Source organism: Aptenodytes patagonicus, chromosome 6 (genome assembly GCF_965638725.1).
Source record: "Aptenodytes patagonicus chromosome 6, bAptPat1.pri.cur, whole genome shotgun sequence".
In the NCBI taxonomy this organism is placed as follows: domain Eukaryota; kingdom Metazoa; phylum Chordata; class Aves; order Sphenisciformes; family Spheniscidae; genus Aptenodytes; species Aptenodytes patagonicus.
Genome location: NC_134954.1, coordinates 23,340,616 through 23,484,794, shown reverse-complemented (window position 1 = coordinate 23,484,794; position 144,179 = coordinate 23,340,616). Strand labels below are relative to the sequence as shown.

General features: G+C 39.7%; 2 protein-coding genes across 4 annotated transcripts; one reads left to right on the top strand and one right to left on the bottom strand.

Moving 5' to 3' along the window:
* Nucleotides 1–68,273: 68,273 nt before the first annotated feature.
* Nucleotides 68,274–120,396, top strand: MME (membrane metalloendopeptidase). 3 transcript variants are annotated; one of them, XM_076341494.1, is made up of 23 exons: nt 68,274–68,296; nt 71,560–71,729; nt 73,165–73,200; nt 80,541–80,702; nt 82,339–82,419; nt 83,168–83,263; nt 83,370–83,488; nt 84,520–84,585; nt 87,923–88,057; nt 90,359–90,460; nt 93,554–93,690; nt 93,790–93,883; nt 96,962–97,090; nt 97,931–98,029; nt 99,946–100,026; nt 101,007–101,110; nt 103,096–103,154; nt 108,406–108,525; nt 109,257–109,390; nt 111,596–111,661; nt 115,096–115,191; nt 115,610–115,686; nt 118,982–120,396. In XM_076341494.1, the coding sequence occupies exons 2-23, from the start codon at nt 71,570–71,572 to the stop codon at nt 119,079–119,081; spliced, it is 2,253 nt and encodes a 750-aa protein (XP_076197609.1). In that variant the 5' UTR covers nt 68,274–68,296; nt 71,560–71,569; the 3' UTR covers nt 119,082–120,396. The 3 variants fall into 3 exon arrangements, with proteins under 3 accessions (XP_076197609.1, XP_076197611.1, XP_076197608.1); XM_076341496.1 differs by lacking the exon at nt 68,274–68,296 and adding an exon at nt 71,242–71,253; XM_076341493.1 differs by lacking the exon at nt 68,274–68,296 and adding an exon at nt 71,269–71,364.
* Nucleotides 120,397–138,697: 18,301 nt separating this feature from the next.
* STRIT1 (small transmembrane regulator of ion transport 1) lies at nt 138,698–142,608 on the bottom strand. Its single transcript, XM_076340679.1, has 4 exons — nt 142,588–142,608; nt 140,635–140,654; nt 139,335–139,434; nt 138,698–139,245 (listed from the first exon to the last, which is right to left on the bottom strand). Exons 2-3 carry the CDS (start codon nt 140,645–140,647, stop codon nt 139,340–139,342), a joined length of 108 nt encoding a protein of 35 aa, XP_076196794.1. The 5' UTR covers nt 140,648–140,654; nt 142,588–142,608; the 3' UTR covers nt 138,698–139,245; nt 139,335–139,339.
* Between the last annotated feature and the right edge of the window lie 1,571 nt (nt 142,609–144,179).

Sequence of the window (144,179 nt, the reverse complement as noted above, 5' to 3'; positions counted from 1 at the left end):
AATATTCCCTTGATAGCAGCTGTCTTAAGATCTGCACATTGTAAGGAAATTGCTGCACAGTCATGCTTCCCATCCTTACAGCCTGTACCCTTCCACCTCACTACCCAGAAAAACGTAAATCAGAAAAATTAAATTTTCCCCAAGAAAAATACTAAGAAAAATTGAAAGAAAGATGCTTCACATATTTACTGTCTTCCTAGGAAAAAGAAAAACCAAACAACTGCCTTTATAAAACTGCATTCTCTAAACCCAAGAATAAACTTACTATCCTTATATGGTGGATGGGAAACACTGAAGTAATTATAACGATACTTTTTCGTTTCCTCGTCTGTTCACAAGCTGTATGGGAACAAATTGTATAGTGTCTCCCTTAATCACCACAAACACACTAAGTAGGGCTTATATTAGTGTAAGTGTAATATGGGGGGACATTTTTACTTCTACTTAACTTTGCCCTCACTGATTTTCCTTTACTGTCTCATTTTTTGTTCTCTGTTTTGTAAGTAATAGGCCACTAAGATAATCCTGAATTCCAGAGCTTCCATCCACTTGGAATACAAGTATTTGCAAAAGTCAGACTATCATAATGCTTAGTAAAGCATGTCTCCTAAAAGGAGCTCAACACACATACACTTTTTGTATCTAAGAGAAAAGCAGGTATAAGGCCTCCTAAACTTCTTTCTTTGTTTTGGTGTGCTCCTGAGCACAAATACTCCCATTTACTAACACAGTAATTCCATTCAGAAAAGTACAACTAGAAAGATGTCTCTGGGGTTTTGAAGTACCTGGCTTTGCATAGTGCTGGTTACTGGTTGATGCTAACCATTATTTACACTAATGAATATTTATTTTAAGTAAATCCCTTAATTTGCAGTTTATGGTAAGTTGTCTTTGGGAAAAAAACCCAAAAGAATAGCACTGTTTTGACTTTGCATTGCTAGGAAAACAAATTACTACATGTGCTTTGTGGTTCTACTGTAAGAAGGCTACTTACACTGTCACCTTTCTGCCAAAGGGAGTCTGTCCTGGAAATTTTCTGCAAATAACCTGATGTGCGAGAGAGAAGAGGGAACTGCAGAGCAGACCAGACTGGCAACCTCTAACAACTGCTAAATGTGAGGTATGTTCCAGATCATCTGACAGGGAGAGGCTGAAATGCTAAGAGACCCCTTCATGTCCTACATCGCATCTGCATGCAGTCCTGAGATACACTTTGTTCTACATGCTGTAAGACATCTTCACTGCTTTCAGTGTAGGGAGCACTTAGAATATCATGTCTTCAGTCAGAAATGCACCTCCCAGATGGGGTTTTACTGCAGTGTTCAGTAGCTGGTGCTTAGAACTGTTCTGAGAGGTTAGTCTTCAAAGAATCATAGCACTTTTTTTTGAGAAGCGTGCTTTTCAGATCTTCTGCAACCAAAACTAAGCTCAGCAGCCTCCATCTATTAATAATCACTTAGTTTTCAGCTGGCAGAGTTTGATAAAATTATGTGAAGTTCATCAGCTTGTTCTAAACATAATCTTTAAATGCATTAAGGAAAAATTCAGCTGTTCATTCCCAAAAGCCATCTTTTGAAAGCAGGCAATTCTTATCCTCACTTGGGAAAACAGAGCTGCAAAGACTTAAACTGGATTTACAATTAAGGCTGCAGGAGTATGACCTCCTACTAGAACACACAAGTGATGCCAGTCTGCGTTAGCATCACAGTGCTCTTTTTCTGCAGGGTGGGCAAAACACAGTTGCAGAGCTGGTATTAATTTTGTGACAAGGAGACAAAAGGTATAATTTCCTACATCAGCTGACTGTTAACAGCCACTCCTCTACAGAATTCTTATTAGTCAATTTTATGTCTCAGTTTCTTCATTCTGGAATGAAACATAACAATTTGAGAAGCTTCCAAAAAAAAGTGATTATAGAATCCACGAATCTACTGCTTGCTTTATTCAATGGGTGGGGATTACCATGCAAACTGCAAGAAGGGTAGCAACTGAGAAGAAAGTGAGATGTCTGATTTTTTTATGCTGAATAATCAGGAGCATCCCCCATCATTTCCTATTTATGCCTTTGTCCCATTTGAGTTTTTATCCACCATGATGTTTGAACAATAGAAGTCAATGTGGACCTATATATACCACAGAAATCAGTTTCCATGCATTTATTTTTGACATTTCTCCCACAATCCACCATTTACTCCAGAGAAGAAATCTAAGATATATAATTTACATTATGCACAGTTTGCTGATCAAATGAGAAATCATTCCACTTTTTAGTACCAAGTAGGACATGTTTCAATAAAAGCCATGCTATTACCCACTTCCTTGCTTCCCTCAAATGCCATGGGCAATGACTCACTGTTGATCTAAAAACAGCTTTTATCTTGAATAAAACATAGGAACCCAGCTGCTTATTTACATGCAAACCCATATTTTTCAGTTTCTGTTTGAATAAAAATGATATGCTGGCAGGAGTGATCTGATAAAAACTTCTGTAGGACCTGAAACAAAGGAACCTTCCCAATCCTCAAATCTTGGACCTTCAGTAACCATAAGGACACACGGGTCTACAGCCTTGGTAACATGACAGTACTAGCTGCAGTCCTAGGTGTATTTCTCAGTTTAACTCACAGTTTCTTGAGTATCTTTTGTCTTCTAGTTAGGTCTTACAAGGGAGAGACTGTATATTCACTATCTACTTCTTGCAGGGTGAAAACCCTGTTGTTCCTGACAGTCATGCATTGCTTTTATGCAGACTATGTAAGGGTAACTAGAAGCGTCCTTTCTTTTTCTTATAAAATCAAGCCATAATCTGTTGCAAATTAGGTAGATTCATTAGCCAGTGAGACTTATGCTATTTTATATACACATACGTAATCTCTGCCCTGAGGCTTTGGTTTTGGCTATTTGTGTATTGTGGATACACAATTCAACTATAGTAAAAAATTGGTAGTGGCATGAATGGGTTACGTGAGCTGAGGGGAAAAGAAGAGCCAAACTTACACATAAAAGATCTGAGGTTTTGGACACAACTGGTTCCAATGCATTTGGTTAGTAATTTAAATCCTATTAACATACTAAAACATATTCAAGACTATCACAAGACCTTATCTTTTCCTCTCCTTTGCACTTCACAGCTGCTCTGCACTTCAAGGTAGAACCTTACGGTCCTTTGAAAGAAACAGGACTGCTATCTCCAGCTGCATGGTCTGGTTTGAAAACGACTGAAAGTACAAGGTCTCCTGCTCTATTATGCAGAAAGCTCTTGTGCTTTATGCACTAGGTACAAGTTGTATGGTACAGTTGGTTAACTGCATACATACAGGTGACAAATGCAGCTTACTCTCACATCCCTGTATCTGGTCTAGGTATACAGCTGCTAAATTCAGCTATTCCAATAGTGTTTCCTACAGGAAACTAAGTGCTAGCTTCTCATCAGCATCATTGCAACATTATTTAATACTATCCTTGACCCATTAATTTTATTAATAAGAAAAAACTAAAATCATACTGTGCAGAATTCTGTCTCCTTTGAATTCAATTTTAGAAGTTGTGGACCATCTGGAGGAATAAAACATGAATTCAGGTCCTTGAGTTCAAGACAAACAATATGCCTTGTGTGTTCAATAGTGCAGCTAGAAAGAAGCAAGCAAGCAGTGTCCCCCAGTGTTCAGGAACGTAAAAACAAGGTGCAGAACAGTCACAGCAGCTCAAGCAGCAGTCTTAAACTGAGGGTACACCATTCTTACCGTCTTGTAACAGTCAGCATTGGCTTCAGAGGGAAAACAAGGCTTGGGATGGCAAGGACAGCGAACAGCATAGAATCATAGAATCATAGAATAGTTTGGGTTGGAAGGGACCTCTAAACGTCATCTAGTCCAACCCCCCTGCCGTGGGCAGGGACATCTTCAACTAGATCAGGTTGCTCAGAGCCCCGTCCAGCCTGACCTGGAATGTTTCCAGGGATGGGGCATCCACCACCTCTCTGGGCAACCTGTGCCAGTGCTTCACCACCCTCAGAGTAAAAAATTTCTTCCTTATATCTAGTCTACATCTACCCCCCTTTAGTTTAAAGCCATTCTCCCTTGTCCTGTCGCAACAGGCCCTGCTAAAAAGTTTGTCCCCATCTTCCTTATAAGCCCCCTTTAAGTACTGATAGGCTGCAGTAAGGTCTCCCCCCAAAGCCTTCTCTTCTCCAGGCTGAACAACCCCAACTCTCTCAGCCTTTCTTCATAGCAGAGGTGTTCCATCCCCCTGATCATTTTCATGGCCCTCTTCTGGACCTGCTCCAGCAGGTCCATGTCTGTCTTGCACTGAGGGCCCCAGAGCTGAACGCTCCAGGTGGGGTCTCACCAGAGCAGAGTAGAGGGGCAGAATCACCTCCCTCAACCTGCTGGCCACGCTGCTTTTGATGCAGCCCAGGATACAATTGGCCTTCTGGGCTGCGAGCGCACATTGCTGGCTCATGTCCAGCTTTTCATCCACCAGTACCCCCAAGTCCTTCTCGGCAGGGCTGCTCTCAATCCCTTCATCCCCCAGCCTGTATTGATACCGGGGGTTGCCCTGACCCAGGTGCAGGACCTTGCACTTGGCCTTGTTAAACCTCATGAGGTTCACACGGGCCCACTTCTCGAGCTTGTCCAGGTCCCTCTGGATGGCATCCTGTCCCTCAGGGCATGTCGACCGCACCACTCAGCTTGGTGTCATCTGCAAACTTGCTGAGGGTGCACTCAATCCCACTGTCTATGTCATTGATGAAGATATTAAACAGTACCAGTCCCAATACGGACCCCTGAGAGACACCACTCGTCAGTGGCATGTTCTAGTGCCACTCAGAATGAAGACAACAAATGGTAGAGCTGTCATGTGCACATGCAGGCACTGCTACCAAGGAAAACATAGACATAGACAATATGGATATTTGGTGACTAAAGCCACAGTTTGTGTAAAGAATCCCTTATAAAAGGAAACTACGATCAAAAGTAAACATTTCAGGCTCAGTTCACTGAATGATAAGCATTAAACACTTTTTCTCACCTCTGACAAGTCACATCTTTCTGCTGAATTCAGAAGAGACCTCACTGCACCTTGACAAGTATGAAACTTTTCCCCTGTTAATGACAAGGACATGGCAGATGAAAAGAGCATTTGTGGTCTTCTCCTATAACGTAACTCATTTAGAAAGTCTCAGAACTGACTAAAGCTTAAAACTAGTACTCAGAATAAGGTGACTGTCCTACAATAGGACAACATGAATCAATTTTTATTACTCATTCTCATTCTCAAATCTGTCTGAACATCTGTATTTTGTTGGGATTTCAAATGTGATTGTTCAGACAGAATTAGAGAAGGATTTACTGTGTGTGAGAGGAGGTTCTGGTATGATAAAAGGAAGAAAATCAAAGCTTTACAGTGTCTCTTATGACGCCATTTAAGAATTTTAACTTTCATTCTACTCAAATGCACCTTATTTGTTGCTTTTTATAACTGGTTCAGGGCTGCATAGTTCATAGCTCTCTTCTCATTTTCACTTGTGTAAAATTTCACTGACTTCAGACAGCAAGGCTGATTTCATATTCTAAAAAGAAAGGCCAGTATATTTCTAAGTAAAGGTTAAACCAGAGTAATTAAAGAAACATTAATCTCGATCGCATACAGTTACCTCTCTGCCAAAAAGCTGGAGATCATGTGAGGGTTAGTGAGATATAAGCGTATTTTACTCTGCTTTGTTCAGTCATGATATATCGAGTTTAGTTTTTCTTGACAATACTAAGCAGTTTTGGTCTATTTTTATCTTCTCAAACACAGGATAATGTCCCTAAAAGCAGAGTGAGAACATCAAAACAACTTCTGTAGACAAAGTTCAGCCATTGGAATCAAGGAACCCAATCTTTGTAAAAAGCTCCTCAGTACATGCACTAATGCCAGAAAATGGCTTTTAGACTTGCTATCTTGCAATACTAATGCACGAAGCAATCAATTAGAAACCTGTATCCTGTCAGGAGATATAATGCTGTTAAAAGATCTCAGGGAAGTGGAGCCAAGATGCCTGAAGCCAAAGAAAGGTTTCCTCTCAGGAAACAGTTTGAGATAGTCTTGAACTAATTATAACAGAACTTGGAAGAGGCAATGAGATTTTTCAAAATAGGGAAATCCTTAGTCCTTAAATTAACTGAATTTACTTAGGAAATAAAAAAAAGGCAAAAATTAAGGATGGAGGGAAGCATTTGGCAAGTTGTCAACGGGAATACTGAAGGATTTTCCTTTATGAAGTGTAACCTTGAACTACTCTGGATTTGCTATTAAGCTAATACTTGTCTACAAGTTTTGGCACTATAGAGCTATCTCTTTTCCAGCACAGGGAGAAGGGATACAGGTGAATGGTATACATTCAAGATAGCGGCTGAGGTGTGAGAAGATGAACATCAGGCCATTTTTCAATTTGTTTCAATTTCTTTCCTAGTTTGGTAGCTGGTGAGCATCAGGTTATTGCAATGTTTGTCCTTTTCTTTATGCATTGCCAGGACTACTGGCACAGAATATGGGCTCATTTTCCAACTTGCTTTTCTGTTTTTTTCATCTCTCTTAATTACCTGTAAATTTATACTGCCGATATAACATTTCCACTCTAAATGTCTCTGAGTTCTGACTTAGCTGCTTTCAGCAGAAAGCCTGGCACCAGAAGTATGTTAGATAACTACATGTACATAGAAAAATAAATAGCTATGACTCACAAAACAGAACAGATCTTGCTCACATGCCCTGTGCTAAAAAAGCCAAGTTCTGCTCTTAGTCACCCCTTCGCAGGGGTGACAGAAACCCCAACTAAGGTCTTATACCACCACTGGATACAATGGAGTTCACATTCATTTTCACAATTAAATGGTAAAATTGGGTTAAACAGATCTGGCTGAGTAAGTAAGGGAAGAGTGAGTTAGCTGCATTTCTTCACTAGAGACAGTTTTTTCTTAAATGAAATCCTTCAGTCACAACTGAGGTCTGATACTGGTAACTACCTTGGAAAACAAACACTGCTAATAGTCATGTTAACAAAACGTTCCTAATTGAGACATGCTAATTTTCCAAGTGCGGACTTCCAGTTGACCATGGTCATCTGACATCCTGAATGCAGTTTAATCTCTCCAGTTAAAAAATCCTTTCACGTGATACAGCCAAGACAAGTGGAACAACTGTCTGTGAAGTCATGTGAATGCCACAAAGCCTAAATGTATATTCAATAAAGAAGCTTTACTCAAAGAGCTGGAGGGTAGGAATGACTTTGAAAAATGACAAGTAGCAATCAAGTTAAAAAAGCTGCTCAGATCAACTGGTTGACCTAAACGCATTGCTATTTCCACACAAACAAATAAAGAGATATGGATAAAAACAACTTTTGCATTGCATGTGTAAGTTGTTGATGGGAAATAGAGAAACCCCCTCTCTCAGCAGCAGTGTGAAAAGTAGCACATGTGACGGATTAGTAAAAGTTGGCTGGAGAAATGGTGAAAGTGATGTCAGTTGAGCCATAGGCATGCCCTCTTTCCAGCTTAGTTCAGTACCTTATTAACTAAGTAATACATTCATTAGATTGATGTAGCAACTAGATTTTTCCTCTTATTGCTTAACAAATCATATTACTGTAATGAATCAGGTATACTCATTTTCAGAATAAACTACAATCACTGTTAATTTTCATCCTATTAAATTCAATGGAATTACTTAAGTGCTTCGTCTGGAATTAGTACTAGTTATCAGTATGGCTAATGTCAAGTCATTTGAGCGATTTTACCACATACTTCTTGTCTTATGTTTGGCTTTATATAATGAAATAAAAATGACATTTTGACACAGTATGAGGTAAAATGCCTTCTTTCTCAGTGTCTGCTCAGTTTAAGTATTTCCTCTGTGTATTTTCCAGAGCGGGTGTGTGATCATGTTTTTCCTGCAGATTCTCCTGCTGTTTAACAGTGAATAATCAACTGGCACGCCACAAAAGTAGAGCAGCAATCTCAGCAAAGACTAATGATGCTTTAAAGGACTGCTAATAAATATACACAGTGTGAAAAAACTGCTTTGAATTGGAAGAAACTAGGCTAAGTACTGATTAGTTCCTGTGGGTTTCAGACAGCCATTTTTTTCAGATATAATGCCACCAGTATTCACTACAGGACACAGAGAAAGGGCGTGACAGAATATTTTTTCTCATGTACCACCAGCAGCCATAATTCTTGTTATGCTAGTCATAAAAACAAGACAAAAAGTATCATCTTCATCATAGGGAAAGAGTATACAAGTATTTCTCACAAAATCATACCATCATTTAAATCTATGCATGTGAAAGAGAAGAAATTTAAAATTTAATGTAGAGTGAATATAATTTCTATAAAAAAACCAAGTTCATACTATGACTTAGAGGAGAAAAACACAAGCAAATAGGAAAAAAAGCTACAATAAACCCAAAAGTTTCATGCATAAATGTATATATTCCTTACAAGTGGTATTGACTTGAGCTTAAAATGTTCAAGGGTGAAACTTACTACGCAAATTATTTTTGAAGCCTCAGTGAGGTTTAAATAAATGCCCCTAAATGTCAACATTAAGGGACATTTTAAGAATAACTAGAATTTTCTGCATAAGGGAAAATGATCCTGGAAAAAAGATCCCCACTCTGTCCATGATTATTATTATTAATCACATCCAGATTCTTTATGTGCTTAAAGTCAAGCATGACAAAATCAAGCAGCATCTAGCTGCTTTGTTGGAACCAAGCAGAATGCCGAGTACCTTTCAGCATGAAGTCCTCAAAGGTTTTATGGTTCTCCTAGGAGTATATATTAGGCTCTGCGCTCCATGGAAAAAGAGGAATGGTAATTATAGGCAATTTTAACCCCAGCAACACCCTGAGTGAGCAAATGAGCAAAACTTTACTGGTTATTTCTGCAGTATGAGGGAGTAAAACTAGGGAAGTGAGTTCATGAAAATACAAGAAAATAGAAAGTACAAAAAGCATTAAATATTTTTGTCCTAATATTAATATACTTAAAATGCCATTTTAAGTTATTTTTAAAATTCCATAAGCAGTGTAGTACTATACTAATTAATAATGAAGAGTGTGAACTCTTGGGTTCCAGTTCAGCAAGTCATGTAAGCAAGCTCATGAAAGCAACCTACGTAAGTCAATGTATCTTTGAATGAGCTATATGTACATTTGTGGAATCAATGGCACAACTTCCAAACTTTTTGTTATTCAGCTGCATTTCCATTGGACAGATGGAAATTATGAATGTTTCTTATCACTAGAGGGAGCTACTTTCCCATATTAATACACTTAATAGCCAAATGCAAACACTTGATAGAAAAAATTGGATGATCTTTGCACAAATTGCAAGTCACACTGTCTGGTTCACGTGGTCCACCAGAGCTGGGGTTAACTCGCAGGTCCGAGGATAAAGTTTATGTTCACTGACTTTGAAAAGAGGCTTTAGGAAGGTAAAAGCTGTGGGGTTTTTTTTTACGTCTCTCATGTCTTTCCTGTTTAGTTTAATTTAGCAGTGAGCAATGTACCATGGCTGTCTGTCCTTACATGTTACAGATTATTCTGTGTGCTGTGCCCAGATACCAGAGAGCACAGCATATAATGACAAAACATAAAGAAATTGGCCAGTTATTTATTGCTAAACATATAAAACTACATCTTCCTAATTATTCTCATTTTCTGTACCTCACACTTTTGGGTCAGATTTCTCCCTTCCCTCTTGTACACAAAACCCATGCTTAAACTCAGATCCCTTTCCATCTGTATTGCAGCAAGAAGTCAAAGCAGCTAAGAGTGAATCACTGTTTTTCTACAGGCAATAATGAAATACATTGGCAGTTTCCATCACAGCACACAGGACAAGAAGCAAAACAAATAGACAAGTTAAATTCAGCAAGACTGTCAGCTGCTTCTTTATTAAAGATGCTTTAACAGGGCGTAGTTTCTTTGCCCAGTAAGATGCTTCTGTGATCTCCAAACACATAATTAAGACAAGTGGCAAAAGAAAGAACTTCTATACTTATTTCTCAACCTTTAGCCTAAGGCCTGGCTCCAGCTGTTCTGATGTGGGTTTCCCCTGAGGTCAGAGTCAGTTTGTCATCATCATATGAGGTTTACTCCACATTGTGTGCACGCAATATCTTCACTGGTACGTTGATGACATTCAGACAATCACTGAACTTTACCCCCAACTCTCACTCCTGTACTTGAATTTTCAAAGCAACAAAAATCAAGCTTATACAATGTTGGTATAGGGTGAACAACTGATCTAATTCCTCAGAGCCTCTTTATACAAAGTTACGTAGCAGGGAAAATCACTCAACATGGAATGGGAACATTAGGGACCACACATAATGCTTTTTTCGGATGTTGAGGAGTCTAACCCTAGCCATTTTTTCATCTTTTTATAACAAGAATGAGTAACTGGAAGATGCAATGCCTATACCCTCCCTTTCAGTTACTTTATCAGTAAAAATGTGACACTCAACATGTTTTCTGCATTCATAGATAAGCAGATCATTTATTCAGGTTCCAGCTCACCCAAGAAAATCAAGAGGAAAGGCTGAGTTACTTCCTATCCCCTACATCTTAGAGGTGATGTATTATGATACACTTATTGTGACATATTTACTGAGATTGCAGGTTATCTTGAGTAATGGATCTCATGATGTTTACCTTATTTACAAAACAGACCAGCAGACTAGCTCTGCCTATGGTTGCGTGGCATGGTAGTAATTTGCTGGGGAACCTACTAACTCAGGTTTTGTTTGCATTGCAACACATAACTTCTAGAAGCGTAGCAAGACTCAGTCTAGTGTTTGGCCCCTCTATGCTTAGATCAGTGAACCACTTTCTGTCCCCCTGATCCTGCCAACAGTACATATATATACTTCAGGGATCTGTGGAGTTAAAACATTTTTTCTCAATTCTGCTGCTGCTGCTACTGAGTTGGCTTGAGTGGGTTTGCCAGGCTGAGAGAGGAGAATTTGGCTGAAGGCATGTTTTCTTTTGTTTCATTGTGGCATTCATACTGCTCACCCCATAGCAAGAGCAAAACAAGCAATTTGTGAAGTCAATTCTTAAAAAATCATCTCTGCCAAATCAGAGATCCCTGTATTGTGCAAGTCCTGAAGGCAGTTGGGGTAGTTAAGCAATATAAAAAAGTATTTGTTTTAAATGCACTCCCCTTTGTTTCAAGAGAACAATGTCAATAAGGATCTCTCTTCCCTCCTCATCCCCAAAGGCTCTGACAAGGGAAACCAGCTTCTAATGCCTTTGGGGCTCAGCAGGAGATCAGAGATGCCCAGGGGATATATGTCTCAAACCAAGGTGTCCCAGAGATGTCTTTGAGACCTCTTATGTCTTTCAGTTCCTAAAGCAAAGCACAACTGCCAGAACTTCCAGATGGACTCCCTCCTCTTGGGAACCCAGAACAGAGGGTGTTTTGTGGCAAAATCAAGTACAAACAAGAACTGAAATAATCCTGGATAGTACAAGAAATTTGTTTAAAATCAACATTTTCTGTGTATTTTTTGTTAGCTTCTCTTGGTGTGTTTTTCATTTTTCTGGATAAGCAGATGGGAAAGGTAATTTTCTGGGCCTTTTTTCAGCAACACACTGACCTTTGTCTGATGGAGTCTCTTCTACCTTTTGGCACAATATCCACTATTCACTAGTATGTTTTTTTCTCATCTTTTTAGAGAAGCTTCACATGCTACAGGCATAAACCTTAAGCCTGAGCTGAACCTCTTGTGAGAATGGGAAGAACGGAGAATGATAGCTTTTAAACCTGGATTTGCATACTTCCTGGCCTTAAGGCTCTCAAGCATCTCACAGAGCTTCCTCTAGCTGCCTTTGTGCTCTTCTGAGTCCCAAGGAGGAATAAACACAAAACTCTGAACATCTCTCCTCCTACCTCCTGTCATGGTACTACAAAGAAACCTCTCTGTGTGCTGGGATTAACACATGGGATACACAAAATGCTTGGATCCAGGTTGGATCTGGGGTCACAATTCTTGCTCTTAGAGGCTTGACTTCTTTTAGGTTGACAAGTTGCTGCTGGCAACCGATAATAAGTGTTAAGCATAAAATCATGACAGCAAGGAAATGGTGCCTAAAAGCAGAAGGATTTTGGCTTGGATGCCCTCAAGCTTTCATTCAGAGATTAAGTCTTGTCTGACAGGTTAAATCCACTGACATGATCTCTGTCAAAGTATTTTTAACAGCTATTTGCCTCATGTCACCTTTTCCTCACCAAAAGAGGACGCCCTGTCACATTAACATTCTTCCTAACTAAAACATCAGTTGCAAATTGCAGAAGTTAAAAGACACAACTGCAACATGAAAGTTAAAGGCAGATCAAATATCTTGCCTCTCAACACCATCTTGAATAGAGCAGAGCTTTTCCTGCCTCTTCTGTGATTACACAGGTAATTACTGATAATCCTGCTTGTATCTTCATGTTCACTACTGAACATCAGCTGCAGTTAATGACATACATCGTACATAAGTCTGCTGAACAGGCTGGTTTCTCTGTACCTGAGGACATTTCCATGTGTCCACCAACACTGAGAGCATTTTTGACACAGGTAAATACGAATTAAATACTTTTTCATACAGGAAGAAATCTGGATATTCTTACACTTTAATCAGTCATGCAGGTAAAGACTGATAACCTCTATGAGGCCTTATATTCCATAACATATAGTAGTTTCTTATTGCATGAAAGGAACTGAATGCTGTCAGAAAGGACTCAGCATAAGCAGCAACACAAAGACAATGGTCTTAATAAGGAGGAAAAAACACTCTTCTTTTTAAAATATCCCCTGACCTCTGGAGAGATGAAGTACTTGCCACTGTGATTCAGTCAGCATTTTTCTTGTCTAATCTCAACCTTATGAGCTTACATAGGCTTTCTTAATGATTCAGTGTGTTTATTATTTTTAACAAGGAATCTTATGGTTTCTCATCTACTTTTAGGCCACCGTGTTACTTTTTTTACACTTCGTTATGGAAACAAGCAATTGTTTCTAATAAAACCTTGGAAATTTCTGCATGTGCTTTAACCTAGCCATAGAAGAATGCTAAAGCACTGACAAGGACTTGAACAGATTTAAAAGGATGATAAAAGATTCAAAGACTCTGCATCTTTGATCTCAAATTATATTCTAAGCCATCTTATTAAATTAAGTCTTAACTTAAATGCCAAATGTATGAAATGCTTTAATTGGATCAAGGTTAATATATATGAAAAACATCTCCTGGAACCTTTTTTTAAACCATGTATTCTATGAGAAATAAATAAAATTCACCCAGACTCTGACTTAATAATTCTTCCTCATCTGCAGTAATCAATAAGCACTCATTAAAGTTATCTAAATTCTTTGTAGACCATCAGTGGTTCATAGGCAGTTCCAGGTGGTCTGTGGAGTTGTTCTTGTTGAGTATTTGTCAGTCTTCAGTCAGTGTTTGCTCTAAAAAAAGGCAATCGCTAAAAGCTTTCAGGAGTTTTTTAGAACACTTAAGATCTCCCTGCTCGTCTGCTCCAAGTCCTTCTCTCTTGTGTATTTCTCACCCGGGAATTTAATTACAATAAAACTTGCTGTTGCAAGAGAAGTAACATTGCACAGAATAGTATCACTATGTACAGATGGGAGCAGCTGGAGCTGAAAACAGCAACAGGAGGACTCAGTGCTAATAAGCATAAATCCTGAAAGAAGAAATAAATAGCACAGACAGAATGTGTGGGAGAGAATCCTGCACACCCATAATTTCAGGCGGGAGCCAGCTTATTTTACAGAGAGAAATATGTATCCAAAACCCTTTCCCATTCTTGTCGGAATAGGAGGAACTGTAGTATAAAGGTTGCAGATAGCGATCAGCATGATCATAACATTGTAGTGAATTTTCCCTAGAGGGGCAGTCTTGCAAAAAAGAAATCTCAGGTGAATTTCCATGTGGAAATCAATTCAGACATAAGGTGGACATGTCCAGAAGAGTGGCTACTTCCCACTTCCTTCTTCACCTCACAATGTGCAATAAATATATCCCTGCTCTTTCCTCAGTGTGCACTTGGGGGGTCCTCAGGTATACATACACTCACCTCTGCTTAAAACAGCAGAAAGCAAAAGTGTAAGCAATTTTCAAAGCTGCTAAACTGAATTACGTTATCGTGAAATTTAAACATAAAGCAAGTCTAGTAAGAATGACTTTTAACTATAACGCTAGTTCAAACAGTGACACCCCTTATACATTTTCCAGCACTTCATCCACACAAGGATCGCTGCTGCCAACTGCCTCAAAAAAGAAGAAAAAACCCTTAGCCTGTCAGAGGAGTAAGGACAAACCTCTCATTCTCTCCAACAGTCCCAGTTATTCCTGGACTGCACAAACACATCCTTCAAATTGTCCACAACCTTCCAAAGGTGAAAGGAGATAAAACAAGCAGAGAGAAAGAGCAATCAGGGTTACATGCTATTGAAAGTGTATTTACCTCTGTATTTATACAGAGATCTATAATGGCATGTAAAGGCAAAATGTAAATGGAAAGGAGAATGGAGTAAGAAGGACCAAGCATGTGGGAGTCAGGAGGTGGGAGAAAGATGAACACAGATGAGTGACGCTGCTGGAGAGACTATCATGGGAAACAGAAGAGAAACAGACAGTTAACAGACGGATGGCAAGAGAGGAGATAAGAGTTGACTGCAACATGTAACTAGTGAAGGGACAAAAGTAACGTCCCATCGCCAAATGTCATGAGTTTTAACAGACACCTTATGTTATGATCTGTGGTACCCTTCAGGATGAAATCGTACCATTGTTGAGTGAAGATAGGAAGCAGAGATGGCTGCTGATCTATGCATCTCTGCTAGTGGATGGTAACATGTCCACCGTTGCTGCTGGGGGCTCTTTGATGCTCTAGCTGGATGGTTTCATCCACTTCCTTGCCCTAATTCCCACAGCCCTTACGGGTACTTGCAGGTGGTCCTAATGACTTGGTGACATAATTATAATCCCTCTCTTCCACAGACATTTGCTGTATCAGCCAGAAAGTAAGATTTAATTCTCTTTTTGACCTCTCCAAAGCCAGATTCTACCCGTCTTTCATCTGACTTTCAAGTGTGTGAGGAATAAAAGTAATGTAAGCTGAGTGGTCAGTATTCCCTGAAATACCTTCATACTGTTTCATAGTGTCTCAAGAGTTACATGGACTTGCATAGTTTGGTTTAAAGAGAACACATCTTTAACTGTGGTGCATGCACACATTGTATCCTGAGTAATTTTTATGACAGATTATCACTCTTTTTTTCTCACTGAATTCTGTTGGAGTCTGACTGAATCGGACATGAATAAGGACTGAATCAAAACCTCAGGACCTGGTTCACTGGAGACTTAAAATGCAGAAGTAGCATCCCTGAGTTCACTTCCAGAGTTCAAAAAAATCTAAAATTAAACATTAGTGTTTTCAGTGGAAGTTCATGCAACTGACTCACTTGAGTAGGTCTTCTCATCTTCCAGTATCCAAACTAGAAAAACTGTGCTGACTGCAGCTTACATAGAGACTGTTCCCCTGACTTTGAAATAGTACTATTACCCTTGTAAGTACAGCATCTTCAAATTCAGTGTGAATTGCAAAATCACCTGAGTCTCCAGACAGTCTGCCCAGTTCACTGCAATTATCTCTACTACCCATACCAAGGTCTACACTGTATCCATGTATGTTTAAATTAGCTGGAATCACAGCAATATTCTCAATTACATGACTTTTAATCTCATATTTGATAGCTCTGGAAAATCTATTTGAAAACAACAGCCCTGGTAGCACTCTACAAAGAATCTCTGGATTTCTAGAACTCTGTCTTTCAAGACTGTATGTAACACCAGCTCATCTGAGAAAATGTCCTCAGGTTCTAGTCATCTTTCATAGAAAGGAATTTACTCTGATTGCACTTACACTTCCCTGTAAGTCTACAGGCATACCAATTAGTATGTTATAAGTTCAAATATGCAACTTCCATTTGCAGCAACATTAATGAAGATGTATGGTTCTGTATCTTTCCCATCACTGGATATCAAAACTTCAAGACACGAATTCAGTCCTGCCTGTAAGGAAAAGAAAGCTTTATAATCCTCATCAATAGATCAGGAAACTGCTTCTCAGAATGATAATGAGGTCAGCACAGCAGAGTGCAAATAGAAACTGTAAGCTTGCAAGCAAGGACTGAATGCAACACTTCTAAAGTACTGTAGCTATTCTTTAGTAATGCCCCACTGCCATTACCATCCAAAATTTCTAAGAGGGAGTAGTCCCATTTGGGACAGCTGTATGTGCATTTCTATACAGGTGATAGGGAAGACAAGAAAGAATTGTTAGAAACCTCTTTCAACTTCACCCACCCATAAACATTTTGGCTACATAAGGTTATTTTCCAATAGGGAATAAGAGCAGTGCTAGTCAATGTTGCTACATTTTGAGTCGTCAATTTACAAAGATAGGAAAAATGCTAATGACAATTGTGTGTTATTATCTATTCTCTCATATTCTGATCAGCTTCAAATGGGGACAGACATGAGCCAGGATGACCTTAGCTGCACCCTAGACGACACTGCAGAGAGATCGTATCTCACAGCTCTTTTTTGGTGGGATACCAATTAAGTACACCAAGGTCTGTGTACAAATACATGCAAACTTACACTCTAACATGCCCTTCTGATTCCCTTTCTGTTCAGACAGTGACTTAAAAGGAAACCCTCTGTCTCACTGTTACATAGACAAGGTCAGAGTTACACCATGTACTTCTTTCTGCACCTGGCAGCTTTGCAGGAATGAGAGCCAAGGAACTAGTGCAGACAGCTCTAGCAGCAGCTATCCATACCATGAATGTCTCCGCACAAGGGTCTGAGTTAGGAGAAGGCACCTCAAGCTGCAATTTGACCCATTTATGTGTGGCCTGAGTACTGACTTTGATTAAATATTCCATGCTGCTGCAAACTATTTCTACTTCAAACAGAGATTTCTTCAAGAATGTGTACATATGTGGGAGTTGGAGTGTAGGAGAATGTACGCAGATTTGAAAACAGGATGACTTGACTTTACTTTTAATTCCAGCTCATCACAACTTCCCAGAAATCACTGCCCCTTAACAGCTGTTTCAGAGCCCAGATAAAAAAGAGCTGGCAGTTTCAAGCCAGCCAGTGTTGACAAAGCTAACTGCCAATGTTACGGGCATGACCCTTGCTGGCAGCTGCAGTGGATGCTCAAAAATCTTGTGTGTGGAAGTAGAGGCTACTGAATTTTTCACTCAAATATTAAACAAAAGAATTTCAGCTGATTTTGATCTTAGCCTGTTTGAGGAAGTTTTGAGTAAAAGCTAAACAAGGACTTAAGGGCTCTCCACTGTTTTCTAGAAGGGGGAAAAAAAGTAAAAGCTTGGGAACAATAAATTTGGAGTGAGGTCTGCTAGTGCAAGTGCTTCTCCATCAACCGTCCTTTTAAATGTTTCTAATAATGGGATGCATATCCTCACATCTGTTAAGTTATAGAGGTAATTTACACCCACTTAGAGCTCCATTTGGAGAGGTATAAAAATAGCCTGGTAACAGGAATCTGGCCCATTCCTTACAATGATTATTAGAAATATAACTAGAATAATTATTTTAGTTTCACTAATAACATGAAAATCAGGCAGAAATGTGCCTTTGAACATTCTGTGACAATCTCTTTTGCTATTAGAGATATGAACATGGTTCCTGCAAAAGTTCTGTTCACTCTTTCATTCTATTCCTGTCCTCTTCAGCTGACCCTTTCAAAAGAATGGAATGATTTTGGAAGAAAGCAAAATCAAATTGTTCCAAGACATCTCAAGACTCAAGTTCATTGAACTGTCCATTTCAATTACGTGCTTGATGATAGAATCTGCATCTCTGCTATCATTATTTCACAAGGATGTCAGTATACATTCTATATGTTTTCTTCTAATCTTGCTGTATACTGGCCCATAAACACAGAATATTTTGGATGCAGTAATACAGCATTCAAAAGAAAGGGAACTGAATAATAGTCTTCAGCACAAATAGGTCATTTGTGTATGTCAATCCTAACTGGGTTACTGGATCACAGAAATAGTACTGATGCCTTTCACTTCTGTATTGCTTCCAAATAATGTCCCAGAATTTTGATTTCTGGAATCATCTAGTTTCTATTTAGGGAAAATTCACTTTATCTATAGTATAGTTATTTTGCCAAGTTTCTGATAGCCATCTTTGTTTTCATTATAGACTGATGGATATTTTGCCTATAACTGTACACATGAAATTTGGTGATACATACTTCATTTAAAACAGGAGCTACAGTCTGTTCTGTGATTTGTAGTGTCTTCTGGAGGAAACTGTTATCATCGACTCAGCATTTCAGCTCTTTGTAAACTTCCAGCTAAACTGATTTTTTCATACAACGTTCCAACTCCAGTGCAACGTCTCAGCCCATTACATTTTCCATATTTAATAGTAAGATTTCTTCCCTGTTTAATACTTTTTGTGAGAATATATGCAAGGATTTTTTTCTAAATATTAAACATTTAATCACAGAATTAGAGAGAGTTGTAAATCTTTGTTGTGCTATACAGTAGCTTTTCAATATTTGCATCTATTTACTTAAAGATTTTTCTGGAGAAAGCTAGAAAGAATTTGTATTATGTTAAAACCCAAATCAAGCATTAATTTTTCATTTTTCTCTTTTTCTCAAAGATTTTGCAGAATTCTATGCAGATAAATATCTTTGCAAAATTGAACCAGCAACGTCTGCTTATAGCTACGAATGAGAGCATCATGACATTTTGCGTGTAAATGCTTGCTTTATTTATGATACAAATGCTGCAAAAATACACATCTTCATTAAAATCTTGTAAATGAGCAAGTTCAAACTTTTCATAAAGAAATGCCCAGGGGACAACAGATCTTTTCTCCAGGGATTCCTCCACATCCCTTTTGCAATACTCCGGAACAACACTAGACTATTCTAGCAGTGGGAATGTTGCTCCCTCTGTAAAATTCACTGCAAAATTTCTGCGACAGCTAATTGTGGAAGGTAAGCAGAGATGATGACCTGAGATTGTCTGAACAGATTCAAGTGAGCAGGAAAATGAAAGGGTTTGAAGCCAAACCATTTGGATCATCCCTCTCTGCAATTATAGCTGTCATAGTCCACATGGCAGCTACAACTTAAAATTTCTTTCAGCTTGATTTGATCCTTGTGTGACAATCTATCAAATTCAACAGTCAGTACCATTAATTGTATCACAACTTCCCCTAAAATTCATGGAAATCACACTGTCTCAAATTCTTTTAAAAGAAACGGCATGAAATTAAAACTCTCCACAACCTTTGATTATTATTTTCAGTAAGAGTGCAACACCTCACTAAGCAAATGTGCGTACTGGGGAAATTACATTCGTACAAGCTGAGTTATAGCACTGAAGTTTTACTCACATCTTTTACCATGCCCCGAAATTTCCTTTTTTGCTGTCCTCATTAACCACTTCTTCCAGACATGCCTGTATTTTTTGATGTCCCTCTGAAAGAAGTCTTCTCTTCAGGGTACATCTGTAAAACAGTTAACAAATAATTGCGAAAATAGTGAGGGTGATTACTGTACTTCAGTGATAGATAACTTGCTTCTCTCTGCCAAACTATCTGTACTTCACGAGTGCCATCAACGTATCCTAGAAGAATAGGAAGTCAGCAAAGAAAACCCACCAGGAGAAAGGAATGACAGAATTAAGTGTTTGCATGTAGGCTGCTGTTTGTCTAGAAAGCAGAAATGCAGATTGTCCTCTACATAAAGCAGCGCTTAAAAACATGATAACGCAAGTGCAAGGCCTCACAGGATTCCAACACTAAGTAAGTTAAGACCTCAAATAAAAGATTTAAGCAACATCTGCACTGCAGAAGAATGTAGACAGTGGTTCATCACAATTCTGGACTAACTGGCATGGCAGTTATGTCACAGCCAAGACCCTTGAGCCCACTGTGCTGTTTGCTGAATCTGCTGTGCTTGGCAGGGCCATTAATACTCTGATTAAGGAGCATTCACAAGTGTTACGTTTGACCATAAGACCATTGCTGGTGGGCACTTGCAAGGAACACAGTTCACCTTCACAGTTTTGTGAACACATCTCTGATTTTAAAATGTGCTGTCATGTAAGGACTGGTTTAGTGGTTCTATCACAATCTCACTTCAGAAAAGTGGGTACATGTTCGCAGAGAGGCCACACAACTTCCAATCCAATCTTGCTGTCACCAATACCTAAGCTCGTTCAGTTACACCCACATTTCATGAAGTCACAGTACAGGTACCCCTGGATCATATGCAGATGCACAAGACAAGGAAAAACAAGAAAACTTCTCCCTCGGCACTCTTCGTCAAGAGCCTCCGCCCCAAGGATCCATGGATTTAGTCTGGGGCAGCTTACATATCCTGGGAGAAGACTGAACTTCCTCCTGGGAAGAGCTACTAGCTCAGCTGGTTCCTTGTGGGAAGCATTTGAACCTCCCCACACTTAAATATTTAAAGCATCCTAAGTAATTTCCTTTGTTTACAATGAACAGATCTTTATTACTTCTAAGTAAAGGGCTGTTGGTGTTTGGCCAGATTGCCCTTATAGAGTACTCCATCCCTGGCACCTCTGGCAGGCATAACAGGGCACATGCCAACTGAGGCTACTACACCTCAGCCAGTCACCCCACCGTGGAGGAAATATGCAGTGCTGTGAAGTGCTGAACATCTTAAAGTAACGTGATGTTACCCAAGGTCAAATTCATGGGAGAAAGCACAGGTTTCTCCTTAATCTTACGCATATTTTTGTGAATAAATCACTCCTATGTACTTTCTTCAGGTTCAGGCTGTCAGTCATGATACAATAGCAGTGCCTCAAATTAATCACAACCTTTCTTATCAACTGCTTCTTTTGGGGCTTCCACAATCACCATCCCTTTTCTTGTTGTTCCATTCTCACCCTTCCTAGGATTTCTGGCTTCTCTTGTTCACATCTGACATTACATTCTGAAATTTCAGTGAATTAATCGAGAACCAAGGCTTCGTGGAAAAAAATAAAATAAAATAAAATAAAATAAAATAAAATAAAATAAAATAAAATAAAACAAAAGCTTTGCTTCAACTCCAAAACTACCCAATATACAGTGGATGTGAATACCTCTCTCCTTGACTTAAAACTAAAAGCAAATCCATTCACGTTAGTGGACACTGCTAAGTGTAAAATAAAAGTAGTAAGGGAATCAAACTTAATTTTAGCCCAGTGAAAACAAATCAAAATTAAGAATTTTGATTATTGAAAAGTATATGGAACAGTGTTGCATTACATGACCACTGCTCAATGCTTGATTTATAAAAATGAAAAATTATTTCATCAAAATCCATTCTGCATAATTATAAATCTCTGAGATAACTAAGGCCCATCAAACCAATTTATTCTATTAAAATATCCCATTGCAGTGATATAAACTAGTGGAAATACAGTCTTTTATTGCAGGATACAAAAAATATTCTTAATTTTTTTTTACTTTTATTTTTTCTTTGTTCAGGGGTACATCAAATGCATCAGCTTCCTCAGCCACAATTCAATAAAATGGAAGTTGGAAGCATTACGCAAATCAAGACTAATTTTCTTGGCAATGGCAGAGGAGCAAATGTCCTGTCTGGACTTCTATAAGTATGTGGTAACAATTTATATACCATTTATTGTCATCCGATTGCCATGAGGTCATATTCCAGAATCTAGTTCTGTGTTGTATGCTGTGCATCATTCTAATATACATAAACCATCTGGTTTAATAAATGCACTTCTGTAGTAGATCGTATCTGTGCCTTTCAGAGAAAGATCACTTCTCTGATGTGGAGGGGGAACCTCCCAAAGCAGAGTGCCAGGGAACGCTTTAATCTGAAGAATTCCATCATATATTTAGCAAACAATCCAAAAAGAAAACCTGCCCAGATTTAACTTTACTTTCTGCTTATGCACATATAGATATAAAACCTGGAGATGGCATTTGAGGAAAATCTAAACTGCTGTCAAAGTAAAAAATCCAATTTCTTATTGTCATGCAACGTCTATTAGGTTTTGATTGAGATTTAATGCTTTTCAACATGAATGATTCTCATTCTGCAAATCTAAAACTCCCAATATTTTTAAACTAAATGTTTCTAACTGGGTTGCTGTATTACAGGAGCAAGAATAGTGTTCTTCATCAGACTGTAATACACTTCAGAGGCTTTTTTTGGTGGAGAAATGCAAAGCTGCATCTCATTTCATTCATTCTGAGCTTTAGATCCAAATTCAGCTAAAACCTTACAGCTATATTCAGTCAATTACTCAATCTAAAAATCACATCACTTCTGCGAAAAATCTCAGTTTGGTTGCACAGTAATACTGATATATAAAACCCTTCATTGGAGCCCACTTACGGTTGAGCTCAAGAACAGAAAAGATTTATGAAGCTTCACAAAACTTTTATCAAGTGTGAGCTAAAGACTGAGTTTTTGATAAAGTCTGAAAATAAGTCAGTGGAATATGACTTCAAGTCCTACTGTGTGCACTCTGGAAAGTCTGAGCTATTATTCCACAGGATTTAGAAAGTCAGACATTACTCAGATCTGCAGGATTTAAATGCATTAACAGAATTTTCTGAGAAACCTTTTACAGAGCTCTTTATATTGCAATTAGCTATTTCCAATAGTCTTTCATTTCCATAGGAGCCAAGCACATCCAGTTAAAAGAAAAACAATAAAGACTGAATGTGAAAACCATTATTAAATTATTCTCATTTTTAGTAACGGTGTAATAAGAATCCTTCAATATTCAATTCTTATTGGATTTGTGGAGAAAATTTAACACTAAGTAGGGCCTAGCTTTAGGCCCTGAACTCCCAACACAAGTGAAGCTTGGATGTGAACTGATTGGCCAAACAACGCAAACACACAGAGTAATTAAGGACATTTTATATTAGTGTCTCTACAAGGGAAAATTAACAAATTTAAATTTGTTAATTTAATTAACAAAATTAAATTTTGTTATTTAATGGCAGGGAAGGGGAGTATTTCATTCATAAGGGCTCAAGTTCTCTATTTATAGTACAAATAAAGTAGAAGCAAGCATAATGTGATGCCTCCTGAACTGCCTGCCAATGACATCAACAATTACCCAAAACGGCTGTAGTCAGTCAGTCAGTCCGCAGTTTAATTTTTCTCCTTCACACCCCAAATAGGCTCAGGAGAGTATTTCTTTGTACCTGAACTAAAGCAGAAGTGCAGCAAACTGTTGGTCAAAATAAAACAGCCCACAGCACTCTCAGAAAGTCAAACTTTTTGAAGTAGGTCTTACACAGTAGCTGACAGAAATGGCAAACGCACTATTTATCACCCAGAAAATCTCCCATTCTCTCTTAAGCTGAACACCTCATAACCTTTTTCCTGTACGGTGTGCAGCTCCATACAGAAAAACATCCAAATGAAGAAACTAAGGAAAATAATATTCTAAGATAATTGTGCTCACCTCTACAATGGTTTTTAAGTGTAGTATGATGCAGCTAACCATTTCTGCCCTTTGAAAATGGCCAAGAACTATAAGGTGTGAAAATTGCCTGACAAACTTTTTTCTTTCCTTTCTAGGTGTAAGATTTTTTACTAAAACTATTCTTAAAACCCACAGTGAAACATTGCTGTTTGTCAGATTTCATGTATGAAGAAAATTCTTAAATGTCCAGTTCATGCAAGTGCATATATTCCCTTAAAGTCCTTGGGTATAAAAATAATTTTGCTTTATGGGTATATGAAACATTTATTTAAGCATTTTAAAATAGACTCTGGTGGTAACAAAATTATGGTCTTTGCCTCACTTTATTTTCAGGAGTTCATAAGAGCTTTCCCTCTGCAACACAAAAGAGCTGAAGTCCAGCTCCTTCATAAGCTGAGAAGTCTATAGTATGTGTAACTACCAGAGGATTAGGAACAAAATTTGACACTTCATTCACACTGCCCTTACCAAAGGGCTGATTCAAAGTTGCCTGAAACTCTGTTTCCAGTCTTTAACCGAGTTCAGATCAGATGCCAACACTCCCCCACCGCCCCCCCCGCAAACAAACAAAACAACAAACAACAGAAGAATAAGGCATGCACAGATGCTATAAATACTTTCTGCACTGAGTAGTCCCTGTACAGGTAGTAGCATTTGCAGAACTCAGTCCAAACCTATATGCCCACATTGAAAATGACACAAGCATATAAACCACTCCATTTCAACCATCAGTGTGCTATTGCTTTGTAAGATGTCTTCTGAGACAACACGTGTGTCACGTAGTGCATTATGCAACAGAAAAATTAAACATTCAAAGGTTCCTTTTCCAGACTGGCTGGGTCTCTTAATTCATTTAGCAGCAATTATCTCCCAAGATTCTCTTAGAAAAGTAAATGGGTTAAACTGATGAAGTATTTTTAATGTGTGGTGACAAAGGTCCAGAATGAATGTACAGTTACATTAGTTAAATTGGGGACTACTCTGCTCATCTCCAGCAGAAATGTCTTCCTCTTTTATTATTTAAAGCTTCTATTCTTTTAACTTTTTATTATGTAGAAAGAAGAAGTACATCAAATGCTAATTCACTGGGAGAACTTTTCTGCATTGTCTTCAGAATCACATTGGAAAAGCCATGGAAAATGTATTTGTTTCATTTTCACACTTCCTTTACACTTAATTTGTATACAATCTTTTTCCTTTTCTTTCCCTATTTTCATTGTAGGGTGCAAGGAAAGAGGAAAGGAAAAATAACTTTTTGTCCTCCTGATTATTGAAAGCATTAGAGGAGGACCCTGACTGAGGATCCAGCCTAAGACATCTAAGCCACTACCTGTTTATGCCTCTTTCTACCCAGCTATAAACTTGAACTAAAAGACATCTCACAGGTAACCATGTGCTGCATAGGAGATGAGCACTACTAGGAATCTGGCACTCTGCTGTGGTATTTCCTGATGCCCTGACAACGTCTGCCTTGTTAGACACTAACAATTCATGTTGCATATGTGGCCCTCAAAGATGAGGCTATCCTACCTAGATCCGTTAGCAGCAAAGGAAGAGCTTCCAATGATTCACAGGAGGTACTGAAAACTAGTTTCCTCCTTGTGTTTCTCTGAGCTATAGACAGAAAGCAACATCGGTTTTGCTGCCTCCTGCTAATAAAAATGACAACACTCTTCCATCTTTTTATTTGCATTTGCCTTATGTCAGAGTTGATGATATTTTGACATTTCTTGTGTCCTCTCGATCTCACCAAAGGCAGTGCAACTCCACAGACTGATAGGAATGAGGTACGTGGGGCACTCTGCCTACGGCAACATGACAAGTTGCTTCAAGGTAAGCTGGGCTGTCATCTTCTTAGTTTATGTTAAACTTTTTAGTTTATGCTAAACTAAATTAGAGTAATTTAGCTATGTTGCAGTAACCTTTCATTTAAATCTTAGCCAGCCAGTTCTGAATTTATTTTTAACTATGGATCACTGAGACAGTAAATTGTGAATCCTATCCAGGGTGTCAGAATATATGTAAGCCTATCCACAGGCCCTTTCATTTCAATATGTAATTGTCAATATATGCAGGTAGATATTGTTAGAGGTGGCTTTGCTCTTGAAACACCACTTTCTAACAACTGAAGTCATGGAAGTGTAGATAACAGTCTCTCCAGTAAAGTAGCAAGGTTTTGTTAAAGAAATCAATACCATCTTGAAAAGCAGTTTGGACAGAGTGCTCATTTATGTCAATGATAAAAATCAGTGGCACCATTTTCAATCCCTGTGTTTTTAGTCCCCACAGTGACATGCAGAGAAGTACAACCTAGAAGAAAAACTCAAATCGTGATCTTCCTCAGTGATAAATTGCTTGTCTTCACCTAAGAGTACAAGGTCATATGGATTTTGTATCTGGTACACGAAGATAACAAAGTAATGCTTTACCAGTCTCACTGAGGAACTCAAGTGTTTTCTTAAGGTCAAAAGATGTTTAAAGGATCACATAATATTTTCAGACATCTAATGAACTCCCATTCCTTTTCAAAAATTTCTCAAAATGATATTTCATGTCCCACTGTGATATAGTGCTTTGACTCTGTTACTCTCTCACTACAGATCTGTCTGCCTATTTTCCTTCACTACAAATTGCAACTTTATTTCAAATTAACTGGGAGGCAACTGTGTTGTAACTTAGTCTACCAATAGCATTACATTTGTGGTGTAAAGAGATTTTGAGTTTGACCACAGAACCTGGGCATAAAAAGAAGTTCCTTTTCAGTGACCTCAGCAGTTTTAAATTGTGACACCAAACACTGCCCAAAAACTCTGTCAGGAATACACAGACACAATGTAATGATTATGGGAAAAAAAATGTAGCAAAAAAGTCACATGTTCTAGAAGCACTGCCAAAATACAATGGAGCCCAATGTAACTTTCAGGATCTTTCTATAATCATGTCGATTTCTTGAGGAGTGGGAAGAGGCAAAGAAAAAGAACCCAAATAAGCCTGACATCCCCCCTTCACAGACCACAAACAGTACTATTTTTATTTTTATCAATGATAGTACCAATTATAACAATACCTTCTCACAGAGTTCGCCGAATGTAACTTAGACTCTCCTTCCTCTATAGCAGACAAGGGGCCCGACTGGTTCATTAGGACAACTATGTAGGCAAGCCTCTTTTGGCTTCCCCAACTCATTGATACTCATCAGTTTGATGTGTTGTCTCCTTCTGCTCTAGTCCATCTTTTAGTCTTTGCTCAGGCACGGCATGTCTCAGACATCTCACTCTAATAAGGTGATCGCAGCTGACTTAGAATCATAGAATCATAGAATCATTGAGGTTGGAAAAGACCTCTAAGATCATCGAGTCCAACCGTCAACCCAACACCACCATGCCCACTAAACCATGTCCCTAAGTGCCTCATCTACACGTCTTTTAAATACCTCCAGGGATGGGGACTCAACCACTTCCCTGGGCAGCCTGTTCCAATGTTTCACCACTCTTTCAGTAAAGAAATTTTTCCTTACATCCAATCTAAACCTCCCCTGGCGCAACTTGAGGCCATTTCCTCTCGTCCTATCGCTTGTTACTTCGGAGAAAAGACCAACACCCACCTCGCTACAACCTCCTTTCAGGTAGTTGTAGAGAGCGATGAGGTCTCCCCTCAGCCTCCTTTTCTGCAGGCTGAACAACCCCAGTTCCCTCAGCCGCTCCTCATAAGACTTGTTCTCCAGACCCCTCACCAGCCTCGTTGCCCTTCTCTGGACACGCTCCAGCACCTCAACGTCCTTCTTGTAGTGAGGGGCCCAAAACTGAACACAGTATTCGAGGTGCGGCCTCACCAGTGCCGAGTACAGGGGCACGATCACTTCCCTACTCCTGCTGGCCACACTATTTCTGATACAGGCCAGGATGCCATTGGCCTTCTTGGCCGCCTGGGCACACTGCCGGCTCATGGTCAGCCGGCTGTCGACCAACACCCCCAGGTCCTTCTCTGCTGGGCAGCTTTCTAGCCACTCTTCCCCAAGCCTGTAGCGCTGCATGGGGTTGTTGTGGCCGAAGTGCAGGACCCGGCACTTGGCCTTGTTGAACCTCATACAGTTGGCCTTGTCCAAAGACAACATGACAACATGACTTGTCCAAAGACAACGCTAATCAGACTCAGTTTGTCTCCTGGTAAGCTGCTCTCAAAGTATTTCTCATGCTAAGACTGACATTAATATGGTCTAATAACTCTCTTGCCCAGGAAGGTATGACACTATTAAGTCCAGCTCGTCTTCCTCTCAAAGAGAAAAGTGAAGAATGGCCTGGGCTTAAGGCATTAGACTGTGATTAAAAAGGTCAGAAGTGTTTGACTCCCCACATTGCAGGACTTTGCTCAAACTATCTTCTTTGCACTTCAGATTCCTTTACTGCATAACATAGGGATTTATTATTTGGGGTTATGATTTCAGGTAAAATTATAAATAAATGAGAACTGAAAGATATTATTGTACATCTCTATTTATGGCCCTTGACAGTAAAAAAGAAAATACCTCTATCAGTGTTCCTGCTTGTAGCCTCCATAACCCCAAATTTTCAAGCAGAAACACCCTAAAACAAAGTTCCTGTCTTCAACCACTTTTACCCCACTTGTTGCATCAGTTTTGCTTGGTTTTGTTTCCATTACTAATCAGTACTCTTTGAATTCTCACTCAAACTAACCTACCTTCCCAGCTCCTCACTAAGCTACAAAAAAGATGACAGAGATTAAAAGAAAAAAGTAGGAATCTTTATTTGCATACCTTCACCAGGGATTGAGTGTTTAGGTAAATAATGGAACATTTTTGCCAGTACAAAGACAACACACTGGCCACGATGTTAGAATGATAAACTGGCACCACTCCTGCCTGTGTGTCTATATATGCACCCATTGGAGCAGCAGCTGGGGCAGGTCCCAGATAACTGTGTGTGTCTTTGTGTTTGTATGCATGTACGTATGTGAGAAAGAGTGTGAAAGAGTGAAAAATTTTTCCCAACACAGCTCAGCCCTTCCTTGGTCCACTTAATAAATTAAGCTTCACAGTGTTACAAGGTTTGGTGCCCCTTTTCCCCACAAACCTCTCCAGATAATCTGTGAATTTATTTTCCTTTTTCTACCCCATCCCACTTAGAACACTGTCAGCATCCCTTCTCCAGCCAGACACTAGTCATATTTTCTTCTTCCCAAAGTTCTTTAATCCGTCTGTCACTCCCTCCATCTCACAAGGACAGAGGCTGCAGTGCCTAGCTTTTAAATCTCTTCAGAGGATTTCTGGCCAAGTCCTGCCTTCCTTCACACACACACTCAGCACACACGCATATCAGAAACAAAACACACACACACAAAAAAAGGTCAGCACACAGCTAAAACTCATACTCAGAACTGAATGATGCAGTGTAATAAAACAGATAGTTCTCGTCCTGAAGTACAACAACAATGCAAACTACAGCTCTAATAGTACCAGAACATGTGGCAACATGATTCAAATGACAATTGTTACATTCAGCTTTGAAGAACACTTTTCAGTTTCTGAATTTGAACAGTAGTAACATGGGAGCACACCTGACAATGTCCACAATGCTCTCACATAAACAGGAGCTGAATTCCGTTTCCAGTTGCTGTTATTCCATTAATTTATCAGCTGGACATTTCTATTACCATCTTACTTAGTACTATGAATGCTGAGAAGTGAGAAAAACTGTTCCAGCATCCTCTCACATTTTTTTTCTTTTTTTTTGCATAAAAGGTTATCTTTCTACATCCATTTCTTCATGCCACAGATGGTTATGACTTAGAACGGCCATATCCCCACATTCTGTTGAGACTTCAGGGTTGTGGAGCCTGCAAAGTCTCTCCTTCTTGAGAACAGGTCTCTTATGGTACCTAAATTACTTTGGATGTCAACAGGATACTTTACTAGGCAAGAGAAGACTACACAAACCCAAACTGTCCTTTACATTAAATCTTCCTGTACTGTCCACCCCTGAACTCTTTCTACAGGGAATTTCCTTCAACTAATTGAGGGCAAATTGCAGGCAGAATTTAGTGCTGACTATTTTTAATCAGATAGTGACTGCGACACCAGGCTTTTGTACGAAGCTTATGAGCAATCTGTGCACATGTACGCAGGATTCACACTCAGGTCTGCTTGGTATGCTAGCTAAACTGTACATGACTGCTCTCTTTCAGTCAATTCTAAAATAATCAGGTATAATTTCTGGTGAAGAAAAGCAGTTTGGGGGCTTTTTAGAGAGACAAAAATCCTTATAGCAGCCGGGCTCAAAATTATTTGCTAGAAACTGGCCCAGTGCCCTGACCTCTGAAGTTAACTTCCCAAGATTTTCCTGGGATTGTCAACAATGAAAGGATTTTGGGATGTTCCCAGTATCTTTAACCAAACAGGCAAATGGCTTAAGAAACAAACTGGCACTCACAAGTAGAGTAGGTAGATGGCTGATCCTGAGGGAAATTTTTCTGCTTTTCATCATAAATTTGTATCGTTTTCTTATTCTCTACCACTAGTGATGATAATTAAGACTTGACTGTGCCAAGAAGTGGGTTTTTATTGCCCTTGTTTATCTGATTCTTTTTAGAAGCAGAAATGGCAGGTTAGAAAATAACAGCACATAAGAAAGCAGAAAACCCCACTGTGTGAGCTTTGTGCTCTAGATTAGAGCACAGCCCTCATTCCTAACACAGGAATGTGAACAGTGAAAGCACAACTAAAACGGTTACATTTGTATAAGCTGTCTGTCCAGCAATACTCCCTCCATTTGTCTTGGGGCATCAGCAGAAATTGCTCAACCAGCTGGGAAGAAGAATTAAACAGTAAAAAGATTTGTTGACACTTACCTTGTGTCAAGCATCATTCATGCCACTGATTCTTTTCCATTTAAACAAGAAATGGAAAAGTAGAAGAGATTTTGCTTTTTCCAAAGTTACAAAAAAAATAATAGACCTTTATGACCTTTTAGAAAGATGTTCCCCTTTCATGGTAACATAAAAGCTAAAATCACTACTATTGGGTTAGGCAGTGATGTCTCAGACAAGACTACACAGTCTTTCCCCCGAGGCTAAAAACTGACCTGCCTCAAATTCTGGGACAATGCTAAAAACTGTCAAAAAGATGCAATAAAGATATATCTTTATTATAAGAAACATATTGCATGCTTGCAATGACTGATGGCAAATAGAAGAGTTGGATAGCTGCTGAAGTTGTTAAAAGACATGAGAAGGTGGAATAGTTTTACTTTATTTATCATCAATCCTATTTAGAATTTATTGTTTCTGTTCATTTCAAGCTGATGTTACATTCTCTGATTCCTTAGTATATGCTTTGCTTGTTCAATACAGACCTACAATGTTTGTGAAGCCAGAAGTGTTTCCTTTTAAGAGCACCTATTTCCATTTCCTGCATTGTTGAATTGAAGCTCAGGTTAGTATGTATTTTTATGTTAAAAAAAAATCATTCCTAGATATCAAGCTAGACCATGACTGCTGCTGAAAACACCTGGAAGTGCGAGGTTCCCATTAAAAATAATAAATTGGGAATTAATTGTGTATCACTTTTCCCTGTATCCACACCACTTCACTGTTCTTCCCAGATGAAATTTGGCAGAGAGGGAAGAAGCAGTGTGACATTGCTAAGCTTGTTTTACTGCAAAATATGGCCCATCTACATGTATTAAAACACAAAGCTACAGATTTAATTCTGATCAGAATGTCAATCCTTCTAGGTAGAAATTTTCTGGTGAAAGAATGCATTGGTCTTGTATTACAAATAACATAAACAGGTTTTACTGTTATTGCTTTAGATAAAATCTTTCTCCCCTTCCAAGGGTTTATATCATTTCACACTTACAGGAAAAAATCCCGAAAGTTTTTCAAATGGGATTCAGCCACAGCTGCTCTATCATAAATCTAGAAAATTAAAATGTGCAGTGAGACAGTTTGGCTAAACAACATCTTAATTTCCTTCACGTGAACCAGCTTGTATAAACATTAACAGCAGGGTTGGGGAACTTTTTCAGATTATGTAAATGGATAGAAAAAGACAGCAAAGGCAAGAAGAAATGTAGCAATAAAGGAGGCTAAAAGAGGAAGGCTGCAGGAATACACAGGGGAGCTAATAATGAGAATTAACAGACAAACAAATTCTCTGGAGCCAGAGAGCACTGGAGAGAGGGAGGGAGCGCACTCCCCTCAGCCAGATAAAGTAAGATCACTGGTTGACAATAATGAGAAAAACCCACTGGAGCCACTGAAGATAGCAATGGGAGTGGGAAGAAAGAGAGGTGCATAATCTGGCATCATCTGTGTAACTGAGAGAGGAATTGAAATTTTCCAATCCAAGAAAAAAGTTATAGTGATTACCTTGCAGTCTTCCCAAATCAATTACAACACTATTTAAACACAATTCTCTCTCTCAAAGGGCCACTCCTGAAACCCGATTAAATTCTTCCATTTCTGACTATATATTTTTTCTGTAAGATACATACAGGCATCATGCCAGCCAACAGTGGATACTAGGTGTAAGTGACTTTTCAATGTATTGCAGATTTTAGCAGGCACATCAATGAACTTTCTATGAACAGCAGAGTCAGGATTAATACTAAAACCAAATGTAACATATACACATATAGCATGCAAACTATTTCTTACTCTTGTACAACTAGCTAAACTGGCAACTAGACATTCCTAATAAAAATATCTAATACAAAAAACCCAAACAAACCAAGAATCCTACAGGTCTTACCTCTTACTTGATTAATCAGCGGCACATAATGAAGATACTGTGGTTCGTTATAGGAAAAAAATTGTTATTCCTGATGGAAAACATGTTTTCTCCTGATACCAGCAACCAGATAGCAACTAAAAGATGAACTGTCAAAGGAAACTGGCAAGAGTTTTCCTTCCTCCAGCTAATGTGGATACTAGGTTTGCATTGGCAATAATATCCAGTGATCAAGGTAACTAGATTCAGGCAAGGAATAAACATAAAAATGAAGTAATCACAAGGCTTAGGAAACTAACATGATGAGCCTCCCCATCTACCAGTGACATGGAGTCCCAGTGCAGAAGGTGTTATCTACTGTTCTATCAGTGAAGTAGGTACCACTCTCTCCACCTACGTGAGATGCAAAGACAATCCAGGGATGGAAATTCTTTAGCCTTATACCCAAGTACTATGCCAAATTTCCAGTGCTGTCAATCACACAACTACTCCTAATTAATGAGCACACTGTGAAAAATCAGATCCAAATTCTGTATTAAGAGTTGTTCAATAATCAGCACAAATTGAACCTTTTCACTCTGTAGTTTTGTCACACAGAAGTATTGTTTCCTAAAGAACAGTATTATCCTGACACACAGCCAACACGTGCCTTTATGCGTCAGGTGCCGCAGTATAACCGCAGGTATGCCAGTCTTTCAGGTTGCTTAGTCGTAACACTGCCCCACAAAGCACAGCCCTACAGAGCTGGAAGGAAAGAGCACTATTCTCTGTAGAACCTTATTTATAACAGCAACGGTTCTCTTTGCAGTCTCCTGACCAAATAGCAAGACGGAGACTACTGCATAGCTACCCAAACTGGAAGGCTCTGGGACCCAGAGCTTTCCAGGTGCAGTGACACTTTGAAGGAACAGTTTCTTAGAGCTTTGGAAGAGTCAGTTTTATTTTAGCAATCTGCATGAAATTCTTTCCTGTCAGATCAAATACACTGATTATATGAGCTTGTGCAGGTATAATTTCAGGATTGTTCCTGTCCTTGATTTTAGATCTGGCATTTATATTCAAGTACTGCCATAATTGGCAGTATAATTCCAGCATAATTCCAGCTACTGCATGTAGCTGGAAGCTTAGAAGTCAGTTGTGTGTGTTTTCCTTCTCCACAATGTTTCAAAAGCTTGGGAACTGAATGTCTCTCTCCAAGGGTGCCTGCTGAAACACAATCCACACATTGGCATCATTTTATAGGCCTCTACCTTCCTCTAGTTATTTCATAAAATTGCCTGCCAAGTTCAACTTTCAGGACATAACTAGGAACGCAACACACACTTTGATGTGCTGATGTAGAGTAGAGCTTTGATATGCTCTACTTTCCATGATGCCGTACTCAGACCACACTCACCTACTGGCAAGGCACAACAATGGACTGTCTGCATTAAATTATGAATTCCATGGCCCACACATGAGTCACCTTTGTCTGACAACACTGAAAAACACTGCTCCACTGTGAACAACAAGGGTGATTAAATACTAACATACTCTACGGTCAGTCTGGCCAGTCATTATTTCTCAGTGGCATATGCTATCAGGAAAAATAGGATATGTAGGTTTACACTAACCACTTTCTTCTCAAAACTCCTGCTATTCAGCAGCCAAGTCCCACCAGAGTCATTTCCATGCTGGTCAAGGGCAGCAGGAAAAGGCCAAAGTGAGGATACCTTGAGTATGAGCTATGATTCACCTGATGGGTGAGTAGAAAGAAGTCTAAACATACTGAATTCTGTTACCAAGAATGTTGTGGTTTAGCTTGGCAAAGTGCATTGGATGACGGTAACTACAATAGTAACAACAATAATAAACAAAGTTGAGAGCAAAGAGAAATGGCCTAGTTTCAATCATATAATTACAGTGTAAGACAGCCCCAGAGATAACGTGACCCCCAGCCCAGATAGATCTATGTCTCTTTGGCTTTCCTTTTCTCCCAGGTAAGTCTCACTGAGACATCTCTGCAGTTCGTGTTTTTTCTCATAGCTCTTTCAAATTCATCTTATATGCCTGATATATAACCATTCAATTTGCAATACTAACTAAAAAATACCAGGATCTGTCCTTCCATTCATGGCTATATTCTATGCTGAACTCAGTCCAAAACAGCATACCAATTCCTATGCTCCCATTCCTACATTTGGAAAATTAACTACCTCAACCTTGAACACTTTGTCTATTACATTAGCCTTTCTGGCCATGCTTTGAGATACGAGTTAGGACAGACTATACCTGTATTTTAAGAAAAGCCAAGAAATCACACACACCTATGCGAGTTCAGAGATCGACTGCCCTCCAAACACGAGAGTGAAAATCCCTGGGGCCACTCTGTACATTAGAAATGTTTGGTTACATTCTCAGATAAAATGTGCTTGGTTACAGGAACAGCATCACTGTTTCAATGCATCTCATCCACCCTTGCTGCAGTTTTCTCTATTTTTTCTCAGAAGGGATCCAAGATGATCTGGTGGGATTTGTTGGCAGCTTGAGTTCAGTCTGGCTATAAAGGCACTATGGACTTGTGGAACCAAGTCTCTATTGCACCTTTGGGCTCTGTTACAATCCCAGAGCATAAATACAGTACAATTCCTGACTTTCCCACTGTCTCTACTACTACCCCACAGCAAACATGAGCTGCAGAGAGTCAAGCTGATCTGTAGGCATTCCTAAGAAAAGCTGTTTTAAGATAAAACAAAATAAGAGACTCCCTCCTTTTAAAACAGAAGCACAAGGCCCCAAGCAAAAACATGCACACAATTAATTTGAATTAATTAATGTGGTGAGCACATGAAAGATTCAGCATATTTCTGTGCAGCCTTGGGCTTCTGACTTTATGGAAATCCACCCCAATATATTAAAATCTATTTTTTCTTTGAAAAACAAAAAAAAAACACCAACTAAACTGCACAAATTGAATAAATATGATTGTCCTATACTAGCTGAAAAACTTGATTACCTTTTTTTTTTTTAAAAACTAGCACTGCAGTGCTCATATCCATTATATTAATATAACTGTCTCTTCATCAGAAAAAAAGGAAAAAGACAATGGAAGAATCTCTTACGTTGAGGTACAAATTAATCACCAAGTCACCAAGCAAGTTAATAATCCAAACAAGGTTCTACTTTTCAGACTAAAATGAGTGTGAATAGCAATCCATATTCAGTGAGAAAATACTGCTCCTGGGCTGAATTCAATCCAAAAGACCTATTAGTAGTTTGGTTATTTAAATGAACAAAATAAACTTTCTGATATAACAAGATTTCTAATAATGAGAATCTAGGAAAGTCTTTTTCCTTAGGGGTCAGTCACTGTAACTTCCCACAGTTGTGCCTCAGGGCCTTATTTTGTGGGAATATTGGTTCTACCAAACAAACAATTACTTTTTAAAAAGGAGTCAAAACTTTCTAAATTGACGGACTGGGAGGACTAAGACAGACAAAATCCTGCAACCAGCAGGATTTTTGAAGCATTCGGGTCATGGTTCATTCTGCTACCTCTTCTGATTCAAAAGTTTTATCACCGACTTTGGCGGGAGCTGGGTTATGCCAATACTTAATACTTTCAGAACTATAAACCCCGAGGAGGTTCACTCACAGAACCATCAGTCCACTGTTCATTTTATTTATGAAGCAGTTATCAAAACAAACGCTTCTGTAAAAACGTCTCTTTTCATCTAGATAACTGCTGCTGATTCTATTTTATACCTCATCCACCAGTTTTCTTTTCAATTTTCATATATAGTAAGGTTTAAGAAAATATCTGTTTTATTAATTCAGACATTGGCATTACAGAATGCAGCATGCACCACATATTTGCTGAAATGCTTGTTAACACAGATGTGTATCATTGTGTAAGTATACTGCAGGGATCAAACCTCTATTCCTTCTTATGATGGTCTTCACTGAGACCAAAGCACAAAGAACAGATGAATCCGAAGATCATCAGAATTAGTTCCTGACAAACAATAATGTCAATGAGATTCAAATCAAACACTACTGTTAAAGACAAATATATAAATTAGAGCAGGATGAAATAGCAATATTGAATTAGCAGCAAGCTTCTTGGGTTATTTAATATACCCAGTGAAATAGATAAATTGTGATATAACATTGTTTCACTGAAATATAATTCTGTCAGCTGGACACAAAAAGTTATTGATGCTTTGTTAGAAGGGTATAAAACCTGTCTTTGGTGATAGTTCAGGGCAGGGAAATGTATACTTGCATCTGTTACAGTTGTGAACACATTCATCAAAGAAGAAACCTTGCTAAAAACATCCATCACATGTTCATTAGGACAGCTGTAAGGTGGTACTGCCTCATCAGTGGTTTGCTGGCCATTGCAGCTCAGAACAGGACATTCAGCCATTGGTCTCATTCCACGCTGAAACACTTCCCAAGTCCCTCACAGGTCACGACAGGACATGTACTGTTGTGTGGTCCATAGACCGACATCAGTTACACCCCCATGTGTTCATGGTCAGGTGATAAAAGCAAATCCAGCCACATCAGAGGGGCAGGGTATGACTTACACCCTGCTGGGCATTCTTAAGGAACTTTGCCCACCCAGAACCAAGGTTGGACACCACTGGTCTAGACAATAACCTAGCCACTGCACTGCTGAAGCAGGTTGATATTGACACATGAACAAATAGGACATGCTACACCTTCTTCAATGTTTTAACAGAGAAGCAATGGAAGACCTGATAAAGACTTACGTTTCAAATATTAAAAGCACAAAAATACCATAGTGAACCTATATTTCAATGCAAACTTTCTTAAAATCCTGACAGTGGAAAATGCTACAAGAAACCTCTCAGAATTTTAATACTCTGGGTGTTTGAAGCACTATTCTGGCTACTGATTAGGGCAAACAAATGTAAAGTATGCATGCTGTATAAACTCAACATCTCCTATCTCATTTATGGAGCATCTAGTCCTCTTACTGTTCTGAGCTCCGCACTAAGCACGCACTTACAAAGCAGAGCTGCCCACTCATGGCTATAGACATTTTGAAGCACCTAGAAAAAGGACAAAGCATTTGCTTCCCTTTTCTGAATGATCATCCTGGTTAGCAACACTTCAACACCAGCTGCAGCTGTTCTGTCTGGTGCAAATGGAAGGAATAAGATTTCATTTATTGCTCAACAAAAGATGTTCTGTTGTGACTGTATGCTTGGGGTCTGTGATACTCTTGCTGCCAAACACCTGCATTTATTCAGACACATGCAAAAGAATCATATTTTGTGATTCATCTTTATGTTGTCAGATACCAACCACAACTAGGTAACTAGTGAAAATTTAGCGGGAACTCTGCTTCAACATTGCATTCTTCACACATTGTATTGCACATCTGAGTAACTGAATAATAAAAAGTAATCCATTTAGCTCAATATTAGGGCAATTCTGCATTAGCAAATATATTGCAGAATGCATTGTGGGGGAATTCAGACACTTTATTCAGTTTTGCTTTTTCTTTCATATTTTTCATGTCAGTTCTGACTTGCTTCCTTTTATATGACTAGTGAGATTTGCCCCTTGGTTCTATTTGAAGTGGTATATTTTATTTATTTATGGTCTTAGATAACATAATCTATATATGTATTTTAAGAAGTAAGACTTCATCTGACTTGTTCTGTTTAGATTGAGGCTATCTTATCAGCTGAAAAACTAATAGATGAATTTCCAAAGAGCAGCGTTGTGCTCTATACCTAGAAGAGTAGCCAGGTGTAATTACCAGTTTACTTATGAAGCCAGAAGATTTGAAGAAAAAAATTCAGCATTGCCTTCTCAAGGTGTTATATACTTAAACATTTTCTTCAGTTACGGCAATAGAGATTAAGCACAGAAGTAATCTGTATCTTCAGCTATTCTTTCCTGTAAAACTGTCGGAATACCAGTTATGCTGCAGGTCATCATGTCCTTCAGCTTTTGAAATTCCAGTTGAGCTCTTCCATGCCAGTGACACCAAACATCTTTCCTTAAAGATGCATAGCTACAGTAGAAAAACTGATGCAATGAACAATCCTTCCAACACATCTGTCGTGGTTTAATCTCAGTCAGCAATTAAGCACCATGCAGCCGCTCGCTCACTCCCCCCCACCCGGTGGGATGGGGGAGAGAATTGGAAGAGCACAAGTTAGAAAGACTCGTGGGTTGAGATAAAAACAGTTTAATAATTGAAATAAAATGATAATAATAATATGATAATAATAATAATAATACACAAAACAAGTGATGCACAGTACAATTGCTCACCACCCGCTGACCGATGCCCAGCCAGTCCCCGAGCAGCGGCCCCCCCAGCCAGCTTTTCCCAGTTTATGTACTGAGCATGACGTCACATGGTATGGAATGTCCCTTTGGCCAGTTTGGCTGTGCCCCCTCCCAGCTTCTTGTGCACCTCCAGCCTTCTCAGTCAGTAGAGCATGGGAAGCTGAAAAGTCCTTGGCTAGTGTAAGCATTACCTAGCAACAACTAAAACACCGGTGTGTTATCAACTTTGTTCTCATCCTAAATCCAAAACACTGTACCAGCTACTAGAAAGGAAATTAACTCTATCCCTGCCGAAACCAGGACAACATCTTAGTGCAACCTTGGAGCAGTGGTCATTAGTTGTAGCACGGTGGCCTACACAGGTGCATCAGTACTAGCCAGCTGTATTAAAACTGAGGCTGAGATTGTCTTCACAGCAAGAAGCCACAGCCAGACTGGTACCACCAAGATTTGTTAAGAGCTACTCCAACTCAATCGCTCTCTTTCTACAGCATGTGAAATTAGAAAATTACTCGAACAGTTCACCTGGCTGAAAACAAGAAACATTTGAAGAACCTTGGCAATTTCTGGACTAGCTTCACACTTAATTAAACTCAGTTGATGTTCAAGGACAGTAAAATCCTATTGCATCATTTCTAACATTTCCACATTTCTTCTTGTTTTGTTCCTTGTGTATAACAAATTACTTCCATATGTATTTTGAATTTAATGAATGCATCAGAGACCTTTTATTATCCATAGTGACTACTCTGCAGTTTAAAAAAACAACACAATTCTTATTTTCTTTCTTTAAAAGAGAGTAGAGAGAAGTTGACTGATATCGGCTCCTGCTGTGTTTGGTCACTCGTTTTATTCAAGAGGTTTTCTGAGAGAAGAACATAAGAATTAGTGCTCTGGCTCTGATTCATGGTAGAACTAACTCCTATGCTTTCTTTAGAAATGCCCACTATGCTGGGCAAACTTTAGAGAAAAACACTAAAAAACAAGTATAGATTAAGTCTATAAGGCAGAATATTTTTTGACTCCTCACAATCATGGTCAGTTTACAACAAAAATCCTGAAAACTCTTATCTTTTATGTTAGTCTTTCTAAAGTACTTGTAAAGTTTCCCATTACTCTTAATAAACACTAACCTTTATTTTAAAGTCTTTTTGATTGTTTTAATAATTTCTCTTGTCAATGAATACAATGGATGCACTATGTTGGAAAAAAAAGATAAAAACCTCATCACCAGAAAGCTTTTAAATTTTTATTAATATTTGCCTTCATTATTTTTGAACATGTTGCCTTTAGAGTCCTGTTCAAGTGTCAGAAATTTACACCAGCCTACATGTAAAGGAAAAGGAATGCAAAAAGCCAAAGGTGGTCTCTGAAGTCAGAATAATGTAAGAGATGAAGACAGAAGATAGGCACAAAGAGGAGGGAAATTACAAATTCCATTGCTACAGCACTGTTAGAAACCAAAACCAGTTTTCATCTAGTACTGCTCTTCCAACATTTACTTCATTGTTGGGGATAACACTGCCATATAAAAATGCTTTCCAAAGATTTTATTAATAGTCCAGTACTTTAGTTACCAAGTAATCTTTCATAAAAGTTTAAAGACCAGATATTTCCTTTCCATCCTATATTTCCTAGGAATAGGGCCATGACCACTTATATCCCAGTGCAGAGGTTATTTTTTCAACAGCTGCTGAGGTTCTAAAGGCCAAGAGCACTCCTTTTTCACAGGCACACCACTTCTCTTGCATAGTCATATGCTATTGATGTTCACACTTATTTTATACATCTCTACTCGTGACTTACATACATAAGGAGAGGGAGAGCTACCACATTGATGTGTCTATTTTCCCTTTTAGGGTCATAAAGCTGTCAGAGTTTTCCAGACAAAACAGTCCAATAACAACTCCCAGCAAGAAAAAACCTACAACTCTTGGAGTATTTCAGAGCACGTTCTTTGAAACTGAATCTAGTGTTGACCAGATGAAGCACCCTACAGAGAATGTACACTGTCTGATATGGCGTGCTCAATTATAAAATGACTGGTGTGATTAATATCTATATTTTATTAGGCGGCTTAAAACAAACACAAGCAATAAGTTATTTTGGCAAAAGATTCAATGTACTATCAGTATTTATGGTGTCTTTCCATTCTTAAACATACTGATTTATATTAAAAAAGACCTTCGGGTTCACTCATGTCATTTGAATAGGATTTTCATGGTAATGCTGCAGGTTCCAGAAGTCCAGCTGACGCTTACCAAGCAGTTTTTACAGCACTAGTGTGGGAAAGGCTGTCAAAACAATTTCTCAGGTAGCATATGAAAACTTTCCCTTCATCCTCCTCAGGGCCATGCTCCATTCCTTCTAAGAATCACATGGAGATATACTGGAGACATATAACACATGGAGAATATTTAATACCGGCTTCACACACATTGGTTCTCTTTTGGACTTACCCTTTCCAAATATCCACAGAGCAGCCATACAGAGACTAGCCTTTAATTATCAAATCCAAGTATCTTCAGCTGGATCAAGGAAGAAAAGATGCAAGAAGTATCTCCTTAGACTTCCCCATTAGAAAGGAGTAACTTTTGTATAAGACTTTAGCATCCAAGGGATACCCACTACACATGGAAGTTTCATGTGTAAAGTGCAAATATTCAACCCAGGAGAAACAGCTACTTACTATAAGAAAACTAACTGGAATTTTGTATTTACTTAGCCTTTCCTCTCTCCACTGGGCATGTGTCGTGGTTTAACCTCAGCCAGCAACTGAGCACCGCAGAGCTGCTTGCTCACTCTCCCCCCGTGGTGGGAGGGGGAGAGAATCAGAAGAGTAAAAGTGAGAGAACTCGTGGGTTGAGATAAGAACAGTTTAATAATTGAAATATAATAATAATAATAATAATAATAATAATAATAATAATAATAATAATAATAATAGAATATAAAAAGCAAGTGATGCACAATGCAATTGCTCACCACCCGTCAACCGATGCCCAGCCAGTCCCCGAGCAGCAGCCCCCCCGGCCAGCTTTCCCCCAGTTTATGTACTGAGCATGACGTCACATGGTATGGAATATCCCTTTGGCCAGTTTGGGTCAGCTGTCCTGGCTGTGCCCCCTCCCAGCTTCTTGTGCACCTCCAGCCTTCTCAGTAGGTAGAGCATGGGAAGCTGAAAAGTCCTTGACTAGTGTAAGCACTGCTTAGCAACAACTAAAACATCGGTGTGTTATCAACATTATTCTCATCCTAAATCCAAAACACAGCACTGTACCAGCTACTAGGAAGGAAATTAACTCTATCCCAGCCGAAACCAGGACAGCATGCCAGCAAGACTGCCAAGTATGGGGTTAGGTTTTGACAAGTAATACCCAGCTACAAGGAATTTAACTAGTTTAGGTTAGCTCTAAAAGAATTCTCTTACAAAGGCATTGGCAGAGCCATTTCATCACTGCCATAAACCAAATTTGTACAAGCAACCTCAGGGCTCTTAATCTAGATTTATGACTTACTGTTACCAATTCCATAAAACATCTACAATCATTTGAGTGGCTGGATTAAAGTCAATTGTGGGGAATGAATGCAAGTGTGTCAACTTCAATGAATGCATGTCCATCTCGCACTAATCCTGAATATGACTCAAAATAAAGAATTAGAACTTGAGTCAGGATACATAGCATATGGTACAGTTTCAGCTGTATTTTGTAAAACTGAATGACTCAGTTATATTCTCTTCTGATTTTTTTCAACTTTTGAAAGTTTTCTTGGTTTTCCTCACAGAAGCTGAGTTTACACATCCCTTCCACAGAACATGCAGGCTGATGGGCAGGAGTGTTGATCTGCTCGAGGGTAGGAAGGCTCTGCAGAGGGACCTGGACAGGCTGGATCGATGGGCCCAGGCCAACTGTATGAGGTTCAACAAGGCCAAGTGCCGGGTCCTGCACTTCGGCCACAACAACCCCATGCAGCGCTACAGGCTTGGGGAAGAGTGGCTAGAAAGCTGCCCAGCAGAGAAGGACCTGGGGGTGTTGGTCGACAGCCGGCTGACCATGAGCCGGCAGTGTGCCCAGGCGGCCAAGAAGGCCAATGGCATCCTGGCCTGTATCAGAAATAGTGTGGCCAGCAGGAGTAGGGAAGTGATCGTGCCCCTGTACTCGGCACTGGTGAGGCCGCACCTCGAATACTGTGTTCAGTTTTGGGCCCCTCACTACAAGAAGGACATCGAGGTGCTGGAGCGTGTCCAGAGAAGGGCAACAAGGCTGGTGAGGGGTCTGGAGAACAAGTCTTATGAGGAGCGGCTGAGGGAACTGGGGTTGTTTAGCCTGCAGAAAAGGAGGCTGAGGGGAGACCTCATCGCTCTCTACAACTCCCTGAAAGGAGGTTGTAGCAAGGTGGGTGTCGGTCTCTTCTCCCAAGTAACAAGTGATAGGACGAGAGGAAATGGCCTCAAGTTGCGCCAGGGGAGGTTTAGATTGGATGTAAGGAAAAATTTCTTTACTGAAAGAGTGGTGAAACATTGGAACAGGCTGCCCAGGGAAGTGGTTGAGTCCCCATCCCTGGAGGTATTTAAAAGACGTGTAGATGAGGCACTTAGGGACATGGTTTAGTGGGCATGGTGGTGTTGGGTTGACGGTTGGACTCGACGATCTTAGAGGTCTTTTCCAACCTCAATGATTCTATGATTCTATGATTCTGATGGCCATCTTGACTTTACACTGTCATTTTACTTAGAAGGCACAGTCCACTACCCAGTAACTCCCCAAGCTTGCTCTTAACAATCCAGACACATGGCATCTGCTGCCCAAGTTGTATCACAGAGCTTTTCATCTGTGTACATCTCTCTCCATTTTGTTGCAACAGCTGTTCATGCTGAGATTTGTCATCTCAAAACGGTTTTATTCTCCACAATAATCTAAATCCCTGGACCAACTAGAAAATGAAAGTGGCATACAATAAAATATGCTGGTTTTTTAAGGTGAGGACATAAAAAACAGAACATTCCTTGCAAAGAGCAGTGATGGACAGGATGCAATTTAAGACACTAATTTTCACCTTCAGTGCTGTAAGCAGCCGAGGTGACAGCTGTGGGAACATTTATCTTGCCAAACATCACCATGTCCATGATCAAAGGCAACTAGTGGGGAAGTTTCTCAGTTGCAAACTTTTGCACAGTGTACCCTCTACCCCTTGCATCAGGCATATATAGTTCTTGGTCTTCCCATGAGCCAATCTGCTAACATTCCCAGTAAACTGAACAGCCCAGGCACTTAAAGGAAGGGTAGATGGAAGACTAAAGGATTGATCTTGATCCATTTTGTCACTAACTGGCTGGTGTGAAGATTGAAGGGTGTTCTTAGTAAAGCTGATTATATTAACACTGATCATGACAACTACATGAGAGCTATGAGTATATCTTGTAAAAGTGAGTTCCATGAACAATTAAAACCATTTTATATTTGAATTTTTAGAGTTCTAAGGATCACTGAGAAATATAAAAAGAAATTAAAGACCTTAAAATAACATCATTAGAAGTACCATGTTTCCTGACTCAAAGATCAGATGATATGTGACCAAAACATACAAGTGGTCCAGCATTTATATTGCCTCTGTGAAGCTTCAAATAAATATACCATGTGGAGGGAAAATCCATGTAAGTTGGGGAAAAAAGGAACATAACATCTTCAAAAAATATTACCAGCTGCCTGAATGGTTTATTATTAATTTTGCATGCACATTGATCCAAAGTGCATGACAAATTTAATTCATTACCTCATATGACCTGCCACAAAAGTATTGCTACCTATTATGTATACATAGAAATCACAAATACTATAATGATGTGTAACTTTAGGTAGAAGTTTATTCACAGGTTTTTTTGTGCAATGTGCAAATGTCTTCCTTGTGTAAGCATTAATAAAATGCCTAATACATTAATACAATACAGTAAATAGGGCAGGTGGGCCATTTACGAAGACTCAAGCATGAAAATCAAGGAAGATTTACTAGAAAAAGAAATTACAAAGTTATGCGAAGAACAGCTCTTTTGGCAAGACTGCTGAGGTGAGATAACAACCAATCATCAAGAAAAGGTAAAAAGGGAAGAACTTTATTTCTGAAGATGACAACAGTATCCAGTGCCACCAGACAAAAGCACACAAATGAAATCAGCTCAAAGCCAGCCCTTTCTGAACACTACACTGAACTGGCAATCAGACAGAACTGCTTAGTAACTAACAGACTGGGTTGTTGGTTTTTTTCTTTTAAAAAAATCACGCTTCAAGTAACTGTACACATGCTAACTGGGCTTTAGCTTTCATAACAGACCCTCCAGTTGAATTGCTGAAATGGCTTGCTTAATATAGGTGTCAATTCACATCCCAAGGCCATCATCTCACAGACTGAGTGCATAACTAAAAACACAGTGTTTCACACATAGGTGAAATAGGACTATCTGAACAGATTATGGCTTATAAGACTGACACATAGCACTCATGCATACCAAGACTAAACATTGTCTGGTCACTAAAACACACGAGCCTGATGCATGGTAATTTAGTACTTGCTAGAGAAAGAACCCCCACCCCAAGCTGTGGAAATGAGGTCTGCAATTTTCTCGTTCAGACTGTATAATCTCACCAAGATAAACCCCTGGTTAGTAAGAGTCATATATTCACACAGCTGGAATTCTGGTCCATGCTATTATGTCACCCTTACATTGCATTTCAAGCACTGACAAATTCAAACCATTCTGAACAAAACTGAGAGGTGAACATTAAGGTCTGCAGACATTTCTGTTTCAGATTTCAAAGTGTTCAACCTTAAGAGCTTCCACTGATCATATATGGGAGAGTCGGAACAGAGAACAATAGCCTCTAAGAAAAGGCTTTATGGGACAAATGCATTAATTTCCATTCAGAAATCAGTAGGGATTAAGTCTTCCATTCACTCTGCCAATAAACTCCCAACTCCTCATTATCTGAGCAAGGAAGGGTGATAACACAGCCTGCCTTACTGCGGTCCAGGTGAGAGGTGAGAAAGCCATGATCGCGACAGAAGGACAAGACTTATCTCTGGTATAATCTCTGATGTGCATCCGAAAGTCGTATCAGTCACAGACCATCAGATACAAAATCTTCTGTGAACTTTACAAGTATGGATGAATGTTTTACAGTTGTCTACGTTGTCAGTAGCTACTGACTTAAAATCAGCAGTCCTTCAAAGCAGTCAACAGTCCAATCTTGTCGAAGGAGCTGGCAATTTCTACCAACAAAGCACTCAGTTCCTTCCTGCACTATGAACTACAGTTCTCTAAAGTGACCAGAAAGGAAAGAGCTTTCATTCATTCTACATACTGCCCAGCTTCCTTAGACACACAGTTTGCCTGAAACCAATGTACTATTTGCAGAATAATCATTAGGATATGAACTCATATCAACAACTGAGCAGGGCAGTTAAGATTGTTAACTGGGACACCTACTTCTAATGACACAAATACACTGATCCAAATATCACCAATACAAGAGTGGGAGAAGCAGAGGATTAATAATTGCAACTAAATCCTGCCCTCTGTGGTAGGGAGAACATAGGGTGTATGGCAGCCAAAAACTGTAATCCAGGTATTTCTCCCAGGAACCACAAAATGCCACAGGAACATCCATCTCAAAAATTAAGTTGCTGTGTCTTTTTGTCTGGCTTTCACATGACAAAGTCATAGTGGTAATATCAAGTTTGGCCATCAGATATTGAGAAAAGGGCGTTTACCATTTACTTGAACTATGTGCAATATGCAGGACAATTATAAACAAGCTGCTGTGGTATCTTCAGTATAAATGCCAAACAAACAAAATAATAAACACCACAAAACTGTAGCAGCTGGGAGTGGAAGAGTTACTCTGCAATGCCCAAAATGAGGCACTGAAAGGCCAATGAGGTCATATTCCTTACATTAGAATGTGCACTGGGGAAAAAAAAAAGTTGGAGAAGCAGATGGGTGAAATCTCAGAAAGTCTTAACAAATTAGAAATGCTCTTGTGTGGCTGAATGAACACTTAGACAAAAGCTGTCCCAGTAGAGATGCTCCACAGAACCTTTAGCACTGGCTCTTCTCTCAGCCTTGTGATGTTAGGACATTACACAGCCACAAGAATCATTTGAGAACTTCAGTGCTGCCTCAGCACTACCTTTTGGTTTTTTTAAGAGTTATTCCTCGCACTAAGAACAGTTTCAAATTGCTTGGCACCTCCCCCCAGTTTGACAGAATTCAAGTATCTGCAAAACAACTTTCTGCAATCCTAGACCCAATGTCATCAGCTTTAAGTAGTGTAATTTGTCAGATGGAAACAGAATACTGCAGAAAAACATAATACAGCTACGTATCAAAACAAATGAAGCTCCTGATGGAGTTTTCTAAAGGAGAAGAATTCTGTATTTGGCCTGTCGGGAGCCATAATGACTTGTACTTGTCATCTCAAGGGTAAACTGTCTGCCACGCTCCACTGAGAGGTAATCTGAAAAATGATGGAAGGGCATCAGAAGAAATTCTGGCTTTCTGTAACAGCATCAAGTATATCTCATTTGGTTTAAGACTTCAAATTGTTTTTGAAGCCTGACATTGATTTCTCTGAAATCTTTGCATTCCACACTAGTAGTCGACAGTATCTGCACAACCATAGTTTTTACTCTGTGACTTCCTCAGGTGCTCAATAGTTCATTAAGATTTTCACACACTTGCCATATTAAGCCATTATGACAATGAAAAGGATCAATGCTCTGATCTTTCATTAAGATTGACATGAAAAAGTTTCAAATCCACTTTGAGGAGCTGTTAAAAATCGGTTCAGGTTAATAATGGCCAGAAGATCTCATTATTTGGGGCTTACTTGTTATTATTTACTTTCCTGTCAACATGGATTATATTTAACCCTTGGAGACAATTTGGAACTCTTACATTTTTAAACACATCCCGCCCCCCAACATGAATTCATGATTGCTCATTTGTGTTGCTACAGATACTGGAGCCAACACGTATGCTGTAATAAAGGTGACTAAGAACATACCACAGGAAGACAGAAGCATTTTGTTTTCTTCAGGAGATGTTTGTCTGAATGCTGTGGATGCCTGACAGCTTTTTATTTTCTGTGTGGCTTGAAGTCTGTTACAGAGCAAACACAGTCCTGCTCATTTATAAAGGGGGTCTGGAATTCTTTGATGGGTGCCAATACTAGCTGTCACGCTTTGGATTTGTTTTCTGTGTGCACTGTAATGCACTAGTATTTTGCTTAACTTCTGGATAATTCAGTATTTCTTTCTTTCTTTCCCCCACCATGTCCTAAAATAACACTTTTTATTCCCAATCCCTAACTGTCATTGTGGGGAAAAATGTGTATGGAAAATTATTATGTTGGGAAGATGTATTTAAATGGTTGCCAAAACTGCACAATTTTAAAATAGTAAGAGTAAAAGCAAAGTACTGTGGCTTTTGGCCAGAAGAAATTTTCACTCCAAAAAATCTCATTTCATATACACAATAATTTCCCCAGAGAAATAATGCTGTTCTTGTTTATGGGATGGTATGGATCTCTTCTGAACACTGGCACAAAAATTACGATTAACTGATATGAAGCATAATTTAGCTTGAGTTCTCTTGATTAGGCATCCATTGGCAGCTTCTCCTGAACTATGAGGAGTAACAATTAACTTCAGACAGAAATATGAAATCTAAATTACAGTTGCTAAACCTAAGAACAGCAAAGAGAAGATTCTATTATAATAAAATATATTCAAATTACATAAACAGCACCTTTAATTTGGGAGACTGGGCTTAATAAGCATGGCAGAGGTGTGGATAGATTATGAAGTTAAGTATTTCTTTATATTCCTCAAAATTAATCATGAGCAACACAATACTGTACCTTGTTTTTCTCTCAAACTGTATATACAGAAAATCTTAAACAGCTTCTCAACTGTTTATGCATCTCTCCTACAGATAAAACTTACCTCACATTCCACTGGTCTTATTTTCCATCCTAAATCTTCCAAAAATTACTCACTCATCTCTTGGAGAGGAGACCAGGAACTGTGTTTCAAACTTCAACAGAATAACACCTGATAATACAAGCAGCTTGGCAAGTGGGCCTATAGCTATGAGAAAATGGCTGTCTTTTTATTTGCAATCTGGATAGTACAACTGACTTACAGAGAATGGATCAGTGAGAGACAGATGCCAATACATCAATACACCAACACAAAACACTTGAGACAAAGCAGTCAGTCTGTTAAGTGAAACTACTTGCAAAACATCTTTTCATTAGGAAACTCTTATTCATTCTTATCCTGAGTGTAATTACTACCTGACATATTGTTTCTCTAAAGTTCAATTTACTTTCCCACCCACACGCCCTAACATGGTCAAGCTAGAACTGAAAGTGCTAAAAAACACATGCTGAAACACAGCCTTGCTAGATTTTCCTGTTTTAAAGGTCTTACTCAACTGACAGAACCTAAAGGGAAAGTTTCCTAGACATATTCCCCGCAGGTAGTCTCTGTAAACTCCCCCAAAAACAGACCAAAGCAAATCACATTTAACTGGACAGATGTTCTCTTCCAGCACACCCTGATCCAGCTCATCAAACAACCCAACTCTCCCCCTTATGAGTGCACCATCTTTCTCTCTTTTATATAGACTGAAGTTTAACTATGTTCAGATGTACCTGTTTCATCTCAGGAGGCACAGCTGACATTCTCAACTCTCCCAAACCTCCTGCTGTTGTGCTGCACAGCCAGATTACTTCTACAGTCATCACTAGGACAGCACAGCTGAGAAAACTTCCCTTACTATAATGACCTGGCCTATCCCCCCATCACATTTCTTCTTTGCAGGAGACATTAAGCAGTGAATTACCTTGAAAAGTTATTAGAGTAGCTACATCAGGACATCATCATTCTACATTTGCTGCTTTATCTGCATCGCAGTGTCCAGCTGCAGCCTGCATTTCTACAAAAGCAGTTCCAAAAGTATGCTGCTTTCTTTGCTAAGTACATCAAAAGTACCAAATGGTTAAGTGGGTACTGCACAGAATGACATTTTAAGTTATTTTATCTATTAAAATTTCAGTTTATCTATACTGTTAAAGTGGTACATATTATGCATGTAGCAAAAAGTGAAGAAAAAGTGTTACTTATCACCTATGTGAGATAGTACTGAAATACTGGATAGTATTCAAACACATGTAAGTATAACCTTGGAAGGAGAAAGAATGGAAACACTCAAGTTAGATTTCCAAATCAGCCATTGTTTTGGTTTCTTTAGTTTCTTAATGTTCCACCTCTATGATTAGCAACTTCACTCTATTTAGTAACAACAATAAAGGGTTTTGAAAAGTATTCTCTTCATCTGCTGGAAGCTGCAATATAGAAATCACAGTTTACATATTTATTTTAAAATATGCGTAAACTGAAGAGCAGTTCCCAGGATTCCCTCCATCTTACTGAGGAAGGCTGTCACCTGCCAGACTAGAGTCATGCTCTCTCACTCTTTTTCCCCATGGAAACCTTGCTTTTTTGTTTTTTAAACAACAGTACAGCTTGTTTCCTGAACAAAATGAAATGCGCATAGGAAAATGTGCATAAATGAACATCAAGTAAGAAGTCATTAAGCAGATCCAAAGCCCAGAATCAAAAGAGACAGGTGGGAGTCACCCTGTGCATGTAGGATCTCTGATGAATGACCAAGCATGACTATGGGACAGAGAAAGCCACTCTGGTTTTCAGAAGTGGAAGGACCCTGCCTTCTGTCCAGCTCAGTGAGAGCTGCAGACACCAGCATCTCTTTAATGTTGAGCAGAACAATAGTGCAGAGCACTGGAGAGAAGGAAAACTGTTATGTTTGTGTGCTGGTCCCGCTCTGTGAGGGTTCTCAAACTGCTTTTTTGCAGGTAACAGAACAAATCTACTTCACCATCATACTGCAAGGAAAGACTCAAGACTAAGTATTTTAACAGTCGTGTCTAGAGCATGCAGAAAAATCACTAAAATTCCATTTCATTAATTCATCAATGGACTTAGAATCATAGAGAGACTTCATATAAATAATTCCTCAGTTTCTATTAACTGACTTAAGACTCAGCTTTTAAGCCTTGGACTTCTTTCAGTTGGGGAGCTGCACGACACACCTCCTGTCCCAAACCACTCTTCCTGCTCAAAAATTTATTAGAATTTTATTCTGAGATCAAGTTCTCACATTTTGAATCCAACTATGGCAGACGTGCTTTGAAGATACGCCTTTAATGAGCTTTATCCCAGACATGCTTTGAAGATACGCCATTAATGGGCTTGGGGCTGCTTCCCAGTCTTCATTCTTCTAATAGTAAGTGACTTAGAATTTTACCACACAAGGATGTCCTTTAACAGACAGCCGTATTATTGTGGCAGTGCTCCATGTTTCAGAGCATCCATTTAAACACAGGCATTGCCCTTGGACAGTTTCAAATATCTTCCATTTATATTCAGACAATGACATTTCACTATTCCCTCATATATGGTCAACTCACATTCAGTTATAATATACCATTTCAGCAGGTCACATGGTAAATGGAGTAAACTAAAAAATCCCTAGTAAGAATGGCAGCTGATTGATAAAGAACCAGTACATACATAGGGCCCTAATTAAACCCATTTTGTGGTGCATTAAGGGGAGGAAAGAATTTATAAGATAGACTAGATTTTTTTCAAAAGCACGTAAGTAATTTATGAATTCAGGTTCTAAAGGAAAGCAGGTAGGACTTGTACTATAAATGGCTCTGGCTCTAGAAAACAGAAGTGTTCCTTGAACATATCCTGTCAGGTAACCACAGAAAATTCTTCTTTAGAAAATACAAAATCCAGAAATTGATTTTTTTTGGCAGAGGATAATTCTAGCACGTTAAATTGCATAATCTTAAATGGCACCCAGAAACAAATGGTAGAAGTATATGCTATGTTAGAAACTTCTATAAGATTTCAAACATTCTTGTATTGCTGCTTTTTACTGTAAAAAAGCAAACAGCTCAAGTGAGAGTAACTTGGAAAAACGCAGCAGTACTGCAGAAATGCTCACATGCAGAGACAGAATCAAAGACAGGTTTTCAGACACATGTCATGCTGAATATAAAGGAAATACACTGAAACCCACCGTGACCAATATTTTCAAACTTAGAAACTTTGTTTTCAGTACTCCTGGGCACCCAGCTTCCAGTGACTTCAAGGATACTTCTGCCCACCTACCACTTATTTAGATGTTTGGCAACTTAGCTTGTCTTTCTGTGTCCTGTATTTATTATACAGTGCCCTTGCAGAATTTCACAAGAGCTAGAACGGAGAAAGGCTTCTTCTGGAAAGAGTAAAATATTAGCATTTGAAAACAAAGGATAACAATGACTGTATCTCCAAAAATCTACAAGCTTCCATTTGCTTCCATCATGCATCTTATTTTGGCTATCGTTTGGGAAGACTATTAGTATTTAAAAGGGAAATGTGCCAGGAGCTCCTTTTAACACAGTATTTTTAAGTTATTCCTGAGAGATCATCTGATTAGCCCAAGGGAAGTCACGATTTCACAGCAGGGTATTAATGCAGTTTTCCATTAAAGCAGATACATACAAACAAAGCAGGTCACAGCTTAACAAAATGAATAGTAGAATTGTATTTGTAACTAAAGCATATATTATGACTGACATTTTCTATGTGAATTTTGCAATAAACATATTCATTGATTTTCTTTTAGCAAAACCTGTTCATGGAAAGCCAATGAGTGGTGTCATCTCCTCAGATGTTTCTTTATTTAATCAAGCTGTTGTTCTTACAAGAGCAACTGAATTCTTTAAAGTTAGCAAATAAATGGTCCAGCAAGGTAAACTTTTAAAACTTCAGAACTTCTAAATCTTTTAAGTCTCAGCTGCAATTGTGCTTGGGCAAACACAGCTCAAAGAAGAGGAACAACACCATCAAACTACACCTGTTCCTGAGCCTTACTAACATTAGATAAATTTTACATATCCACATACCTATATTCCCCTCTTTTCATTGCTTTCTAAGCTTTCCGTGTACCTCAGCTCAAACAAATGAACTTTGGGTGCATTTTTATTTTATTAGAGCCTGATACAGAAGACTAATAATAATAATTATTATTATTATTATTATAGTGGAAGGTATTCCTGCCCATGGCTGATCTTTAAGGTCCCTTCCAACCCAAACCACTCTATGATTGTATGATTATGCTGGAAAACCTTACTGTGCTCCTCCACCACAGGATGAGAAGAAAATTAAAAACAAGGTATCACTTGTCAATACCTTTAAAATAACTAAAGCTGGAAACTCAGAATTCATCTTAAAAAAGCTATGAAAAAATCTTAGCTGGATAGCAGCCAATTCAAATTTCTAATCTCCTGAAATGCTGCAAGCAGAAATGGTTAATTTTTAAATCCCAAACAAATTTGGATTATTCCCTCTAATCGCCATTAAATCATATGAAAGATAACGAAAAACTATTTTGTTTTAATCATTATTAGCAAAAACATGGGAGAAATCTTACCTTTTAATCTCCACATAACTGAAATATTAAGATGACTATATCAGCAATGATTTTGCTACACCTGTCAAAAATCATGAATCTTCCCAGCATTAAATACACTGGTAATAGGGAAACCATAGCCAATGTCACCACTATTATAGAATGTTTCAATGTTTATCTGAATGCTAGCAAGGTTTTTCCAGTGATTACAAGCTCATCAGAAAAAAAACCCAACAAAACCAAAACCCAAAATAGATCACGTTAGCACACATTTAAGTCTTGTCTTACACACACTTCAAATTTTAATCTCATTCTACCTAGTTGATCTTATAAAAGATACAGTACATTTTCATTTATCATCCCAGCAGAATGAACTATCTTTAACAGTCAGCTTCTTAAGAAACCAATATCCACATCAGACAAAGTCTAAAAAAAACCCCAAAACCCACCCGTAAGATAAAAGGTAAAATACATTTTCTTTATCACTACCATCCCATATCAACTAAGATGATTATCCAAGGTATCTAACGTTAAGCTATCCAAGATATAGCAGGGTATTTCAGTAGTGTTTCAGAGAATATGGTAGATAAAACCTGGGAAAAGGTGGGAACAAATGTTTAGAAATATTCTTGTGAATTTTATTTTGGCTCAGCTATCTTTATCAGAGCAGAATATTATTTAGATAGTAAAAGCAAATTCCTATCTGTAAACAAAAACTAATAATCAGGGCAATAATGTATGCTGAGGACAAATAATTTTTGTCTCAGGTGGAAACAAATGTAACTTATAAACACTAGAGCATCCTGTCAGTGAAAAACCATGAATAATGTCACACAGCATATCGCATAGTTTGAACTGATCCTCCCAAACATAAAGTAACAGCTGTAAATGATGCATAAGCAAATACAATATTTACCCAAAACTGTCAAGAAAAGCTTGAATAAAATATAAGGTAAAAGATACCTCTCTATGAAGAAATTATAAACTGTAAATGAAAACAGCTGAAATCTCACAATGTAAAAAGTAGTTTATTTATGCTACACTTGAAATTAAAAAATGCATAGGGCAAGGCTAACTCAGTGTAAATACACACCAGGCAAACACAGTGCACTAAGTTCTTAAGATGGTCACAATCAGATTAACATAAAGATGCTGCAAATTCATTTTTGTTCTCTCACTAAACTAAACACACCTTAGTACAATACATAGCCTGACAAGTTGAGACAGAAACAGGAGAGTCACAACTCAGAGGTACTGTTCTGTAAAACAGAAAGTCTGAACTATCTCGTACAAGTGAAAGATGCATTTTACACTACTGGGTACCAAAAAACCCCCCAAAAAGCACCAAGCAAGTGTACTGCCTACGTTGAAAGATTAACACGGCTCTTATCCCCCATGGTCTTCCCCCTGGTTTTATTACCACTAGCAATGCTTTAAGTTCCATTGGGAACAAATTCACAAATGAGCTATCCTTCCTTTGCTGTCTGGGAGAGGTTGTATAGGACCTTCCCAAAGGGCAAATGTGGATTTCTACTAGGAGAGCCTTTCAACGTTTGTGTGGTTGGGATTATTCACAAAAAGAATGGACTGCTGGAGAGCTACACCATCCCTGTATCAAATAAAAGGAGGGAAGACCAGCTAGAGAAAACTATTTTTGAAACTGCAGAAGGATTCAGAATGCTGTAAATGCATATACACAGAATAAGGAGAAACAAAGCAAAACAAGCTAGCTATGCACTTCATGAGGACTTGCATTATTTTGTAACCATTACTTTGCACCATTTGCTCACATAAATCAAGAACAGCTTTGACAGAAATACCTCTTTAAAGTATGACAATAAGGAAAAGAATTATATTAGTTCTGAGCATTTCTGAATATTTTTCAGAGGAAGTCTTGCTGGAGTGAAGGTCAAATCGTAATTATAACAATACTCTAAACCAAGAAAAACTTAAAGGCCTATAAAAACATGCAGAAATTACATCAACACATTATTGTATTTCATAGGAATTTTCACAAAATAAATACTATCATTTCCAGTCCTCAGGAATGAAGAACGGATGTCACAATTTTCACATAAAGAAATTTAAACAAGTGTATTTTCTAGATCTTCACACATGGTGAGAAGGAAGCAAGAATTGCCATGCATCCAAAGTAGGTAAGTACTATTATACCCTATAAAAATAACTGTCAGAATTTGCTCTTATTAATGTTCAGTTTTCTCTATCCACAGGACCTCTGCTTGGCAAATGCAGATGCTGTGTCTACCATTATCACCACCACCAGCAAAGAAACAGAGACCTACAACAGTTAAGCTATTTCTCCATGGCTGCACTGTAAGCCTGTGGCAGCCCCCAAAATAATGCAAAAGCATCTGCACAACTTTGTGTGCGCATGTGTCTACCAGCTTGGAGTGACTCCAGTTACCAACCTCGCACTGCAAAGCAGGAGCTGTGGCAGCACTGGACTCAAGACTTCCCCTGAACTCCTTCACTACAGTTACAAGTCTCACTGGAGTTACTAGGGCCTTGTCATGGCACAGCACCAAGTGCCATGCTTCCATTATCAAGTCACTAGTCTCCCTTGCTCATGCTATACTGGGCATCCCTCATCTTCAGATACAGCACTTCATATTTGCTGTTTGCTGTTTGTTTTTGGATAGGAAGGGAATATATTTAACTGGTCAACAAACCAGAAGTATTTTTTAATTTTAACATGGCATTCCCTGGGGTTATGTCACTGAATGAGAGAGAGTAATAACACACTTCTGGAACAGGCTTGGTGCTTCAGCCAGATTCTCTGTTCTCACTTCCGCCTGAGTCACTCTAGGATCCCCCAGGCTTCTCCACAGCTGGGTGTCAGATTATTTTGGCTGGGAGTTGTACTTGCACAGTCGGTACCACCTGCTGTAAATTCTTCAGTCCTTGTTATCTCTGCAGCAGCTCTTGGCCTTTCAAAAGCTAATTCAGTGAAGAAAGGGGAAGGGATAGTTCACGCTTGATGTTTAAACTGCAAATTTGTTTTCCAGAAACTCTTCAGATTGATAGTTTTGATTATATTTTAAATACTCACAGTGTGACACAATGAACTATCAACTCCTGCTGCTGCTATCATTCAAAGAAGGCCAAACTCTATGCTGTTAAGTTGGATGATCAGTGGTAGAAATCCAATGTAATGCCAAAGACCACAATGGAATTACTTTACCTGCAGGTGACAGAGCTACTCTGAGGTTGTGTAAATAAAGAGAATAAAAGTTCACCGTACCTCTTCATATAGACAAAAAACAAGCTATTAGGCACAAGGCAGACTCTAGTATTTTTCTGTTTACCCCACTACTCACAACAGTCAGCATTTTCAGAAACACACAGGTTTTTAGTACTGAGGATGCCATCAGTCAAGTAATAGGGGAGGTAACAGAGATAGTAGCTGCAGTGGTTACAGAAACAGCTGAATTCATATTCTTGTATTTAAACAAGACTTACTTAAACTCACTGTAGCTGCAAGACCTGAACATTCCCTAGGAATGAACCAACTTAACATCAACAAGCACATTCAGATCGCTGCTGTCAGGAGATTTGGGTATGGACCCAAACTAGTCTGAGGGATGCTGATATACGTTACAGTTAAAAGAAAATCTGAATTTGAGTCGAGGGCCAAATTTCACAAATCAAACCCACTGCTAATCCAAAAATAGATCCAAACAGGTCAAATTTAAAGAAAGTTCTACACTCACTTTGCTGTACAGGTAAGTTGACTCATTTTTATTGCTGTGTGGTCTTTTTACAGGGTAGTCATTGAACGAAGAGAAGAAAGCTAATTATGATTTTGGTATGTTTAACCTGGAAAAAAAAAACAGCAGTGGTGTGCTATTATGAGAAAACTGACCATTTGTTTTCTGCCTTTCCTTTCCCTTAACTTCCACCCTGTCCAAGATAAAAGCTTAATCGAAAGCACTGAGATGTGGAGTAGGGGGAGGAAAGTGTTTTTAGGTTATATGTATTTTGTCCTTCCTTTCTGGAAAGTAAACAACAACAGAAGTTCATACTCATAACTTCTTCTCAGTTATGAGTAAGAATAAACTAGGACTTCATAATAAAATAACCTGGCATTTAACAGACACTATCTGATCTCCACAAAAGACACAGAAAGATGTAATGTTGCAGAACCTTATAAATGGCAAATAGGTAGGATGGAGGAAAGCAAATATTTCATGATTTTTTTTTAAACACAATTACGTATTCAAACATCAGAAGGTAGCAGTAGTCATATATACCTACAGTACGATGCATACACAGTGCCTGGTTAATGTGTATTTTAATATTCATGTCTTATCAAATATGCAAATATAAATTCTCAGAGAAAACACACATCGTATGGTTTAAGCCAGCCACGTGTTACCAAGATAATTTTGAAAATCTATTTCTGCACTTTAAATTATAAAATCTTTGAAACTTTTCCTTACTCTCTCCAAAATAAGCATTTTTCTACTTCTCATCTCTCAGTTTTATAGATATTTAGAGACGCCCTAGTTCAAAATCTTTCCCTGCCTAAATAGGTGGGGTCTTTAAAACTTCTTAAGGAATTTAATAGGTCTGGAAATTCTTAGTAGGCTACTAAATCCCCCTATAAATCTTGGCAAATTCCCAGACTGCCCATTCTCACAGGGATAGATGGCCTAATTACAAATCCATTAAACACTGAGTTCAAGGGTCTGCTTTAACCCCGAAATTATTTGATCCGCCTTACACTAATATCTTCAGTGAAACAGAGAAGAGTAAAAAAGGAAAAAGCCAATAGGAAAATAAAGTGAAAACAAGGTTGAGAGTAGGCAAACTAAAAACATGAGAAAAGTAAATGGCAAGCGAAAAAAACGAAGCAGTAAGGGAAAGAACACTGAGATAAAGGGGAAGACTTTCAGCTAAAGGGGAAAAAAAGAATACTGCTTGCATTGTATAAGCTATCTCTTAGTCAAGTGTAAGTAAACTAAGAAAAGATGTTAAGATGTTGATGTCATGCCACCTCTCTAGGTAACAAAGGTATGGGACCAGCTCTGTCTCTGCTGTTCAGCAGGGGCCACAGCCAGTCACTGCAAGTGAGCAGGTATCACTGTAGAACTCCACCCGGCAGAGGCATGATGAAGCCTTTCTTCTAAGCTAAATGTAGAGCAGGTATTTGCTTTTATTATATGTGCTTAATTTTATGTATGCTCAGACATCTGCAACTGTGCTTTATGCAACTAAATACCACACACAAGCACCTAACTAAATGGCCCAATTTCTCAGGGCAGAAAGATGTCCTAGGTTTTGATCTCATTGTTAAAGTTATTAGAAGCTTTGCCACAGGCTCAAGTGAAGGCAGCACAAGTCCTTACTGAGACAATCAATAAGGATTTATTTTCCCATTTTCAGATTCATGCATACAGAAGCTTTGCCCTTTCATATTTTAAGGTAGAAGAACTAATGTAAACCATTAGAAAAACTACTATTTTTCTCTCCTAGATCTACTATTCAATGTGACCTAAGAAGGTTGGTTTGGAACAGGACAACTGTCACTGTGTTCTGACAGTCGAGTCAGGGTTTTTTTTCTCCCCATTTTCTATACAGTACTCATGTTATGCAAGCCTTGTACTTTGTCATTTGGGATTAAGAAAAGACCAAAAAGAGACATTTAAGTCATGGACTTTGTTCAAATTATCTCATTGTCCAGGGACGTGGAGCCAGCTAATCTGTGACACTGAAACAGAACTTATTTTTCTTGCAGTCTATTTGCTTATGTCATTTGGATGGCGAAAAGAAACTCCGATCTAGGGTGCAAGCAGCAAGAAAGAACAGAAAAACGTGACTATTGATTTGCCACCATGCCAGGCAAGGTGGTATTCCTAACTGTTTTGTTAAGTTGTGGCTCATTGTTTTCCAGAGACCTAGACATTACTTATGAGTATTTTTAATCTGTCATCCTGAATTTAGACGTTTCTTTCCTCTCATTTTGAATACCTTCCAGCCTTAATAATCTTCTTGATCGTAACTGTACTCAACATTCACAGCAAACATGGCCTTTAGTGTTTAGCATGCTTATTAGGCTTGCAGTACATCAATGGCTTGTTGTTTTAACAGAATATGACAATGAAAAGAATCACACCCTTCGGCATGGTATAACCCGATTAGTGGCTGTACCAGTTTTGACATTTTTCCAACTTACTGAGAAAACACATACTTTAGGATCTGTTCTTCAAAGAGTTTGTCTCTCCTGATAAAGGCCTCCTCATCTATCAACAATCTAATGTGGTCAACACACAATGCAGATGTGCAGTATTTTGGCAGAATGCTAACTTATACATAACTCCCATGCAGCACTGCTATGCCCTACTATTTATATTTAGTTAAGAAATAATTTGTTTGATATTCTGAACAATAATTCAAAGTGTTGTTGGACAGGATGCTTGCATTTGTGCATGTGAGGTAAAGATACAGAAGGCAAGCATATAAATACAAAAAGGGTCTAATAACTTTAATCCACTGAAATAATTAGTATTTTTTCTCTTGCTTCTTTGCTGTACTTTTAATTTTCACACTAAGATACCTAGGAGGAGATACTCACCATATCTTTGGTTAAGCATTGATGACATTCATTATGAGCCTCTAGAGAAAGCAATGAGGCCCACGTTTTTTCAAATATATTGTGGCTCTATGAACTTAGCAACAGCTGTGAAGACTACTGAAATATCCGGTCTCCAAACACATCCAGATAACTATCACACTAGAAGAAAAGTGGACCTTGAAGAGGCAACTCATATGAGAGCTCTTCCAAGTGCAAGTTGGCATGCTCAGTTCTGAAAGAGCATTTACACTGTATGGCACAGCATTCATGAGCTTCTCAGGCATGCTATATTCAAGCATCCACATAAGAGCTCACATAAGACTTCACACAGTAACACTCAAAATTTCTAACACCACGTGCAAGCCTAACTATTGCCCAGTAACTTCAGACCACTCTCAGAATCTGTTCTGTTACTATGAAAAAAATTAGTCCATCTTTCTCAAGCACCATGGGTAAGTTTTCTTCACCCATCAGCATGTTTAGCTACAGCTTTATACCTCAATTCTGAAACAGAACAGTTTCAGCCAGTGCCAAGCCAGTACTTGGATAAGTTATTCCGTGATCACAGTTATCACAACAGGGACATTTCGGCAGGCACATACCTTTGTGAAGCAGTATCAGGGCTTGGAGAGAGGACTTCGAATGCACAGCAATACTTCCAGAACTTCCACGCAAGTCATGCCACCTTCCTGGCACCGTGGCTGAAGCCTGTCTCACTGTCTACGGAAAGTGAGGCGTATTTTTCCTAGAGCAATAGGAAAACAGCTCCCAGTGCCATCTGGAGGCTGCTCCAGATCTGGGGCTAGGTGGCAAGGTATTTGACAGATCAGGTGATAGTACACAGCTGCTTGACTTTTGCCATCTCTTCCTCCATTCCATTCCAGCTTCCTCTTGATAACTAAGTTTCTGGGTGCTCTTTAATGGAATGGATCATCTCAGAGACCCTCTTTTTTTCCACAGAAGTTCAGCAAAACATGACTTTTAATCTACGCTTCTACCTTACAAACAAGCCTGGGTTCAAAGTCCATATAAGAAAAGGCATGTGTGTATCAACAGCAGCAGAAATTCCACTACCATACAAATAAAAATACCGGGTATACATAATTAAAGGAAAACCAACCAACCAAACAAAAAGAATTAGTCCTTCACAGCCATTTCTTTGCAATAAAGATGTCATAGCATGAAATCTATGAAAAACAGCACATAGATTAGTACAAAACATTCTCTATTTGTTAATCTCCCTTGAATTTGAATTTTGTCTTCAAGTTGCCTCTTAGACACTGTGAAAAGGCAGCTTGCAAGCAAACAATGGCGGGCGTCTCCTTTTGATTTTTTTCTGCTAGAATTTTTTTCCGCTAAATGAAAAGATTTCTTCATTACTTCTAGAAAAGTTCTTATGGATTAATATGCATTTTGTCAATCCTAAACAAAGCAAAACCAAAAAACCTCAGAACTATTCTCTCAGCAAGTAGAGAAATAAATTACTTTTATTCATCAAGCATTGCTTTTGGTCTATATTTGCTTAACTCCAAATATTGCTACTCTTCAGGAAAAGGTCCTCTAGAGATACTTTCACCATCCTTAGCTCTGTAGATAATTTAGGCACTCCACTGAACTTCTCCACTGAACCATTCAATGCACCTTTACAGCAAACAACAAAAAGACTAAATATTCTGATACTTGAATTAATAAATGGGTGATGTTAATTTCATTATCTTATAAAGACAAGACAGAGTAAGACTGCAATTCTGTTATCCTTATGGCTGACACAGCCAGGAGTAGCTTCAGAACATTTTTTACTCTGTAATGGTCTACCTATCTTTTCAGCTGATAACCAACCCTCTCCCCCCCAGCTGCCATATTCCAAATGACACATTCTGCCACATTCTCTACTTTCTTTAAAATACCAATATTCAGTGTCTACCACAAGCATATTTGCTGCAGAACTCTGGGTTCCTCTAATACTCTCAGAATATGCTGTGATCATAACACCTGGATGAGGGGCAGGCTTTTGATTTACTGCTGCTAGTCCACTCCATATTTGGGGTATTTTTGTTTTCATTGAGATCACTACTACATTGCTCCTGCCATCAATTAAACCACCAATTAATATCCTTATTAGATGCCATTTTCGTAAACTGTATTGTGCGCTTCAATAAATCATAGACTGCTGTAAGAATTTTGATTTTTTTAAGTAAAAAGTTGAATGAGGTTGCATGTTGTGAATTTAAAGTAGCCAAAGCCTGCTGCTACTGTGACCTCCAGAAAAAAATCTAGCTTCTATCTTAAATTTCTGAACTATTAATACTGAGAATTGAAATTTGCGATGACTGGTTATTGCATCACCACATGATACCTATTCTACCCTTGCTCACATGACAGAGAAGTCAGAAATATAAAATAAAAGAGAGGCAGGACAAGCACTCTGAGGACACAGAGCCAGTTTTACTCCTTGCATTAGTGTTTATACGAACACCGATGCCTCTGGGGACTATGCAACACACTCAGTTTGAACCCTGGAGGAATCCAAAATACCCCTCTCTTTTGTATTTCAGTAGAAGTAATTATTTCCACAAATCTGCTCGAATTCATGTATCCTCTTGTCAACAACAGGATAGGCCCTTTCATAAGCTCACTCCACGGCTTCCAGTCTGAGGTCCTCTGCAGCGCTGAGTAAAGCCAGTCAAAAAACAATTCCTGGACAGACGAGTCATCTGTAAACTATCAAATGGATGCAAAAACCTATGCTCCTTTATTTCTTGGTAACTTTAATTATCTTGTACAGACACACCAGGCATTACGATTCAGCTTCAAACAGTACTGTAGTCCAATATATTAGTAGCCTTAATCTCATTATTTAGTAGAATCTAGCTGCTATCATTTAGCCAGGAGAAATACAGAGCAAGCACATGCTTTGCAAGTTCCTAATTCAAAATACTCTCCACATTTGTGGTCCCCATGTATCTCCCTGCCCATGGTTCACTCTTTGGTCAGTAACTGCTACAGACTCTCTGGCATTTCCTGTAAAAAAGCAACCCCAAAACGCATCCCACATTATCATCTGACTGCTACCGCACAGGCCCCTTTCCTGGCATATCACTCCACTTCCCAACCACAAGGTTCTTTGGCAATGTCAAGCTCAGCAATGAAGGCAAATAGGAAATTACTAGCCCCGAGGCCTAAGAATAATGGATGACAATGCTAACAAAACACAAGCAAAGTTTAGGCTTTCGAGATGATATAAGCAGTTAACTTCTCCAAAAGAGAAATACGTATATTTAAACGTGAACTATGTTGTCAGAAAAAAGCACAAATGTACAAGTACGGCTGATGGTCTTGCTAAAGGCAGCAATGCCGCGATGACTACTAACGATGACTATTGAGGCACCACCCGCCACAGCCCTAGAAGAGCTCACACGAAGGGCTCCCTGAGGCGGCGCAGGGCTCTAGCTGCACCCGCGCCGATCCAAGCCCCCGCCAGGCCGCCGTTCTACTGAGGGATAAGCCGCAGGCCCCCACCCCCTCACCGGCACGCTGTCACAACGGTACAGGGGCACTCCTCCAAAGGGGTAGAATTCACAACAGGCACAACAATTACCGTGTTCGCTGCAGGCACCCGGCCCCCTCCCGGGCTGCGCAAAGCCCGCCTCAGCGCCCGCCTCAGCCGCCGCACGCCCCCCCCACCTGACGGGCGACCCCACCCCGCACCGCGCCTTCCAGAAGGTTCTGGGCGCGGCGCGGGTTTCCCGTGCGTCGGGGGCGGGGGCCTCTCCTCAGTCCGCTTATTCTCACTGAATGGACAACTTGCAGTCAGCTGGACAACAGAATTAACACTGCTCCCTATCCACGAGGCTGAGCTGCTAGCTCCAGTGTGAGAACCGCTCCTTGTGGCATATAAGCAGGTGAACATGGGCTGAAGGCCGCCTGAGGTGAGGCCGTGGGGAGCACAGCCCCTGTCCAGGGCAGGGCTGATGCGGCAGGAGCTTTACCTATGGGGTAGTTATGCTTTGGAGCCCAAGTGCAAACAGCTACTTGGAAACATGGTGGGGTGTTGACTCTGTAAATTTTGCATGTCTGTAGTAGTTTCTGCTCCAGTTGCTGCTGGTGTAAAGGCCTCTCTGTGCTTGTGCTCATTTTTTCACAACACTGTGGTTTTAAAGACTCATTTTTTTGCAGTGCTGTGGTTTTAAAGTTAACTGGAAAAGTGTGACTAAGCTTTGTGTAGTCATATTTGCACTGTGCAGGAAAACTTGTAGTTAATTCATCCAAATTCTGTCTCTTATTTCTTGCTTTTATGTTTACATTATTATCAACTTTTATGCTGTCTGCGTATGTCACATGCAGTTTTACCTCACTCCAATTTTTATCCATTTCTTCCACAAAACCCACTCACTGTTTTCCCAGTAATGCTTCCAACTGTGATTGCCAGTATGGCTGCAGAGAAATTCAGGACACCAAAAAGCCTGTTAGCTTGTGTTAACTGAGCATTGTGTGTGGCTTTTAGGCAAGCTCAAAAACAGCCCCGCCCAAAAAAAAACCCCGCAGGTTTTCAGCCAAGCATTTTATCAGGCTTGCAAACACCTGCAAATCAGTTACACTACGAAGCCTGTCAACTAACAAAGACAAAGCTTTGTAATACAATACAGTTAGACCTGAATAATTTAGGCACTGAAGCAAGTATTTTGAGATGTAGGCTGTTTACTTTCCTGAATGAGAAATTACCCAGACTTGGATTCATTATAAACCTACTGAGAAAAAAAACCCAAATGAGTGAACACTCAGTGTGTTAGACTTTAGCATCTAAATTCTTTCACAGTCCAACTGCGCTGAACATGCACGGGGCCAAGGAGGGACAGCAGGAGATTTTCCATTTTCTTCTTCTGCCTGTGATACAGGACTTGACAGGGAGAAGAGATCAGCAGGATTAAGATGGGCCATCAAAATCACATAGGCAGCATTAATGTTGGCAGCTGTTTGTCTCTTGAACGTTGACTTTGTTACTTTGGAAAAGTGAGCTTTCCCAAAAGGAAATAAGACAAGTATCGTCAGTGTTGTTTCATAGTAATGTAAATGAGTCCTAATTTCCTAAATGTCATCCAGAGGTCATATTGAGAATAAGGTCTTACTGTTGTCAGTTTGGACCAACTGGAGAAAACAATATTGAATGGGTTATTGGCTTCACTTGATGAAGAATTCAGGTTGAGCTATTGTGACGCAGTTTGTTTTTCTGAAGGCTGGACAGTGCATCCATTTTTGTATGTTGTTCTGAACTACCTGTGGGCATAGTTTTTGGAGAAGCATGCTTCTGTAGCCACTGATTTTTAAGAGATAGTACTACTATCTCCTCTCAAATTAGTATTGAGCAGAAACCTTTATTTTTCAAGGACACTGATTTAATGACAGTGTGCTTTTTCCATTTTTTTCATTATCTGACTCTCTAAATCATATGCTGAGTTTTATTTGGTTCTATAAATTTACCATGTACTTGTTTCAACCTGGTGGTTGTCCATCAGAAGTCCAGAGAATTGTCAGCAGTAGTGCCAGGTCCTGTTAAACTTACCCCTAAAGGATGAACCTGCAAACTCTTAATCCTGCTGTCTTTCTTGCTGAAAGCAGTAAGATTACTTGAGCGTAAGACAACTCAGGAAGGTTATAAGCACAAACTACTTATTCTAATCTCTAGATGTGAGGGGTTTGTTATTTTTCAATTCTGGGGTGAACTTTCTGCTGTTAGTTTACTTTTTTTGTTTCTTATCTCAGCTTTGTGAAATTACAGTACTAGAAAGATGAAGCTGAGTAAGAGGAAAGCAAATACTTAGCATTTGACAGGAATCAATACAAGCTGTAATCTGCTTTTTTGGTTCATCTTGGCATTGGGTGTACACCTTAGCAATGTGTAGGGGTTAATATTCCATTATATTCCATTAATAGAATGAAGCTATAAGTCTTTTATTATCCCTAAAATTATAGGGCATAAAAATGACCAAATACACTATTGATCTCAGCTAGGAATTTGTAGAAGTTGTTCATATGCAGAGCTTGAAGGTCAGTGAAAGAAGGAACTTCATGTGTATAGCACCTACTGAAACCCTCTGTTCAGCTGAGGTGCGCTGGGGTGGGTGGTAGGACAGCAGTGTGCCCCTGTCACACCCTTCCCACGGGCTGAGGAAGCAGCCCACACTGGCAGAGAGCTGTGAGCAGTGGGCAGCAGGAGAGCCGTCCTGCGGCAGTGGTGGGGCTGTGCTGACCGAAGAGTGTTTCAGCTATAGCATAGGCCTAATACAGTGTATTGTTTCCTACCACAAACCTGGCTTCTCCGATTGTCCACGGGAGCATTGATAACAGGTCTTTGCTTATTCTTAGGGAGGATATTGCACTATTGACTTGATGGGAGTTTTCCCTAAGTAAGGCCCAAACAGGAATCTCGGCATTTGACTCACAGATCATACCTCTTGTAGCCTGCATATATACAAATGTCTAATCCTTCTTTCCAAGCACAAGGGTTACAAGAGTGGAAACTCTCACACTGCCTGTCAGGCATGTTAGTCCTCTTTGAACTGTTTACAGATTTCTGGTCAAGTTTTTCCCTTTTCTCTCTCTTTGTGGTGAATTAGGCAGTTACACTTTTTTGGTTCATCTAAGATTTTTGAAACAAGTCCTTCTTTGCCATTTTAGTTCAGTCTGTTCACACACATCACCCTCTACTTTTCAAGCTTTGTTGTAGTTAAGGCTGTACAATAGGCATCTAGTTACAAAATCACATGTATTTTTAATGACTCCTCTATTCCTACATTGCTTGGTGAGATTTTCTATTGTTTGTGTCGGGGTGTCTTTAAGGCACCAGGTAATGTCAGGGTTGACCTGCAGGAGCAGATGGCTTGTTCTCGTAGCTGGAATGGAACTGTGGAAGAATTAATGCAGGCAAAGTTGAAAGTGAGATATTAATTTGAACACTGATTCTGGAAAGGATGTAATCAGCATTTTTCCCGCTCCTGCCTGTAAGAAAATGCAGTATTTTTGTTCTCTAGACTTTTTGAAATGTTTTCTTGCCTATTTTTGATACTTCTATTGCCTTTTCAGTAAATAAAACCTTATTTGTTCTTGTTCCTTCTTCAGATGTTCATTTTGCAAAAGTGCTTCATTTTTACAGCTAATGCTCAGTTAATACCTTATCAGCCTCCTCTCTTCATTGCATCTGCTCTGCGGATCATTTGCTGTGCAGTTCCATAAAGTCGGTATTCAGTTTCCACCTTTCTTAGAGAGGAGGAAGGTTGCCCTTCTCAAGCAGCAGACATTTTAGAGTGTGTAGCTGGTAATAAAAGATTTCAGAAATTTCAGCTGCCATTTCTGCCTCAGAGGTAATAAAGGTGCTTTTAAGAAGGCAGCAGAAGTGAATGTGATACCTGGTTTGAGCAAGAGGAATGGCAGCAACTCATATTGCTTCTTCCGATGTTTGCCAATTTATTAATAAAAATGAAACTTAATAATGAAACTTAGTAAGAATGAAACAAATATCTTTTGATACTTGGTTGGCTGGCAGATCTTATGACAGAGCTTGGAGCTGCCTCTCTGTGCAAGAAGTCACAGCTGTCTCCCTCCTGAGAAGAAATCACTCAGTGAATGAGGATATAAGGTCTTGCAGCGTGTATGTGACTGCATTAATTTGACAAAGGCGATGAGTCTGCATGGAAACAGGCACCAAGCATTGCAGACATGCAGCCGCTAACCTTCCCTGTGCATCATCTCTTTCCCTCTCTTCAACTGACTGGAAAGAAATGAAAAGCCGGAGAAAGAGGGAAGGTGCAGGCTGCTCTCGCGCTCCAGCTCAGCTGTCGCTTTGCGTACGGCCTCGGTGCCTTCCACCCTCCTCCGCGACAGCGCGGCAGGCAGAGGTGGCCTCCCGAGCGTGCGGTCCCGAGTCGGGAATGGGGCAGCTCCATCGGACATAACGCTCATCCGCACCGCCTGTCTCCAGGCGGCAGCTTTCTCTCTCCTCTACCTAAGCGCTTGGGGAAGCTTTGCGAGGTGAAGAGCGTGGTTTGTAGCTGTCGGGGCGGGGGGGCTTGTTTGTTTGTTTCCTGCCCCATCACGTTTTTATGATCGCAAAGAGGAAGAAGCCTTCAGGTCACCCGGAGAACTGCTCGTCCGGCAGCCCGCAGACAAGGGCTTCTTTGATTGCCAGCAGCTTTGCTCTGCGGCGGCAGCGGCGAGCAGCCGGCGCGGGGAGCAGGGAGCGCCCCGGGCTTTGATGTCCCGGCGATGCCGGCGCCCCGCGCCGCTGCCCGCGGGCGGGCCGGGTGCTGAGCCCCGCCGGCGACCGCCCGGCGCCCCGCCAGCCTAGCCTGCGCGCCGCCTTCCCCCGGGACCCGCGGGCGCTGCCCCGCCGGCTCGGGGCGCCCCGCGCCGCCTCCGCCGGCGCTGGTCGGGGATGTGCGTGGCGGTCCCGGGGCCGGACCCCTCCGAGCACCAGCCGGTGAGTACGGGAACCGGGGCCGGCGGGAGCGGGGGAGCACGGCGGCGGGACGGACGGACGGGTCCCTGCGCGGCTTCCCTGCCCCGGCCGTCCTGCGAGGATTTCTGACCGTCCCTAAGTTAGGAGCCTCCCTAGCGTGCGTGCTCCGGGCACCGGGAAGTTGGGTCTCGGGGCGGCATGCCGTCGGGGCGGGCTGTGGACGGGCCGGGCTCGGCCGTGGGTCGCGCTTCCTCGAGCAGCGCCCCGAGCCCGCGGGACGCCTCGGCAGCCCGCGCCGGCACTGCGGGGCTGAACCGCCCGGCGCTCTGCAGCTGCGACGGGAGCCGAGCGCCCTCCCCGCGCGGCCCGGCCAGCTGCAGTCCGCGGTGGCCCCGGCCCGGGGGCCCCTCCCCGCCCAGGGCGGCCCTGGCCCGCGGCGCCACCCAGCGGAGCGAGAGCCCGCGCTCGGGGTCGTTTTTAAACGGCGGCAAAGCTGTGCCGCCGAAAGCCGTGTCAGGCTTAGCGCCGTCCCCTCCGTGTAGTCGGTACGGCGGGGGCGAGGTGCTAGCCCACGGATGGGGCTGACTGGCGTGATGCCCCGTGACACTTCTTAGTCGTCCTTACCGGTTGTGTCTTGCTCTTACCGTGCCTGGGGGTGGCTCATCTGCACAGTACATGCTACACAAGTTATTAAAAAAAAAAAAAAAGTATTCTTGTGACATGCTACATTTTCTGTAGAGACTACACTGAGAACCAAGTAAGCCACAAGTCGATTTTTAACATACACATCCCAAAAAGAAAAGCTAATGCATTAACTCCCTATGCCACCTAGACCAGGATCAGTCAAAATAATTTCAGCTGTCTGTTGTATTTAAGCTTTAGTAGGCAGAGTAGAAAGGATCACAGAAGCACTAAGAGAAATATAAGATGACCATAATAACTAGGCTTACATCTGCTTAAATTATTCTTATTCTTTTGCTGTGCTTGCAGTTAGCACATAAAGAAGCTTTTACCTGGTGTTCGTTAATGCAGATGGGATAAGTTCTCTAAATAACTAGAAGTAAAAATTAGTCAGTGGGATGCCTTTAAACATGAGGAACACTCCTGCAGGAACAGAAAGATTAGCTCACTTGGAAAAACTTAGCTGACTGTAAGGAACATATTTGCACATGAAAGGTACAGCATTTCTTGCTGCTCTAATGAACTGTGTTTTCAGTGCTCTAAAGACACCATCAGAATCAGAAGATAAGCATAATTTCTTAAATTAGGCTCCAGAGGATTCTGGGGACTGGTCAGTATTTAGTCAATATAAATAACATTTTTTTGCTGTTTAATATGACTGGAAGTGAGAAGGGTATAATAGTTAATTTGCTTTTCTACTATCTATGAATTTATAGCTCACCGTTAATGCAGGGCAAATTTCTCTACATAACTCACTCTTTCACATGGTTCTGTGGGATTTCAGTCTTGTGTCTCAGAAACCACTTGCTGATTTGACCAAAAACCTACTCTTCAGAGAAAAATAGCAGCTTGTGAGGAAAATGAAAGCAGTTGTAATGGTCCCTATGGTTTTGGAAAGACAGAGGCTGGACAGACCTTGCAGGATTCCAGCCTCCTGAGCCACAGAAGACCTCTGATTCTGGCACTGCCAGTCAATTCATGCATCTTGATGTCCAGGGAGTAGTGACAAAAGGGGACATGAGACACACTGAAATAAAATGTTCTCTCATTCATTTAGAGAAAGTGTTAATGTGATAGTGTCCAAGGATCCACTGAGACAGGTGTTGTGTAAAAACGTGGAACGCAAAATCTCTGCTTAGGTCCATAATACCGAGTTATTTGACATCTTTATTTTATTAATAAACATACACATTTTAGTGACATGTTTTTGCAGTGGAGGAGCTAGCATTCTAGGTGAGGTGGACATCAAAGAGAGGAAGAGATTATTGGAAACTAAGGAACACCAATCAGGCAGAAACAGAAGGTCCAGAGGAAAAGCAAAGACTGGATATCTGAAATATTATAGCAGCTTGAGGAGACAAAGATGAATACCAGCCAGCAATACAGTTAAAACAGTTTAAAATAATTAAGTTAAAGTCTTAGACTTGAATAGATGCAGAAACTGAGAAGGGTTCCCTTACTGCTGTTATACCGACTTTACAGAGAGTGGGGAAAAAAGGGTGTAATGAATACAAGAGGACTTGAATGCCCTGACCTGCATCACTGGTTTACCTTCTTGTGAGGGGTCTGGTGAATGTAGCTGTTTCCATTATTTATCCCAGTGGAACTCTCATGTTCTTCCCTGTTGAATAGAAAGGGTGTGTACTCTATCTGTGGATGTAAACCCCAGGAAATGCTGTGAATAGAAACTGTTGAGTTTTCATTGTGAAATGCTGAGAAATACACTGCTCTATGTATAGGAATTTGAATCTCTGTCAGCAGAGGAAAGTCTGGCCCTAGATAAGTGGGAGCAGATGAAGGGAGAGCAAAGAATTGTAGAACAGCAGTGCTGCAAAAGGTGGCCAAGTTATCTCTAAAGAGCGACAGAAATACAATCTTAAAACCTACTATTGCATACACATTCCATGAGTGAGCGTGAGTCCATTCACACTCCCACCAGTTTTGCATGTATGTGTTGTAGTTACTCCTAATTTACAGTGTTCTAACTTCAAAAGAGAGGACTTGGTTGCACTTCTTTAAAAATTACTGTGAAGACTCACTACCTTCAGTGTGAATTTGACAGGATCCCAGCAGAGACATTCTCTTTTTTTCTCTATTTTTAGAGACAGCTGTAAAGCTGTAGTCAAGAATTGCTTACATAATATTTTAAGAAATGACAGCGAAGCACAATGGCATATTTTGACCTTTGGCATTAGATAAGTAATTGGCAGATTAAGTTAATTTTTATTCAGGCAGGGAGACTTGCTTTTTGCTTGCTTGTGAACTCCTGTACCATCGTACAAGATTACACCACATGGGTACGTTTTAAAAATAGGTTTTGGTTTGTTGGCCTTTCTTTTCTATTTGGTAGCCTCTTCATGTGAAGGAAGACCACTCTTCTGTTCTCTGTAAATGACAAGTAGTGCATGGTACGTACTTGTGTGTGTGCGCACGTGTGAGAGGAGGAGGGAATTTTTAATTTCGTGACTGACATTCTAGTAGTGTTACAAATAATTTGAAAACTCACCCGGAAAACATCTTTGTTACTGTGCAGTTGAGGAGCCACTTTAAAGACCTATGGCTCAGTGTAAGTCCTCCAGTGAACTTTCCCTTTTCCTTTTCAGACGCTGGGTTATGGGCAAGTCAGAAAGCCAGATGGATATAACTGAAATGAATACTCCAAAACCAAAGAAGAAACTGCGATGGAGTGGCCTGGAAATAGGGCTAGCTGTTGTAGTGATTCTGCTAGCTATTGTAGCGATCACAATGATAGTTCTATATGCAACATATGACGGTGAGTACACTTAAACTGTCTTTGAATGTACAAATACATATGAATATAAAAGTATTTTAAGAAATTACAAAAAGAATGCTTTAATAAATAGAATCCAGTTGTTAGTATATAGTAAAAAAAAAAGGAAGTTGCATTATATTAAAATGTTGTATTAGAAAAGACTGTTGCATAGTAGTCTAGTAGTGCATAGCTGCACTACATAAAACATTAAGAAAATAAAATAATGAGGTCAGCTCAGAATTATTGGCCTGATAATAGAAAATTGTACCTTACCCAGTGTATAAAATTAGATGATTAATAGTTGCTACACCATAACAATGTTTCATATGTATGTCACTAGACAGTATAACACAATTATCTGCAATGTAAAGCTGCATCCGCACTTATTATTGCTGGACACTGACACAAAACTGCTTTTTTCCAGCAGGGACACTGTAAATTCATTTGTTCACGCAAAGTTGTGGTAAACACAAAAAATCTGCTTGTTCTGACTTAGCAACACTTCTGTTTGTAATTAATGCTTCAGTAAGCAAAAAAACTCTACAACACTGCTTAAGAAAACCAAACTACAGTGCTTCCTCCATATTCCTGTATATGTATGAAAATCCTTTTTTTTTCCTTTTACAGGCTGTTGCAGCAAGGACTCTTAGTGAGTGTAGTCATACTAACAGGTTTTGTGATTCAGCAGCCACACCAAAATATTTGAAAATAATTCTGTTCAGGGGTAAATACCCTGCTAATTTTTGGAAAAGATAATACAGAGAAGCTAAAATTTCCATTTGGGGTCAAACTAGAATGTTTCCTTATATTGGAAATGAAATGCTTTGTTTCACTTTAAAGTACTTAATAATTTTGTTTAAACTTTTTATTATAGTCTAGTTCAATTATGGAATGGAAAAATGCCATTCTGAAATGAAAAATAAAAAATGTTCTATTTCTAAAGTCTCGAAAGGAAACATTTTCATGTTCCTGAACCTTGTATTTTGGTTAGAAGACTTCGGAGTGAACATCTCAGAATTTTCATATAATTCCTCCAAAATCTTCTTGTCATTGTAAGGTATTGCTGAATTCAAACTGACTTCACAACTGTCTTCAGTCCATGTGCTATTTTTCTCTAAATTTATTCTTTGTTATAAAAATAATATTATGCCCACCTCTGATTGATAGGACATTTTCCTCTGATGACTACAAAAATTCCACATGATGAGTGACTAGCACTGAATGACCCTAAAGGGATGAAGGTGATGGTATTTTTAGAGCCTAATCCTAGAAATATTCACTTACTGAGTGTAAGGTGTCCATTCATCTTTATCTTACTGTACACTGCAATTAAATGCAATTCTAAAGTGACTGTCAATGGAAATAATATTTACAGTAGGTTTTATTATATTGACATTCAGTAAAGAGTTATGAATATGATTGTATTCTCTTTTAGATGGGGTTTGCAAAACATCAGACTGCATAAAATCAGGTAAGAATGAAAATACATACCTTTTAATTTATGTATTTTTAAACAACATTACCATCATGTAATGTTCCCATCTAACTGCATACAAGTATGGCACATTGAGGCATGGGATCTGCTAACCCAAGTAATTTTCTTAGCATAGTTCTTCTACAAATGTAAAATCTTGTGATGTGGTATCATCAGAGCTTACAAAGTCATCAGGGTCTGGCTAGTTTAAAACTTAGAAGCATACTCTCCAAAGAATGCCTTCAGCTTCAGAAAATGCTTTAAGTGAATCAGAAGATGGCTCTTCCCCACACCCACCTCCAAGTCAGAATTCAAGCAGCAGCTATGTGCCTAAAGAAGGTACATTAAAAGAAAGTCTTGATCATTGATAGCCATTAAAGATGCCATGCTACTGTTTGAGGAGATGCAATATTAATCTTCATGTCCAGAAAAATTCCAAATTTTATAGTCTGACAAGCTAACTTCATCCTTCGGTATCAATTGCCTAAAAAATTCTTAGTTTACATCCTGGTCTGAACTCTACTAGAAGGCTACTAAAATGCATCAGAGAAATGCTGAGTTCCATACTATATATCCTCTTGTAGTAGGTAAAGTGGTAGTTATCCATGCCCGCCCGTCCCCCTCACCTATAGTTCTCTTATTCTTTCTGTTCTCTCCTCCAGATCAATTAATGCTGGTTTCCTTTTTTTTTGCCTAATCTACTTCTAAATGTCCTCATTCTCTTTATAACACTTCCTCCACCTCCTTAATACAGACTGGTCCTAGGCTCAGAAGCAGCCTCTCTCTCTCATTCCTCAAAAGAAAGGAGCATTTCGCTGGCTGTGCCAACATGTATTTCAAAGGGGCTCTATGCCAGCTCTGCCCTCCTTTCTCCTTTCATGCCATTTCCCATAGTCAAACAGTTGACAGTTCATGCCCTTGCAGCAGTCTTCCCTAAGTCAGGAGGAGAGCCCTAAATTGCCAATGTATAAGCATCTTGTTACATCTGTATACGCCTATAACAGGTATCTTTTGATTATGTGTTTTTCTGGGAAGCTTCTGAAGATGGGACCCCCTGAAATCACTCTCTTGGTGTTACTTTCTGGCAGCCATTCCTCTTTTGCTTTCTCCACCCTTGTAGAATAACTTGGCCACACAGTTCACAAAGGCTGTGGCCTAGTCACAGAGGGTGGCAAGAAATCTAAAATGGAAGCTCAGAACATGGATCGTTTCCCAGCACCCACACTGTGACCTCTCAGCTTACCAAGCAAACAGCTTGCATTTTGTTCAACCTTGGTAACCTCCCACTGAAAAGCATCATAAACATTCTAATAGAAATGTGTTATTTTCATGTCAAGTGGAACTCATAACTTCTATGTAGATTCTGTACATCATGACTGGCCCCTCTGGAAGTTAAAAGACAGCCCTAGAAGAAGCCAGAGACCCAGTATGTCAATAGGAGACGCAGGGAACGTGGTGAGAAGTCATAAAGGATTTGACAGTCAACATGCAAGAAAAATGTATATGCTTGCAAGCAAAAGTGTATGTAATTTAAGTACAGTTGTTAAGGAATCTGAGGTACACAGCACCCCATGGAGGCTTCCAAAAGGTTTTGATTTGTAGGCCCCCTTGAGACTCGCAGACATGCCAGAAACAGTTTAGAAAGGTCATTATATTGGTTTCCTTACTTCTGTGGGACTCCTTGTTTTAGATCTCATTTTAGACAGTAGCTAAAGTAGCTAGGGTAGTTGCTCCCTCACCTCAGTCCTGCTGGAGTCATCTATTGGTGAAGCCCCAATGCAGTCCATTGTCTCAATAACTGCATATTGTCATCAGCACAGTCTAAGTATCTTACAGGTTTTATTTCAGGTGGTCATCACTGTCTCTTAGTTGCACTTCCAAGGTGTTTTTCTGCCACCATGAAAGCTCATGCAGTGGTTTGAAAAATGATCAAATTAGTTATCTACTTGATTTTTTTTTAATCTCTGAAGATGCTCATTTTCAGCTAAATACGCGTATCTGTTAAAAAGTTCAGATAGACTATGTAATGATGAATGAACTCAAAAAGGAAAAGCAGTAGAAGGTTTGGAGAAATAAGGCATAATGTAAACTGAAGATCTAGCAAGAAGTGGCTAAATGAATTAAGCAGAACAGTTTTATTTTATGCTTCTGCTAAAAGATTTAACAGCGTGCAAATATTTAAGGGAATAAGTAAACATTCTTACTGAATGTTAGATTCTCAATACAGAAGTGAAATTGTGAAAAGATTACAGTAAGGACTTTGATGGGGAAAAATGGCAGGCTTACAAAATTACATAACAGGGTGAAGAACGAGCATTTTTAAAAAATATAAATTGCCTCAATTCAACAGAGATAATAATAGAATATAAAATGAGAAAAAAGGGTAGATAGACTAAAACGTCCCAAAAATAGAAATGTACAATGTGGTTCTAATGTCATAATCTCTCTTCATTTTTCATTAAATACAGCTTTATTTTATTCACACATTTATCTCATTTACTTGCTATCATCTGGCCCATATTGTACAAATTGTCTAGTTCAAACATTGAAAGAATAAGTCCTAAAGAAATGGTGAGAATTCAGTCTCAAAACATGTAAAATGCCAGGGTACTGCTATAAATGTATTCTATGAAAGTGTTTTCTACTGACAGGAAAATGAGCTAATTGACATCATAGAGCTTTTCTGTAATCCACATTCTGCTGTCCCTATTAGGACATAAAAACTGATCCACTGCAGACAGGGGGACTACTCTTGTGAGTTACTGCTACTACGTGTGCAAGAACTGCACACTCCAGCGTGGAACACATAAAATTTAAAACCAGGCAAAAGATAGCTTTTGTATTTTACCAGGTGTTAATACTTGGTATTTACATACCATACTGTAAGAGTCCTGGGAAGCAACCAGTGTATCTGATTAAATTATAATCTTCATAATTAAGTTTTAGCTGTGGGGCTATACCTCAAAAAAGATCTAAACAGATGCAAAAGCAATGATGTCAAACTGGAACACTTACTTCTGACCATAATATGATCTGTAGCATTAGTATGTGTTTTGCCTAGCAAGGGTCAATTACCAGAAGCAGCTAAAAATCTGCATCATCTGTTAGGCTGTTGTAGCAATGAAACGTTACAATGCAGGAAGCAGTCAGGACCAGGGAGCCCACTCATAAGGTTCAGATGTGCTAGCCATTGCAGAACTGCCAGTTCCAAATACTGCATCTGTCTGTAAATGATTTAGAATGGACAGGTCTAAGCAGAGTTGGGAATGACCAGTTTGAATTTAAAATTGTTATTTATTAACTGAGCCAGGATTTCCATGTCCCGCCATGGTATAATGCATTTAAGCTAGAAATTGCTATAGAAGTGTTGGGCCTTCTTCTCACTTACATGGCCGTTAAATGAAATACAGTCAGATTATGAAAAGGGGAGGCAAGTGTTAATAAGGATGTAATCACCTAGAAAACCTATTCGATTCGGTGGTCACTAGAGTGAGTGAGTTCTCGGCTCCAGAAGCAGAACACTGTGAATCAGGAGCCCAGAATGGTTAGCTGGCATCTGCTCAGGCCTTCAGTGCTCAAAGAGCTTCAAAAATAGTTCAAAGAGTTTGTCAGAATTATATAATTTAATAACAAAATAAACTAATATTTTACAAATGCAATGTAAAGTGCTTAAACCAGAGAAATAAACTGTATTGTTGCTGTTTAATAATAATCTTACTGGGATGAATCTACAAGTTTAATATTACTTCAAATCAGGATTTCGTAACAGTACCATCTTTAATTTGGCTGCTTCTTCCAGACCATGTAGGATAACATACAGGAAAAGTTAGACAGATAGATACAGGTAGAAAGCAAGAAGTATTAACTTTGGAAAATTTATTGTGGTCTTTCAAGAAATATAATTAGGAATAGACATTAAGTGAAATGGTAATGCCTTACACCAGGACTGATCAATACTGTTGACGGTTTTTTGCAATGAATTCAAAATGTTGCCACTGAAAAAGAATAAAGTGAAGATACTGACAGAATTAATAGTACATTTAATAGAAGAGCTTCAAATAAATTACCAGAAGAAAAAATGTAATGAAAATTCAATTGGTTATACACAGGGTAAAATATCAGTAACTGCACGATAAATGTTATCAAGGTTTGTGAAATCCATTGCAGTGTAGCACATGAGGATACCATGTAATTTGTACATTTGAGCATTTTTTTAATAAGCTGACATACTCTCTGCTAATTTTCCTGAGCTCAGACAGTGCAGACTGATGATAGTAGGGACTTTTGATCTCTCTCATATCAATTTCACCTAGGTAAGCATATTGTGTTTCTCCTATATCCTCCCCAGGTCACTGGTTGTTATGTCAGCTTATATTACTTTATTTGTAAGCTATTAAAGCAACAACTGGCAATCAGGAGTACTACAATAAAATAAATCATTAAAAGTAATTGAGATAAGGCTCTACGTTCTTCAGTGACAGGAAATTGAATAAACAAGTGAGAATAGGAACAAACCCAAACACTGGGTCATCAAAGCAATACTGAGGACTAATGAAAAGTGTACCATGTATTATCTGTATTTGTATGCGTATCAATTAACCTGTATTAGAATTAAAATAACAAAATATTCATCAGTCTCACACTCACTGTTTCCAGAGCAAAAATGTCTCAGTGTGTACAGCTGTGAACTTACCATAAAGCTTCTTTTGGCACAAGTATTAACTTATAAATAACTTAGAGCATGTTTAGGATTCTGTCCAGCCTAATTGGTCCCACTGACTTTGAAGGGACAATTCATGTGTCATTATGCTTCTGGGCTTGGTTGGTAACAAAATCACATTTCATTGATTTTAATATATCCATGGTATCAACGAAATAATGAATTATTATCTGGGGTTCAGATGTGCAAATTACACTCTTGAGGAGAGTATTCTTCAGGAGAATACTTAATACATGTATTTTGCATGAAGCCCTAAGTGAAAGACTACAGTTCCCATGACTGAGCTCTTTCTGTTATGTTTGCAGTATTTAAACTTCAAGTTTTGATAAAAGTTGATTAGCTAATATTGGCTAGCCTGGACTTTACAGCAGAAAAGTTATGATAGATGATTGTTTTTGTGTGACAGTAGTAGGCAAGGAAGATTAAACAGATACTGACTACAAATAGAGCAACCTGATTCTACAGCTAAAGCAAGGTTTGATATTAACATAAACTGTGAATAATTTCTCAGATTTACGCAAGATGTGGATTTCTCCTCAGTTTTGTTGGTTTTTTTGTTTTGCAAAAGTGACAAGACAGTGGATAAGAACAACCTTTTCTTGGTGTCAGAAGATTTCTCTATCCTACCATTACTTTTTGGCAGGGCTGGCACACTGCTCTGAACGAGCCAGCTGTGATGTCCAGTCCTGGCTATTAAAGTCTTTGTTGCTGGACTAACACATGCCAAGATAATCCAAGGGACACTGTTGCCCTTCAGATGCTGCTCCAGCCTAGCAGAGAGATTCATAAGGATACTCTTAAAACAGGAGATGTTAGTAATAATTAGCAATCTTCCTCTTTTACAGCAAATAGATGGAGCTAGGACGGGAATAAAGTGCACCATTCAAAACATTCTCCTTCCCCTAAATGAAATAGTACAAACTAGACAGAAACAAGTACCAGAGTTTACACAATCACAGAATAGTTGGGGTTGGAAGTGACCTCTGGAGATCACATAGTCCAACGGCCCTGCTTAAAGCAGGGTCAGCTAGAGAAAGTTGCTCAGGATCTTGTCCAGTCAGGTTTTGGTTATTTCCCAGATGGAGACTTTGCAACTTCTCTGGCAACCCATTCCAGTGTCTGACCACCCTTATAGTAAGAAGTTTTTTCTTAAGTTCAAAAGGATTTTTTTTTTTTCTTATTTCTGTATGTGTCCATTGCCTCTTGTCCAAGTTTACAGGCAGAGGGAAAATTCCGTGCTCTAACAGACTGGACAGTAGGATTGGATGCTTGGCTTTCTCAAGAATGGGTAAAAAGCAAGTGTCACACTTAGCAAAAACATGACTGAATTTCACAATCTCTGGCTGTTGGTACGATCCTGTATCCTTTCAAATTGAAGTCAGCCTGTCACTGACTTCAGAAAGAAAAGAATCAGGTGCTAGGCATTGTGTCTATTTCCGCAGTGGTTTTTATGCTACTTAAGCAGTCTAAAATTGAAAATGCTTGTATTCATGGCTTTTTCCATCTCCCAAGCACTGGAACATTGTAAAACCATCAGGTGTTGGCCTAAAATATAACACTCAAGCCAACTGAAGATCCCAAGAAAAACAGGGGGGAGGCAAGTCGACATAAATACTATAGACTGTATCCACCTCTCATTTCCACCAGCATAAGAGACATGGAAAATATTGAAAGTACTGGAGAAATAACTATAAATATTTGGCCCACCCATGTGGGAGGAATGAACACTTGAAATCACAAGCCTCACCATTTGTTAAAAACAATGTCTGAAAAATGGGAAGGATATTCAGTATCCTGGGAAATTCAGAGGTATGACTAGCTCTTGCTTGACTCCTAGCATCTTTCCTTTCTGTGAGAGACTTTGTGCTAGCATACTAGTGGTGAAAGCAGTCTAGGTGGAAGAGGAATACAAGAAAGAAAAAGCACAGAAGGTTTATGAACAACAGCTGGGAAACTGTCATCAAGGAATTGGATTTCACTAGAGAATCCCATGTCACACTCAGTCAGTGACTGGTTAGTCTTTGACGAGCCACTTCAAGAGGGTCAATAGGGATAGCAAGGGGCAGTATCAATTCTAGAATAAAATGTGGAGTAGGTCTAAAAAATCAGTGTAGATTCAGGAAAGCATTAATAGGAAAACTTCCCTGACAAGAACTTAAACAGTACAACAGAGTAATTATTTTATTGAAATAGATTGGATTTAGCTGAGTCTGCCTCATACTTAAATTACATTACAGTGGATACTTAACCTCTGATATGTCTTGTGCTTTTAATTTCTCTCTTCACCACATTTCAATACAAAGAAGTGTAAGCCAGTAAATGAAACATCTTACGTTTTATTTAAAACTGAGCAACCACTCACAGGGAGTAGGAACATTAGTCAGTTTACCCATCAGCGAACACAGGCAACAGAAAAGTATAAAAGTTATGGGCAGTAAAGGAATAATAATTCGTTGTTCACTGACTAGTACTTTGTTTGGTCTGCAACATTCAAGTAGGCTTGAGCCTATTCTAAACTAAAGGAAATATATTTATTACTTCCCTCTTCAGAGCAAGCAAAGGTATTCATTTCTTTTCTCTAAAGATTCTTTATGCCTTAATTTGTCTTGTATTACAGCAGCCCGAATCCTTGAGAACATGGACACCACTGCAGAGCCTTGTAATGATTTTTACCAATATGCCTGTGGAGGATGGCTTAAGAGGAATGTCATTCCAGAAACCAGCTCCCGTTATAGTAACTTTGATATTTTAAGAGATGAACTAGAAGTTGTTTTAAAAGGTCAGTGGGGTTTATGTTTGTGGACTATATAAAGTTTCTTCTTTGGCTTACATGTTATCCTAATAAGATGTGGTTGTCTAGCAAAGCTTAAAATACTACCAAATATTTCAGTTTCTTTGTGTTTGGTTCAGGACAAATCTACCACAAGCTGTTTGCTTGGAGAGTGCTGTGGAGGTTATGCTGTTGTGCCTGACACTGGAGCAGGAGTTGACCAGACTTGACCTTTCTGGTATCTGGACTCTGTGTGCTCATCTGCATATTAAAACAACTGAAATCCATATCATTACACTCATGCACTAACAATAGCAGCCAAGCTAGGTGAAGAAGAAAGAGGTCTGCCTGTGTCCAAGTCAGCTGAAATGCTGGAAGTTGCTCTCTGGCAGCCCTATGTCCTGCATATCTGTATTCCATCAGCTAAATCCCGAAGAGCAGGCAAGCAATTTTCTAACTAGTCACATCATAAACTTAGAAATATTCCTTTTTCCACAAAATGTAATAGTGTCCAATTGTCCATATTCCCCTTTTTCAGATGAAAATAACAGAGTCAAAGAAGTCAGTTTATACTCATGAAACATTCTCCAAACTACTCTCTCCAGACTGAATATATATTTTTTTTTTTTTTTTTTTTACTTTGCATATCTTCTGGTTTTGCCAGGTTTGCAGTTTATGGATGCCATGGTGTTCCTTAGGCTTCAGTTTCTGTGGAGCAAAGCAATTGTAAAGTAGTAATTGGAGTAATTGTAAAGTAGTGGCAAAAGTGGGCTGCCCCACAAGGGAAGGCGAGCTGGGAGCTGACTGTGACTTGAGGCAGGCAGGGACAGAGGCCTCACAGACAAGGGGCTCAGTCCCACGGGACCCAAACCAGAAGAGCAGAGCAGGTGCGGTGACAGTGACCAGGTTCAGCCAACAGCCACATGACTACCAGACAAGTCCATAGTCATGCAGCAGGTCTGCAGGTAAGGTCAGGCTCAGCAAGGTACAAGGCCAGGTCCAGCATACCTACAAGAGCGTGGGCAGGGACCATGGGCAAGGGGATGATGCGGACTGCTGCTCCTGAGCCAACAGGCACAGGGTGCACAAGTGGAGGCACCAGATCAGGCTTCTCATGGCTCTTTCTTACAATTTAGCTGTTTTCACAGAATTGTGATCCACGGTCACAGAGCTGCACCATACCAAAGCAGACCTTGAACACAAACAGGTAAACTCCTGGCTGCAGTGAAGAGATTGCAGATTAGAATTACAGGAAAAGATGCTTACAGCCTGGTCAGTGCAGTAAGAGCCTGCTGGTACACTTAGGGCCCTGACAGCAATTCTCTTCACACAATACCTTGGTCACTTAAAAACTGTCCCTGAAAAGTCAGAGCGTTTGTATTTTGCCAAGGATGATCCACAGAACATCTATGTGACTCCTCTATGCTCAATATATTAACACAGATTGATGTAATCACAAGCCATATAATCTCTAGAGCTTTTTCCCCTGAGCTTTTGAAAGGCAAAGCTTCCCTGGAATTTGAGATGGACAGGGAGCACTTATCATCCACCCTCTGGTCCTCAGGATGGTATCCTCTATGGTTCCTTCAGTATCTTTCCAATAAAGATCAGATATTAAGATATATTTGCTGTCTGTGTGTTTCAGATGTCCTCAACACACGAGGCAATAATGATATAACAGCAGTGCAGAAGGCAAAAACTCTGTATAGATCGTGCATAAATGAAAGTAAGTGTCTCCTGAATTTATTGCATATAGGATATATAAAGATCATCTAAAGAATCCCATCTTCACAGTCAGCTATACCTATGTCATCCTATTTTCTGTGCATAATTTTTCAGAAATTCTTTGCGAAAACTAAAATATATCCATTCTATAGAGTCAAATAAGAATGTCAATAGTAAAATCAGTAGTTTCTCCTGTTTTGCTTGCTTTGATATTTTAGGTGAGATACGTTACTCTTCAGTTACCAGTTTGCTGCAGATATGTAATCTCAAATTCTTTCAGTTAAATGTGAGTTAACTTCTTTTGTAGAAATTATCAGGGATGAGGTGGAAAATAACTGGCATACCAGGCTTCTAGAAAGAGAGGGTGATCATTTATTTCAAGAATTTGAGCTAGATGCTGCCACTAGAATGAGGAGCAGCAAAACAGTTAGCAGTGCTTCCTAAATCACACGTCTATAGTTTCTAGAATGCTATTAATACTTCTGAAAACTATTATTTCAAGCTATCTGCAGAGTGAAAATAAAATAGTTCTTCAATGTCATGGTTGCAAGGATTTGCATATGCTGTTTGCAGTCATGACTGAAACGTGTTTTTAAAATTAAATGTTAAAGCACAATCATACATCTGAGCATACTCCTATTGTGGTGATGGTGAAAACATACTTCTCAGCTTCATTATTCTGAACTCATTATAATACAACATTTGTGTGTTTTAAAATGTCATGGTAACTCCCTTTATTTTTCTAAAAGCTACCATTGATAGCAGAGGTGGAAGGCCTTTAATCAGTTTATTGCCAAATGTATCTGACTGGCCTGTAGCAACAACTAACTGGGATTCTTCCTATGGTAAGATAATCTGTGTTTATTTCCTTTTCAGTTAACATTTCTAAATTATTATACTTTTCATTGCTTACCAAAAATATAAGACTAAGTATACCTCTCATTTGCTTAGGTACTGCTTGGACAGCTGAGACAGCTATTGCCCAGCTGAACTCCAGATATGGGAAAAAGGTCCTTATTAATTTTTTTGTTGGCACAGATGATAAAAATTCCACAGCACATATCATTCATGTAAGTCTCCCTGGGTGGCGTTGCCTTGTTGATCATAAAAGTGCAGCAAAATAACTAGAAGCATAGACACAAATGTTAACCAGGAGAGACATTAGTGATTTGAATTTTACCAGAGTGAGTTGTAGATGAGTTTGTGAATCTATGTAGTTTTCAAACTTAAATTATCAGTTTCACAGTGTACTGTCCATTCTCAAAGTTAACATCTTTATTCTGTGCACTCATACGCTGTTATTCTCAGTGAGATGAGAATAACAGAGACATATGTAGACATACAGACAATTTATGTGTACACTGGACAGAAGATAGACATGACCTACTTATATGTACATGCAAGCAAATAAGTAAACCTGATTTCCTTACCATGTACTTCAGGCAGAAAGTTCTGTCACTGAAAACCTGGGCTACGGTCCCAATGGCAGAAAGCCCACAAAGGGGGTTGTGTTTTTACAAGGTATTCAGATGCTAAAGTACTAACGGGACCTGCAGTCAGCTGGCACAGATATGAAGGTGGCTGAGAACATTTGCATAAGGAGTATGTCGAGAGTGCCCTGCCTGTAAGTGTAAGATGATCTCTGAAAATGGAAAAATCCAGAGGAAGACAGTATTATGTATGGTGAATCTTAACCAGCTACTCCCGAGATGCAACAGTTAAAAGAGCAAAGGTCTAATCTTTCTTGTCAATAGGTGGATAGATCCTTGACTACGTTGCATGTATGAATTTCAGAGATGCAGTAACTGCCTTGCTTGTCTGTGGACTGATTTGTCTTCTGTACATCTGCTGTTTTCATACTGGTTATGTGTAGCATGCATCGTTCAACAACAGAAAAAAAAAAGACTGAAAAGAAAGACAAAAAATATACGGAGAGTGAAAAGAATTAAAGGAGGGCAATAGGATGAGAGAGAAACTCCCCTTTGGCCAGAAGATAATTTGGCAAGAGTGAAGCATCAGCAACTTATAATTGACCAAAGAATAGTACAATGCTATGCCATTTTGTCCTTAAGCACTTCTTAATTTTTATTTGAATTTATAGATTGATCAGCCTGGGCTTGGCCTGCCTTCTCGTGACTACTATGAATGCACTGGTGCATACAAAGAGGTAGGATGAAGCTGACAGATCACTGACTACGTTTTGTAAGTTTTAGCCTATATTTTCAAGGCAGACATATCCTCAAGAGTGGGGATAGGCAAAGAGCAGGAACAGTCCTTCCCCAAAGAGGTTCCAATACTGCCCCTGGGAAACATCACTGGGAGAATTGGGGAAACTGCAATTAGAAAGGTAATAATAATGAGCATTTAAACAAGGTTGATCTGCAGGTGAGAATAGCATGTGCAACAGACTGGAGAAAGAAGTCCTGGGTAAGTGTGCAAGAAGGCAAGAGAGTCAAAAGAGAAATGAAGAGAAATGAGATTAAGGGCAAGTAGAAATAAGTTAGCTAAGAATGGGAGGGAGCGTAACAAGTGTCCTGAAGATGAGGTGTTATAATATGCCATAAATGTTAGTGACCTAGTTTGATCTTCCCTGGCTGCACTAGGAGCCAAGGGGTTTTTGTCTAGGCTCCAGTTGCCAGTACGTACCAGTTGTCTCTGCACTGGATAAGAAGACTGCACATTCCTCTGGCATCGCTAGACCCTGGACATCTCAACCTGTCTCCCTTCCTGTTTCCCCTTCCCTTCTCTTCCATTCCTCTTGTAATCACTGAACGCATATGTGGAAGAAAAGAAAAGTAGTACCTTTTCCACACAGTTCCTGTATGATTATGCAAGTCAGAAGAGGAACAGCTACTTGACTTTTTAGGCCCTCTTGGAAGGAAATAAACATGACACAATTTAGCTTTGTTACATAGCTTCTGCCAGGCTTCACAGCTGAATCAAGACATACCTCACAACTGTCAAAGTTGTGTTAAGATAGAATATGAGTGCTTATGGATCACCGCTGTTCTGTCACTACAAAAAGGATGCCATTTCTGAACTATGATCAACTGGCATCAATTGGCAAGTGCTGCAGGTGTCAGTGGAGTCCAGGTGGACTAATCATATCGTGAATAGGATTAGAAAGAAAAAAAGAACCATTCAGAACCAAAGACACACTTTTCTGCATGAAAGATCTGAAAAGATCACAGTCCCCTAAGTGAACTGCTGAATGAAAATGCAGCAGCTGAAGTATGTGATATCGTAGCAACTGCTTCAGATACCGAAAATCTCGTATGGTGGTCTTTAATTCATGTTTAGTTACTATTTGTATGCATTTTCATTAACCTGTTACACTGACACTGTGTATCCCTCCTTGCTAATCTTGGATGTGCTTTAAGTCCTTGAGAGCTGAAGTGTATGTATTTGCTGAAGTCATGTGGTAGCTGAAACTGCTACCATAGTAACCTTCAATTAGACAGTTTTCTTCTGTGTAATTAAATGCAGAAGCACTGAGCATACAAAACATTTTGGTTTTGTAGGTATTTTGCTGACATGCTAACAGTTAATACTCTAATACTGATTACATTTAATTACAGATCATTTGCTAGTAAAGACAATCATTATCATATTAACTGCTCAGTTACGTTATTATCACGTGTTATGGCCTCTAGGAGCTGGCTCATGTATCACAATTTGCTCCCTTCCTTGTTACATCGACTGCAGCACTAAAAGACAATTCCTGTTCTAATCTCTGACCTACTAGAAGGTGGAGGAAGTATTTTTAAAAAAACCAGAGATTTATCACTGAAAGGCAGATTCATAATACTCTTACAAGCATGAATACTTCAAGCGAGAGACGTTCCTCCTTTCAATCCCTGCACTCTGATAGCAGCCTTTTCTTGGCTCTGTTTCCTGCTGTGTCATTCTACTCTTTGAGCTGTACGTAGCAAACAAGGTATCTGCCTCCTGCACTTTAACCTGTGGCTTTGTCAGGACTTCCCACCACAAAGCTACAAGTGGAATCTGTGAACAAGATATTTTAAAAATCTTCTTCTCTTGTAAGATATATGACGACTCTGCTCATACAGGAGTTATTCTGACATCTAAGCTCGCACTAAAATATCTGGGAGTATTTATACGGTCCATCTGAAATTAGCTGACTTAGTTCTTTGCTATCTGACCATACTATGATCTGCACTTCAGGCCAAAGTCCATTGATTGGTACCTGAAAATCTCTGTTGACTTACTGGTTTGGGGTAATGTCTGTATTGAATTCTTATAAATTGTATTTGGATATTTTAAAATGGCATTTACAGGCTTGGTATGCGCTCTCTTTTGTGACTTGTAGCTGTCAGTGGTTTCATGGGCTTTTCTCTTTCTGGTAAAATAATCTATCTTGATTAAAAATAACACTGAGAGTTCAGTCCTTCAGGATGCTGTGAGCCACTTGTCTTTTTGAAGTCTGCCGTCAGTACTTTTCATGAGCTGCTCAGAGTTTTTCAGCGCGCGCAGCCTGTTACAGCACAGCATTGTTGGCAGGTAGGGGAGGCTGACAGGAGATGGATGGCAAGGAAGGTAGTTATCAGAATGGCTGTATAAGTGTAGCATTCATTAAAGGGGTGCGTCCTACTGCCTTAGGAGCTGAACATACCAAAAGATTTCTATTAATAAAGTTGATGACATGCACACCTTATTAATCCTAGGTTTTATCACTGGTTTAGTAGATTACGCTACTTAGCATAAAACCGATTTATTATTAGATAGCTCATCTAATATTATGTATTGTTATTTGCATTTAAAAAGCATGTTGAAAACAGCATTTCTGTTGATAGAAAAATGAGTGTGGCTTAAAGAGGAATTAGAATAATACTAAGTTCCATAAAATATAATGAGATCTGTAGATATTTGGCAGTGTAACATTTAAGAGAATATACTTCCATATTTCCATTCTTTTCCTTGGTGAATTCTGATATGTTAAATTTAATATATGCTATATTGTCTATAGTATATCTAGGTATGCTAAATCTAGATACAGCAACATGATTTCTAAACGTTCCAAGAAGCAACAGAGGAGGTACACTGCTTCTGGGAGTAGTTTTCCCACAATGCTAATTCAACACAGTCCATCAGCATTTCTCTCGGTTTTATGTTTCTGGGAACATTGCTCTTTGGAAGAGGTATTTTTGGAAGTTGTGATTAAAGTGAGCTAGAAAAAACATGGGTGATGGTTTAAATATGGACGTACAAATGTCTCATTTTAAATAATGAAAACAGTGCAGTAGTTGAGACTGTTTAGCTTTGAACACTGCTACAAATTATACAGCAATTTTCTATGAGGGAATTTTCAAAGTTAATTTCTATTTGTGATCTAACAGTATTTCAGAGTAAATTACTATTAAACTATTTAAGAAAGGGATGAAGAACTGTAGTTCATAAAAATGAAGATGAAATCTTAACGATAATCAAAGTATGCTATACTTTGAAGAGTTTTGTCTTTAAAATGTTTGTATTTTTTCCTGCAGGCATGTTCTGCCTATGTTGATTTCATGATTTCTGTAGCTAAACTAATCCTACAAGAAAGAAATATTTCTTTCAATGAGAGCGAGATTTCTGAACAAATGAAAAGAGTTATGGACCTGGAGAAAGAGATTGCCAATGTAAGAAAAACATTTTTAAAGTATCCTTTAAATAACTGACTTTTTTCTTAATACCTAAGAAAGCTAACTGTAAGCTGAGTTGTTAAGTTACTTGCTAATGTTATTTTGTGGGACCAAAAGCTGACCAAAAATGTATGGGGCCTGGAACACCTAAGAGGAACACATAATAAGAAAGACATGCCTTCTAACAAGCAAAGGAAAATATTTGAGTTAACTGTTTTCCAAATAGCAAAATGTTTTATCCTAATCTGTTCACAGAAGCCCTTCAAGAGAACAAAGAGAGAGCAGGAGAGACTTGGTTTCTGTTTAGTCTGTTTTAGAAAGTGAGTTTTAGGAGATGCTTTCGGGCCTCTTCTCCCTTTGCCCTTTTTTCCCCGTGGGCTGTTTGGTTATCAGAGCAGTAGATTCCCAACCCTTGGCCTGCCGTGTAACACAAAGTAATGTTTGTCCTGCACAAGCTGCTCCACAATGCTGATTGTTTGAAGTGCATTTTTAATCACACACTGTTCTCCATTAAAGTATGGCTTGGAGAAATAGCTAGAATTTGAACTTGAACGGAGAAAAACAAATGGAAATTCAAGCGTTCATGAGCTAAAACATGGCTTATGATTATTAAACATTTCAGAAGCTGAGGATGACTGTAAAACAAGCCAAATACAAATTTTCTAGCTTCAGCTATTTTTGAAATTACACTGTTAGTAAGGGCATGTGTTTGGCAGAGGAAGACCTTTCCCCCGCATTTGTATAAACTAAAACCATCTGATTTTGATTTTCTTCACATTTTCCTGAAAAACACACCTCTGGGCTTAGATCAGAGATAGAAAATTATTACAAGAAAAGGAATTAATTGGAGAAAGATTTGAAGGGGACTACACAAAAGGAAACCACAACTATAGCAGTTGCTGCTGGTAGAGAGTACAGTTGGTGGTGGGTAAGCTGCTATTGCCTTGGTTTTTAACCTCTTTCATCAAAAACTCAGCACCAGCCTGAATGTTACTGGAAGAGAGCTGACATTGTGTTCTTGGGAATTTGTTAAAGAAAACACAGAAAAAAAATACTGAATGCACAGTAGATTTGGAAGGAGGAAGTGGAAGAGAAATCTTTTTTACAAAAGCATAGAGATAAAATCAGACTTGGTGTGACTGATTTTTCAAAACAGTTTAAATAGGTAAAACCTACTATTCTTGCTCCTGACCGAGTCAGTTAAGAGTACTCAGGGAGTAGTGATGTAGGTTCTCCCATGAATTACTCTCATGGATCACAAGATCACTCTTTTCCCATAGTTGTTTGTGTACCAGCATTTTCTCCCTTTGCCATCAAAAAAGGTGAAAGTTAAAAGAGGGTGGAGTATGAGGTGAGCCAGCGCTGATGCTGTCACAGGGTACTTCTGCATGAGAACAAAGGTATGAAAGGATACAAGAATGCACTTCAGAAGCCTGCAGAAGCATCCTAACAAGGGACACACTGGTGTTTGAGGAAAAGAACAGAAAGATATCCAAGAGAGTATTCAGAGACGAAGGGAGTAGTTACCATTAGGTGCTGGTTTTGTCTCCTCTCAGTCCGCACCTAATTCCAGAGTCCGCCCTGCTGACATTTGCTGTCTAGAGACTCCTGTGATTAACTTGCCTCATAAAGCACCAACACAGACACAGTTCTCTGGCAGTCAGGCAGTTTTATTGTCTATAAGAAATGGCCCTAATACAGTCATGCCATTAAGGTGTTAATGTATGCACATTTTTAACACACCGGTGCAAAACCACATTGCCTGGACTAATACAAAGCTTATCTGAGTTATGAGTTATGACTCCCTTTCTATACAGCGGTTTCAGAAAGAACGTATCGGATAGCACATGCATCCTGATCAAAACGCTCACACTGCAGTCCTACCACAGCATGCTGGTCGCCCTATACTCAATAAATAAATCTCCTTTATTCCCTTCTCCCAAGATTTTTGTATCTATTGGTAACAGTGTCTACTCAGTGCTTTGAGTGTTATGGGTCTATGTTCCAATCAGTGTTCCTGCACAGCTTGAGTTGTTGATGCTGTAACACAAAACAAATCCAAAAAGTAAAGCTCCATTTTACTGTCAGAAATTTAGTTCATTTAACTATCCTTTTGTATACTTTTTATCTATAAAATGATGTCCATATTTATATGTGAGGTACTTTACAGTTAATACAAACTGATAGTAATGTATTAAGCCAGAAATACTAATTTTCTTTCTTTTTACTTCCACTTACCAAAATTCCTGTGAACTGACTCAATGTACTTAGTAATTCTCTCACGATTAATTTTGATAGGCAACAACAAAATCTGAAGACAGAAATGATCCACTTTTGCTGTACAATAAAATGACCTTGGCACAACTCCAGAACAACTTCTCATTGGAAGTAGATCATAAGGTGAGTGATCAGTAATCTGATATTTTAACCTCTAATTTATGACTGATGAGATTAAATAGTGAAGCCTGTCAATTTTTTCTTTTAAAGACATTTCTTTCTTGAGCTTAGACGTATTTGAAATTGAACAGGATACCTGACATGCACACTATATTACCTAAACATCTGATGACATTAAACTATACGTAAAAGACTGTGCTTCTGTACTCACTGTTTCTCCTAATTTGAAGGCAGATCTTGCCCCTCTGCTTCAACATAAAGAGATGGAAAAGGACAAAGGGAAAAAAAAATGTCATGAGCTTGACTTACTCTCATGGATTCAGGATGGTAAATCTTGCACATACATAACCCTTGCTGGAAATCAGGAGAGTATCCTTTGCAGAGTACAAATAAATTCCCTTCCTGTAATTACCACAGCAGCTCCAGAGGGCCCAGGACAAAAGTTAAGGCTGCAGCCACCGATTGATTCAAATATGTTGTAGCATGACTATTCAGGCCCTCTCCGTTTATCCAGAGGTGCAGATTCAGAACAAAAAGTCCTGTTTTTCCAACATTCCCTCTGTAAGATGGGCTCCCAAAGCAAGCAGAAAGGAGCCCAGGAAGTCGTGACTATGAATCAGGAAAATTCTCCCTGTTCCTCCCACTGTAGCTCCCCCAGGACGTTTGAACTCTGCCTTTTCTCTTATCCTGAGCTATGTGCCATTTGTGCAGTATAACCTTTAATTAATGGCACCACAAAGTCTGGCTAAAGAATAGCCAAAGATTTGATAACATAGGTGTGCCTCCTCAGTAACGTCATGTCTTAGTAGACATATTTTTTATCATAAATGGCTTCTACTTCAGTATCTTGCACAAAAAGCAAGCAGGTTAACTACTGTGTCACGTGGAAAGCACTGTGGTCTGACTGGCAGGAGCACATTATTGAGTCTTTTGAGGCCAGTAAGGTACTATGAAATACTATTATTCCTACCACAGTTTCATAATCACTGCTATTTTTATTGACTTTAAATTCTTCAACTTTAAATTACATGACAGTTCACTTCTGCCTAGCTTAATTTGTTTCATAATTTACCTTCTCCCACAGGTCTTAGTTGAACAGTTACCATTACAGTCATAATGTCAGAAACTAACTTCTCTTGTCACAGAACGGTATTGCCCTGGTTATTTTTAATTCCTGGGGAGTGCTGCAGATCAGCAATAATCATCTGCTCTAAATTTATCCAAAAACGCTCAAAAGACACATAATGGGAGTTGGTAGCGTTGTTGTAATGGTCTAAGGATAGAACAGCAATTATGCCTAAGATTAGCTTGAAGTTTGCTGCTTTTCTCTCAAACCTGAAGTAATTCTGTTTCTGAAAGCTTATCTGCTTTCCTCAGCTACGTTAGTTTGTCTGATGAAAGACGTTACCTCTTCCAATAAAACTTTCCTCTCAAAAGATACAGACTGGGAAAAATCACCAATACTTTTCAAAGTAATAGGCATAACAAAAATTTTTAAAATTTAACAAAATCTTTGAAAAAAAAGTACAAAGATTATTTGCTTTTCTTAAATGTAACACCTTCCTTTTCATTACTAAAATGAGTACCTACCCAATGTGGTAAAAGCACTGAGTAGCTCTAGAGTTTTGATGATGATTTTCAGCTTCTGCTCTGAATCATTTTCTCAGTCAAACGGTGGTCCGCAGAGACAATGGATTGGGAAACCTTGGGCCAATATGGAGAATTTGAAGCAGAGTATGTAGAATTAGCTGTAACATCAGTGTCATTTATTAAAAAAGTGAATGGAGAAATTGGAGGAATATATAACACTGTACAATCTACAGTATTCCAAGCTGAAGGATCTGTCTCTTTCAGCTGGTATCATACAGAGGAAGACAAGTAACACACTTGTGAAAATATTTAGCTTCACATCAGCTGCAGGTGTGAACTTCCTGGGTAAGGGGAATGCGTAGGTTATAACCTCCCATTGATACTACTCTGTTGCTTTGGGTTATGTGATGGAGGAACAGCAATGTGGCCCCACACAGTCTGGCTTCTTTGCCCACTTAAGCATGGCTCAGATCCCAGTGCTGTGCAGCCAAGCAGTGACCACAGTCTGCGTTCCCTTAGTAAGCAAGAGAATGACTCTGTGTTCTCCAGTCAGTCCTTTGACCCATCTACTGTCTGAGGCACATGATATTACTAAGCAAAGACTTATCTAAGGGAAATTATTTTTCTTACCAGCAAACTAGTAAGAGTTTCCAGTTGAGAGTGCCCATACACTAAAATAATGCTCTGTTCAGACTAGATGGACACTACAGAATGAAAACTTAACAGAAAATAATTTTCATAGGTACTGGGTCATGAAAGTTATGTGGGCCTCTCGCAAAGGTAAATACCAGCATAAAGAAAATGGGGGTTTAGGACCACAGAGGCAGAAAACGAACAAGAACTCTAACCTTTGCCTGAGAATTGTCTGTCACAGCATGCTACAGACTGACCTGCTATCAAATCAGTTGCTTCTCCAGTATCTAGTACTGTGGTGTGCAGAAGAAAATTCATTATGGATAGTGGATTTAGTATGTCTGTTTTGAAGCCTAGTAAAATAAATCCTTTTATGGACTTCAATGTACTTCAGAACAAGTCCTTACCATATGCTTCAGAATGGATTGCCAAGTATACCACGAATCTTATTGCCCCATAGACACAGAGACATACTGTACTGAAAATCGGGCTGTTAGTCATGCTTTGATTTAAAAGTTCTTAGCCAAATATCGCAAAAAGGCAATTGAAAATTTTACTTAATATACCATTTCTGCTTTTCCAGGCTAAAAGGAAGGGGTCATAACATTTTTTATTGTGTTAGTCTGAAATCAAAACAATGTCTTGACCCTTTCTGCTAAATACCACCCTATTTTAATAGGATTTTAGAGCACAGAGGATATAAATTATCTCAGATCAGTTGTTATTATGATGACTCCATTTACAAGTAGTGCAGCTATTAGGGAAACAAAAGGCAGAGCATTTGTGTTATGCAAATATATTTAAACTGGAAAAAACAGCTAAATACTGTTTCTTTATGCTTTAACCATATAATAATGCGTATTGTTTTTCCAGGTATTCGACTGGTCAAAATTCATAAATGATATAATGTCAACTGTACAAATTAACGTTGAGAACACTGAACATGTCATTGTTTATGATCCAGAATACCTTATCAGGCTGAAGTCTATTCTTAATAAATACACTCCCAGGTAGGTATGTTGGGTATTTTTGTAATTTGCATTTTATTTCAAATAGATTTTAAAAGCCTGAAAACATTAGCAGCTTATTATTGTTGCTTTGTTAAACAGAGACCTTCAAAATTACATGATCTGGCGATTCGTAATGGATCTTGTCAACAGCCTAAGCCGTAACTACAAGGACACAAGGAATGCTTTTCGTAAGGTGCAGAAATTAATCTCTTTTTAAGTTGTAAAGATGACTTTTGTGACCCACAAAAGATAATTTTTTTATGTACTTGTAGTATATAATGTATTTCGAATTTTGCACACAAAAGCTAGATATGTTTGCTGAAGCTTCTGCTGGAGTGTACACATAATTTATATGCTTGATAGCTGGAGTGGATTTGAAAAGCACTGTTCTGGTACTTGGTCTCCATGTTTTTCTGAATCAAAATTAATCCCCATTTTGATAACAGAACAGTCCCATTTATTTGCAAATGATTACTCTACAATTCTGATTGATTTGTTACAAACTCTTCAGCATCTAAAGTAATACATTCAAAGTCAAACATTATGGGCCCAATCTTGTTTTTCGGTCATTTGATCCTGCAGATATTTTAGTGCTTTTAAGGAAATGCTGAGCAATTTCACAAACAGATTGGAGATGGAAGTCCTTTGTATTTCCACAGCAGAACTTTCTACTTTGTAAGTTTGCTCAGCTCCATTAAGAAAGGTTGAGGCCATTTTGTTGTATCTGTTAGTGACATAAGAAACTCTTTAACACACCTACGCAGCTTTTTAAGGAGGTTCTGCTTGTTACAGAAGAAGATAATAATTACTGGAGGAAGTCAACGAACGTTCAGTTTGGTCAGTTTTATATGCCTGAACATGGCAGTCTTATTCATTGATTATTTGGCTTTTTCCCCTCTCTTTAAAGTATGAAATGATTTTAATATAAAGTTTCATATTTGCTTACTGTGCATCATCAGGGAATACTTTGTTTTGCACTCTATAAATTAAAGTCATCCCCCACTACATCTTAGGACTTCACTGAGGAAGTTTCATTTAGAAAAATGTCAAAGTTTGAAAGAACGACAGAAAAAGATTTTACCATAGCCTATGTATAAAAACATACAATTGTCTGCTAATTAATTAATAATATATGATATAGTATAGCTGGAGCTTCTCACACTAAATGTAGTGGAAATAAACTAGCATTTTTCTTGTTAAGTTTGCTTTCAAATATAAATGTTAGGACAGTTATGGCATTCCATGAATCTCCCATACCATTTTTTTTCTGGGTTGCGTGGCTAATTGGTTACTTATTCATTCAAAACTCCATTTGCTTTAAATACAGAGTGCTTAAAATGTGCTACAGAAGGTGCCAGAGTCCTAGCAGAAAGATCATTGGCTCTGCAACCACTTCCTTAAGAAATCAGGAAAAAGATCTCAACAGATGACTAGACTGCACGTGTAGATGGGCCTATGTGTTAATGAAGGGCTATGCTGTCACTCTAAGTCACTTATGTTTGGGTCTCCATCTCAAGGTCAAATTGTCAGTTTTCACTGTAACATTTGTTCAAAATTGTGCCTTTCCAGCTACTACTACCATCTACTGTCAAGAAGCCCAGATGCAGGGGTGGAAGAGCATGCAGGGTAGTATCATGACACTAGTTTAATACTTAGAGCTACTGGAACTGTATCCTCAGGATACAATTACTCCCACCAAAGAAACACATCAGTATCTTTCTTTTTTTCCAAGATCTATTTAAAGAGAAAAAAACTGCATTCCCTATGATGTTGTAGTTGAGAATTTATGGCCTGAGAATTTATGCCCCATGAGATCAGGAGGTGTGATTTCAGATGCATCAGCACTGTACATGTACGAATCCACAGTAATGCATTTTAATTGCATGTTCTTTTTACTAATAAGCAGGTAAGTTTCTGTTGCTGTAGAAAGCACCACTTTGTTTTTTCTTGTGCACCTCTGATGACACTAGGCTTACTTAAAAAGAGTCTATCTCAGAGCTCCTGTGAAGGGCAGTCCTGGTCTGATGCAAGTCCACCATGGTCTCAAGTAGCCCTCTACCCAAGTCATGCTGAGACCAGTGAACTATGGTTATGAACTAGGATAAGCTTGAGCAGCACAAAGTGATCTACTGGAATCTTCATTGCATAGTCATTCTGAATTAGTTATTAATTGAATTAAGCTCAGTACTGCTAATGTTTATTACTGGTTTTGCTTTAAGTTCTGGGGGAGAGGTGTTGTATTTACTTTTGCTATACAAGCTTTTGCTATGTAAGAAATGACTACTGATGCAGCCTGTATGTGTGCAGGGAGTATCTAAGAAAGAAATAGATTAAGGACTGACAGATTTTCTAGTCTATTCAGCTCTTTGTCAGTAATGAGTTACAGAAAGTTCCAACATCACAGGCTCTTCAGGGAGATCTGCAGTAGATATCTCTGTGCTGTGTTATACTGGTAACGTTTTCAAAAGACCATTACTGTGTCCATAATGCTTTAGGGTGAAAAGAAACGTTAGTAATTTTCCTTTTCAATACAAATAATTCAGTTCAAGGTGTAGCAGTTACAGAGCTTTTAACACCAAAAGTCATTGATCTGTACCTCTGAAGAGATGGAGAGGTGCTTCATTACGGAATATAAACTTCATTATAGAATATGATTTCAGAGAGTTGCCCTATAATGACACTGTCTGTTATATTCCTTGCATTCAGGTGTCATACCATTATATTATCCACTCAGCTATATCACATATTTATACATTATCATGGCAAAATCCTTGCATACCTTTTAGCAACATCACATAGAGTAAACAAGCTTCTACTCTGCAAGCTCCCAAAGGTGGGAGGCTCTGATAGAAGCTGCTGGTTGGGTGGAAAACACAATCTTACCCCTGCAGAAATTAATTTGCTGCATAATCACAATGGCCCTGTCAGAGCTGGAACTGCAATACAGATCCCTGTTACAGTGAAAGCTTTATGTCGGGGTATTCCTCTTTAACCTCTCCCATTCTTAGCTTTCAGAGTAGTTTTCTCCTCTCTACCTTTCATGTTTTAGAAGGATAAAGAATAATGATTCTCATATTTCCTCAGCCTGTGACAGATGTTCCCATTACAGAGTGAGTCCACTGAACTGCCATAAACACAAATGTGAATTAAATGCATGACCTTAAGGTCAGCTAGGCTCCTCTGAAACACACATCTGCCAGTCAGTCACCATTCTGCTTCACCTTATGTGGGCCCAGGTGTCACTATTATACCTAATGTTTATGTTTCACAGGCACTTTACGGCACAACGTCAGAAACTGCTGTTTGGCGTCGTTGCGCAAACTATGTCAATGGCAACATGGAGAATGCAGTGGGACGATTATATGTAGAGGAAGCATTTGCTGGAGACAGTAAACATGTGGTAAAGCTTTGAGCACACTTAGCCTGTATAAAAAACCTAACCTTCAGATTTGCTTCTTAATCAGTGTACCACTGAGGTGTAACAAGAACGCATGTGCTAGGAGAGTCATTCCTTTGCACCTAAGTACTTCTGCATTACTTGTCTTGAGCTGGCCTGCTTTCCAAGCAAATGACCACAGTGTGAAGTAACGTGTGAAATACGACAATTATGTATGCACACTTGGAGGGAGAGAGGCATCTGCCTGCTCCACTTGTTCGATGAGCCAGCCTTGAGCCTAAAGCACCACTGGTACATTAGCGATGGACCATGCACAAGCCCATACGCGTGCCCAAGGAACAGCACTTACTGAAATGAACAGTCACTGCTTGTTCTTTGAGACTGACGCTAGTTCACATCCTGCCTACACGGGGTGCAGGGACATCAGTTATTTCTGTTTGTCTTCATTCACACAGAAAATTGCTGAAAATTAACCTGGAGTTAAGCCTTAGTTTCCTCCTATCACTCCTACTGTAATCCAGGCTTAAGATACACCATTTTTCGTGGTTGACATAGACACAATAATTTGATCAGATGCACAACATCCAGCAGATGGATATCTGACAGATTTTTTGTAACCTAAGTTGCATTACCTTGTGAGGTCATGCCCATTCCCGTTCCTCCCACAGGACAGGTTAAAAGTACTACTTAACTTGAGCTCCAGATTTTGGGTGTGGCCCGTAAACAGCATATACTCAAGCAGCTAGTGCAGGAAAAACAAGTCTGTAATAAACTAACTATGACTGTGGAAAAATAATGGGCTCATTTTATGTGGATTTGTAACATAGTGATGTTTTTTCCAAGGTTGAGGAAATGATTGCAGATATACGTGATGTTTTTATAAAAACCTTAGATGAACTTACCTGGATGGATGCAGAAACCAAAAAGAAAGCAGAACAAAAAGTAAGTTAAATCTTAAATATTGGTAATGTTGTGTATTTCTATAAAAATCAGTATTTCAATTGTTTTTCCTGAAAAAAAATAAGCAGTAACATCTATCACTATTTAATATATAAAAAACCCACATATATTTGTGTTTATATAGGCACAGCAGCTTACAGACTTCCTATATCAGATCCATATTACATGGGAAGGGGCCTCTGTGGAGATAAGCACACAAAATAGGAAGAATCTATATACAAGATTAAGACCTTCCAGGCAAATCAGTGATTAAGGAGCTAGATAATGAATATCTACAAGAAAGTAATACTGAAAATGAAAAGGAATGATTTATGGTGATTTGACCAGCTATTGGGAGTGATAGGACAAAAACAAAAAGTCAAACCACAGGGTGGACACCATCAGTGAGTTCTCTTTTAAAGGAAGACGTAGCTTCAGACAGTTCATGTAAGTCTGGAGTAAGTGACAGAAATCAGTTGTAGAGAGCCCTGAATTGGGAGTGAAGCAATTGAGAGAACTGTTTATTACATATCTATTTTGTTATACTGTAGAGATAATAAAAAATCTTCAATTTTGCAGTTTTAATGATAATTTATTATTAAAATTTAATTTTAAAAAAGCTTGGAAAATATCATGGGTTTATTAATTATAAAGCGGGACCTGGCATTTTCCTCCAGAATTTTGTGTTAGAAAATCTTAGAAAAAAACATTTAAAATAAATATCAAAATATTACTGGTTTATCAAAGAACTCTAGACTGTAAAGTCTGCAAAAAGCTACGATTGCAACAGATAGCTAAGATAGTCACAGCATCCAGTGAGCTTATATTGATTCTGATGTGATCAGACAGCAAAGATGCAGTTATACGAACTGGTGCTTATGTACATTCCTAGTGTTATTTACATAGCTACACATATTGATCAGTTACAGCCACACAGTAACTTCAAATCAGGAATGGCAGTGTAAGTCAGGTAGTAAACTGAAAATCCTAAATACATTCTGTACTATGATTAGACATAGACAGTTTAGGTACAAAGTCTATGAAATACTTCCACTATTACGAACAATTTATTTACAAAATGAGATGCAAACTGTCTGAAAAGTTAGGATCAAAAACCCACGCACACTCCACATGTCGCTTATAAAGTTCACTTGTTTGTGGGAATAGCCTACATCAGAAAATTATTTGTATAAATAATGTGATTTTACTGCTAAATTTATTAAGACATATTTATATGGAAATAGTAGAAAGAATTGCTAAAGAATCTTCTTTTTTTTTTTTTTTTTTTTTTTTAATTACTCCTGACATTGCCATCAAATACAAAACAATACTTGGTTCTCAAAAGAAACTGAGTAGGGTTTGGGTTAAAAAGCTTTGTTCAGGACTTCAAATTGTCAAAATTTGGGAACATTTAAATAAATTATTTCACTCCAGTGTAGATGTGGGAGCTAGTTAAGAAATATGGATACAGAGCCAAACTGAGTCAAACTACAAATTTCTGGAAATTTGTAAATGTGTTTTTCTATAATGTACTGAAGTTAAAAAACATCCAGTTACTAATTTTTTTGCTATTTTACATGCTGTAAAGTATGTCAAATATTTCAGGATTTCTACTATTTGTTTAAACCAGCCTTTCAACTCAAAAGCATAGTTGAAGTATGTTTGGCTGTCTTGTGCACATTTCTGGAAGTTTACTTGCAAAGAAAGGAACAGAACATACTTTCTAGAATTTGCCATTGTTATAATTAACCATAAACTTTACAGTGCTTTCAATGAGTAAAAAAAAGTAAACAAAAACTAAATATAATTAACATAATGGATTTTCTGCAGTTGCTTCCATATTGCATTTATTATATAATTTATGATTTATTTAAAAATATGGCTGATTTGCTATGGATATAAAACTATCTTGTCCCTAGGCAACAGCAATTAGAGAGAGGATTGGTTATCCAGATGAGATCATGACTGATGACAGTAAGCTGAACAGCGAGTACCAGGAGGTAAGTATCCGCAATAGGTGGTATAATTAGAAAAGTGTCTTAAGAGAAAAAATGGTGAATTTGTCTTCATAGCCAAGCCAAACCACATGCATCTGCACAGAATAACTCAATCTTGTGCTCAGCTGCACAGGTGTAAATAAGGATGTATTAAAAGCTAGTGTAGCACAGCTGATCCAGTACAGATGGTGATAAGTATTTGATGGTATTTCAAGGGAATGTAGAAATTCTAGAGGAATTATGCTAGAATAAAACAGGGAGCCAATGGTGTTCAGTCCAGTATTTCTAAATCTGCCACGGATTGACATAACAGTGGTTGAAGTGGATGCAAGTACACATAACTTAGTAACTGTGCCTATTTATCCATGGATTGTAATTAGTCCCTGAAGTATGACATTGGACGATCTGTATAATTTAAACTGCATCTGCGCTTTTTCACTGCAAAATGTGACCTCAGTATTCTTTTACCTTGAGGTTCATTTGTAAGAGTAATTCCATTAATGTATTTAGTATACATGTATGTTCAGGCAGAATGTGTCTTAGAAGTCAAAGTTTTAATTTTGAAAAATACACACATATAACCAAAGTACGTTTTTTTAAAACACCATTTGAGCCTTATTCATGTGTTCTTTCTAAGGTGCAATTGCAGCTTACCAAGTTGGTAGCTACTGGTTTCAAGCGGGCAACCCCCAGAGGTTAGGGTCAAAACCAACAAATGCTGAACTTGACTCAAAATACATATATAAAGAGGGAATAAAGATCTCTGGAAAAAAACTATACAGCCACTAAAATATATCCAGCTACAATATCAACTCTGTGATGTAGCAGAGCACTGCAAACCAAGTTCTAATTGTAGATCAAAAAACACTCTTAAAAATGCATTGCTTAGCTCATCATGCTTCAGACTAGATTTTCCAGATCCATGTGTCTTATTGCACATCAGTAACACCACCACTAAGTACTTTTCCCTCTTTTCTTTTTAGTTGAACTACAAAGAAGAAGAATACTTTGAAAACATTATTCAAAATTTAGTATTTACCCAGAAGAAAAGGTTGAAAAAACTTAGAGAAAAGGTGGACAAAGAGGAGTAAGTATTTAAAAATACTGTGTGTAGTCTTTCATCCAGTTTCCACAGGAGGCAGTACTTGGAGGGTAATCAGTAATGATTTAATGACCTGCGTTTTTTTCTTCATGAAGATGGCAGGTAAGAGGGCATTGCTCGTTTCTCAAAGGCTGGACCTACGTTAGCAAGTAGGGCAAAGAAACTGGGAGATGGCATAGAAGGTTAAGTACTCTGGAGTAGGTCTAGTCTGGTCCCTTAGCTCCCAGAGTGGATTAAGTGGACTCCTGGAGAGCAGCTTTTTAATTAAGTTCATCTGAAAGATGAATTTTATCCCTGAGAATTTCATTTCTCTTGCTCAGAGACTGCATGAGAAAAGAGAAAGCATGATTAAATGAGGATGAGCAGGAATTTACTTCAGAAACATACTCCTGCTCTGAATTAAAATATTAATGTAGAATGTGGATGTACCAAAAGACTGACATGGCACATTCTCTAGCTGTACTGGCCACTCTTCCTGTCTCACCTCTGACCCATTTGGAAGTGAATTTAAACGGAATCAGGAAAATTACTGTGGTCACCATAGGCCATGCTAACTTTGCAAGACTGTTCATTTGAATAAGGACTGCAGAGCTGGATTTATGTTGAGGAGAGGATAAGAGAACTAGCTTTGTACAGTCTAAAAAAGAAAAGACTAAGGGGAGGTCTTATTGCTGCCTTCAACTGCCTAATGGGAGGCAATATAGAGAAGCCTGACCCTTCTTGGAGATGCACGGTGATAGGACAAATGGGAAGAGACACAAGCTGGAACATGCAAAATTCTGACTAGATGTTAGGAAAAACTTTTCACCATGTGGGTGGTCAAACAAGACCCAAAGAGGCTGTGAGATCTCCGTATCTCTGTTCTTGGAGATACTCAAATCTTGACTGGACAAGCCTCTAAGCAACTTGATCTAGTTAGCTTCACATGGGGCCATATGACTTCTAAAGGTCCTTTTTACCTAAATTATTCTATGATCCTGTGTTTCTATTTTTAATTACTTTATCATTTTCATAGTGCTGTTCCAGACCTCTTTCTTAAGGAAAAAAAAAAAAAATCAAAACCTGCAACTGTTCAGACTCTTTCTAGTCAGTCATCTTGCATCTTCAAACTCTTACCTTTTCAGAAGAAGAAGTATATACTTCACACCTCTGGAATGACCACTATGAATTTTCCAAATACTATGTCATAGCTTTTCAGAACTATAGTCATTATTGTGGATAAAGAGTTCCAACTGTTTCTTTTGCTGTATTTACGTATCATTAACTGAAAATTTGTGTTCCACCTAACAGCCACCTCACTTCTGCTCTATTTTAACTTCAAGCTGTGTTTGGGCTTGGCTTGTTCAATTGTTTCAGCTTGATTTAACACAACTCCTATTTTGTTCTCACAAGTGCATATTAGTTAGGAGTAACTAGTAAACTAAACTAAGTTTAATTGCATTCAAAGATTACCTAAAGTGAGCCTGGAGGTATCAACTACAATTAATTATCCTCTGATAGTTACAACTTATTCTGCAAATTTATTTTCACTTAATCAAGCAATAGCCACTGTTAGAATACTTTGCATTGCTTATGGTTGGCATATGCAATACAGTTATCAAATAGATCACTCCGTTATCCCCAAATGTTTACATACCATTATAACCTCAGGTTCTGTGTTTCAGTTTCTTTATATGGGAAATTTTGCCTGTACAATGCTGCAGTATGAGCAGAAATAGAAACAAAAAATAAGTATCGTTGTTAATCAGTTTGAATAACAAAGGGAAAGGGCTACTAAAATGATAAGGGATTGGAGTGTCTGACGTACAATGAGAGGCTGAGCACACTGGGGCATTGGACTTGAGAATCATCTCCAAAAGTACCTTCCAACCTCAATTATTCTGTGATTCAGTGTCTAGGTTTGTTCCAGTAACGGTTAACTCTGCCATTAAGAACTGAAATTCTAACATTTATTCGTCTGTTGTTACTAGGTGGATAAGTGGAGCTGCTGTTGTCAATGCTTTTTATTCAGCAAGTAGAAATCAGATAGGTAAGATTTACCAACTTATTAATTGCATACAGATTTAATGGTCAAATTATTTTTTTATATATATATAGGTATGTGTTTTTAAAATCAAGAAGTGAAACAATTTTAATATTATGGGGGTTGCAGAAGGGCCTCAGTGCAGCAAAATCAGAGGTTTCATTCATAGTGTTTTCATCTTCTCATGTTTTGAATTGCCTTTGTGCAGAACAAGGACAGAGGCTTGGGATTCAGCCATGAAAGCAATAGCAGTGTGGAGTGGCTAGAAGTTTAATAACCAAGTAAATTTGGTGGCCCCAGCCTTTTTTTTTTTTTTTTTTTTTTTTTAAAGGGATGAACAGGGAGTACAGTACCACTTTCACCTGAATGAAACACTGACTAAAAGAACGTCGTGGAACTTCCTGCCATAGAGTACATGTGGCTTCCATTCCTTATAGCCCCTTCACAATTCCTTTGTACAAGCTTATTTGGTAAGGCTTTGGGAAGGATGTTGAATTTCATCCTGCGGGTTAATGAATACGCCAGTTCATTGACTGAACCGCTCAGAATCCCGTAACATTTCATATGGTAGGCCAGAATCACCATACCTGTTCTCATGAAGCAGTACACTTTGCTTTCCGTAAGGGTAATTACAGAGAGTGAGACCAGTCTAAAACAAACGTCCTGTTATCAAGGCAGCAGATGTTCTGCATTCGATGATGAAACAGTGCTGGAATATTAGTGCAAAAAACAGCTTATTCTCATTTTCTATTTCCTCATCTCCAGCACCTTCCCATACACAGCTGTAGGATCCAGTGCTCAGAAGACAGACTACAGCAATCAGCTTCACATAAGCTGGGCTGAGCCAACTGTCCCATGCTGCATGGGACCAGGAACTTATGGGGTCACTGCTTCTGGAGCATATGGTCACTGTTCCAGAGCTGCTTCAAGTCCCAAGCCGACAGAAATCCTACATGGCTCTGTCACCACCTTCTCTATGTAAAAATAATCATGGCAGTTGGAACAAAACATTTGGGGCTTAGTGAAACCAGCATTTCCCAAAAGACAGTTTACTCAGAAAATCCCGCACCAGCTATCTTGCCTATAGCACTTCAAGATCTAATTATGAAGCACAGTATGTAAGAGCTCCATACTAGTATTACTTTAAGTAGTCCCATTTAAATTGCAAGTCTTAACTGTTAGCTATCTTAAATGCAAAGTTCTAACATACATTCTTTTACATATGGCTTAAAAAATGTTTAAGGAATTTTGAGGCATCCTTAATTGCTGTTCTCAAGATTTAAAGTCTGCCAGATGACTTCAAGTTCACTGTCTGATGTGTCATTTAATTCTGCTTCTTTTGTGTTGGAAAAATGAAAATGGAAACCTGGTAGATTAAACCAAGGAAAAATCAAATTTAAAAAGTAAGAGAAAAGTTCAGTACAATTAAATAGTTTTCGTAATGCTTTTGAGTATAAACATTTCTAATGTCAGCCTACCCAAAACCATCCATGGTTAAAAACAACTTAAAACAGAAGAGAAAGCATTAAAATGCTTTTAAAGAAATAAAAAAAAAAATCCATTATGGCTGAAGATTAGAACCACCTGGAAGCAGTGGGGTTTCTCATCTTGTGAACCATAGCAGATCTCTTCACAGTGGTGCAGTCTTTCAAGAGTCACAAAACATTTTGCAACATTAATTATGCCTCACAATATTTCTGTCATACCCATTCTGCAAATATTACTATCCATGTTTCATAAATTGCAGTGTCCTTTCTAAGCCATTAGTGAGGTACTATGATCCATGTATAACTCCTGAAGACAAGTCTCTAAAAAATGAAAAAACCTTGTCCTGCAGGGCTCTGCACAGAAATGAAACAATATTGTTTCTTGTTTATTTATGAAGGCTTCCAAAGAAAATACTTGGTGGAGACATTTTCATTGCCAGGGATGAAATTACCACTTCTTTTCAGTCTTCAGTAACAGCTTCCGATACAGTCCCAGTTCTTTTATCAAACGAACCATTAAATCAAGGTGAAAAATGTCAGATACTCTCTTCCACTGGGCTCCTATAGTACTAGTATCAAAAATAATGTCACTGATCTGCAAGACTGCCACTGCCAGCAGGACTTCCAGTAGCACCAGAGGTAATCGGAAGCTTTATTTTGGGACCAATTATCATACTTTATTACATGGCAAAAAGCACTCCCTGCTGTTCAGTCTGCAAGCACAGCTGCACTAAGCCAAATGGCTGCAGTTTTCTTCCAGTTTTTACAGGGTGTGTTTGATACAGCATACTAACATTTTCACAGTCAGTGTTTTCTGTGAAAAAAAATAAAGTTCATTTAGCACTTCTGATCACATAAGTCTTGGTTCTGTGAGTGCAGGTTTAAAGGAGTAGCATCAGGTTTATAATGGAAGAAATCAACAAACTAAGCCAAGCTTTCCAAAAGGATTTTTCCTTTTTAATTATTTCTGTCCCCACTGAAGAATTAAAGAAGATAAAAAAAAGTCCTGCCGTCCTAGATTTTCAGATTTTACTGAGTCAGGTGATCTGTTAAGCAGATTTCTGCAAATACGATCCTGACTTCTACTAGTCGCCTGTGTCTTTGCAATAGCTTGCACTTTCAGAATCACAGAGAGTACTGTTTTGGGCACAGTGGGACTGCAGGATTGTGAGCCTCAACATCATGCGGGCAAGAATGAGGTGGCACGGAGAAAACTCCTTGTATTTGTGCAGTCATAAACAGGACAAGAGAATACAGCCCACTACAAATGGCCTACTGGTGCGGTGCTGTTTGCATAGGAATTCAGCCACTACAATACTCACCTATCTTTAGGTTTCATGTCCTAGTCAAAACTTTGGTGATATTTGCCATGGTTCATGAACTTTTCTAGTTAACCCAAACTGTTTTGGCTTTGCAGTGGGTTCTAAAGGTAAAACATGAAATAAGCATTGTGAAATCCAAGATAAACTTCACAGAGACAAAACTGTGTTGACTTAACTGACCAGCATGGCTTGGTTAAGGATGGCAAGACAGTGCAGTCAGTTTGGCAGGTGGTAAAGCTAAGGGAGCACTTAGCTCATTACCGACCATTTAGCACAAAAATCTGCTCAGAAGGCTTTGTTTAAAATAGCTTTGTTCATAATTCATAGAAAAGGAGTCATGATTTGGAAGACTGAAACTGGTGACTGGCAGTTAATAATGAGCCATAAATTCTTACCTCATCCTTTAGCTATGGCATGCCACAAGATAATTAAAGCAGTCTGATCTTCAGAGTGATGTCTGAATTAGCTTAGTATTATGCTTTTTTAAAAAAAAAAAAAATCCCTCTAAAGAGGAGTTCTGTGCATGATGTGTAGGAAATTTAGAGCTTTATTATTACATTTTAATATGGTCTGATCTTCACTGTTCCATCAGCAGCACTGATCATACGGAAGCCACTCAACCTCAAAAAAATCAGCTGAGCTGCTGCTAGTAAGGTAGCCCACCATATGGTCCTTTAGGTACCAGCTACCTCTGATCCACAGGCAGGTATGCAAAACTGAACTGACCCATGCTTCTGGCTGTTGGGGGGATACTGTGCAACACAGTCAGTCCTGGTAAAGGCATTACTGTTCTCAAACACGTTCATGAAGAAAAGCAACGTCTTCTCTTCTTTTGTCCACGGCTGCACAGATTCTGAGGGAAATACTTTATGCCTTTTCCTGCCTTGGATGTTCACAAAGCTGAGAAGTACAATCTGCTCTTTAGATCCCAAAGGAGTTGCACTTCTCTCTTCTTTAAATCTCTACTCGAAATGTATCCCACTGTGGGAGGAATGCCTGTCTACTTCAGCTCTGTATTATGTAACAGAAGTCATGGAATAAGTTGTTTTCAGAAGGGTGGAGTTAAAAATAAATCTACAAATTCCAACATTTTACTCTAAAAATGTATGTGGTGACAGGGTGTTAATTAAACTGAGCTGAAAGTCTGGGTAACTGTCTGCATCCAGGGAGGGAAGATAGTCCTATGGTTTCAAGCAAGACAGGCTGAGCTCCAAGTGAGTTACAGTTGTAATAGTCCACGCCACCAGGACTGATGCCTATCATTCTGAGTAAACATCTTGCTAGCAGTAATCTCCAAAAAGAATAGCGTTCTGATGCTGTACGTGCCAGATACCACTGGTTTGCCAGTCATCAAAATAGCCCATCACACAGTATGGCATTTACACTCTTGTCTTTACTGTCAGTACTTTCTGATAAAAACATCAAAACATTGGATATTTAATTCCATGTTGAACTAACAATGTAATAGGATTACTGTGACAGTAGGCAGCAGTTTGCACAGGACAGCAGAAATAGTCTCTTTTCTAACCTGTTTATTATTTTTCAATTTTCCCATGGTTCTTTCTCTTCTTGAAAGAGACTGCTAGAACTGTACTGGATTTATGCTGAAATGCAAGAAGTGTCTGTTTTCTTTCTTTCGTTGTGTGAAAACTGTCATCATAATTCCTCTTTTTTGTTCAAGTTTTGTAGAGTTATGTACACCTCATTCACAGTGAGAATTAATACTTCATATTGCTGCAACAGGCTGAAGTATAGGGAAAAGGCCTGCATGAGATACAAAGTGTAACTGAGTATTTTATAGAATTTTTTTAAATTCTTCATTTATAAAAAGATCACAATTGCAACATGATTTCTTTTTTCTAATTTTTTTCTTAAAAGCCTAGAAAAATGAGCATAGAAGTGGTTGAAAAGAACTGCTTTGTTCCAGTTCTTTCATTCCCAGCTTGGCCTATTTTTATTGATTCTAGTGGGAGTTACTGATATTTTCAGTGGAAAAATAAATCCCTCTCCCTCAGATTGATTTGCAGTGGGGGCAATGATCAAATAATTTCTTCTTCTAGGGGAATACCTTCCCACTTTTCATGATGTTGTGAGGTTTATTTAATAATGATACAGGAGTCTGAGAATGCTAAGTGCTGTAAATTAGAAAAGTAAACTGCTTTTTTGCAGAGTAAAATAGTAACAAAGACAAAGTAAAAGCTGATCATGATTTTGCAAGTGTCTGAAGAGCTATTTTGCTTTGCCCTAGGATTGAGGGAGTAGGGGAGTAGTCCTGCTGATTTGTTCCTACTATCCTCCAGCCATTACCATGTGTCAATTCACTTACTGTTGCTGGTAAATCTGTGGGAACAGCATGACTTTGGTGGAAGCCCATAAAAATGGTCTGTTCACACTGCGCTCATAGGATAACAAGGCAGTGCCTTAATTGTGTTGTGGGTTTTTTTTCAGTCTTCCCTGCTGGCATTTTGCAGCCCCCTTTCTTCAGTGCATCCCAGCCCAAATCTCTGAACTACGGTGGCATAGGCATGGTCATCGGTCATGAAATCACACATGGGTTTGATGACAATGGTAAGGCACTGAGTTTCTGGTTACAAATCTTACAATGCACAGAATGTTTTACATGCTTTAGTGCTTAATCATTCTAGGGGGCAGATAAAATGAAGATGAAGTTTCCATATATAAGACCAAATCTGGATTTCTGAGGCTTTACAGTATTGTCCCCCATGATGATTCCCAAAAGCACTATCCAAAGAATCCCACAGACGCTCCTGTAGCTGCTGGGCTGCAGCAACAGCCCAGGATGTGGGCCTGCAGCACACAAGGGCTTTTAATATAGTTGCTGGTCACTTGCTTTTTCCAAAGGCTACATCAAAAACCATCATGAACTACACATAATTGTGAACAGGGTGTGTCACTAAGCTGGCATAGGTGTGAACCCAAGGGTCTAGCTATCAGACCTGCAGCCCAGCTACATCGTTCATTTCTAGACCACGCTACGATCAATCCAGCATTGAGTCACAGGTCAGAACCATGCCAGGCTTCCTAAGAGAGCCTTAATCCCATCTTCTGATTCAGTCTGAATTAGTTTGTTTTCCTCCTCTGCTGAAATATAGCCCTCTTGGGAAAAAAAAAAAAAAAAACAACCAAAACCTACAAAAAAACGCAAAAAAACGACATCATCTGTATGACTGCCTCATTACAGCGATTTTTTTGCATGAGTGATTATACTTACTTGCTACCCCTCTTACTGCATCAAAAACCTCTTTTCCTATATACATAATTCTGTTATATTACTGCAGGCAGAAATTTTAATGAGAATGGAGACCTCGTAGACTGGTGGACTGAAGAATCAGCACGCAATTTTAAAGAGCTATCCCAGTGTATGGTGTACCAGTATGGAAACTTTTCATGGGACCTAGCAGGTGGACAGCATGTATGTCATATTTATTTGTAACTACCAATGTTATTTTTAATGAGGAAGCACAAAGCCTTATGTCCTAAACATGCAAACCCTTATTCACATGAATGCTCTCTTGGCTTATGGCCAACGCTGTCGCCTCTACACCAAAAAAAAAAAAAGCAAAATTGATTCTTAAAATTCAAGATAGTGGTAAAAACTCCACATATATGCTGACTGTTCTGAAAGAGGCAGGATTTATGTTCTGAATGAGTGGCTGTCCTAGCCACTTTTTTAATTCCACAAAGGAATAGAAAAAAAAAATTGTAAGTTTGAACCTCATTCCCTCAAATCTTGATGCACAAATAATACATACCCCATCAAAACAAATCCTGCCTGCTGCTTTCCTTCACTCAAAAGTTTCTTGCTCTTTCCCCAAGACAAATATCTGGACTACAGAGCAAAAAGGTCTGAGAAGAATCAGGGTACTGCAGGAGAGGAAAAGATGATAAGTAGATTTAGGGGAGGCAGACAATCTAAATGTGACAGCATTTATAGCATTCTGCACAGTTAAAATTATTAGGCATTCAGTGTAGTGTCTGTGTCTGGAGGCCCTAATTTCATGAGAACACTTAGCAGGATTGGATATATTCTGTTCAATATTCTATTAACTTACAGAAACAGGTGACAGTGATATTATAATTACTCATACTGAACAGGAGACCAGTCCTTTTCCTATTAAATGCAAGCTGCAAAACTGCCACTGGATGGAGACGGCCCTGTATATGTAACACAGCACTTCGTAGCATGTCATTTCAGGGGTGACCAAATGCCCTGCTAATGCCCCTGCATTGTCTCTAGCACATAACCCAGCTTTAATCATCTAGAGACAGTTTAAGCATCTTCACACTGCTCCCACCCTGCTGCCATAGGGATTTTACTGTCCCAGGCTGGCAGTGCACATACTTCAAAGCTACAGATAGTAAATTTCAACCACAGTTACTAGCTGAGTTGCTATCATTCTGTCAGCCAAGGTACATACTGCACCAGTGCAGTTTTTAGTTCATAGTCCTGCATCTTCCACATGGCAAGTGACATGACAAGTGAGTGTCAGCCCCTGGATCGTTGCTGCACAGTAAAGAAAGGAAAGCACTTTACTACAGGAGCACTCAGTTACGTTGCTTTGTGGAAGACCACTTACTTTTAACATCCACCTTGTTTATTTTGGACTTCACTGGATAACCACACGCGTCATTGAACTGTGCCACCACCTGTTTTTCTGTAAGGAGCAAAATTTCTCTTGGATGGGACCTCCTAGAGCTAAGCGGCGAATGAGAAGACGCTGACAAGAAGCTATTTCTCTGACTACTACTGTGGGTTTTTTAGAAGCTGACAATATATTCCATCATACAGAATAGGGAAAAGATAAAACTTCCAGCCCTGAGGTTTTCCTAATCTGTGTGTTAAACTGTTGGGACTCACAGAGAGACCATTAAAAATAGAGAATAATATTTCAACATATTTTTCTGCCATTTTGTCACACATTAAATTCAATCTAATGATGATTCTAAGTTTTGCAGCTTTGAATATCATAGGCCAGTATCTTGGGCTAAAGGTTGAAAATACAATTTTTTAAAAATAAAATTACAGATTCTTCATTACCAAAGCTTCATCTTCTTTAGTGATACTTCACTGACTTACAAATACTATACCAGCTAAATAGATATCTTCTATGTATCTTGCTACCAAAGAGCTACCTAACTTGCCTAATACACAGGAAGATACTGACTTTCTAGCAGATTTGCTGATGTCTGTTAACTGATAATTTCAACTATTTGGAGTTTGGATTTTTACTTGTTTCATAGACTATATGGACAGATTCTGCCCACTTCCTCTAATTGGAACTGTAGTAAGAAGCTGAGGGTTAAAGACATGGAGAAAATAGGAAGAATGAATGAACAATGACTAAGCATCAGAAAATCTGGGTAAAAAAGATTTGAGAGCCTAGAAAGCTGCCTGTAGGTGAAAGAAGAGGATTAGGGAAAACAATAGTACCTGCATGGATTTTGAGACAAGGGAGGCAAAGGCTTTTCAGAGATGTCAACATAATCTTCTGCTAAAACTTCAGATTTTAAGGGAATTCTCGCCTTTAAAAAGTGAAAAACGCACAAAGTTTGGCATTACAGGTCCTGGATAAGCTCTTCTTTTCAGAAAACTATACTTTTCCTTTCTATTTTACAGCTGAGTGGAATCAACACACTAGGAGAAAACATTGCTGATAATGGGGGTGTTAGACAAGCATATAAGGTAAGAAGTGTTCATTTTTCTATTTTAGCTGAAACTATCATAGATTAAGAAAATTAATTTCAGAGCCTTTGAAGAAGAAACATTATTTTTGTGTTAGGGACAGGACCATACCTACTGCATCATCAAGGCACAGTTTAAAACTCTTGACCAGCTGTTATATTTCTTTCATCTTGTTAATTATTTCAGGATACATATTATCTGTTCCTAGTGCACTCTTTTTCAGCTGACTTCTTTCTCTCTATTTTTTTTTCTACTTTTGTGAATAGGGGATTTGTAGAATGAAAACATTTAATGAATCACACTTGGACCATCACCTAACTAAACTGATACTGAGCAGCTGTCTGCCTCTGGCTGGCTGTCTTCCCCAGCTTTTTTATGCCAGGAAGGAGGGACAGAATGACTTTCTTCTAAGCTCTACCCATAAGCAGCCTCTGCCTACATGGAACACTATTCACTGTTCAAAAAACTGTTCAAAATATCATCTTGTACAAGTGACTTGTACACCTGTACAGGTGTCCAAAGATGTCAGTGACATCACAACTCCTTGCACTAAGCCTCCATGGGAGCTTGTATGCTTTTTGGCTTTCCTTCCCTTCTCTTCCTGAAATAGATACTTAACCCCTTAGATTGGCCAGCTTTGAGACTGAAGGTAAAAGAAGCAGAGGTCTTCTCTTTGTGAATGCGGGTTGAGAGGTGAGAAGCTAGTCAGCTTCTCTGTGACCTTTTCTTGTTACTTGCAAATCTGATGGTTGCAGGCCTTAATAACATGATCGTCCCTCTTCTTCCCTGAACACCTTGTTCCACAGCAAAACATTCAACACTTGACAACTGGAGTGCTGTCATTCTTCAACAAAGTGCCTGCTGGGATGCATGGGCCAACTCACACTTCTCAAAGTTATCATCCCAGCTTCTGCAAACAAAGCCGTCAGCAACACTTACTTCACTAGAAATGTACATGTTTGAGGGCAAATACAATTATTAGAGTTTAAAGAATGATTTGGAAGCCTAAAAGAGGCGTCAGTATGGTATATTAGATTAGTCTGATCTTCAATTACTGGAACATTTGTGCATTTAAAAAAAAACAGTACAAACCCATGAAAGGGCATACTCTTTCTGAAGGGAATGGGAGTAGCCAAAGAAAAATTAGACGGTCAGAAGTATTACAAAAAAAGTATTAGATATTCATAATTATTATTACATCATACAAATAGTAAAAAAAGGTCCAAAAGGAATCTTGAGAGGTCATCTACTCCACCCCCCTCTTAGCAGGTAGAATCAACCATTTCTGTATCGTTCAAACATACCGTAAAAGAAGTTCCGCTGCCTCCTTGCTGCAGTTCGAGTGCCATCATGTCTTTGCTTTCAACAGTGGAAACAGAGAGCAATCCATTCCTTTCTTTTCTGCGACTTTTTACGTATTTGAAGACTGCTACGTACTTGAAGGCCCAGACTTCTCTTCTTTAGACTAAACAAACCCAATTCTTTCAATCATTCCTCATAGGTCATGTTTGCTAGACCTCTGCTCATTCTTGCTGCTTTCTTCTGGGCTCTCTCCAGTTGGTCCACATCTTTCCTGAAGTGCAGTGCCCAAAACTGGACAGAGTGCTTCAGCTGAGACCTGGCCAGTGCCAAGTAGAGTAAAGGGATTACTTCATGCATCTTACATAAGACACTCCTGTTTATACTCCCAGTGACACTTGCCTTTTTTGCAGTACCGTGGCACTGTTGTCTCTTGTTCAGCTTGTTATCCACTAAAACTTCGGGAGCCTTTTCAGTAAACCTGTTAACCGCTCATTCCTCAATCAATCCACTTGTGCAGTTGATTGGCTTTACTCATGTGGTAGCCTGGCACTGACTTTAGTCAGAACATTTCTCCAATTTGCCAGCATCTTTCTATTAGTAATGATATACTAACAACACATTGTCTGATGCATGGTCTTCATAATAAACATGAAAGCGGCTGTTCCTACTATGGAAGGGTTTTAAAGTCGTCTGCAATTTTTTTTTTTTTTTTAAAACAAAACCACAATGAAAAAAAGTCTACTTTTCATAATGCAACATTAGATAATTGATAAAATTGATTTCTTCTCCCTGCAGAATGAGTTTTGTGGTAGTAAAATTGGATCCTGGAACTCTGCATTGTATAAAGGGAAAGTGTATCTTACCATAAGTGTGTTATTTTAGACTCTAACCCAACAGTTGGCAAAAAAAATATGAAATACATTTATGTGATAAACATTTGAGATAAAAAAACCCTGTAAACAGGACAGCAAATACATGTGTTCTGTAGAATCAGAGAGAAGAATCCTTTTTTTGCCACAGCTGAAGCTTTTTACCTCACATCTCTCAAGTCTAATGGAAAGAAGGAGGGGAAGAGGGAAAGATGAATAAATGGGGGAGGAATGAATCCTCTGATCACATCTTGATTGCCTTGGAGATCATTTGTGCCTCCTTGAGCAGAGGCAGGCTAGGTTGCCCAGCGCAGTCACTTAGCCAGGGATCCACACACAGGGAATCTCCAAATCATGTGAGACACCTCAGGTATGCTTGTTTTGAGACTGTGCCTTAGAAAGCAGCACAGCGGCATGCTTTTCCATGTGAATCTTTACCATGCAAGGTACATATTGAGAGTAACTGGCAGTAATGCCTGACCCACAGAACCTGCAGGAGACAGAGCTGCTGCGGGTGAATCTTTATAGAGTCAGCTCTGAACCCTGATGATTTGGAGGCTGGTTTAGCACAGAGCTTGCTGATGCCTCACTACATCTACCCCTCAGTTGATGTCAGAGAATTTCACAGTCATTTCCATTACAGAACATACTCTACTTTTTTAACACACAACCACCTTGCTTTATGCAGTCATTAACTAACCCTGTGAAAGGATTTGCTAGGTAAATATGTAACAGTCCAATAGAATTTAATACATTAATTATTATAAAGGTTGCTGAAGAATAGTACTAACTCTCTGTAGCTATTGTATTTCAGAAGACAACTGTCCTCCTTTGCGTTCTTAATTTCTTCCCTTGTAAAAAGGTGCATAGTTATGCAAAGCTCTTGTTATCTGGGTGTACCCATCTTACCGAAATTATTCCATTAGCCTTGGCTTCTTTTTGCTACAATAAATTGCCTTCTTTAAGCATGTTTCTCTTACCATTTATTCCAATATAAGTCGGGCAGCTTCCCTAAACCTGGTGTAAATACTACTGTAAAGCCCATTCAATGAGAAAACTGTCTTGATTCAGTCAGACCACTGGTACCACAGTACTAAGAAATGGCCCTGTCTTTTTTCTGCTTAAAGGTGGCATGTGGTAAGATGGATGGCCAAGGTAGTCCATGATTAATTATGTCAAAGAACCCATGTTCCTCCTTGTCATCATTTCGTTTTGACTGTCTGGGCTGGAAGTTACAACATTTCTACTCAATTCATTCTACAGGCCTATGAAAACTTTGTGAAAAAGCATGGAAAAGAAAAACTTCTTCCTGGTCTTCAAATGAACCATAAGCAGCTGTTTTTTCTGAACTTCGCACAGGTATTCTATACTTCTTGACTGAAGGCTTTGAAAATCACTTTGAGTTACAGTTTAACAGTGAGTCAGAAAGAATAGGCTGACTTTCACAGTTTTACTAAGGGCTGGCAGAGTTGCTAAGCTGAGCAGTGTTCACTACAAAGTAGTGAAAATAAATCCTTGTTAGGTAATTTTTATCTTCTCTAAATAAATTAATTCATCCACGAGTAAGTCTGGTAGATGGTTTCTTGTGCCCAAGTGCCTTTGTCTGAGGACAACAGTATACTTTTTTTTTTTTTTTAAACAAAATACACATTTTTTTCTTTATGTTCTAATGTGAAATTTATTCTCACAACATTAAGTATTTCATAGCGAAATGACAGCAGGTCTCTTCCTGGACAATCTTATTGCTTACAAATGCTTTTCTTTGTTATGTGTGTAGGTATGGTGTGGAACATACAGACCAGAATATGCTGTGAACTCCATCAAAACTGACGTGCACAGCCCAGGCAAATTCAGGTCAGCATGTATAATAATCTTCAGTGCAATTCCTAGGTGCAACACAGCTTTTAGCTATAGAATTTAAAGAAGTCTATACAAAAGGCTAGGTTGCACTTACCAGGGTAGATTTAGGCATATACACATATATAGGCATAGCACACTGAAGATGGTTGGGAGAGAAAGACAGATTGTCCCTCTAGACCTCCCAGCCCTAGCATAGCTCTGTGCTGACAGAAATAGGCACAGTCCTTCCCAGGAAGCTGCACAGGCAGAACAAGGCTGTGGGGGAGTTGTCCTCACCCTTGAGACGATACAACTTAATTCTGTCCATGCTGTTGAGAAGCTTTGAACAGTCGTCATCACAGGACACAAACACTATCACCTGGCTGTTACCAAATGTGCATGATGGTTACAGCAGAGTCCCAGTGACTGTGTCTGGAATCCAGTGCTCTTCCGGAAGTCCCCTGGCTCCCGCAATAGCTCCTGATAGGGTTCTCATAAAGACCTAAGGCTATGGATGTACTTCCGTCCTCCATTAAAGTCACAGGTAAAATCTCCAGTTAGTCTGTGGAGTGCAAAGATTTTACTCCTCTAAGCATGGAGAAGAATTCATCTTCTTTTAAACAGTAATAACTGACAGGAGAGAGAAATGACCTTCTGTTGATAGCCTTTGCTGTCATTAGAACAAGGAACGCCTTTGCCATCTAGAGCTAGAAAGACATTCTTTTGCTCCAGCAGAGTGGATTGGCCCATCTTCTCTGTTCTGTTAACAGCATTACTCGTAATGCCTGCAGCCCAGAACTGGGGCTCTGCTGTGCCCTGAGTGTTACACAAGGTCACTATTGTTCTCTCTTGCAAGAGTAACAGAAGTGAGTTCTAGGTGGAAGATCACTGCCCCTCAACCAGTAACAAACCTGTATGCTGTGGTGCAATAAGCAAATTTGTATTTTCTGCCTTGTGTACTCAGTCAGCCTTCCCAAGAATTCAGTAGAGTCATGCAGGCAACTTGGCTGTTCAGGGTGGAAGTCTTTGGGCCAGACTAGGATCTTTTCTTTTGAATTTAAGTCAGAGCAACCTATTCATCAGTAGTGTAACAATGTTTTTGCTCTACTAAATCTGTTTGGTCAAATGCTATGAGATCAAGTAGCAATGTAGACATCACATCTCTGTTAGCTTTGAAAGGCTGTGTCATCTCCAGGATTCACATACACAATAGCTGATTTCTCTCCTGATACAATTCAGTACATTAATTCCAGTATCTTTCTTTCAATGGCTTTTCACCAAAGAATTATTTTGTTTATCCCACGTACTCAAATATTTAGTGAAAGCAGTGACTGTTCCTTCAATTGCTACTTGACTGGCATTTCACTGTGGGTGGTTTTTGTACTATCTGCAGATCTCTCCCGGAGGCAGTTCATGCATCAAGTCCTACAATCAGCCAAATTTGGTCACAATGCTAATGAGGCTCTGCAGCAGTTCTTCAGAACTGTGCCTCCTCTTCGCATATCTAATTTGTATGAGTCATGAGTCCTTTGAAGATCACTAGTTCAGCATCTTTGTGTAATTGCATTTGTGTATATCTTGGATATATTACATCATGTATTGTGCTGTTTTTACATCAGTATGAAAGGCTATATAAACTTTATATGGAATTACACAAGTATTAATGAGAAACCATGCTAACATTTTTAGAATGTGAAGTAATTTTCAGGATGAGGCCCCCCTAAGAGCTCTAAAATAGAAAGCATTTCAGTACACGAGACATACCCACAAAATTACTGCCTTATGACATAGTATTAAAATGTCACAACAACCCCCAGTGCACCTTTTTTTTTTTTATTTGGGGGGTGGGATGGGTTTTTTTGTTGTTTATTTCTAACACCTGCTACACTAACTGCAGGCTATTTCTCCTTACAGGTAGGACAGGCAGCTCTTCATAAAAATTGTTAATTGCATAGTACAATTTTAGTTTATGGGCTAACAACTCTGAGTACTGGGCAGGTAGAATCTTTTGTCCGCTAGAAAAATAAGTTAACAGAAAGATGCCTTAGATCAGGTAATTGTCAAAGGGAGGCGAAAGGGAATCTGTATCTGAGCGTTAACGTGCAAAATTAAAACATAGCAAGTACAATAACAGATACAGGTCAAGCCCCGCTTACATACCAAATCCCTGTAGTTCTGGGGATATTAGTAAATGAAGCAGGATTCTTACCCCACTGCTGTTTTATCTGTTTGTTAATAACAAACGTAAGTAGAGTTTTATTACACCCAAAATACTTTTTGCTCTGTTTCTGGCAAAATCCCGTTTTAGCAGTTCCAGTCCTTAAGAGCAATGAAGCGCTGCTAGATCACTTAAATGCATGACTTTTTTTGTAATCATTTCTCTGTGATCTGCTATCTCCTGTGCTGCTGCTGGCGCCTGAGACCAGTTAGCAAATAGTCTCGCTTTTGATCTTGTAGAGACAGTCGAATTGTTGCAGATGTCAGCTGCTGAACTTCACCTCAACTTCTGTGGACACTTCCTGGTTCTGTTGAATCTAATGATTAAGATTATTCACAGAATAATCACAAATTACTCAAAGAAACCGTTCTTCAAATAATTCCTGGTCCACAATCAATGTGCACCAGTATCTCTATTTGACAGTTGAAGCTGAAGTTGTTTTCCTGCATAGGTATGTGCACACTACATTTCCATTCCTGAAGGAATGAGCAACTCCTAGCAGATATATTCACATATGTTAGCAATTACACATATAAAAACTGCTTTAGCTGGAATGTCCTCATATTCACTTGAAAGCTGTTCTTTGCGTGAGTCTTTTTTCAGGAAACTCATTCACTGGAACATTTGTGGAGAATGCCCAGAGAAGCAGTATGATCTTAGTTAAAACTCGATTGGTGTAAAAATGTAAAAGAACATTCACTGCAAAATTACACCGCAGTCCTCTACCTCAGGGTCTTGTTTTCCCTTTACCAAGAAACTTGTCAGCAAAACATAGCTCAAAAAATTCTCAGTGAAAACTAACGACAAGCAATAAAGTGCCTAATGAAATAAATGGAAGTTTTGCGAGAGCCAGTAATAAAGAAGGGACAGGTCCTGTATTTTGGGGAGTTGCAGTAGGGAGCATACCAACTGAAAATAGGAAATACAGCCACTTGACCTGAAATGGAAGCAACAGTCAGAGTTCAGAAATACAGGCGTTTCCCACAGTATTTTGAGGTGATGCAAAAAAAGAAGTTACAAAATGTAGGTCTTCTTGTTTGTTTTAAACAAAGGCAAGCAACAATGACAAGATGTTGGTTTTTTGTTTTAAAGGGTCATAGGATCATTGCAAAACTCTCCGGAGTTTTCTGAAGCCTTTTCATGCACCAAGACAAACTACATGGATCCTGCTAAGAAGTGCCGCGTTTGGTGACGGAACTGTAAACGTTGCATCTCGAGAAGCTTTCCAGAAAAAGAGAAATTTTGAAGTAATTTTGAGCAGGGGAGGAGAGAAGAAAATTGAGGGAAATATGCTAGAGTAATCACTGTAATTCTTGGTAAACAGGCAAAAATAAAAAAATCACACATCAAAACATCAAATGAAGGACAAATGCCAATGCAGCAATTAGCTGCTCTAGCTGATCGGCTGCTTTGCCTATCACTGAACCCTGTAGAATCTAAATCACTTGGCAGCGTACAGTAACATTTCACTTGTAGTTAATCCTGTTCCCCACTGCCCAGTGGCTTTTTGGATTTTTTTTTTTAAATGTCGAAGTATAACACATTATCTCCTACTGGTCGGTGAATGCATATTTCTGATCAAGCGGAGGAAGGAAATATTAAGTAACACACAGTTTTAGGCATCATAACATGATAATGAGACAACAGTTTATATCCTCAGTGTCAGACTTTGTACCCTCTGCTGTTATGATAAATCTGTTCTACCAAATGTTCTCATTTTTACTTGAAACCATTTATACAAGAGGAGTCCAAAGACCTGCTGTAATTAAGTAACTTCTCACTAATTATTCCAGTGTGTATTATCTGAAGTCACTATTTACAACAGTTTATTTTCTGCTTTCCAGCCAAACTGAAACTGTAGGTAATTTATTAATTTTTGAACATATAATCTGTAAGATTGTGAGCAAAGACCCTTTCACAGTTTTCTAAGCTTTTTCTTGCTTTCTCTAAAGTTGGTCTTTTTTAAAGTTTCTAGTAATGTATAAATCACAGTTTTTATATTTAAATCTGAGCTACACTTTTGACTTGAAGTATTGTAATATATTTTATCAGTGGCTGCATAGAACTGGGAAATTTGAGTAAAGCATGGTATTAGGCAATAAGACAAAGTCTACAAAACTGAGCTCTCCAATGGAGTATACCAATATTCGAGTTTTCAGGCTGACTTTCTCAGTGTTTAGGGTCTGATCCTGCACATAATTTGTACATGTTCTGATCGATGTCAGTCCTCACATCAGCAAAGCTGCACAGCTGATTGCAAGAATGGAGCTTTAAGTAAGAAGGTAAAAGGCTTTAAATCTGCAATGATATGTATTAAACATCCTCATGCAGATTGCAAAGGAACTTACTGCTTTGTATATCAAAGCTAACAGATTTCCAAAAATAAGTACCAGATACCTCAGATGACTGCTACAATAGGTATATTTAAAAACCTATGTTCCTTTTAGCTTTCTGAGTTTGTCATCTGATAAAAACATTTTGATAATAAACTGAAATTATGAGCCAAATGCAATGTGTGTTCTTTCTATGAAATACAAAAGTACAAAAAAAAATTCTCTGCAAATAAATTTCTGTACTCGCCCCAAGCACCACACTTCAACATCTATAACAACTGACAAAAGGAGAATTCAAATAATTTTGTTCTAGTTTAAAAGCAGATCTCAGTAGGTTATTTAGTATCCAGGGAAATCGCACCAAAATTGCCTGCAGAAAACTTCCTCTTCCAAGACTTTTCCCCAACAGTATGTTAAAGAGAGCAGAGAATAGATTCCTTTTCATGAATTCCTAGCTGGAAGAGTCATGCTTAATGCAAGAGCAAATAGCAAAGGCATCCCGTAGCAGCCAGTACGGCTCCATTGCTGCTGGAGGCATGGTAGCTGTACCTCAGTTTCTATGCAGCAACGGAACGATCTTTGCTTGTGGTGCGCCGGGCAGATCAAGTGGCCAAAGGCAGCCACAAAGCACATTCCTGCAGACCCTTCTGAAGGCACATGATGTCCAGGGCACAGAGAGGACCTGTAGGGGCCTCGCACCCACACCATTCTTCGTCTAGTCACTACTGCCTGCAAGTCACTCCTGACCACAAAAGGGAAGCAAAGAGTGAAAAACAGTAGAAGTTAGAGAAAAGTGGTAGGAAAAAACCAGAGCTGTGTTAACAGGGTTTTTACCTGTCTGCTGGGCCCCTTTCTTCACTCCTCTCCACGTATTTGTCACAGAGCTTTCTATAGTCTTCATCACTAACCTGATGCATCCAAATGAAACTCAATCCTTTACAAATTCAGGCCCATAAAACTATGAGACAGGAAGTACCATTATCCTCATTTTACAGCTAGACATGGTAACACTCATCAAGGATAGAAAAGAAATTCAGAAGGTAACTAAATAAACCAGTGGATCACTAAATACAGAATAAATAATATTGAATGTAACAATCAATAAATACAGAATCACTAATAATTAGTGAATAGAATAGCAAAAAAAACCCCCATGAGTAAGTCAATACAGGTAGATTAGTTGTAATGTCTGTTCAATAGTGTATCAGCAAGCTTTTCTGATATACCTCATGTTTCATGTGCCTGCTAGACAGACAAAAAACTAGAAGAGCGTATTGATTGTTGGAGATACAGATTCCTCCCTGTGATTTTCAACAGCAGGCATACTACGCAGTGAAGGTTTTTTTCACTTCTGAGCAACCTATACACAAATAAAAATAGTTGCATCTTGATTCACGCTAGCTCCTGGTGGAGCAGGGAAGGTGAATTCATATGTACTACCAAGGATTCGGTCATTTCTTTCACAGTGACAGTAAGAAATAAAGCTACCCTTGTGGAAAGTACCCAGCAACACTCTGGCCAGAGCAGCAACAAATACTCTTTAAGGAAACAAAACGTAAACACATTTGACAGCTGGCTTTAGACATGTCATCAAACTCAGCTTTTACATTCATGAATTGTAAGACTTCCCAAACCCCCCGTTTCATCGCTGCTTCCCCCTCCCATCTATTTTATTACAGACCATCCAGCTGTAACAATGAGCTAGGAGTTTGGAAAGAAGTGTGTGAAATGTAAACCAAACATAATGCATATGACCAGAAGAACGGCAAAGTTTCACTAGTCATTGCTGACTGCACAAAGGGCCAGAAATAGCCTCCTTTCATTACATGAAATCATGAAATCAAGTGAACGGACATCTAGAAAACAACCTGCAAACGCTCCATGATTTGATGTGAGTGAGAAAGGTTTAAAGAAAAAGGACCGGGTCAATGTAGGAACCTAAATAGTCAAACTGTTTGTAAAAGTCATGTTTACATATGCCCGTGCATCTACATCGCTTCCAAAAACATCCCCCTGAGAGACCCCTCCTTCCTTCCTTCCTTTCTTCCTTCACACAACTATGCGGGCTACACTAACCACAGGCTCAAGCCTGCAGGTGCAAATGGGGCTGCTCATTTCCTTATTCCCCCTTTGGAGTAGGTGGGAACAAAATGAAGGGTTGGCTTTACTCCTGGCTAAAGCAGCTGAATCAGAACTGTGTGGGTAGCTGTGACTACTGAAATAAGCCCTAGGAGGAAGTGGCTACACTCCAGAACTGAGAGAAAACAGAGAAATCATGGGCAGTACAGATCTGAATCTCAATGTCTCCTGATACCAATCCTGGGGCTAGGCACAACGTACACCACCTCGCATCAATTTAGTCTTCTCCAAAAGTCACTTGGCACATCAGCTAAGTGCACGAAAGCCTTGTATTAGCATTAACAGAAAACTAAAATGTAAAATACGTGTCTTAGAAACCAAACTTCAACCGGTGGCAATTATGATTTCCTCACTCATGCAAAAGTGAAATTCAGGTCTTCATAAAAGAAACATAGCACGAATCATTCAGATGTGAGATGATACCTGACATTAAAGAAGCAGTGACAATCAGAATATACCTTTCATCACAGCTTGCAAGCTCATTAGTGCCAGTGAAGATTTTCCTTCTCAGAGTCTTAATATGTCAGGAAAGTATTTATAGACATGCCATGGAAAGCATTTACCAAAGGCCTCAAAAACAACAAACAAGACTGAAGGCCATGTCACTCAGTGCAGCACTCATATTTTACTGCTTCTTCAGTTCCACATTTAAATGCTCTAAGATTTCACAGTAGGAGTTCCAGTTGTGTGCAAATGCACTGGTCCTTTCTAGCATTCCCATGAGCTTGGCATGAAGCACCTGTAAATTCAGTAAATTGCCAGATTTACTGCCAAAAGTTATAAAAACAGTAAACGTGGTATCACTAACACAAACATTGTGTTGCTGAAGTGTTTGCATTTTCTGTAATTTTACCTGCCTTGGCTACATTGCCTAAGAAAATGTTTCTGTTTTACTGAAAAGATGCTTAGAATCAAGTTGGCATGAACACCAGAGATACGAAGAATTTGTGACAATATGTAGGAAAAAAAATTAACTAGTGCCCTATGAAGTGTGCATCAGTGCATATTTGTTAATGTTCAAAACCAGAAAGAGACAAATAAAGCAAAAAAGAGAACAAAACCTGTCAGTATTACCTCAATGGAAGGCAAGGAATTTCTGGAAGAGGAGAGTATTCCATACCTAAAAGAAAGAAAAACATGTTAATACCTGATGAGAATTTAAATTGATCTTGATTTGTGGATGAATATGAGCTATCTCCTCCTTGTTAGATTCCTCTAATTCCCTCACCCTTGATAGTTTTATGCTTGGTTTTTGTTTTCCAGCTACTTAAGTCACCTTCCTTCTGTATTCTAGAGAAATCAGTTCCTTGCAAATAACCACACAATCACATAGTCCATCTGCAGTGGTTTTCCTCATTTCCTGCCCATTTAAGCTCCAACTTCTCCCTCCACTGTATTTTCCCTTAAATACATTCATACAAATTTTGGCACTCTTTTCTTTGGTACACAAAGCAGTTTTGGAGCCTGCTGCTGTGTAGGTCTACTCTTATCCAACATCTTATGAGTTATAATACAGCAGGAACATCTGTTCCTACCTGTCTACTACTGGCAGATTGACCTGCAGTTACCAATATCTAAGCACTAGTCAACCAACAGCCAAGGTACCACGGTACAACGCTCCTTGTGTAAACAGTTAATACTGCCCAAATATTGGTTACATCTATCAATCACCTTCATTTCCTAACCATCAGAGAAAAAAAGGAATGAAACAAAATATGTAAATTAATTATATAAAATAACTGCTGCTCACTTGCAAGCTGGCTTCGCAGAGCCATTTCCAGTATTTGTCTGCATAAAGGCTGCTGCAGGTCCAGCAGGATTTACACTCGTCGGTCTCGGGGCTAGAAGAGGTGGCCCAAGGAGTATTACAGTCCCTTTCCCCGAAAGCTTGGTCAGGCTGCTGTTGTTAAATCCTGCCTACCCTCCTAAAAGCTCTGAAGTTCCGTGGAGAGCATCAAAACGTGAAGGGAAAAGCTGGAGGGAGCATGATCTCTTTCTCATGATACATTTCACATTTTTTCACTTCGGCTGAAATGTCAGTTCAGCTTTTTGCTTTATCACAGTATCCTTGTTAACACCAATGAAATGTACAGAAAAAAAAACATTTGCAGGTATGAAAAAATGCTGTTATTTAACAGCTTTCTCTGATCTACTTCAGTGTAAGAAAGGACAGAGTTAAACTCAAAAATAAGTTTAATAAACAGTGAGACTGACATACAGCAGGATCCAATGGGCAAACAGCTGCATTTGTTTCTACTTCTGGGGAAAAAAAACCACTCAATTTTATGTAAAAAAAATCATAAACAACTTACAGTGTCACTGTCCACTTCCATAAAATCTAAGAGTCAGTCACTATAGTGCTACAGATGTCTTTTGATTGTTCCAGTTGACTGAACTTGACTTTCCATAGCAGCAGGCTGACAAAACTTCAGGGACTATATAAAATACACATAAATACTGACATTGGTCAATTAACTGACAATGCATTAACAAAACAGCTACCAAACACACATAATACATAACCATCACTAAATAATTCCTCTAAGTACTGCTGAGATGCTGTGATTCACAGTCAAACAGCTTCACTTCTGCCGCCCAGGGACTCAGGGCCACACACTCACTAACGCCAACAGCAGATCTCCTACGAGGCTGTGCAGGCAGGACCACACCACCCCGAGAGGTGCTGGGCGACTCTCAAGCCACTGACCAACGTCTGGACTCAGAGCCCATAGGAAAGCTCCAACGGTAAAGATGCTGCTGATAATGACCCTTAGGGACTTTTTCTTCTGGACAAGTGACTCCTTAACTACTATTTCTTAACCGGCTGTTACTTATTTTCCTACTTATGCTACATTTACTTTTTTTTTTCCTTTTTGAACGTATCAGTTTTAGATATTGAATCATGGACCTTTAAATTAACTCCAAAATATAAAAGACCTGAGTTTTCTCAATCTTTTGTAACACCCAGTGGAAAATCACAATACAGCAAGAAATAAATAAGATATGGCACATATTGTGTCCAGAGGAACCATAATGGATTCACACATCTTCTATAACATTTTTAGGAGAGCTTTTTACCCAAATGGCTAATGAGTAATAATTGCCCAAGAAAGGATTTTCCCCAACATCATGCTTAATCACAAAGAAAAATGTCAGCAGACTTAAGAGGAAAACTGAAGTGATTCAACCCCACATCCTACAGGCTGTGTTGGAACTGAAGTCGGAGATACTCTGGCACTCAGTCCTGTCCCTTGATCATTCAGAGCAGGCTGTGCGCTGCACTTCATGCCCTGCCTGCACCCCAAGGTTTCCTTCCAATGCAAAACAAGGCATGAAGGCAGCAACACGCAGTTGGAGCCCATCCCTGGTACCTTAGTTCCTTTCCTCAAAGAGCATTACTGGTTAACTGTGGTCAGTAAAGTATTTTGTTCCTTCCAGACTCTAGCACCACCACATCCTAAACTAGGTCACAGTTTAAGTGAGGACACATTCCAATTTGAAGGCTACCATACCCTCGTTTCAATTCTCACAGGGATGGAGTGTCTTGATGTTAGTCCTTTACCTAAAAAATCACCCTTCATTCATGGCGAATTCAGATGAAAGCAAGCTGATAACCAAAAAAGCCCAGGACATAGGATGAGAGGTTTATCAGACACAGATGTCCAGAAATGAAACTAACTAAGGCTATACTGTCATGGAACTGAGATTAACTTTTTTTCCCCACTGCATAGTTCAGCTACTGACCCAGAGGATGCTTCAGTCTTCCCAGCACAACAGCAACTTTTGCACTGCCGGACTGCTCTCCCAGGAAAAGCCTAGCACTGGGGAGCTCTTTCTCTGGGATTTATTCAAAGTCCAAATTCCTTGCTCTTCTTTCCCCCATCTCCCGGACTTCTTACTTTTTAACTCAACACAGGGAAAGTTTTGATGTTACTGTAATATATCATGGTGTTTGTTAATTTTCCTTTGGATATGCCCCAGTGCTTTTCTTACTTGACCAGCTGCTGACAGACTGCTAAGTACAGTATTCATTTTCTTAGCTCAACCATCAAGGAATTCTTACTCCACAACAAGGCAAAAATCTTTCCAGCTGCTCTGGGATGTGTTCTCTCCAAGTGAAGCCCCTCCATACACCGATCATTGTTACTTTACATCCACACAGAAACGGACAATTGTATTTCACACAGACATGCACATGAGCTCAGTGCATGTGGCTAATTACTGGTGTTTCACTAAAATCAGCGAGTCATTTTATTCTTCTGTCACACTTACGGGTCTTACTGACTTTGTGAGAAAGGCAACAAAGATGACTGCTACAGGAACACAGCCCACTTACAGCATCTACAGTACTAAAGAAGTACAGAAAAATAATTTAAAAAAAGATTTTTAAAATAAATTCTGAAGCTGTAATATTCATAGAAGAAGATTACATTAAGTATCTCAAAAGTTATCTGAGAATTAAATCCTCCCACTAACCCAAAAAAAAGTCCAAAAATGATTTTATCAGGAAACACTAGAATAAATTATCCTCCAGAAGAATCAAAGATGCACATATTGAGTCAGTCACACTGTGAGTGAGCATAGCAAAATTTGGAATTACTTTATATAATACAACCAACTTTACACTACTGGAGCAATGTTCCACAGAACAGAAAGCAGTCAGTTCAGAAAACAAATGAAAGTGGCAACAATGATCATTAAAAAAAAATATATATATATAAATATATAAATATATATATATACACACACACTGAGTTTTGACAGCAGGCAGATTTTTCCCAATTTATTCAGATTCCACACATCTCAATGTCTCTTTTGGTCTGCATTAACTCAAGCTGTTCTCGTCACATCACACATTGAGATACCAGAGCCAAATATGGGAGGAAGCAATGGTGGTGACTCAAGAGAGAAAAAAAAATTTTCCTCATAAAATCAGTGTTTAATAGAAGTGAGTCCTAATGAGCTCAGACCAGCCTCTCAGACTAAGTAATGGACAGAAGGCTGGATCTGTGCTCTGGAGTCCTACTCACCTCCTCTTTTATGAAATTATATTCATTCCCTCATGCAGGCTCAGCTGGCTGTTCTGTTCCCTGGGACTCTGCTGTGTAATGACAGATGTTTAGTACCCTTCATGCCAAACGTGATTACCTCTGGTAAGGAAACTGTTTCCTGTATCCAGGAAAGCAATATGTGCACTGACTTCCAGACAATGCAACCCCCTTAAAGCCTTTACAGGTACCATCCAAAATCTTATGAACATAGCAGAATCTATCAATCATACATCTGGGACAAAATTTCTCATGCTGACTCTATTCAGTCTTCCCATTCACAGCTTCTGTTTCACACTGATCTCCTGGCGACAACACTACTACCATTCAGTATGTTCTCCACTGTTCATGCAGACCCTTATGTAGCACTTAGATATTATACTAATGGGAACAACAGAAAACAAGAAAATAGTTTGGAATAATCCTTTGTGAGATTACACATTTAAGGCTACTAAGTAGACCATTTTATTGTTCTAAGGCTTCCTTCCTTATATGGGGTTTTTCTGATGAAGTTTTAAAATTGAGAAGACCGATGTATTTCCACTTGATTGCTACCAAATGCCCCATATCTATTCCAAGTCTTGTACCTCAACCACGATAAACCAGCAGAATACTAAAAGAGAATAAGCTTGCTGTTGTTCTCCTCACTACAAAAGCGGACATGCAATACAGCATCCACTTTCATTTAGTTATATACAAGCATTGCTATATATATTCATGTTGGAGAAGACATGGCCAAAGGCGCAAGTATGGTGCACACAGAAAATTGTATGATATGGTTTCTGGTGGACCTTAGAAGTCAGAATTCGATCCAGAGTTGAACCAGGTCCTGAGAAAGATCCTCCCTCCTGCACAGGTCACCTTCGGGTACTTACACAGTGCTTCAAAAATATGTTTGTCAATTATATTCTTCATCTAGAATTGTTTAGATATTCTGGTACTGTTTCAGTTAGAGCCTTGAACATAAGGACTGACACTGGCAACTTGATTTAGTATTTTGAGAGAAGCTAATGTAGGAGCAGAAGACAGTTGTCCTGCTGGTGTTGAGACCTCCTACACTAGGCTGGACTTTCTCATGGACTGGACTTCATGCCCACAAGAATTACATGCCTGTAGTCCAGATACGAGGCGATGAAGTGCGGCAAAGAAGTCATTCATCACCATGATGAGGTATGGTAACCTAGACAAAATGGATGGCAGAAAGCATAACTCAAAACTGCTGTTATGGAAGAGCTTGTGTCAGTCAGGAAGCCGGCAGTAACTCCCAGGCTCTCCCTAAATAAACCAGTTGCCCGGTACATCTTCAACCAGATGCAACCACAGAAGGCTACGCACTCACCAAAATGTTTTCACCTGCTTACAGGAAACACTTCCTACCTCTGTTGAGGACAGCTTTACATGACTGGACTCAGTAAACCCGGCTGTCTTTGTTAGCCTTACATTCCTAATTCTGGTTACCTGTTGTTCGCCAGGAGGGGATCTCATCCAAGTACTGAGCTTCTCTGGTGACCTTCTCCCTTCTTTACCACCCAGAATAAGATACTTATACAGAGCACTAGTAGCTACCATTTGGTTATTAAATCAATAAGCTATTAGATCAGTTTTAAATAGCTCAGCTTGAGGCACATAATATTGGCAGAGTAACTCTTCATCCTGTTAAGACTATATCATCTCCAATGACCACAGCTACCTTGATATACAAGGAGGTTACAATCATTAATTAAATCATACAACTTCATAAGTAACAACAGAAAAGGCTGTCATAGGCGTGAACCCTATTTGCCCTCTAGCCTGTCATTACACCTCAACTCATAAATCACTGGCACTGAAACGGTCACTGACAACATAGTCAGTGCATAGCACCAGGCTCAAGAAGCTGCGATCTCGAGGGCCTCGTAGCACTGCTGCTGTGAAAATGTTAAACGCTGATGCATTCTAATCAACATGCTGTGACTGCAAACAGGTACACGCTGACCCCTCTGCAAATGACTGAGGAGCCGCAACCCTCTTTCTAGACAAAGGGAACAGACTAAGCACTTTGGAGAGATGGCTGGAGATGAAGGATGGGCCCCATCCCTCAGAGGGATCCTTCATTCTGCTCTCCAGTAAGTGCTACTTGCTCACCACACCCAAAACCCACGTGACTGTTAAGAGCAAGAGACCGCTGTCAAGTCTGACCCGCTGAGAGCAGCAATATGAAGCACCCAGTTTGGGGTATGCCCATGCAGCTGCTCACAGAGATCAGCCTCTTTGACCTGGATCAATGTGAGGATGGATTCATCTCCAGCTCCTACAGCTGGTGAAGCACAATAATGCCCTGCAAATCAACTGACTAAACAGACCGCTGATTCCCCAGGGTCAGTTTCTTAAATGTCAGTAAACAAAAACTGCAACAAACAAAATGCAATCTTTCTACATAACTTGCAGTGTGTGCTTTGAACAGAAACATCAAGCCTCTCACGAAAAGGGAAAAACTTAGAAGTCCTCCATTTTCACACAGGAACCAATGTTCTCTGCAGCTTTGTACAAGAAAAGTATTTTTAAAAGCAAATGTAATTAATCATGTGCTACTAACCCTAGTAAAGGAACAAGGCTGCAAAGCCTCCACTCCGCTCTCAGATGTGAGCCAGGAATGGGTCTGCAAACTTAGGATCCGAGTTAGGCCTGGATTTCTACACACAGTAAGAAATACCATTATGGTTGTACTTAGAAGTATTTGAGTTTCATGCCCCACAGGTCTGATGCACTCCTGTTGCAAGACAGGGTTAAGGAGTCAGCCAACTGCATCCAGCATTAGCACAAAACCAGCGTTGCTCCTACCTGTGGTGGCCCCATCTCTGCCACAGGTTAGAGGTAAAACAAGGCTTTGGGCAGTCTGAGCCAGCGCATCGTGGCCTCACCCACCACGGCCCCAGGGTGGGGTCAGGGCTGATGCATGGGCCAGCCCTTGCTGAAACACATCCCAGAGGTGGCTTCAAGGCAAGCCTGGGTGGGCTCCTGCTCCGGGGCGAGGTGCTGCAGCATCCTGGGCTGCTCCTGCAATGCCTGGGCTGCCGCGGAGGGAGACAGGGAAGGCAGGCAGGTGGCAATCCCTACCTCAGCCCCGCCATGCCATCAACCTCACCCATGGAACCCTTCCCCAGCCAGCCCCATTCGCACCAGGGGCCACAGGACACCCCCGCCAGGCCCTGCCCCTCAGTAGCTCCGCCTCCTTCCAGAAGGTTCCCCCGGCCCTGCCCCTCAGTGCCCCTCCACAGCTCCACCGCCTTCCAGAAGGTTCCTGGGTGCCACAGCCTGCCTCATTTCCTGGGAGAGAGTCCCCTCCAGGCTGTCTCTGTGTAGGGCAGGGAGGGCCTCCTGGCCCAGCCCCAGCAGCGCGGCCACCATGCTGGGTTGAGCAGGCGGCCGTTCAGCAGCAGGGCACAGAGGGAGCCTGTTCAGAGTGTGAGCACGGAGGGCTGTGCACACCCACCGGGATTGCGGTTGGGCAGACCTGGGGAGCCTCCTGGGAGATCCCGGCCTCGGGACTGCCGTATCAGAGAGGAGCGGGCAGAACTGACTGTTTTTCACTTTCCACTTTAATCAAGAGAAGATTAAGAGCGAGGAAGCATCCTCCATTAACCCTGCTGGGGAAAGGGGTCTGTCTTTACTAATGGGGTTAGGCCAGGGCCCACAGTTACTGATACAGTTAAAGCCAGGTATGAAAAGCACAGCTAAGCTAGGCCTGGAGCCAGCAGGGGTAAGAGCAAGGAGCTGGCGGGGAGCAGGTTGGTGTACTGGTGTTAGCCTTTGGGGCAGAAGAGGCACAAGAGTTAGGCAAAGTGCCCTGGAGCCACTGTCTTCGGTTTAGGGCTGGAGCAGGAAGGTCTCCTTAAGATAAACTCTGGTCTACAGGCAGGCTTTCTCACAACGGCTCCGCTCCGCTCTGGACGCAGTGGAGGGGAACACAGTTATGCTCTTGTGTATACTAATACCCTTAAATTGGATTACAAGCATTAAAAGAATATAAAAAAGAGACTGGAACAGTTGCCAGGAAGCCACATGCAGCATCCCAGGACAGATAGAGACTCATCCCTAATAAATTTATTCAAATAGCTGTTCAGTGGGTAACAGGGAAAGCCAAGCAGAGGCCGTGGTACAAACTTGGCAACCATTCTCTGGAGCAATAGGAACCCAAATGTTCCCACTTAGCTTTTGTAAATAAAAAGATGAATAATTAATTAATCAGTAAAAATAATCTTAGATCACAGAAAACATCATCCCATCTGGAAGGAAACAATAGAAAAGAAAAGGGGGCTTGAAAAAGGTGCCCACTCTAAACATGTGCAGGCCACCTTTGCTCATCGAGATCTGGGTCTCAGGTGATGCAATACAGCTCTTTAGACCTCAATGGCATTATACTGTAGCAAAGCCAGAGTCCTCTCCAGTGTCATAACAATGCAAATGTTCTATTTACCGGCACGGTGACAGAAAAACTGAAGCTATCGCCATGCTTTAATAGCAATGCACCTGAATTTTGGAAGAAATCTGAATGTGTATGTTTTCTTCTTCTCCGAAATCACTAGCATCTCTCCATGTGAGAGAAAAAACTTAGCACCCAAACACTCATTTTATTTTCCAAGAAGAAAACAACCCAAACCTTTTGTTACCCAATACACCCCGCAAGTGTGGGAAGCTTCAGCAGTGCATTGTATAGTTTCATTATGAAAAGACACCCAAGTGGGTTGCCCTGAAGGTGGTTACAAAAGGCCACTTTGCAGAGTGGTCAACGGACTTTAAACAACGTGTGGGATGCATATTTTCTTGGAATAATCCTCTTTTTATTATTGTAGAAAACTGGCAAGAACTTCTTTTCCTTTGAATATAGCAAGTCAGCTTGACAATATTGAAGCCAACCTCAAAAGTTATTTTGTTTTGCTCCACCAAATCAGATCTTTCTGCTCTCAAAAATCAGGTAAAGCTAAAACATATTGGAATGTTTATATTTTAGCTCTGTAACATTTTAATTTGAAACATTCGATGCCAAATTAAATGAAAAAGCTGCTTGGGTCAACTGGATCTTTCAGAACTATTTTCATCAGTGCCTGCTGAATAAACTGAAATGTAAAAATATATATGTGTTCACTATGAAGTCACTCTGTGCCTCCTTGTCCTGGCAGCAGCCATGGCCGGGCAGCTCACATCCCCACCCATGCGGTGCCGTCCGCCGGGCGCGCTGCAGCTGCATGGGTCAGAGCCCAGATCAATGCTGCGAGGCAGCTGCGGGAGAGGTGCTGCTGGCGTAAAGCAAACTAGATACAGCTGACAAGTTGTGCAGGGTAAGAAACTCCGTATTTGCTTTGTCTGCTCGCAAAAGAAAGAATGAGCTCGTAAGAGAAGACATAGACTGGGACTTCGTATAATGGCAATCACTTAATTTCTCAGCACAGGGTTTTCTGGGAGATTTTAAAAAACACCAGATAATTGAACTACATGTGCACATACCTCTGTCTTCAAGAGTCTCCCTATTGTCTAGAGTTTGGAGAGTCAGAGCTAGTATCAGTCTGGATGGTCTGTCTTAGAAAATGAGGCATTGGTCCTTAAAATGAGATAAGGTATCTGCTTAAGTGTATGCTTAAACTAGCCTCTTAACTTGCATAGTCTACGTGTACAAGTGAGTTAGAATGGATGTTCTCATCTGGAAGTGACTAGAAGACAGTTGGTGTTGCTGGAGGTCCTCTCATGGAAGCCGCAGCTGCCACAGATCGGGAATCTTCAGCTCTCCAAGACACTGCATGGTTTATCCCCTCTTTCAGGACATTTGATGAAACAGGATTGTCCCTTTGCCCTCGGTTCATTCACAGGTGAAGTAACTTGTTGTTAAGACAATTCCCAAAACTGAATGTCACACTTCAGTGCTTCTGGTAATAGCTGCTGGAGTTGTAAAGGCAGTTTCATGGTTGCACTATGGCCAAATATATTTCTTCTCTTCCTAAAGGATAACAGACACTGACCACAGATGGAGGCAGGACATCTGATTGATGAGCCTTCCTCACATTCTCAAAATTATACAAATTGCGTGAGCAGGAGTCAAAAAATAGTTTCTTTATCTAACCCCATCAAGGGTCATTAAGATTTTTTTTACATTCCCTTACACCTATGTCTTGCTAGGATCTTCAAGACATGCCTCCCACAATCAGTTCTTTACTTTAACTGGGGATTGAATTATTAATGTTTTAGTCTTCTGAGAACTGCAACTTTTTAGTATAAAAATCTTTGAGCTCAAAAGCTCAAAGTTGTCTGTGAAAATGCAGTGGCTCAGATTATCTGATGATCACTTCTGGTTTAAATGACCAGGTCACTGGAAGGTCTCAAGGCACATCATCTAGCGGGTGAATATAATTATCTCCAATTATAATTAAAAAAGGCAAAACCCCTAGTACAAGATAATCAAGAGGCCACAGTGAGTCTGAGCCACAATTCTAGACACGCTATGCTGTACAACAGACCTCCCAACCTTAAATAAGTCTGATGTTTTCTTTTTGAAGGACATACATGTTTCTGTTTCATAACAATAGATTCCAAGAAATTTTCCCCATAATAAGGCTAAAAATAAGTTCCCAGGCCTCACGAGAAATTAACTCCTGCCTGTTACTAAAAATTTTGAAGTTCTTTAGCTAGTAGCAGCTATTTAAAAAGTTTGATATTCAGCGATATGTCATGTAAGGCCAAGTTTCTAAAGAAAGGCATAAGAGTACCATACCAAGGCTGATTCAGGCAACACTACAATATCTTCAGATGACTGCAAGGCAAGCAGTTTAGAGACGTGCGCACGCCTGCAGGGCTATGACCTTATTGGCATCACGAAGACATGGTGGGGTGGCCTCTATGACTGGAGTGTTGGGTTGGAGGGATACAGGCTCTTTAGGAAGGACAGGCAGGGGAGACGAGGAGGGGGTGTCGCCCTCTATGTCAATGACCAGCTGGAGTGCATGGAGCTCTGCCTGGGGATGGATGAGGAGCCAACCAAGAGCTTGTGGGTCAGGATTAAAGGGAAGGCAGGGACAAGTGACATTACGGTGGGGGTCTGCTACATGCCACCTGACCAGGAAGACCGAGCAGATGAGGCCCTCTATAGACAGATAGGAGCAGCCTCACGCTCACAAGCCCTGGTCCTCATGGGGGACTTCAACCACCTCGACATCTGTTGGAGGGACAACATGGCAGGGCATAAGCAATCTGGGAGGTTCCTGGAATTATGTTATCCTGATGATAACTTCCTTCTCCAAGTGGTAGAGGAGCCAATGAGGAGAGGTGCTATGCTGGACCTTGTTCTCACCAGCAAGGAGGGGCTGGTGGGGAATGAGAAGCTCAAGGGCAGCCTGGGCTGCAGTGACCACGAAATGGTGGAGTTCAAGATCCTTAGGGCACCGAGGAGGGCGCACAGCAAGCTTGCTACCCTGGACTTCAGGAGAGCAGCCTTTGGCCTCTTCAGGGATCTGCTTAGCAGAGTGCCATGGGACAAAGCCCTGGAGGGAAGAGGGGCCCAAGAAAGCTGGGTAATATTCAAGGATCACCTCCTCCAAGCTCAGGAGCGATGCATCCCAACAAAGAGGAAGTCCGGCAAAAACGCCAGGAGGCCTGCATGGATGAACAAGGAGCTCCTGGACAAACTCAAACACAAAAAGGAAGCCTGCAGAGGGTGGAAGCAAGGACAGGTAGCCTGGGAGGAATACAGAGAAATTGTCCGAGCAGCCAGGGACCAGGTTAGGAAAGCTAAAGCCCTAATAGAATTAAATCTGGCCAGGGACATCAAGGGCAACAAGAAAAGATTCTATAGGTACGTCGGGGATAAAAGGAAGACGAGGGAAAATGTGGGCCCTCCCCAGAATGAAACGGGAGACCTGGTTACCCAGGATATGGAGACGGCCGAGGTACTCAATGACTTTTTTGCCTCGGTCTTCACTGGCAAGTGCTCGAGCCTCATCGCCCAAGCCGCAGAAGGCAAAGGCAGGGACTGGGAGGATGAAGAGCCACCCACTGTGGGAGAACATCAGGTTCAAGACCATCTAAGGCACCTGAAGGTGCACAAGTCCATGGGACCTGATGAGATCCATCCGCGGGTCCTGAAGGAACTGGCAGATGAAGTTGCTAAGCCACTATCCATCGTATTTGGGAAGTTGTGGCAGTTCGGTGAAGTTCCCACTGGCTGGAAAAGGGAAAACATAACCCCCATTTTTAAAAAGGGAAAGAAGGAAGACCCGGGGAACTACAGGTCAGTCAGTCTCACCTCTGTGCCTGGCAAGATCATGGACCAGATCCTTCTGGAAGCTATGCTAAGGCACATGGAGGACAGGGAGATGATTCGAGACAGCCAGCATGGCTTCAGCAAGGGCAAGTCCTGCCTGACTAACCTAGTGGCCTTCTGTGATGGAGTGACTACATCAGCGGACATGGGAAGGGCTACAGATGTCGTCTATCTGGACCTCTGTAAGGCCTTTGACACGGTCCCCCACAACATAGAATCATAGAATAGTTTGGGTTGGAAGGGACCTCTAAACGTCATCTAGTCCAAGCCCCCTGCCGTGGGCAGGGACATCTTCAACTAGATCAGGTTGCTCAGAGCCCCGTCCAGCCTGACCTTGAATGTTTCCAGGGATGGGGCATCCACCACCTCTCTGGGCAACCTGTGCCAGTGTTTCACCACCCTCAGAGTAAAAAATTTCTTCCTTATATCTAGTCTACATCTACCCCCCTTTAGTTTAAAGCCATTCCCCCTTGTCCTGTCGCAACAGGCCCTGCTAAAAAGTTTGTCCCCATCTTCCTTATAAGCCCCCTTTAGGTACTGATAGGCTGCAGTAAGGTCTCCCCGAAGCCTTCTCTTCTCTAGGCTGAACAACCCCAACTCTCTCAGCCTTTCTTCATAGCAGAGGTGTTCCATCCCCCTGATCATTTTCGTGGCCCTCCTCTGGACCCGCTCCAACAGGTCCGTGTCTTTCTTATGCTGAGGGCTCCAGAGCTGGACGCAGTACTCCAGGTGGGGTCTCACCAGAGCAGAGTAGAGGGGCAGAATCACCTCCCTCGACCTGCTGGCCACGCTGCTTTTGATGCAGCCCAGGATACGATTGGCCTTCTGGGCTGCGAGCGCACATTGCTGGCTCATGTGCAGCTTTTCATCCACCAGTACCCCCAAGTCCTTCTCGGCAGGGCTGCTCTCAATCCCTTCATCCCCCAGCCTGTATTGATACCAGGGGTTGCCCCGACCCAGGTGCAGGACCTTGCACTTGGCCTTGTTAAACCTCATGAGGTTCACACGGGCCCACTTCTCAAGCTTGTCCAGGTCCCTCTGGATGACATCCCATCATTAGAGCACGAAAACTGGGAACTTCAGAAAATCAGCCCACCCGCTCCTTGGATCAAACTAAAGAAACAGTTCTCTCATGCCTCTTCCTGCTCTTAATGACTCAGGAAACATCTAGGAGGTTTTAAGAACATATGAAATTAAAGCATTAAATATGTGACAGAAGGCTCAGCCCTTTCTGCTACATAGTCCATAGTTAGATGGAGATGACTGACATGCAATGCATTTATTTGAACATTAGCCTCCTTAGTCAGTCTCGTTCCTCTAATAACACTAATGCCTTTCTTCGCACGACTTTACCTACGCACCGTGTACATGATCTGCAGCTCATCTCCCATTCTATGTTATACAGACTTTTCCTAACACTGCAACCAGCATTCAAATGTTTTCCTTGTATGTCAAAAAGCCTAATGTTGGAAGTAATACTTGCCTGTTGTTACCATCAGTGGGTTCTGTCTCTTTTCCCAAGTAACAAGCGATAGGATGAGAGGAAACAGCCTCAAGTTGTGCCAGGGGAGGTTTAGATTGGACATGAGGAAAAATTTCTTTACTGAAAGAGTGGTGAAACATTGGAACAGGCTGCCCAGGGAAGTGGTTGAGTCCCCATCCCTGGAGGTATTTAAAAGACGTGTAGATGAGGCACTTAGGGACACGGTTTAGTGGTGGACTTGGCAGTGCTAGGTTTATGGTTGGACTCGATGATCTTAAAGGTCTTTTCCAACCTAAATGATTCTGTGATTCTCTGCAAACAGTCCCGCAGAATTTCATGGGAGCACTTACAGTCATGGAGGCTCATGCATGAGGAGATGTCAAATAGTTGCCCTCAGGCACCAAGGCAGGATCACCTTTATTCGTGCAGCATGCCCAAGGAATGTTTGTCCATCTGTTCTCAAAGGCCTCCAGTAGTCAACAATAATATTGATTATTATGCCTAAAAACTTCTTCCAGTACTTCTGTGCCTTTACCATAAGAACAGCCTGAATCTCACTTGCTAGTTCTTCATTACTTCTTGCCCTGTGTATCACCAAGAAGAGATGATTCCCTTCCTCTTTCAAAAAGTCCTATACATTTAAGACTTACGTTTTCTTCAGTCTGCTCTTTCCTAGGCTGAACCACTCCAGTGTGCTCATTTCTCACTTGTTAAACATTACAATCTTCAGTTCCCTTTTGTTGCTCTCCCGAGTTCCTTCCCATTGCCTACAACTGGTTCCTGTGGTGCCCAAGCCAGCTGCAGTAGGCTGGGAAGGCCTTACCATTGCTGGTAGAGCAGGGGGGTGATTTCATGCATCTCTCAGGCCATTTTTCTGGTATCCATCCCAAGATGTTTCCCATTCCACATCAACGTTATGACATTGCTGACCTGAATTCAGGTTGTGATACATGGCAATTCCCAGGGCTCTTTTCTGATTGCTACCCAGCCAGCAGTTCCCTGTCCTGTATTTGTGCTTTTTAACAGTTCCTGCAAGGTGTAGAAATGGAATTTTCACCTATTGCACTGCGTTTTTTCCAGACTAGTTACTTAGTTTCATTTTAAATTCTACCTTTGTTCTCTAACATCCCTGGATTGCACTCTGGCTGGTGCCAGCAGAGGAGGGCTGCCGGCATGCCAGAAAAGACGGCTGGAATTCCACATGGTCTCGATCCAGTTCAGTGCCCACCGAGCCCAGCGGCATTTAATTTGACAAGAACTGGATTGGTTGCCAATGGATAAATACAAAATTGGGCCCTGAACATCATGTAAACAGAAGAGACCAGCAGTTAATTTGGTATTTATCTACATACTATTAAATATAAAACAAACGTTTTAGGATTTAGAAGGTCCAAGTCATACATTTTAGGATGCATTTCTTCCAGGTAACTTTCCCTGTCTTTCATTTCCTAAAGGACTTTTTTTGATTTATGTATTAGTATGCTTGCATGACTGCTTTTTTAAAAAAGGAAGATAATGTAGCTTTGGAAAATTTATTTAGACACTAACACTTCAGATCTTGGGACAGGGAAAGTGTACCACCACGATATTTTAAATTTAATAATTTATTTTTTACTACAAAACTTAAAAAATTGTCTTAACTCACTGAAAACTTTCCCAGATACATTGAGATACTTCTTCCCCAGCTCGGCACATCTCACAGATGAACTTAGCTCACTTTTTTGTCCACCACTGTGTCACTAACTCTAGGAATACTGTTTCCAAAACTGCTTAAATTCAAGGTGGCAACAACAACGCAGGCTGCAGAACAGGCAGGTATCTGACCTACCACTGGACTCCAAAAACTACTCGCTCAATTACAAACCATTCGAAAACTGGGAAATTGGTTTGATGATTCTTCTTAATGCCCTAATTAGCATTTCACACCTTTGTTGTGGATAAAAACTGTACACCATGTTTACAGCATTGATATTAAAAATAACTCATTTTATACATATTTTAGTAATTAAAATTTTCAATTTAACTTCCAGGTTCTTCTAATCAACATAATTGTAAATTCTTCTGTCCTGCAAGACAAAAAAAATTAAGTTGAAAAAGGTGGCAGTGCAAACCAAAGAAAACATGGATGGTATATGATACTGTACAAGTCACTTACTTCCATCAAGAGAAGACAATGTAAACCATTAGGGCACAACCCACTATCCAGCCAACTGCAAGGAGTATAGGTACAACGAGACGTGAAAGCGGGACTTGGGCTGAAAGAGAAAAGACGATCTTTTTCAGAAAGGCCACATTACATTGATGCTGAATTCACTAAATTAAACATATCAAAACCACGATTATCACAGAGCAAAAAGATACCTGTGAGCTTGGGCCACATTATCTATGATTGCTATTTTTAGCCTGGAGTCACCATATTTTGGCAGGCCTTCTAATGAGAATACATAGCAAAAGCCCAAAGAGGTTTCCATGCTATGGTCTCTGCAATCAGATATGTACAAGGCTTAGCACTTCCAAAAGCAGCAGGGTACAGGGAGGAGACAAGCACGGGTCTGTCCTTGGTCTCCATAGGTCATCAGGACAACATCTGTACTGGACTTTATTGATAGAAGCTGTCCTGGCAGATTCAGGATTCAATCCCTGACACTTACAGCACCTTCTAGAAGTCTCATTAGGTTGGCAACAGTAAATAAAAAATACAGTGATTATTTAACATTGCACCCATTTAAGATTAATCTGCCTGGGGCTGCAATGAGGGGACGCTGTATGAGTTCCAACACCCCAAAGGGATGTTTGCCAGTGGCTGTGCATCAGGGACTCATAGCTCATCTTTGTGCTTTCTGTGCACGGTGCCCGACTTAGCCCTCTCCTATCCTGTCACTACAGCGATACGGGGTAGTTAAGGTTGATGTAATTATCCACTTCGAGGGTGTTCCCCACCTTCAGGTAAGAAAATAACATAAGAGTTTCCAATGTGAATGTACCACCTGCCTGGCTGAGTTGGGCCAGGCACAAAAATGTGAGATCTTGCCTGTATTGCCCGCGAGTACTAGAACAAGCTAAAAATTTACATGGAGACGTGGAGTCCAATGCAGGCGGTGGTTGTACAAGGAGCATGCAGAAAGCACGACTAGCGCTTTATATAAAGATGTTTCTATACAGCACCAGAATTTCAAAAGACCCTTCTATCAGTTTCCTGCAAATAGCAGAAGCTTGCCAGAAAGCAGCATATCAACCTTTGAGATCATATTACTTACCAATATATTACAACATTTTAAAGCACATCTTTCTGCAGTTAAAAGATTTCCAGGTTTTTGAAGGGATTAATAATGTAAAACTACTCACAACACCTTGCACAGTTTAGATCAAGCAGACAGACTTTGGAAGGATGCTCAATAATTTAAGGTTTTCCACATTGCTCTTTTAAAGCTATGCACAACACAAACATGTCTCACCGTGATATTGCATGGTGTATCTACCGAGAGGGAAAGAGAGAACATATAGATAGAAAATCTGCATGTGCTGCCATAAAAATATAAAACAGATAAGCAACCACACAGCAAAAAGATAAAATTCTGCTCTGAAACTGGGTGTCCTTTTGCCACAGGGGAGTCCCTTACCTGTTTCATTTAAAGACTGTTATTCCTTTGACGCTTTGTAAGGTAAAGCTACTTCTGTTGGGAATCATTTCGCTTTACTTGCCATTTTTTCTGAAGGTCCTATTACAAATAAAGGGCTGGATCCTGCTGGGGTACATGGAAGAGTTTTGACAGAGCTCTGCTGAGTTACCGTTGTATCTACTGAATATGGTGTTTTGTTATATGAGATCCAGTTAAAATGCAGTAAGGTAGGAGAGAGGCAGACAAGTCCTGATGGATCATCAGGAATGCTGTGCCCAGCATTTGTCATGAGGCAGCAAGCAGCTGGCTCCAAGGGATAGAGTTTCATGGGAGCCATTGGGAGTACTTGTGTTTCATAGTTTAAGAACAGAAATGACCATGAGATCATTTGCTCTAATCTCCTATATGTCACAGGACAGATACCCCAAGACTTGAGTTAGAGTAAAGCAACTGCTTGGAAGACTATATTTTATGCCACAAGCAGAAGAGACTGAAGTGCGAGATATGCACAAGGCTTGGGCTTGGCCAGGTGAGACGTCCGAGCAGGTAACCCATTCGCAAGGCCTCAGAAGAAGGTTACAAACTCCAAGGTCCCAATATTTGGTCCAAGGGAAAACTATCCTGAGTCTAAATCTGAGAATCGCTATTACCCTCACCATGTAGCAAGGCTGTGCGCACCAACAGCCAGAAAGAGAGCATCTGCATTGCCTGCTTTCCATTTTCTGCTTTCTGAGGTGGAGATGGGGTCGGGAGGGACTAGCAGCAGAGGAACAGAATAATTCTAAGCAACTGTGTTTTGGAAAGAAAGAAATCTTTACTGACACCTGCAGGTAACCAGCTAAAACCCTAAAACATGAAGTTTCATTATAATCACCATTTAAATGAATGCACACGAAAGCAGAATACTGAGAGAAATGTGGGTTATTGCAGTCACAAGCATTGCTTTCAAACAGACCAAGGAAACAAACCCTGGCTTCTGGGGTTTGAGCCAGAGCCTGCTGAAATCAAAAGACCAATTCTGGATGGCAGCTAGAATAAAGGATTCTTACTGTGACCAGCGTATGTAAGTTGGCGTTCTAGCTACAAATGACTTTCTTTTTTTTCCCCATTACAGTAATTTTTCTCTACTTCAAACATGAATTTATCTCAAAATAAACAGAGAGAGGCTGGTCTGAGCAGCAAACACACAGCACTTTTGCTGTGCTACAGCAGGGTTGCTCTGCATGTAATAAACAGACTCCTGAGCTCTGCGCTTCTGCAGGTCGGAAGGCCTACGAATTGTCCACCACGGGATGCCTAAGTACCGCAGCAAAGCCAAGGATCCCTCAACTACAGGATACAGCAGCACAGGCTTCCAAGCTAAATACAGCCTAAATACACCAATAAACTTCATCTGATTGCTATCTTCTTTTTTTCTGGGGTTTACCTTTTATCCAAAACCATAAGTTAGCTTGGTTTTGCCATCTGAGGTTGGTCAAAACTCCTACCAGCTACCACGAGAAAAATGATGCTTGTGGTCTCACTGAGCTGCCTTCACCCCTGAAATGTCTGGGCCTGACCGCAGGGACAAGGGCGCCCCAAGATACCAGGTGGAAACACTCCCACTTACTTTAAACAGGCAGAGGTTTGGCAGGTAAAGAAGGGAATGTTTCCCTGCCTGAGCCTGTCAAGCTCAAACTCGCAGTCTTATGTTCCCTACTCCAAAATGCCTCAGAATTTCACGTTAAGTTTTCTTTGTATTTTGTCTCATACAGGCTACACATGCACACACACAACCAAACCACTAACCTGTCATTGGGATGGCAGTTTGAACACCACACTGGTCAGCAAACTAGGGGGGAATGTGTGGGCGTGCCCAGAGGGCCACGTCTCCTGCATCTCCCAGCTGCCAGACCCCAACAGACAAGTTTTTCCATGTTCCTTATCCACTGCCAATAGAGGCTGTGGTGCTCCGAAATCTAATTTAACCACAGAACTGATGTGGACAGGCTTTTGTGTTGATGGCATTTGCCAGCTTCATATTTAAAAATCATGCGAACCCTGCAGTTAATTCATTTCAGCAAGCTTGCCCAACCATTTCTCATCTGCTCCCTGGCGTTTCCAGGGAGGCGTTTGTCCCCCTGCGCAGGGCGTGCAGGGGCCGGGCTGGAGGCATGTGTGGGCAGGAGGCAGTCAAGCCCAGCTGCCCGGGCGTTGCGACTCTTGCTGCCACCCCAGGGCTGGTGCTGGTGCCAGCCTGGTCCGTCTGAGTGATTATGGCCACATTGCTTTTTTTTTAAAATTTAAACACAAATAACAATACACATCCTACCAATGCAAAATATGGTTAAGGACTAATTCCTAGTGGAATACCAGTATCAGTATAATTTCTGTGGATATCAATGAAAACTAAAATTAAGAAACAGCATTCAGTATCGTGTTGTATCTGAGTTTAGTAGAATTCCTCTACCCTTCTTAGATACCAGCAGTAATGATGCAAAAAAAGGGAGATAAAAGTATTTTAAAACTTCTAATATAGCTATTCAGATGTATAAAAAGGTTACTTTTACAAGGAAAAGTACTACACCTGAATAACTGTGTACACAGCTAACACCATATTAAAACTTACAGTCATTTCACCATCCAAAGCTCTTACACTGAAGTAAATAGAAAATGACAATGAATATAAAACGCATTTTTATAAAATGCCTTTTTTTCCTTGGAGAAAGCAGAAATGTGCTTATAATGAAAAGGTCGTTATTAAAATTTGATTTTGCTCTGCCACTTGGGCTTTGTGGGGTTAAAATCTAAATTATTATATGTTCACCTAGCATTACACTCAGATTTCAGCTACACAGACAGTATATTTAAAACACTGTCAAACATAACTCATTTTACATAGTTCCTTTTAATTACGTTAGTTAACTTAAAATCACAACTACAAAAAAACTAAAGAAAACAAAACTGGTAGGATTCAAAAATACAAGAGGAACCCAAGCTACTTCAAACTCATTGCTGTTAATAGAATTAGCTTTTAAACTGAGTACGCTTTCTTACTGAAAAGTAAAATATATAGTGTATCATACAAGAATACAAATAGCTGAGTATTTTCACGTTACATTGCTCAGATTTATGAATTTTAAGAATACATTGTTACATTCACATTTAACTGTGCATCCTACCTGGTTCTGCCATTCCTCCCTCTGCCGGTTTTATTGGCAAGTTTTAAGGTTTGCCTCTGCAGTTGTTCTTGTGAGCCTTGGGATGCTTTAAATAGAGCAATATTTGGAATGTGCTGCAGCTGCCTTGCTCACTGATGCCAGTTTTTGGCTATATGCTTTCAATTGTCTAAAAAGGCAGGAGTTCAAGGGATTCAAGGTTACCTCTTCCTCTTCCTGCAA

Bases quoted from the DNA above. Each gene is read 5' to 3' on its own strand.
- MME (XM_076341494.1), top strand. From the start codon at position 71,570: ATGGGCAAGTCAGAAAGCCAGATGGATATAACTGAAATGAATACTCCA. The intron at 80,703-82,338 runs GTCAGTGGGGTT...TGTGTGTTTCAG, and splicing joins ACTAGAAGTTGTTTTAAAAG to ATGTCCTCAACACACGAGGC. The intron at 109,391-111,595 runs GTATGTCATATT...TCTATTTTACAG, and splicing joins ACCTAGCAGGTGGACAGCAT to CTGAGTGGAATCAACACACT.